This window comes from Delphinus delphis, chromosome 16 (genome assembly GCF_949987515.2).
Source record: "Delphinus delphis chromosome 16, mDelDel1.2, whole genome shotgun sequence".
Lineage (NCBI taxonomy): Eukaryota > Metazoa > Chordata > Mammalia > Artiodactyla > Delphinidae > Delphinus > Delphinus delphis.
The window spans coordinates 74,116,953-74,261,131 of NC_082698.1; the positions used below are offsets into that span (position 1 = coordinate 74,116,953).

The window sequence follows — 144,179 nt, forward strand, 5'->3', positions numbered from 1 at the left end:
CATCTTGTAGTACCAGAAAGTAAGAAAGTGGTAAAACAAAACAAAACAAAACATAATGATGGGGCTAAAAGGGACACAGGAGTCAACTGAAAGAGCTCTCAATGGCCAAAGTTGGAACAATTTGAGTGACAAAATAAACTAGTATTGGATTATAACCCAAAGTATAAAATAAATATTGAGGTAAATAAAATTACTAAATAAATAAACAAATGGGCAGAATAGACAAATACCCTGTGCAAAAGAATTCCAAACAATTGTTGTAGATACTCCACACTTAGAGGCAGAGTATAACTCCCACTCCTTAAATGTGGGCTGTTCTCAGTTATTTTCTTTTATAGAATACATTCTACTTTGTAAAAAAAAAATAAAGAAAAGAAAGAAAAAAAAGTAACTTTATATAGTAGAGAAACCTCACAAATACTATCTCAGCCAAGTGACCAAGGTCAATATTGACAATCCTTAGCCATATTAACAGCAAAGACACTTAATGTCATATGATGAGAAGGGCATTTTTTTTTTTTTTTTTTTTTTGCGGTATGCGGGCCTCTCACTGCTGTGGCCCCTCCCGTTGTGGAGCACAGGCTCCGGACGCGCAGGCTCAGCGGCCACGGCTCACGGGCCCAGCCGCTCCGCGGCATGTGGGATCCTCCCACACCGGGGCACGAACCCGTGTCCCCTGCATCGGCAGGCGGACTCTCAACCACTGTACCACCAGGGAAGCCGAGAAGGGCATTTTTTCTCTGTGGTCTTTCTCTCCAAAACATATTACCCCAGTCTAATCATGATGTACCGTCAGACATATCCCAACTGATGGATACCCTACAAAATACCTGACCAGTACTCCTTGAAACTATCAAGGTCATCAAAAATAAGGAAAGTCTGAGAAACGGTCACGGCCAAGTGGAGCTGAAGGAGACACGATGATTACATGTAATGTGGTATCCTGGATGGGGTCCTGGAACAGAAAAAGGACATCAGGTAAAACCATGAAAATCCAAATAAGATGTACTGTTTAATTAATGATAATGTATTAATATCGGTACCTTAGTTGTGACAAGTGTACCATATTGACATAAGATGCTAATAATAGGGGAAACTGGGTGTGGGGTATAGGAGAACTCTCTGTCCTACCTTCACAATCGTTCTGTAAATCTAACGCTCTTCTAAAATAAAATTTTTATTTTAAAAGATGGATTGGAAGTTTTGTATAGAGAGATGTGATCGATGTGCCAGCATTTTAAGGAAAGGATCTTTCCCTAAACGCCTTTTCTCTGGGATGATTTCATTTCCCTGGAGAAAAGTCCTCTAATTTCTGGCCTGGGGGCTACAGAAAGGCTGCTGGTACTTGCGCTGCTGCTTCATGGCAGAAGGGGGTGGGGAGCCTATGTCATCGCTCAGAAGGCAGATGTTCACTCACCTGCCCCTCACTTCCAACATGATGCCTCCCCTTCCCAGTAGGACCTCTCTGGCTCACCTGGGAACACACCTCCTACCTCCTGCAGGCATGTGGTGGGGGTCTTGAGGCCTGACACTGGGGATCCGTCACTGCTTCTCATCCATTTCCCTCCATGGGACTCAGGGCTGTTTCCACCACATCACCTGCTTTCCATGTTCCCACAGTGTGTTGGTATCAGTTGTTCGGTTGTCTCTTTCCCTGTGTTTTTTTTTTTTTTTTTTTTTTTTTTTTTTTTTTTTGCGGTATATGGGCCTCTCACCGTTGTGGCCCCTCCCGTTGCGGAGCACAGGCTCCGGACGCACAGGCTCAGCGGCCATGGCTCACGGGCCCAGCCGCTCCGCGGCATGTGGGATCCTCCCAGACCGGGGCACGACCCCGTGTCCCCTACATCGGCAGGCGGACTCTCAACCACTGCGCCACCAGGGAAGCCCTCCCTGTGTTTTGATTGACTTGTTGTTTATTTTGTCTTTGTAGGTTTGAAACTTCTCTTTTTATGTATGGTCACTTTGGTAGGATTTGGGGAGAGAGCGAAAATAAATGAGATGCTCAATCAGCCAAGTTTAATTGAAAGTTTTATGGTTCCTCCACCATGATCAAATATTCTGTAGGAAAATTGGGGCATGACATTTCCTACCCTAAGACCCTGGGACTGAGTGCTGGCCCTGAGGCTCCTGTCAGACAAAAACTAATCAGAAAATGGGCAGATAAAATATCTGAGCTGAAAGATCAAAGTCAGAATCCCCATCTCCCTAAAGCCCCAGTTTCCCTTGGAAACCCACAACTCCATTACCTCGAAGGAAATACGGCCATACAGGTGAGCTTCTCCGAGGATCAGCTTGTCTGGGTAGGTGGCAGCTTCTGCCTTGTGGCTCGGGAATTCCGTGGCAGCTCTGATCTCACTGGGGCCCACAGGAGCCTCTCAACAGAGCCTGAGTCACCATCATGAAGTCAGCCAGCACCCTGTTCCATCCCCAAGTAGGCCAGCAGAGCTCGGGCATGCTCCCATTGCCCTGATGGACAACTCAGAGAACTGGACTTGCACCCAGCAAGTCCCCTGACCCCCTGTTATCCTGACATACTCACATTTAAGGTGTAAGCTGCAGCCCCAGTGGAAATATAAAAAGGAAGTCAGTTCCATGGGTTTTTCCTCACAAAAAGAAAGCTAAATACCGTCACTCAGGCCAACGTAGCCTGAACACGAGGTGTGAAGCTTCAGGAAAGAACTTAAGAGGCTGCCTCTAGAAGTCTGCTCCTCAGGGCTCTGTCTTTCCCCGGAGCCAGGAGGATGCTGTGTGGGATTCTGCTCCCAGTTGCCCACCAGCCTTGGTGTCACCTCGTTTTACTCGGGGTGACAACCAGGCCAGGAGATGCTGGCCTGAGACTTGCCCCTGCCATACAGGGAGACCGTCTGAGGCGGTGTCCCTTCCCTGCTGGGCTGAATGTCCCTCTGAAAGGCCTTCCCCTCCCAGCAACCTCACAGCATGGAAAATGCCACAACCGTGTGGTGCTCTCACCTCCTGGCAGCTGGACTGCATCATTTCTCCTCCAGCCCGCACGGAAGTGGACATGATCCACACTGCTCTCCACTGGCTCTGCGGCCCTGGGAGCCCTGCTGGGAGGCTGAGGCAGGCCTTGGCGTACCCAGGACGTTCCCTCCTGCACAGTCTAACTCAGTCCCTAGAGTCCAGCGAAGGCTTCTCCAGCCAACCTGGTCGAGTCCATTTACCTGGGGATGGGTGGGGGTCCCAGCCCCCTCCTAGGGGTGAGTAGCCGTGTCTCCACCAAGGCTTAGCTCCTGGGGTGGTGGGGAGCTCCCCCAAGCATCCACCCCTCACCCTGCCCTCCTGGGACCGACCTCAGCATCCCCTCTGCTGCATGCCCTCTCCTGCTGGGGCCCCGGCACCACGCCCTAAACGCAGCCCTCCTCACTGCATTCCAGCCCTGACCTCATCTCTAGACCCATCACCCCTGCCAGGTGCAGCCCGCACGGGGAAGGAGATCCCTGAGGGCAGAGCTCAGAGCAGCAGATCTGGGGGGCCTCACAGGGAGGCAGGTGAGGCCACCCGAGGAGGTCACCACCAAATGTCAGGGGCCCCAGTGCCTCTCACCACCTCTCCCCAGGCAGGGGCCGGATCCAGGCAGGCAGGCGGCAGTCAGGTGCATCTCAGGGCAAGTCTGAGAGCCCCACTCCACTCCCTCCAGAAAACAGGCTCTGCTCCATCTTCATGTATTTATAATAGCCCTTTCTTGTTTTTCGTCAAGCTGTGTTTTCTGTGTATCAATAAAATCAATGATACGAATCCCACACCAGGGCCTGATTTGAGATCTCTGCTGGGAAACGCTCCTTCTAAAGCGCTCCCTCTTCAAAGAGCTCTTTCTAAAAGGAAGTAATGGTCTCTGCCCATGCAGGAGCCTTGGGGGACACAGAGGGCCATGGCTCTGCAACCTGGCCTTCCATAGGGCTCTCTCATCTGTACCCCCGTAAGTGGATCAATCAGAGATGCCCAGCTGAGGAGAGCACAGTATGGGTGTCTTCCCCCAAAGGGACCCTAGGGTGCAGAGCACCAGCAGGATGAGGGCTCAGGGGCCTGGGAGGTACGGGCTGCTCTGGGTCTCAGGCCCTGCCACCCTCAACCCCACACCCCCACCTCAGCCTGAAGCTGCAAGCTGGAGCCCCTGAGGAACGTCCGTACTGGGACGTTCTGGGCCAGGAAGCCTGGAGTCTAGTCTAGGGAGGGGTGAGCGCTGAGCACCGCCGCTTGGGAGAGCCCTGAGGAACTCCTGGGTGAGGCCCCAAAGCTGCAGAGTGCAGAAAGGCGCTCTCAGCAGAGGGCCTAAGGCCAGAGGTCTGGAGATGGACTGCATGGGGCTCCTGGGCCGGCTCTGGAGCGTCGGAGTTGGGATGCAGATTCCCAGGCCCTCTTTCTTTCGGGGCCTTGCCTTCTCCAGGACATGGCAAGTCCCACATGTCTCATGGAAACACCAGCTCCTGTCGGGGTCACCAGGTGGGCTCACAGGCATGGGGTCAGCACAGTGGTGGTGGGATCAGCAGGGAGAGAACTGGGGACTAACAGCCCTCGGTACCTGATGACCTCCATCCCTCTAAAGGGAGGCTGGCTCAGGGTTTCTGCATTCCAGGGAGGGCAGGCAGGACCCCTGGGGGTTCCCTGGACCTGTCCCAGCTCTGTTTGAGGGCCTTGGACCTCCTGGGGTTCACCAGCACACAGCTGGGCAGGGGACATGCCGTGAGAGCAGTTATGAATTAAACTGTGTCCTCCTCAAATGCATATGTTGAAGCCCTAGCCCCTACTGTGACTGTACTGGGAGACCGGGCCTAAAGGGAGGTAATTAAGCTTAAATGGGGTCATGAGGGTAGGGCCCTAATCTGATAGGACTGGTGTCCTTATTTTTTTTTTTAAGATTTTTTTTTTTGATGTGAACCATTTTTAAAGTCTTTATTGAGTTTGTTACAATATTGCTTCAGTTTTGTGTTTTGGATTTTTGGCCGCAAGGCATGTGGGATCTTAGCTCCCCAACCTGGGATTGAACCCACACCCCCTGCATTGGAAGGCGAAGTCTTAACCACTGGACCGCCAGGGAAGTCCCAGGACTGGTGTCCTTATAAGAAGAGGAAGAGACCTCAGAGAGCTCTCCACCTCTCTCTCTCCCTCTTTCCACATGCATGGAGGACAGGCCATGTGAGGACATGGGAGAAGGTGGCTGCAATCTAGAAAGAGAGGCCTCACCAGAAACCAACCCTGCCTTCAGAACTGTGAGAAATAAATCTCTGTTGGATAGCAGCCTTAGCAGACTGATACAATGGCCCCAGTAGGAATGTTGTACAGAGCAAGATGCTCTGGGCTGTGAGTCTGGGGCAGCAGGGGTATGATCAGCAAGAGGCACAGACAGCACAGGTGCCTGGAAGTGGGGCATATATGGACTGGGGCTCGCAGGACCCCTCCCCTGGAGAACCCCTCTGAAGCCAGGGACATACTGCGCCCATTGTGGAGCTGGATCGTGGTGCTGAGCAGTCCTCAGAGGTGTCTGAGACCACTGATGACAAGCTGATGACAAGATTGGCACTGAGGGTTGAAAGTGCAAGGTGACCAACACATCCCTGGAAGTTAGCTCTTGGGCCAGCTGTCATGGGACAGGCATATTGCGGGTGTTACTCTTGGCTGGGGACCTGAGGTTTCCATGAGGTCCAACCTCCAGGGTATGACCCATGGCACAGATGCAGGCCCTGGATGCCTCCCAGTGAGGAGTACGGGCTTACCCTCCTGGGCACTCCCAGAGGGGCTGGGCACACAAACCACAGAGGAACAAGGATTTCAAGGTCGGGGTCTCGGAGGCTGCACCTTCTGTCTCCCCTGGGGCTCCCACTCCCAGTAGATGCATCTGATGGACAGTTGCAGGTGTCCTGGGCCAGGTGCCTCTTGGCATGCAGTCCTGGGCTCTTCAGCAATGGGGCTCAACTCTCTGTCCACGGCTAGATATGGGACAAGTCTGGCCCTTTTATGGGGGCCAGCTGTTTGCGTTCCAGGTTTTCTGCCACCAGCTAATACTTATCCAGTGTCAGCTGTGTGACAAGCACTACACTGGGTATTTACAACCCTGTGAGGCAAGAGCTCTCACATCCCTATTTCACAGAGAGGTAACTGAGGGTAGGTAGCTTGCCCCAGGCCACAGCTGGTTGAGGGTCTGAGTCAGGTTTACACCTCAACCCGCTGAACTTCACAGCCCAGGCTGCCTCTCTTCACAGCAGCATTGACCTTGGGGGTGGTTCCCTCAGCCCATGGCTGCTGACCTCACAGACCCCAGAAGTGCTGGCTGAGGCAGTGGGGTCCTGCCCTACTTGAGGGACCCTTCCTGGAAGCACAGAAGAGTGGATCCTTTCTGGGTACAGTGGGCGCAGGGTCATCCCCCACTCTTGGGCTCTGTATTAGGGTTCTCCAGAGAAACAGAACCAGTAAGATACCCTTTCTATCTATTTATCTATCTATCTATCTACCTATCTATTTATCTATCTATCATCTATCTATCTATGCATCTATCTAGGGAGATTTATTATAAAGAATTGGCTCACCTGCTTGTGGAGGCTGAGAAGTCCCAAGATTTGCAGTTGGCAGCTGGAGACCCAGGAATGCTGATGGGATAAGTTCTAGTCTGACAGGCTTGAGACGCAGTATTTCAAGTCTGAAGGTCAGAAAAGATCGATGTCTCAGTTCAACAGTCAGGCAGGAGGAGTTCCCTTTTGTTCTGGGGAGGCTCAGCCCTTTGTGCTATTCAGGTTTTCAACTGACTGGATGAGGCCCGCCCGCATCAGGGAGGGAAATCTGCTTTATATCGTCTTCTGATTCAATGCTAATGTCACTAACACAACATTGTGACTCAACTATACTTCAATTTAAAACATGCTAATGTCATCCAGAAACACCCTCACAGAAACACTCAGAATACTGCTTGAGCAAATATCCCGGCACCCCACCGACCTAGTCATGCTGACACGTAGAATTCACTATCACAGGTTCTGAGACTCCAGGCCCAGGAGCCCCGAGTGCGCGCCAGCTCCCAGCCATACACCTTGCTCTGGGACAGGCTTTGGCTGTATGGCCTGGATGTGGATGAGATCACTTAACAGCACATCCCCTGGGCATGCCCTTCACACTCTGAACCTCCTTCCTCTTCTGTACGTGGGTGTACTGTCCATGACCAGTGACCCATGCAGTGTAGACCAGGGCACTGGGATTCGGAGAGGTCCCACAGTCAGTCAGAGGTGCTGCCGGGATCTGAACCCAGGTGCTCTGGCTCCCAGCCCCAGCCTATTCTGCTGCCTGCCTCCCGCTAGGGAATGGTGTCTTTCCCCACTCTCACTGGGCTCACGGCTGTTTCTGAAGTTGGGCAGCCTGCCAGCCTGGGGTCCCCGGAACAGTTTGGGATGTGAAGAGGAAGCTAATGCAGAGTGGGGGACCCTGAGGGTGAAGAGGGCGACTCTCTCCTGCCGAGAGAGGACCATGTCTCTCCCTTGAACCCACCAGGGGCTGGCCTCGCAGGGGATTGTCCAGAAGAGGCAGTCAGGGAGGCTGGATGTCCTCGAAGGGGGCAAGTCTCCCAATGCCGTGGAGAGATGACCCCCACATGGCAACCCCTAGACTTGCTGTAAGATTCCAGACAGAATGATCTTCACATGCAGTTTAAGAACGGCTCCTTCTAAAAATCAGGATGGGCCATTACATACTGAAGTAATTCTGGTACATGCTGAGATTTGTAGAACTGGGTCCAAAGTCCCGGTGTGTGTGTGTGTGTGTGTGTGTGTGTGTGTGTGGGTGGATCCAGGGTTCTGCTTAAGGCTGGCACACTTTTGACAGGGTCCTTGAGGGCTCAGGACCCAGAGATGGAGGCTGTTGAGAAAAACAATGAGCATCCCTGGCAGGGAAAGCTCTGGCCTACGGCCGCTCACGGCGAGACCCAGGTCCACACAGTTCACACCCTCCAGGCCTCAGAGACCCGCACGCCCCTCCTCTGTCTTCCAGATGAGGCCCCTGAGGGAAAGGAGCAGGTTCCTGCCAGGCCCCACATGCCAAGACCAGCCAGGTGCTTGGTCACTGCCCCACACTGGACCCCAGGGGTCAGCCCCTCCTTCTCCCTTTGTGTCTTGTCCACAATCACTTTAGCTTTGTTATCACTTCCTGTAAATCAACTCGCTTTTTAACCTAGTCTCATCCTAAGCAATGTCAGCCTTCGAACAGTCTCTCAACGTGCTTGGGTCTCTTTTCCCTCCACACACTGTCTCGATGAAAAATGACTCATAGAGATGAAGATGGTTCAGGCAGTTCCTGACTTAAGGAGTCAAGCTTTGCTCTGCAGCCTCTCACTGGACGGCCCCATCCCTAGAAGGACGGGGTTGGTCGGGCTGTTCTCTGGGAGCCAGGCTGTCCTGAGCGGATCTTGACCATGACACCACAACCTTCAAGGAAATGCCTTTTTCTTTGCAAAGCCAGGCCACATGCCATGACTGACTTGACCTCATAGGTGTGAGGGTTCAGGAGAGGAAAGCGAGCTTCACTTTCTCCTGTGTCTTCTCCGAGTGGCCATATATATCCCCGTGACACTTGGTATCTGAAAGTCCATATTGTTTGGGGATGAACACATCCACATTTAGTGCTCGTGTGACAGGATTCCCCTAACCTCTTGCCTTCTACCTTTTTATGCTTCTGTGTGACACTTGTCAGCAACAGAAGCCTAGATTTTGCTTTTGTGTCCAATCTGACAGTCTCTGTGGAGTACATTTGTGGTTATTGTTTTTATTGATCTATGAGAACTTCATTCCAGCTCTTAATTTTTGTCCTGGATTTTTCTAGACTTCTATTTTCCCTCTCCTTTCTAACTCCTATCAGAGTGACTAAATTTTCTGTCTTCCCTTTTCCTCTTCCTAATGGTTTGGAAGTCGTGGTTGGCTGATAATAGTTCCCAAAGACACAATCGCGCACTAATTCCCAGAACCTGAGAATATTACCTTATATGCGAATATGTCCTGAAATTAATGATCTTGAGAGCAGAAGTTTATCCTGGGTTCTCTGGGTGGGCCCTAAATGCAATCACATATATCCTTATAAGAGAGACGCAGCGGGAGATTTTACACAGACCTACACAGACGAGAAGGCTTTGTAAGGACTGGCAGAGACTGCAGTGATGTGGCCACAAGCCCAGGAAAGCTAGGGCAGCCACCAGAAGCTGGAAGGGGCAAGGAAAGATTCTCCCATAAATCCTCAGGAGGGAGAACTACGCTGCCTTCTTGACACTTGGTTTCTGTCTTCCGGCCACCAGAACTGTAGAAGAAGTTTCTGTGGCTGTCAACCACCAATTTTGTGGTAACTTGTTGTAGCAGTCACAGGAAACTAACACAGAGGTCATATTTTCTACTTCTACTACTTTAATAAGTTGCCCTGAAATTCTTTCCCTGTCTACTAGAACATGCAGACTCTTCTTAGACACAGTCAGCATCTCTGCCCTGCTCCATGCGAGTGTGCTGGACTTTGCTGCTCAGTATATCCATTCCCACCTTCTCTTATGGGCCCAAGCTCTTTTTTTTTTTTTTTTTTTGGCGGTACACGGGCCTCTCACTGTTGTGGTCTCTCCCGTTGCGGAGCACAGGCTCCGGATGCACAGGCTCAGTGGCCATGGCTCACGGGCCCAGCCGCTCTGCGGCATGTGGGATCCTCCCGGACTGGGGCACGAACCCGTGTCCCCTGCATCGGCAGGCGGACTCTCAACCACTGCGCCACCAGGGAAGAGGGCCCAAGCTCTTGACTCCTCTCCTGTGAGGACCTTTAAAACTGGAAGCAGGCCAAGACGCTACATTCACTAAAGGGCTAATTCATGGAAAGTCAATTTGCTGAAAGTCGGTTTTTCAAAAAATCAATTTGCTGAAGACAGGCTTTGCCAGCTGACCAATACGGCAAACTTACCAATTTAAGAAACATTTGTTTCCTTGATGAAAATGAAGTGTGCAGCTATTGGGTGATAGAGTTGTTAACAGTTTCTAAAGCTTTCTGTGAAGGTTTAGCTGGTCGCAGCCCTCTAAGGCAGGTCCAGCTAGCTGGATGCTGAGGTCGTGGGGTGCAGTCGGTCTTTTGTGTGTATCTTCAAGCCCCAGTCCTGGACTGGGCAGCCGTCCCCCCGTCCTGCTCTCATTAGCACAGCATCAGATCAGTGCCTGGGTTCACATGCTGTGCTTTCTCGCTCTTCATCTCTGTCTCTGGAAATGCCGCTCGCTGCCTCGAAAGCTCAGTCGTGCATTTAAATGTTTGTTATATGTTGCCCAGTTTTTCTAAGCCCTGTGTGGACGGGGTGGGGTAAGGGGAGAGGATTTCCAAGGTCTCCAGGATGGCTGGAATGGAGTTTGCTGTGCCCGTTTTGGGGACAGGGAAGCTGGGGCCCGCAGCAGGAGACCTGCCCTACAACAGTCGCACAGAGACGGGGTGGAGTTGAGATTTGATCCTGGCTCTGCCTCCTGCGGCCTCTTCAACGGACGGTGAAGGATCTTCCGTTGAATATTCAAGTCCTCATCAAGGTTCACAAAGTGGCTTTGAGGAGGAGGGGCTGCGAGCCCCCCTAAGGCCCCCGGGGCCCCCAGTTGAGAAAGATCCTGACGACTCATCTGGGTTCAGAAGGGATGGGGGTGTAAGTGACCCCCAGTGCTGGTGCTGGTGCCAGCTTTGCTGCCCACCTCGACTGCAGGCCTGGCAGCGATGGAAGGGCAGCAAGAAGGAGAGGCCCGCAGGCTCTGCCGTGGGGCGCAGACCCCTCGTCCCCGCCTGGCGCACCGGGGAACCACCTAGGCCTGTTCCTGTGCCTCTTCGGGCTCCATCCTGGGAGTGCGCGTGAACGAGCTGCTACCTATTGCATGAGGCGGCCTGCTGATGAAGCACACGGGATTCTTGCTTACAGGCAACCCGCCCCTGAGCTCAACGCCCAGAGGTCCCAATAGCTTGGTCGTCGGGTCGATGGCACCTTGGAAAGGCCGGGCCGGGCCTGAGTTCCTCCCTGACCACTTTGCTTTGGGAGGAGCAGGTCTCCCTCCCACCCCCGGCCACAGCTGCGCCCAGCTGGCAGCCCAGAGCCCGGTGAATGTGGGGGGCTGGCTCTGAGTCCCTGCCTCCCTGACTGGCGGCCATAGGCCACCATGACCTTCTCTGACCTGCCTCCCCTCACCCTCCCCTGCCTGGGACTGCACCCCCATCTGTGTCACTCCCCAGCCTCAGCCTCGGCTGTTGCAGTCGGCTGATCCTTTAGCCACTGAAGCTCACCTTCACCCTGAGCGAGCTCAGGTGACACGTGTCACAGACTGTCCTCATGGGTGGCTGACACGCCAGGCAGATCCCACCTGTGTAAGGGGAGCTCTCATGGGAGTGCTGGCCTGCAGGCTTCGTCCCGTCCAGAGCTGCCCACCGTTGGTCTCTGTGGCCTGCAGGACTGCACAGGCTCTCTCCTGCCTCCTGACCAGCCACATTTCCCAGGACGGAAACGGCCTTTACCTGGACCTGTTTGGATGAAGAGACAAGGTGGGGCTTGCTTTCTGGTGCTGACGCGGGCAGTTCTGGGGGTCCCTGGCCACCTGCCACCCGCCCCTCAGGTCTGCCCTCCGGCCATCTCTGTGGAGCAGCCCCCAGCGTAGGTGGTGGACACGGGTGGCCCTGGGTGCATGTCCCACGCAGGCCGGAGAGCGATCTGCAGGGCTGCAGGGCGGGCCCTGAGGGGAACACCTCCCCACGAGCTGGTCTGGGCTGGCTGACCACTGGGTGTGATGGGCCTGCTATCGAGCAGGAGTTCCTTCCTCCCTGAGGATCTGCATCTGCCCCCACGGTGAGCCCCTCTGGGCCTGTCCCTGCCTAGAGGTGACAAGGGGTCCTCACGACATTCTCGGGTCCACCCCGGAGTGTTCACGTCCTCCTGAGCTGAAAGTTTGGGGGTTAGGCCCACAAGCTGTTGTCTCTGAGCTGGTGTTTCAGAGGAAGTGACGTTGGCCTCTGAATCACGCGGGGTTCGCCCTGCGGCCCAGAGCAGGTAGTGGTGCGAGCTGGGGATGCGGGAAGGAGGTCCACAGCTAAGGTACCCGCTCATGTGGCTGAGATGTGGGCTCTTTCTCCAAGGGGCTGACCGGCCCCCCCGGGTGCCCCCTCCCCTCTATAGCGAAGCCCTGACAGCGGCTGCCTCACCACCTTGCACAAGCCCTCTGGCTCCTTGGCCTGGTCTGGCCCTGGGTGCAAGGGTGCAGCCTACCCATGGCCCCTTGGCCTGAGCCTCCAGCCTGGCCAGTGCAGGGACCCAGACTTTCTGTAATCAGGAGTCCCAGAGGCCAGCCACTGCCCCTGTGCCACCCCCACTCCCAGGGAATGAAAGGAGGTCACACACAATAACCACATGGGCTTCTATCAACCCCCTGTCTTTGGAGTTACCACATCCCGTCTGTGAAAACGGGATGCCAGCCCCTGGCCAGGCAACGTGGAGGAAGGTGCAGCTGGTCAGCACCCTCCCCCATCTCTCTCCCGATAGGCGTGTTGTCAGTAAGTGTCTCCATATATCACTGCACTGAATTACAGAGGGGTCCTGGCTAGAGGCAGCTAAATGCTAGGAGCTGACAGACACAAACCTCCCGGCCTGGCGAGGCTCCAAGGCTCGGACAGCGGACCCAGCCTGGGAGGGACGAGGGACAAAGGGGCCCTGGCCCCAGTGAGCCCACAGTGTGTCCGAAGGATGGGGTTGTGCCGCGACCCTCAGGCCCTGACTGCTAGGGAGGGGCCTGCTCAAGGCCGCACAGCCAGCTGGGCCTGGCCAGGCTGCGGATCCCTGAGTCGTGAGCCAGCTGTCCGTCTGCTGCCCGCCCTGGGCTCCACTCCCTGGTCAGGCTCAACGTCCAGGTGCTTGTGTGTCTCACGGGCCTTCTAGCGCCCTTGGGCCAGCCTGGCGGCCCTCCAGCTTCACAGCCTGGAGCCAGTGGGGTGCTGGTTGTGGTGGTGCCACGAGGGCGGGCTTATCGCCCAAGCCCTGCACTGGCCACAAGGCGACAAGTTCTCCTCAGGATGCTGCTGTCAGCAGGTGCTTCCGTGGGAATGGTGACAGCGTGCTGCTGGAGGCCCAGTGAGGAGAGTCAAGTGAGGGCTGCGGGGCAGTGCTGCGCGGCCGTCCCTCACCTCCGAGACCACTGAGGACACTTTGTCTCTGAGTGGGCATGCAGGGCCCTTCCAGGCCTGGCCAGAGACCCTCCTCACCAGCCTTCGCCCCTCCTGTCCTTTGTCTTACGCACCACTGGCCCTGAGGCCTTTGGAGCGCAGCAGAAATGTCAGGGGTCCTCACTTCTCCCCGCGGACAACTGCCAGGTCTTCACAGCCCTCCTGCGAGCTGTCCCCGAGTGCCCTGCCTAGGACACGGCCCAGATCGAACTCTGCCAGGGATGCGGGTGTGGGCCCCCAACAAGCTTTTCTGGGCAGGGCCTCGACCGCTGTCTGTGACACGCTGTCCCTGCCTGAGCACGGGGCTCACAGAAGGACAAGGGCAAAGACAGCCATGAGACCCATCCTTGCTACACCCATGGGGAGATGGGTTAAGGAAGGTGGGACCTCAGGCCTCGGGCCGCAGAGAGGACTCAGGCCCGGGCCCAGGCTGTTGCCCCACCCATGCTCTTTGCACACTCATGAGGGTCGTTGTGGGGAATGGCCACCCTTTTGAGATTTTGAAAAGCAGAGGCAGGATATACCTGTCCCCTACCCTATCACCCCACGTCCCCTCCACGTGGGCAGCTCTGAGACACCAGGGGCCCAGGGCAGTCCCGCCTGCAGACTGTTCTGGCAAGGCCCAGGCGTGAGCACTCTTAAATCCTGTGCTGGACCTGGGGCGGAGGGGGTTGAGCCTTCCCCTTCGCTCCTTCCCAGGCCAGGGCCCAGGTCTGAGGCTCGCGCTGCCCTCCTGGCTGCCTCTCGTCCCGGCCCGTGTGCTAATAGGGAGAGCTTCCATTAAGGCTGATGACAGGAACTGCCACCCAGGAGACACCCTTTGATCTCAGGGCGGCAGGATGCAGAGTAGTCAAGAGGGGGGGCTGCGCTTCCTGACATGCACCACTGTTGACCGGCTCTCTGAGTTTCCTGGACCTGGGGGTGGCAGGTGAGGGGACAGGAGGGCAGGGCTCTGGGGGGCAGGCCCCTGACCTGGATGGAACTGTCCACGGAGGAAGGGCCCAGCCTAGGGAGGTCCGGGGAGGGTGTTCCAGAGCGAGCTCAGCGGGCCCCAGTATGCCTTGACCAATCACGAGGGCTGGCAGCTCCGGGAGGGTGGGGCCGACCCTTTTCCAGAGCCCCTCTTGGAACTCTCCCTGCCCTTGCAGCAGTGACAACCTCCAGGAGACAGGCTGAAGTGAACAAGCTGCACGGCGGCTCCTCAAAATGCTCCCTGCACGGCCCCTCTGGGCCACCTGCCCCTGCCAGCAGGGACCCCTCAGCTGCCCACACCTCAGCTTCTTTCTTGAGAAATCTGAGGACCTGATGCTACTCCGATCCCCTGTGCCGAGGTCTGAACACCCTCCTAATGCAGCCTGAATTTAAGGAAGGCCCTAAAGGTGGCCTGACGAAGCTTGGGGTCCCAGCCTCTGAGCTGGCAGGGTGCTCTGAGGCATGGTGCCCCTTCTTCCGCACCTGCGGACACGTATGGAGCCTGGCACCCAGGCCGCCCCTGCCTGGCTTACCCCAGTTTTCCCACAGGGGTGCAGGCAACTAAGGCCTGAGCATCCAGCCCATGGCCCAGTAGGGCGCCCTTCCCAGTGGGGTGCAGTACCCACATGTCAAGGGCCTCTAAATGTTCTCTCACCAGAGCTTATGCCGTTGGGAACCGGCGTTCCACGGAAGCTGTCTGAGCCTGAGGATGGGACCTCATCCAGCCTGGCCCGCGGTTGGCAGTGACCCTCAGCCCCTGATGGTCCACACAGAGGCAGAGTCCTGCTCACCCCTCAAACCTGACCTTGCCTCTCCCTGCCAGCAGCAGCCAGGAGTGGAGGGGCGTGAGGAAGGGATGCTGTGAAACATGGTATCCACTGAATGCTGGGGAGATTCTCCAGAACCCAGACCCGTGCCTCCAGGCTGTTCAGACCTGTAAGGCTCAGCAAACGTGGGTGGGAACAGTGAGGCCTGCAGGGGCAGGGAGGGCACCATGTGAGCTCACCTCAGGGGAGCCCACCCAACGCGGTTCCCTGTGATGCCGTGGCAGGGCAGGAGCCTCCCGGCAGGAGGAGGCTTCTCCGAGCCACTGGGGCAGAGTTCCCCCGTGCAGGGCAGCCCACCACCTGTTCCAGGCTCAGGCATCCCAGCACCGAGGGCCTTCCCGAGACCTGGCCATGAACATCACCAATCCTGGTCCAGGGAAAACTGGACATGGGCCATCGTGGGGATGGGTTGGACAGACAGACAGGATGTCAGAAGGAGAAGCAGAGAAAAATAAGAAAGAGACTAAGAGAAAGGAAAAAGAATGACAGACAGGGAGGCAAAGACAGAAGAAAGAGAGACAGAGAGGACGGTGTGAAGGAGACCAGAGAAGGAAGAGAGGCACTGAGGCTGAAGCCAGGACAAGGGCAGGAGGGAGCTGGTGTCTCATGGAGAGGAGGGGGAGGACGATCCTGCAGCCAGTTCCCAGGGCAGCACACTTAGGCGCTGAGCATTCCTGAGGGACTGGGCCAGTGACTTGGGGTCTTAGCGTGGGGCTCTCTGGGCCTCTGCTCTGCTGCCGTGCAGAGTGCCAGGGCTGGAGGGGTCTTAGAGACCACAGCCTGAGCCCCTTTCACTGAGGCAGCCACCGCGGCCAGAGAAGCATGGGTTTTGGACCCCCCGGAAGTCAGCTCTGAGCCGGGCCAAACCCAGAGACCCAGACTCCTCACGCAGGCACCCGCCGGCACCCCCCCACCCAAATCAAAGCCTAAGCTAAGAGGGTGAACATGAAAAGGCCAAGAGGCACAGGTGGCCTGGCTCCCGGGGCTGGGCAGACGAGGGGCTCAGAGCATCGCCATGGAGGGTAGGACTGACCCTCCCCACAGGTGGCCCCCGCCACTTCCCAGTTAGCCAGGACGGGGCCCCCTGGCCATGAATATGCAGTGATAGGCACATGGGTGGGCTGATAGGCTGGGTCCAGGGTGCACAGGAAAGTGTCAAGGGTCAAAGTCATCCTGCTGGAATCCCACCCCTGGGCATACACCTGGACAAAACTATAATTCAAAAAGATACATGCACCCCTATGTTCAGAGCAGCGCTATTCACAATACACAAGATGTGGAAGCAACCTAAATGTTCAGCGACAGAGGAATGGATAAAGAAGATGTGGTACATATATACAGTGGAACACTACTCAGCCGTAAAAAAGAACAAAATAATGCCATCTGCAGCAACATGGATGCAGCTAGAGATTATCATACTTAGTGAAGTACGTCAGAAAGAGAAAGACAAATACCATATGATGTCACTTATACGTGGAATCTAACATATGACACAAATGAACCTATCTGTGAAACAGAAACAGACTCATGGACATACACAACAGACTGGTGGTTGCCGAGGGGGAGGGGGTTGGAGGAGGGATGGAGTGGGAGGTTGGTGTTAGCAGATGTAAGCTTTTACATATAGAATGGATAAACAACAAGGTCCTACCGTATAGCACAGAGAACTATATTCAATATCCTATGATAAACCATGATGGAAAAGAATACAGTTAAAAAAAAAAAAGAAGGTATATGTATGTATAACTGAATCACTTTGCTGTACAGCAGTTATTAATATAACATTGTAAAACAGCTATACTTTAATTTAAAAAAGAAAATATTGAAAAAAAATTAAGCAATCTGTGAGAGAACAATTTAAGATGATAAAAACATCCTGATCCTTATCAAAATTTCTTCTAGATTTAGCATCAATTAAAGATTGTTCCCTGAATCAAAAAGAAAAAAAAAAGTCATCTTGTTGGAGGCAGGTTCAGCAGGTGCCCAGGCTGAGCCCTGCTGGACTCCTTGGCCTCCTTGGGGAGGGACACGTCTGCCCTACAGCCCGTGGTATCATGGACAGTTGGCCCAATTTGCTCTACTGTGGGCAATGCCAACCCTGGACTCCCATTTCCGAGAAGAAAGTTGTTCAGGCTGTTGGCTTGAATTCCAGCGCCCGGCCCTCACCATCTATTTAATCCTGGGAGGGTGGGGACACCTCGAGCCTTGGTTTTCTGCTCTGCAATGTGGAGACCGGAATGCCTGGGGTTGATGGGACGCTGAGTGAGAAGAGGGGCTCAGGTGCCCCAGCTGTGGGGCGGGAGGGCCAGGGGTGAGCCTCTGGGTGCGGAGCCAGCACGAGCCTGCAGGACTCCCGGCCTGAGAGCACCCGCCCGGCGCTCCTGAGTCAATAGCCCGGACTCCAGGAAAAGGGAGGGTCAGCAAAACAGGGAGCGCAGCCCTCGCTGAGAGGCAGCAGAAACGTCCCGGGAGGTAAGCGCCAGGCCATAAACATAAAAAGGAGTCCAGCAGGACAAACTAATGGCCCTTCAGTGGGAGAGGCAGATAGCTGGGATTCACAGGCGGGCTTCCAGATCAATACTTGTGCGCTGATTTGCTGAAGAGGCTCTTATGAAGTTTAAGCAGAGTTCATTGTTAAATACTCTTCTGTACAAAGGATGTGGGCGGCCGTATTAATTCCTTTTCTCTTACGGATCAATAATTACATTGCTGATTTGCTTAAAAGGCTCAGGTCGAGGCAGGGGTGAGGGAAGTGGGCCTCACGGCTCCAGAGAGCATGGCTGCAGGTCCAGGAAGACCACGCTGTGGTCGACGGAAACCACCAGGGGCCAGAAGGGGCTGGTGACAAAGGGACATGTAGCAAAGCTGGCAGCCAGTTCAGCGTCGCCTCCATTCCCCAAACTTCCCTCTAGCTCCATCCTCCCCTCTTCTTGAAGCCCTTTTCTCGGAGCCGGGCTGACAGTGAGGTCCTGGCTTCCTCTGGAGGCAACTCTTCAGCCCACTCGCAGGCCCCCGTCCTGGCCTCCTCTGCTCTTCCCAACAGCCCGTCCCTCGGGCCCAGCTGAGAAGAGCTGGGAGAGGAGGCCGTGCCCTGTGAGCCAGGACAGAAGGGAGGGAGCGGGCAGGCCCAAGTGGGCCAAGGCCAGCAGAGGGGCCAGTGCTGACACGGTTCTCAAACAACCAGGGAGCTGGTGGGGAATCTGTGCCCCAACCCGCTGTCACACTCAGGCAGGGAAGGAGGCAGGACAGGCGGCCATAGGCTTTCCTCAGCCTTGACGGTCGGCCTTGATGTTCACTCTCCAATATCATAAACCAACGGAGCACAGCTTGTTTGCTGGTGATGCCAGTAATCCCGGCCTTGTCTAGCAAGCATCTGGGGTGGTCTACACAACAGCCCTGTAGGACGGGAGGTAGGCAGGCTTGGGGCTGCTCTTTCCTGACCCTGGAATACAGTCCTGGGCTGGGTCCACTTTAACAGCCTGGAGGAAGTTCAGCTGGAGGAACCCAGTCACCTAATGTTATCCATGCTCAGAAGTCATAATGAAGGAAGGAAGGAAGGGAGGAAGGGAGGGAGGAAGGAAGGAAGGAAGGAAAGAAGGAAGGAGGAAGGGAGGGAAGGAGGAAGGGAGGAAGGAAGGAAGGAAGGAAGGAAAGAAGGAAGGAGGAAGGGAGGGAGGGAGGGAGGGAAGGAAGGAAGGAAGGGAGGAAGGAAGGAAGGAAGGAAAGAAGGAAGGAAGGAAGGAAGGAAGGAAGGGAGGAAGGAAGGAAGGAAGGAAGGGAGGAAGGAAGGAAGGAAGGAAGGAAAGAAGGAAGGAGGAAGGGAGGGAGGGAGGGAGGGAGGGAAGGAAGGAAGGAAGGGGGGAGGGAGGGAGGAAGGAAGGGTGGTACGAGCCATTAATTAACTTCTCTTGTCTAGATGGTCAAGAAGTTTCCTTGTCCACGCTCACTAATATCATCTGTTGATGGCTGTGTAGGGGAGCCATGTCTGAACTCTGGGGTGAAGAGTGCCTATAATTGATTAATAATGTCTGCCATGGGCATGGAATAGGCAGTGGTGGAACATAAAAATCTATGTCATATATTTTTAGCTTCGATGAACCACAGAATCTGTTTGGTACCAAGAATGCCACATGGCTTGAGACCTGGTTTGAAGAATCTCTTGAAAAAGTCTGTATCCTGGCTGAGGGGCCTCCTAGGGTCCTGCCTGACCCTGCACATGTACACAGGTGCACAGATGCTGTCAGGAGGCTATTATGAATTCTAATGCATCTAATAGCCTGGTCAGGAAATAGAAAGGTATATTACAGATCATTAAGTGGGTAAAGGAATTTGACAACCTTTGATCTGAGTCGGGAAAATAGATGGTATGAATTAATTTGCCCGCTTGTGAAGAGAAGAAAAGTCATCCCTCAACAGTGACAGGCAAGGAGTTCAACCTCCAGGGGCCTGGTCCCAGGGAAGGCATGCAGCAGCAATCCTGGGAGTGGAGGGCTCGGATGCACAGGGGCCAGCAGGTGTCTGCGGGCCATGGCTTCCAGGCTACCCTCCCCCTGCTCCAGTCCAAGGCACAGACCTGTCCCTCACCTCACCACCGTCAGGGCACTGGCTCCCAGAGAATGTCCACTAAGGCAGGGACAGCCCTCAGGGACAATACAGGCACTAGGCAACCCTGTGTGTCAGGCCCATGTGTGGTACCCAGGTCCCATCACATCCGCCAGGATCCCTAGGGGATTTGCTGCATTGGTGCTGTGCTGACCCTGTGGGAGGCCAGGGACAAGGGCCCAGAGCGGTGATGTCACGGCGGGCTCACAGATCCAGTGTCCAGTCACACACACTTCCACTGGGGTGTCCAGTAGGTTTTCAAAAGGCACCTGCCTGGTCTCCCTCCCCCCACCCCAGCTGATGGCAGCTCCAACCTTCCAGTTTCTTAAGTAACAAGTCCTGGTGTCTCCCAGCACCTTTTCCTCCCATCCCTCACGGTGCATCTTCCAGCAGATCCTGTGGCCTGTACCTTCCAAATACACCAGAACCTGACTTCTGCTCACCTCCCTGCCCACCCCACCGAAGCCCTAACGTCTCTTACTCAGTTCCTGCACTAGCCAATGCCTGTTCTTCTGTGCCTCCCTGCCCTACAGTCTGTCCTATCCCAGAAGCCACAGTAGTCCTTCTGAGGCTTAAGTCAGAGCCCAGCAGTGGCCGCCCTCCTCCCCACAGCAACTTCTTTGACCTTGCCCTGCTCATCCTCCAGGTCCTGCCTCCACTGGCCCCGTGCTCATCTCTAATCCTCCAGGCCATGCCTGGCCAGGGCCCTAGCTCCAGTGCTTGTCCTGCTTGGTTCCTCAATGCGGGCTGTCCTCGGTGAACAATGCAGCCCTTTGGGCAGGTTTCTTGTTTGTCCTGTCACTGCGGTGTCCGAGTGCCCAGAGTCGGGCCTGACACACAGTGGGCCCTCAATCAATGACGGTTGAATGAAAGTGTCCAGGCCTGAATAGCACGCTGCCTGGGGTGCAGTGTGGCCAGGAGAGGGCTGGCGAATGTGAACTCAAGACAGGCAGGGACTAGTCGCAGGGGTGCAAGCACAGCATCGTGGAGCTCCAACACCTCTTGAATTGCAGGGAAGAATTTTAACCGGGGGAGTGAGTGGGCATATATCCCGACAAAACTATAATTCAAGAAGATACATGCCTGCGTATGTTCATAGCAGCGCTATTCACAATAGACAAGACATGGAAGCAACCTAAGTGGCCATCGACAGAGGAACGGATAAAGAAGATGTGGTACATATATACAATGGAATATCGCTCAGCCATAAAAAGAACGAAATAATGCCATTTGCAGCAACATGGATGAAACTAGAGATGATCATACTAAGTGAAGTAAGTCAGACAGACAAAGACAAATACCATGTGATATCACTTATATGTGGAATCTAAACTATGACACAAACGAACCTATCTCTGAAACAGAAACAGAATCACGGACATAGAAAACAGACTTGTGGTTGCCAAGGGGGAGGGATGGAGGGGGAGGTTGGGATTAGCGGATGTAAGCTTTTATAAATACTGTAGAATGGAAAAACAACAAGGTCCTAGTGTATAGTACAGAGAGCTATATTCATAAGCTCTCTTATGAATAAGCCATAATGGAAAAGAATATATATTAAGAAAAAAGAATGTGTATGTATGTTTAACTGAATCACTTTGCTGTACAGCAGTACTTAACACTGTAAATCAACTATACGTCAATAAAAATAAATAAATTTTTAAAAGACACCAAAAAAGAAGGGAGTGAGAACACTTTGCATTTAGAAGTTTAAGCTGGTGGTGGGCGGGACGGATTGGAGGGGAGAGAAAATGCAGGGAGAACAGTGAGGGGGCAGTACCATGAGCCAGGCAGGAAGGGGGAAACTGAGTCGGCCAAAGGAGAGTGGGAGTGGGGTGGGGGGGGTGGCGTATGAGCAATTTTCTAGAGGGTTCGCAGCTTCCCCGTCCACCAGCTGCGTGGACTTGGGTATGTTCCTTTATTTTCCCATCCTCAATGTCCTCACCTGTAAAATGGGCTAACAGTGGGAATCTCTCAAGGGCAGACTGAAGTTAGATGAGGTTGGTGTGCAGAGCAGCTGCCCACAGCCCAGGCCCCTGCAGGCTGAGCTTCTGCCCCTGGCTGCCCCGGACCCTGGAAGGGGCTGAGTGCACACAGCCCCTCTGAGCCCCCGCCTCCCATTGACGCTCCTGTTCTCAGCCTGCCTGGTGATAGCTCAGAGGGCAGAGCCTTGATGGGTAATGAGACCTTTCTCTCGAAGAACACCCTGTGCTCAGTGGAAACATGTCCTTAGTATGCAAGGACGCTGGATCCATTAGCTTTGAGTACACCGTCATATTGCTGGAGTGATTGTTCCTCAAATAGAATTACTTCCTACAATTATCCTCTAAAAAGACAGGCCCCGGGCTACGGGCGAGAGGTGCTGGGAGGCCAAAGCCAAATCAAATCGGGGACCTGGTTCTTTGGAGATGAGTCTGGCACTGGGGTCTGCGCGGCACATATGTACGTGGGGACCGTCGGGACGCTCAATTGTGCCACCCGTGTTATTTCCTCAGCCCCAAGCCAAAGAGATCGGAGCCCCAGCCAGCAGAGCAGGCTGACCAAGGACACTGCTGAGTGAGGGAGGAAATGGCAGGCAGACACAAGAAGCACGAAAAAGAGGGACTCTGTTTAAGGTGTATTCTGCTCTGAGTGAAGCCAAGTCTACGGTGGCCTCATGGCCCTGTGCTGTCTGCTCTCCCTGTGCTCCCTGACTGCACTGCCCCAAACAGATGAAGCGGCTCAACATTAATGGCATTAATAGTAATCAGACCAAACGCTGGCCTAAAGCCCTAGATGCAGCCTTCATTTAATCCCCACGACTATAATTGCCCCCGTTTTACAGATGAGGAAACAGAGGCACAGGAGGCCGTTCAGTCAGCATATCTGGGGCACTGAGCACCTTCAAGGCCCTGCTCTGGGCATCACGGCGAATGAGATGAAGAGTCAAACAGCTGACACGTCAGGGTGGAAGGGGAGACTCGCCATCGGGGTGTAAACGAATACACGAGGCAGCTCGGCTCAGGGGGTGGTAAGAGTGAGTAGAGGGGGCCCCAGGGAGGGGTTCTGGCTGGGCTGGAGAGAAAGTCCCCGAGGGGACATCTGAGTGGAGGGAAGGAGCTGGCCCGCAGAGATACAAGATAAAGCGTTCCTAACAGAAGGTACAGCCAAGCAAAACCCAGAGGCTGGACGGACGTGGTGAGGTTGACAAGGGCAGCAGTGGCTGGAGCATCTGATGCAGGTGCTGAGGTAGGAGAGGAGATGGAATTGGAAGGTGAGCGAGAGCTGGTAGAGGGCTGAGTAGGAGCGAGGTGGGTGGGTTTGTCTTGCCTGCATCGGCAGCTACTGACGGGGTTAAGCCCAGAAGCAACGGGACCAGCATGCACTTGGGAAGATCCTGGTGTTGCAGGTGTTGGGGGTGGGAGGGGCGTATGCAGAGTCTGGTTGGACTAGGGTAGCCGCCGAGGTGACAGGGTAGACGAGTCCACGTGAGAGAGGGGTTCAGGTGAGGTGCGTCCAGGTGAGGGTGGCTGTGATCAGGCGTTCTGGAGGTTGGCAACAGAGCTTCCTTGGATTGGATGTAGGGGTGAGGGGACAGTGGTGAGGGGACTCAAAGGGGTTTGACCTGAGTAGCAGGGACAGGTCAATTCAGGCAGGGAGCTCTGAGGTGGACCTTAGTCTGGTTCTGGGCCCTGGGTACCAGATGCTGTAGGGGATGCAAAGCGTGCAGCTGGCAGGCGAGTCTCCAGCTGAAGAGAGGCGGGGCCCAGGGAGAGGAGGGCCCAGGGCACGAGTCCGAGTAGCCAGCACAAGGTGGCAACAGAGTGGAGGTGCTGAATGAGACCATAGCCGGGCAAGGGGACAGGGATGGAATCGAAGTGCCCGACTTATGTGATGTGAGCGTTGGAGAGAAAGGCGAAGTCTGCAGCCAGCTCTGGCTCACCCGCCTGGCTCCACCTGGGACCTGCCAGTTCACACAGCTGCACACAGCTCTCCCCCGCCCTGCACACACGCTGCCCTTCCTACCCCTGCCTTGAGTCTGGACCCCAGGCGGGCCCCAGAGCACATGTCACCCTGCTTCCTGTGACTCCCACCAGGATGGGGCCCTGTGCCTGCCTGTCAGGACAGAAGAAGCTGGACTTCATCTCATTTGTCTCTGTACCCCCATAGCACTTAGCAAAGAGTAGACCCTCTGAACGTTATTCCATTAAATTGAATAAACCAGGGCATTTTCTTATCTCGTTCCTGCTCAGAAGTGGGCTTGCCTCCACTTGCATCTGGGCCCATCATTCAGCGCGCTCTATTCTGTGGGGCGCACGCCTGCCAGATTAGGATCGCGGTCAATATCTGTTTTATTGTCCTTCCACACCAGCGCGGCGGAGCATGATCGATCGCCCTCCTGGCTGCTGATAAGGAGGGCTCTCCGCTCGGTCAGACGAGGCTTCAGGCGCCGGAGCTGAGGACCCCGGCCTCCTTGCCTCCCCACCTCCCCAGCTCCAGAAAGCCCTGCCCTCCGCCAGCCTGCCCTCCAGTCTGGGATGACTCAGAAGGGAGTGGAAGTGAATGTCCAGGAGCACCTATGGTGGGCAACACAGGGTGGGGACACAGCAGTCCCGGGCACCTGATTTGGGGCTGGTCTGTGAATGAAGTGGCCCTGGTCAGGGTGGAGGACGCTGGGGTGCCTGACAACCGTAGGCCACCTGAGTGAGAGCCACTTGCTCTCACATGGCGCCCACCACCGTTGGGGCCCACACCTAAGCTTACCATGCAGAAACGGCCCAGCCTCTGCCCACGGGTCATCCCCCCAGTGCGCAAGATCACGACCTCACCATGCTCACGGCCGCTCCTTGGCGAGTGTTGCCTGGCCTGGACCCATCAGAATAGAGTCCCACTCCCACCCCGCCCTGGCAGGGTAGGGGGAGGTGTGGCACAGTGCAAATCAGGGTGTCTGGAACAGAGCAGTGCCTGCTCCCCTCTCAGCTGTGGCTCAAGGCATCGAGGACCAGCCCTTTCCATTCTCTATCTCACCTGTGTACCCTTCACTTCCCCCACCCTCTTTGCTCCTCATGGACAGGTCGTGAGCCCCTCTCCTGGTGCTCAAGCCAAGACTTCCAACAGTTTGCATCTGCTGCCTCAGAGCCCCCCACTTTTCCCTGTGGCCCTCGATGCAGACCGGAGCTGAGTGGAGGACAGGGACCTTAGAGTGTGACTGGCAGGGCCCCTGGTCCCTACCCCCACCCCCATGCATGCACCCGCAGAGCTGTCGAACTCAACGTGGGGTCTTGGTCAATCCTTAGAGTGTCGCTGAGAGATACATTTATTCCCACTTCACAGATGAGGAATTAAGATCCAGACCCTCCTGGTCCCTTTCCATGAGGCCTCTCCTCCTTTGCTCCCACAAGGGGCTTTGCCCCCACAGTTAGACGCTGAGCGTCTCCTGTCCAGCCCTCCAAGCATCTGAGGGAGACCTGCAGTATGTTGGCTTCCCGTGTCTGCGCCCCGGCTGCCGTTCAGCAACTGAGGCCAGGTACCAGTACCAGTGTCCCTTTACGTGGCCGTGAACTTCCCCTGTGTGGGAGAGGGGTGTGGGAGGGGTCAGCACACAGTGCCTTCCCCCGAAACTGCCATTGCCCCTCTGTGTATTTGCCCAGCTCGGAGGCAGGGAGGCTCCCCCAGCTTGTTCAAAGGTGAGCTGCTTCGGGTGTCACCCTCCACTCTGGGCTAGACTGTCCAGCCCGGATGGCACTGGTCAGTGACGGCATTAGCCTGGGTACCTAGAGACTCTGGTGAGTCGCCAAGCCAGGGGCATGGACTCTTCAAGCCAAATGGGATGGCAGCAAAGATGGCAGAAGGAATTTCTGAGTAAAAAGACTCCCTTGGAGCTCACGGAGAGGCCTGGCCTTCTCACCCTGTGGCTCTGTCCCCTCAGAAGGCCCTCTTCCCACTCCCTGTGCCCACCGCACCCTGCTGCTTCTCACACTGCAACGATCACGTCCATTAGTTGTCATAGCAACCCAGACCGGACAAGTCATTTTCTAGAGGGCCCTGTGCAAATTACGGCATTACACCAACTTATTGCCAATCTTTTTAATTAAAACATTTTGCTTTCAACTCTACTAATGGCAGAGATCAGTAAACAGGGAAGATTGAATTACTGATATTGAAGCTCCCACATCTCTTAAAAGGCTTAATTACTGGTGGGACCACAGTGAGGCCAGAGAGAGGCTGCTAACAAGCAGGTGGGCCTCACCCAGGAAGGCCAGCCCCTGTGAAGGTAACGAAACAAAGCCCAGAGCACCGAAAAGATACACATTAAAAAAATTTTTTTAGAACACTTAAAGGACATAAAAAGTTGCTAGAGTTATGGCTACAATTTCAGTTTCCAGGAACCATGATGTCACATTGCTGGCTGCTCAATTTCTGTTGAATTAAATTGCCTGGTCTGACACCTGGAGGCAGAACCCTGTGTCCATGCGTGCACAGTGTGTGTGTGACTGACTGATAAGGGGGCCACAGATCCCACTGGCCAGTGGCTGACTGATAAGCGGGCCACAGACCTCACTGGCCACTTGCTCCAAAGTCCCTCCCACCCCTCCTCCCGCAGTTAACATCCTTCTAACCAAAGCCCCCAGGGAGCACTTCCCCTCCCAGCAGGCCCCAGCAGGGTGGCTAGAAGCGCTCAGCAGGAAATGCCCTCCGATGGGCCTCATTTAGTGAAGGGAAAACAAAGGCCCCAGAGAGAAGGGTCACACCAAAGCTCCTTCTGTGTATAATGAATTGTGCTAATTACAGTTATCTCCTTCATCTCCTCCAGGGTCTATAATGCCCAGGTAAGAATGAGTAGCTATTTTTAAATGGAAATTTTCTGTTAATTAAAACTGCTTCGAGTGTGTGTGTGTGTGTAGATGTGTGTGAGGCGTGTATGTGCAGGAGTGTGCGTGTAGCACAAACCGAAGCACAGACACTTCTAGGCTCTTTATTCCTGAGGGTTCAGGACCAGTTAAGGTCCCTACATCAGAGCAGAACTTGGTTCCCATGACTGCACTTAAAATCAGATCATAGAAAAAGGTAAAGGGATAAAATATATACCCTGAAAGTCCTAGACCAAAATGTCAAAAAAAGTTCACATGGCAATAGTAATTTCAGACACAACAGAATGCAAAGCAGAAAGCATTAATGAGGATAAAGAAAGACACTACAATTATGTCCACCAATATGACTCACTGACCATGAACTTGTGTGCACTTAGTAATACAATCTTGCAAATTTGCAAGGTTCGCATAAAACTAACAAATTCACTCCTCAGTGGAAGCTTTAAAATATTTCAAAATCAGAAATGGGTAGCTCAACGAGACAAAAAATTAGTAAGTAAAAGGAAAGAAAGTCTCATGAACGTTCAAAGAACGATATCATACAGCCCACACTCTGACCACAGGGCAGTAAGTTGGAAATCAAAAACTAAGAAGTACTTACATAAAAGCGTTCTTGGAAATTTAGAAATGTACTCCTAAATGACTGAATTCAAGATGAAATTTCAAACGATTTAGCATAGTAGGGCAGGATATAATATACAAACTACTATATATTAAAACTTGTGGAATGCGGCTAAATTGGTATTTAGAGGAAAATATATAGCCTGGAATACATTAATTGAACAGCAAGAAATATCTTAAAGTTTTTAAATTAAAAAAACAGAAAAAGCAAGTACAGCAGTGCTAAAAGGCAGAGATTAACTTTAAAATAATTAAGAAGAAACAAGCACAAATAAGGCTGAACGTTATTTCTGTTTTTTAAAATACTAATGAAATTGACGAGGAAGGAAGAAACCCTGTTTTAAGAACCCAGGCACCTGGGTGCCTCCCACCACCCCTGTCCCTCCAGGTCTGATCTCTGGCCCTGGTGGAGTTATCTCCTCTAGTTCTCGGGGCACCTAGGTACTCTCTAAGGCCTTGTGGTTTGGACAGCCTGTGTTCTGTAAAACAGTGGCAAGTAATTTTGCCTGTCTCTGCCCTGTCTTCTTCCTGGGGTAAGCAAGCAAAGGGAAGTTGAGGATGACCAAGCTCTTGGTCAACCATAAAACTCTATGTAACGTATGAGAATCAACGTGAAGTAGCATGTAAGGAGTTTAATGCAAGTGAGCACTTGCCCAGCTCTTTATTCGCTCAACTTGTTCTAAAGTTTTAAAGTTAAAAACAGAGGGAAGTGGAACCTGGAGTTTGCACTCCCGCCTCCCCAAATGTGAAGAAGAGCCCCAGTGGGCAGTGTGCTTCCCCACAAGATAGAGGGCTCAGAGGACAGGATGATGTCCTGCTGTGGCCTTCAGTCCCGTCTAGTGTCCATCTAGGTGCTCTGATTCCAGGGGTCTGCAGGAAGCAGAAGTTCCCACCAAAGGATCTGAGTCAGGGAGGCGCTACCCCCAAGCTCCACTGCCTGCCCTCTTGGGGTCTTCTCAGGAACAGAGCCAAATGCCCTGGTCTTTCCTCAGGTCTCCTAATAACAAGCGCTTCCACAAAACGTCACCCTGCGGCTAGCAGGGAGTGCTAGCACCCATCCCCATGAGATCTTATCAGCATCGCCACCCTCACTTCATGGATGAGAGAACTGAGGCTCAGAGAAGATAAATAACCTGTCCAGGAGCCCAGGGCAGGAAGATGGAGTGCGGATTTGAATGGGGCACCCTGCCTCCCCCATGCTCACACGCTGGCCCCAGCCTGCCCCTGGCCCTCCATCCAGACAGCGAGGCAGCCCCTGCCTGCGGCCCAGCCTCTGTCCCCTTCAGAGCTACGCCCACAAGCTCTGCTTCTCAGGGGCACAGCCTCACTCTATCAGTCTTATCTGCCAGCCTGAGGGAGAGCTGGCAGCTGAATCACAGAAAAGCGTCCTCTCTCCCAGTGGAGCTGGAGATAAGGAAGGCTGCATTAACCCCAGAGCCCGCCTGAAATGCTCCCTGTGCTCAGGAAGCGGCTGCAGTCATAGTCACAGACCCCATCAATCGCCCTCAGCAGCGGCTGATACACTGTCGGCTGTCGATACACAGGCCTTGGGTGGGCCGGTGGTTGGTGGGGGAATCCATCTCCCTCCCCTTGCTATACGGGGGCACAGGGACCCTGACCATCAAGCCGTCGGGAATTTCTCATCTGCCCATGATGTGTCCCCAAAGCGAGTGTTTATCAGTAGGTCCAATCTGTGATCCCATCCATAACGCACAGCCTGGTAGAACGGTCTTCTTATACACTCATGGGAGGTGTCGTGTTCCTTGTTCTTCTGGAAGATGGGATATTTGGGCCGTGGACTGTACCTCTGCCCAGGAACCCTGCGTCCCGCACGCCTGAGCTCACATCTGGTCAGCGCCTCTACTCTGCTCACGCTGGGACTGAGGGCGCTGATGTGGTCAATGGTGGCCCTGTGCATGTCCCCAGGGACGAATCAGCCCATGCCCACTGGCACTGGGGCGGGGGCGGGGGCGGGGGGCGTCCTGGCTTTAAATCCTGCTCCTGACTCTGTGGTCTCTTCTCTGAACTTCAGAGGGACGAGGGCAGCCAGTTTGTCTGTCGCTGGCCCTGATGCTTCCAGTTCCCTCCCGGGGTTACGGGCGTGGGGAAGTAGATCGTGTGGGTGGCTCACTGGGACCAGGGCAGGTGGGAAACACCTTTGACTCCCACTGCAGGTCAGGGCACTTGCCTGCCTTTGCCTCCCTCTGCCCTCTGCCCCCAGGACCGTCCCTCTCCCTGTTTGCCCCACGCCTGTCCCCTCCAGAGTGGCTCTGAGCTGGTGTTGGAGGTTCTGGGAGGTGCAGAGCCTCAGGGAGGAGACGTGGGGGTGTCTGGGGCTCTGCAGGGTTGAGCCGCCTGCAGGGGAGGTTCCAGGCTCCGGAGACTGACAGCCTGTTTGATTACTCTGGGCTGTGCTCAGCTCCAGGGCACGTGCTGGTGGGAAATCTCAGGGGTCCTTTCAAATCGCTCAGGGTCAGCCCAGGGCAGCTTGGAGGAAGGCTGGCACCGCTGCTGGAGAAGCAGCCTCCCCCTGTCCCACACAGCCTCTCAGGCCTGGCCTTACCATGCGGGGAGGTCCAGCGGCCATTGCAGGCTGCCCACCGTCGCAGGTGAGCCAGGGCCTAGCCCCCTCCTCCCGGGGTGTCCGCCTCACCCCCAGGCACTCAGAGCCCAGAGAGGATGGGGGACCGGGCCCTCAGTGTTCAGCTTTCTCTTTCGCTTGTTCAGGAGTGCGGGCTGAGCCCCAGCGTCCTGGCCTTGGGCAAGGTTTCTGGAAAGGCCTGTGGGAGGCCGAGGGGAAGGCCATGGGTTTTGGAACTCAGAGATGGCAGGGCATGGAGGCAGAGCCACGAGGAGGCTCCTTCCCTGAACCTCAGGCTCTTCCGTAAAGTGGGACTAGAGCTGTCCTGCAGGGGCAATTCTAAAGAGCAAAGACCCTCAGAATGGGCTGTCTTGAGGAACCGACCCCTTCGATAACGTGCTCTGAGCCTCTCCCCAAGGCTCTGCAGTCATGACTGGGGCCCCAGCAGGCCCAGCCTGAAGCTGCAGGGCCTCATTTTCTCCCAGTCCACCAGCTGCTGCTTCTAGCCCCCTCTCTCCAGGGGCCCCAGGGAGACCCTCTCTCCCTCTCACCACCTGTTCTGTGCCCCCTACCCCTGCCAAGAAACACCCGCCTTCCCAGTGATGAAAGTCCCCATGAACATGGGTGTATTGTTTGTGTGTGTCGAGGACAGAGACAGAGAGACAGAGTCATGGTCTTGGTGGCCAACTCCCGCTCTTACACGGGTTGGGGAGAGTGTAGAAACAAGAAAGAGAAGGCCCCGTGCAAACTGCAGCCTCCACCCACCTCTCCTTTTCTCTGGGTGTCCCAGCCTAGGGCCTGCTGCTCCCACCCAGCCCACCCCTTGTTCACCCTGCCCAGCCCTGCGTGCATCCGTGCAAGAGCCTCCAGGAGATTAGGGGGTGATTTGGAGCAGTAATAAATGCTGACTCCCTGCTGCCTGCCCCTCCACTCCACCCCAGAGGAAGACATCTACTTTTACAGCATGGACTCAGGGTGGTAGCGGGTCCACTGGATGGTGTAAGAGACCTGGCAAGTGGGGGTGGGGACTCGGGACACCCCTCTCCTGACCCCAGGATGTCAGAGCCAGTAGTATGGCCCACAGGTGACAGGACATTCCCTCCTGACTCGGCACTACCTAGATCAAGCCAGTCTTCAGCCAGGCGCCCACTTGGAGAGCAGCACCTGGCTGGATTTCAGCCTCTACTTGTCCCATGGCGGGGTATCTTGGGCAGTTGTAAAAGGAAGCCCTCTCTGGTCCAGGCAGGCATGCTGGCGTCCCAAGTTGGAAGCTCCTATGGGGCCCCAGCTCTGTCAATCCAAGAGATGGGACAGAAAACGTTCCTTCAAGGAAACTGAGTCCTTACAATGAGGAGGCCTGGCAGTCAGCACCTCACCATGCAATGGGGCCGGCGGTGGGTGACCTCACTGGGAACCCCTCGTCCACACCAAGGAAGCCCTGTCTGCAGGACAGTCTCCCTCAAATGGGCTAAGAAGTATCGAACCAAGCTACCAGGCCTAACTTCTAGTTTACAGGCAATATAGGGGACAGAGGAACAAGTTCAGTGACACTATGAGGAAACAGGCAGATCCTGGCCGTGGGTCTTCCATGAGACAATGGGCCCTGGATTCTTTGGAAAGACAACATCATAACAAGGGCTCTTCTCAACTAGAAAGACCACAGGGGCAAAACCAAATGGCAGCGTGGTCCCAGATTGACTGGACTTTTTAAAAAGGATATAAACAGATTCTTAGATCAGTTTGGGAAATCTGAGTGGAGACTACATGATATTTTGGAGTTGTTCTTAATTTTCTAAGGTCTCATAATGGAATATAAGGAAATGTCCTCCCTTTTGTGTGATGCAGGCTGAAATATCAATATCTAGGCCTGACGTGTCATGACATTTGCAACTTAATTTCAAATCATTTAGTAAAATTATCTGTGTGTACAGGTGTGTATGTGTATGTGTGTGAGTGCAAGGAGAGAGAGGGAGGGAGAGAGGAGAGAATAAGCGTTAACAGTATTCACAGCTGCTCAGTCCAGGTGGGCTTGTGCTACTCTTTCAACTCTTCCAACATCTGTGTTTGATACTTTTCGTAATAAAACGTGGGGTACAAAAGTGCCAGGTGGGCCAGCCCCGCCAGACACAAAGCTCTCTCTCCAAGGACACGTGCCTCTGGCCACCGTTCCTGGGTGGCATTCTTCTTCCAGCCGAAGCCAGGTGGCCCTGCTTGTCTGCTCTCTTCTCACCTCCCCACCCGCCATGCCGGGCCTGTCAGTCCTGCCCTAGGCAGCAGGGGCCTTTGGCCTTGGAGTCCCATGCCTGCTCTTTCCTGCCTGGAGCCCTCCTCCCTCACCCCCACTCCACCCTTCATGCTTGTAAGCATCCCTTCACCAGGGAGCCTTTTCCGGCTGCTACGCACTGTGGGCATGGCCCCGTGACATGGTCCTGTCCTTTCTCATTTGATGTCGCCTTTATCAAGCCAGAGTGACTGGGTTGCTCTCTGCCAGGCCAGGATCTGATGACTGGGGACCACTGATGGCGGCGATGAGGTCCGAGGGAGACTGGGGACGCTGTGGGGGGCGGGCAGCCAACACCAGCTACGGAGTCATTCCCTCTCGCTAGCTTCAGTCCTTTCCCCAAACCGATGTGATTGCACTGACCTGGGTCAGGCTTGGTCCGGTCAACCCCAGCACACCGTGGGCATCACTCATTTCCCACCCTGGCTCATATGCTTCCCATGCTGCTCTAAAGACCAAGCCCCAGCCTGTTTGGGTCACACCTCGATGAAGCTTCCTTGGTGTGTCCTGGAGCCAGCAAAGCCCAGTTCCTCTAGGCTCTGGATACGCCCACCTAGGCTGTCCCCTCCTCCCTTGCCAGGGTGGGGCTCCTTGTGGCCAAGGAGGTGAAAGGTGGGCGCCCTGGGGCTGCGGCTCCTTTCCCTGCAAAGCACCTGGGAGGGCCCGAGAGCGGCTCCACAGGACACAGCACCCTATTCAAGGATATTTTTCATTTGGCACAAATTAAATATGTTCTGAAAAGAAGTCAATAGAACTAAATTTGATAATGTCCAGTCCTTCCTAATAGGGAACGTGGCAATTTTCTGATAAAGGAATGAGAGTTCCAGATCCTGGCGCTGAACTGCCCGACCAGCTCCTCAGCCTGTGTGTGGTCTGCTGCAGGGCCCATGCAACCTGGCCCAGCCCTCCCCAGTCGCATCCAGCCTGAGACCCGAGGATGCTGAGCCCCGGGCCCTCACACCTCTCCAGGGTCAGCATTCACCCTGATTCACAGGCACATTTGCAGCTCATTGGCCTCCCTGGGCTCCCCCTTGGCCAAGAGGAAAGTCTGGCTTCCAGGCAGCACAGAAAGTCAGAGGTGCTGCGTTTCCCGGCAGGGACACAGACCACCAAGCGCAGGCTTCCTGGTTTCCTGGTGATCCAGAAAGATGCCCTTGACTCCTCCCTTCCTCGAGGTCAGGGTGAGGAAACCCCAGTTTACGATCACCCCAAGAGACCTCCCTGAGCCTCTGTCTCCTGTTTATTGCTTCTGTAAGTTTTCAGGAGGGTTGGCTGAAGAGGGCTGCACCCAGCATCTGGCACAGTGCACCCCAGGTGAGACAGTGACCCACCAGGGCTCACGTGGGACACAGGAGCCCCCGAAAGGCCCTGCCAGAGAGAAGGGCGTGAGCTGCTGGGGGCCCTGGGGGACCCACCTCGCCATCCAGATCTCAGCAGAGCAGACCCTGGTGTGGCAGCCTGTGGTCTGGGTCCCCTGACTGCCCACCCAGCTGTCCCTGGAGGGGACCCCAGGCCTCAGCCGCACAGGACCACCTCCTCCCGTTGGGCACACTTGGAGCTGAGCCCCAACCTTGGACCTGCAGAAACACGGCAAAATTGACATATGATGGACTCTGACCCCCGAGTCTGGAACTCTCCCCATACAGGTTGTCGTTAGGCCCAGCAGTGACAGTGGGGTCAAGGCCACTTGAATCCAGGCCTCTGACGAAAGGGAAGAGGCTCACACCATGTTGGGCCTTGCCTTGGGGCCATTCCCCCTCTCTGGAGAAGCACTTCCCTCCTGTCTTGAAGGCTGAGTGGCACAGGCTCATCCAGGATGAGGGCCTCTCGTTCCCTGGTACATCCTGGCAGGGGGGTGGGTATGCGTGGTAGGAAGTGTCACCATGCACACTTCCACTCTACTCACCCTCATGACGGCTTTGGGGCAAAGACAGACACTCTCCAGTTCACAGGTGAAGGAACTGAGGTTTGGAGAGGTAAAAGACTCAGGTCTGACACATGGATCAATGGAACAGAATAGAGAGCCCAGAAATAAACCCACACACCTATGGTCAATTAATCTTCGACAAAGGAGGCAAGAATATACAATGGGGAAAAGAGAGTCCCTTCAGCAAGTGGTGTTGGGAAAGTTGGACAGCTGCATATAAATCAACGAAGTTAGAACACTCCCTCGCACCATATACAAAAATAAACTCAAAGTGGCTTAAAGACTTAAATATAAGACATGACACCATAAAACTCCTAGAGGAGAACATAGGCAAGACATTCTCTGACATAAATCATAGCAATGTTTTCTTAGGTCAGTTTTATTTCTTAGAAATAAAAGCAAAAACAACAAATGGGATCAATCAAACTTATAAGCTTTTGCACAGCAAAGGAAACCATAAACAAAATGAAAAGGCAACCTACGGACTGGGAAAAAATATTTGCAAATGATGCAGCCGACAAGGGCTTAATTTCCAAAATATACAAACAGCTCACACAACTCAATAATAAAAAACAAACAACCGAATCAAAAAATGGGCAGGATATCTATATAGACATTTCTCCAAAGAAGATATACGGATGGCCAATAGGCACATGAAAAGATGCTCATCATCACTAACCATTAGAGAAATGCAAATCAAATCTACAGTGAGGTACCACCTCACACTGGTCAGAATGGTCATCATTAAAAAGTCTACAAATAGACTGGAGAGAGTGTGGAGAAAAGGGAACCCTCCTACACTGTTGGTGGGAATGTAAATTGGTGCAGCCACTATGGAGAACAGCATGGATGTTCCTTAATAAACTAAAAATACAGTTACCATACGGTCCAGCAATCCCACTCCTGGGCATGTATCCAGACAAAACTATAATTCGAAAAGATACACACACCCCTATGTTCACAGCAGTACTATTTACAATAGCCAGGACGTGGAAGCAACCTAAATGTCCATCAACAGATGAATTAATAAAGAAGATGTGCTATATATAGAAAATGGAATATTACTCAGCCATAAAAAAGAATGAAATAATGCCATTTGCAGAAACATAGATGGACCTAGAGATTATCATACTAAGCGAAGTAAGTCAGAAAGAGAAAGACAAATATCTATGATATCACTTATATGTGGAATCTAAAATATGACACGAGTGAACCTATCTCTGAAACAGAAACAGAATCATGGATATAGAGAACAGACTGGTGGTTGCCAAGGGGGAGGGAAGGACTGGAAGTTTGGGGTTAGCAGATGTAAACTAGTATATATGGGATGGATAAACAACAAGGTCCTACTATATAGCACAGGGAACTATATTCAATATCCTGTGATAAACCATAATGGAAAAGAATATATATATATATATAACTGAGTCACTTTGCTGTACAGCAGAAATTAACTCAACTTCAATACAGTTTTTAAAAAAAGACTCAGGTCTGAGATGTGAGGCATCACCGCAGGAACTCTGACCCCAGAACTCCTGTTGCTCGGCCTGGCCTCTTCTCATGAGGGACCATGGTGCTGGGATGTCCTGACTTCCCTCTCGGGGTGTGCATGTGTGTGTGGTATGTGGTAGGTATATGTATGGCGTGTGTGTGTGTGTGTGTGTGTATTTTTTGGTGTGTGTGTGTGGTATGTGTACGTATGTGGTATGTAATAGATGTGTGTGCTGTGTGCATGTAGTGTGTGTATATGTATGTATAGGGTGTGTGTATACGTGTGTGTGTGATTTCTGTGCACATGTGGTAGGTGTGGTGTATGTATGTGTGGCATGTGTAGTGTGGTACATGTATGTGCGGGTGGCCTGTGTTTATGTGTGGATGCGTGTGTACGCGTCTGTATGTGGCATGTGCAGTGTGTATGGCACGTGTGGTATATGTATAAGTGTACGGTGTGTGTGTGTACATATGTTGTATGTGCCATAGTATAAGTATTTAGCGTGTGTGTGGTATGTGTATGGTGTGTATATACATATGTGTGTGCAGTGTGTGTGTGTGCGTGATGTGTGGGTGTGTATATGGCACCTGACTGTGCTACCGTCCACGTCCTCCGAGAACAGGGTTCAGGATTCCCAGGCCTTCACAAGTGAAGTTCAAAGCCTCTTCCTGTGCACCGAGCTGTCTGAGATGGGGTGTCTGGAGGACATTTGCCAGCCCCAGGTGAGTGGGGCTCCTGGGGTCCCCCTGGCCTCCGAGTTGTTCCCCTTAGTCCACTTCACAGCCCTTGGTGCCAGCAAAGAGGGGCCAGGGTTCCCTAGAAGCCAGCTCTGCCTCACTCACCTTGGGACCCCAGAGGATGCAGGGGTACAGGGCGTGGACGAGTACATGGGTCAGCCTTGCCCATCCAGCACCTCTGAGCCTGGCTTCTCTGTGGATGCCTGCCCACCATGTGTCCACCTGGACCCTGCTGGTCCTCGTCAACCTCTGCACCTGGACAGGTCCACCCCAGGAACACCCGGGGGCCTGCCGAGGTCAACTCACTGGAAGCGTCACCGTGGCCTCTCTGGGACTCTCCTTGGGCCTCTTGGAGCAGCTAGACCTCCCCACCGCCCACACTGACAGTAGGGGTCCATGTTGCAGAGGAAGGAGAGGTGGGCTCTCTGGGCGGCCTGTCAGCTGGTGGAGGGGGCGGAGCCTAAAAGACAGGTGGTAGGAAAGCAGGACCCCATACCGAGAAGGATACCTGGAGAGGTCCCACTAAGCCAGCAGAGGAGCTGCTTACCACTGCCCCAAACAGGCAGCGCCCCAAGCATCCCTGGGGTACGCTGCCTCGGCCTGGGCACCTGGGACTGGCAGGATGGCCCTGGGAAGGCCAGGGCCATAGTAGTGATTGTGTGGCAGCTGGAGGCAGGTGACAAGGCCAGGGAATCCCTCTCTTGTTCCCGTCACCATCGCCAGCTTCCTCAAGAGAGAGCCCCTTGCCCAGGCCATTAGCTTTGCCCTTGGAATGTATTCAGAGAAAGAAGTCTTTTTTTCCTGGGGATCCTTCTAGCAGGCAGACATCAGATTCATGTAAGAAATGGGAAGCACCGTAAGGGTTCCACTTGCGCTCTATGCTGCCCTCGTGTCCTCCTACTGGGCGTCATTCCCAGGAGGCGTGGGCCCACATCGGGCAGAGTCAAGGGGGCTTTTCCTGCTGTTGTGATCCATGGTCAAGGGGCAGCAAACTGCAACCCATGGGCCTTGTCCAGGGGGCTACCAGTCTGTATAACTGAAGTCTCATTTGTTTGTACATTGTGGCTGCTTTCACTTGAGTAGTTGTAACAGAGACCCTGTGGTGCGCGAAGCTGAAAATATTTACTGCCTGTCCCTTCAAGGAAAAGTTCACCAGCTCCACGAATTAGAAGCACACACTGTGATAGGCGTAAAAGTCCTGTGGCCCGTGGATCCAACAGCCAATCTGCAGAAAATACCCAGGTCAGGGTAAAATGTCATGCACCACCATGCGCGTGCAACCAGCCAAACGCAGGTGCGGGCAGGGGGATGGGCTCTACAGGCAAACATTTCTTCAACGAATATTACAGAGAATAAAGGATGGGGTGGGACAGCAGTGATAGATTAAAAGAGTGGACCTTTCTCGGATCTGGTTCAAATAAACTGTAAAAAGAACTTTTGGGGAACAACTGGAAATTTGAACACTGATTGGATATTTGATGAAAATAAGAAATTATGGTTAACTTTTCAGATGTGATAACGGTATTGTGGTTATATTTTAAAAGTGCCTATTTTTTTGAGGTAAGATATGTACCGCAATGTTTACGGATGAAATGATATGATATCTTGGATTCACCTCAAAATAACAAAAAGGGGAATTAGTTGGGGTGTGGAGAGGGCAGGAAGGACTGTAGGTCGACGTACCAGATGATGGTACATAGGGGTGCATTATAAAATTCTGTCTACTTTTATGTATGTTTGGGATTCTCCGTAATAAAGAGTTAATAAAATAAAATGAAACAAGGCACAAAGACGAGAGAAATTTAAAAGAGCCTCCTTCGCAAACTGCTATGCAAATAAATTTGAATACCTAGATAAAAAGAACGATTTTCTAAAAATATATAAATGATGGAAATTAACCCCTGAAGACTAGAAAACATAAGCCTTAATAAATGCTACAAAGGCATAGAATACAATTCAACAGCCATCACTCTGAGAAGATGGGAATAGATGGGGATACAGCAAACATGCACCAACCCAAAAGGCAACAGAATCATAGATTTATGACCACTGAATGGGGTGAGGCCAGGACACAGCCAATCAAGAGGGAGAAATGGGACACAGGAGAAGGGAGGGGGCAGAATGATCATTAATGCAGATATGACTGGTTGCCCAATAAACCGGAAAGAATCATCTAAAAGTAGAATTCTGTACAGTTACAACTAACAAAAATAATATACACATATCAGGGGCTATCCAATACATAAATGGCAAAAAAAAGATATAATGGAATAAAATATTCTATACACAAAAGCGATTCATTAAAGAAAAATCTTTAGAAATAATCTTAACCATAGATGTACAGGACCTACATAAAGAAACCTTTGACCTGCTATTGAAAGACACGAAAAGGCTTGTACTAGAACAGAAAAGTCCTTTCTACAGCTGCAGCAATTAGGATAGATTGATCTTGTATAAGAAATTTAGAGAACAGGGTCCAAAATTAAGTCTTTGACTTAATGTATGGAAATTTAGTAGGAGATAGGGTGGCATTGTAGCAATGGGGGCAACAATGGATCATTCAATAAATACTGCCGTGACAACAGATTAGCCATTTGAGAAAAATAAAGCTATATTTTTGATAGAATAAAGTTATTTTACTCTAACTAGATACCAGATATAAAAGAAATTTAAATATAAAACCATAAAATTTCTAGAAGTAAATGTGATTAAAAAAATAATAAAGGCCTTTCTAAGCAATGCCAAACAAAATTGATTTTAAAATGATTGATACATTTGTTTAAATTAAAATAATTTTAAACTTTGGTACGATAAAGTTAACAAACAAATGGGGGAAAATATTTGCAACATGTGGGCCAGTCCAATCTCCTAAGCCGACCAAGAGCGCTCAGAGGTCAACTGGAAAAGGACAACCTATAGGACCATCGGCAAACATATTCAAAAGCACTCAACATCACTCATAACTCAATAAATGCAACATAGAATGAGATTCTCTTTTCATTCAAAAGCCCTGGTAATCTGCATCGTTGAAAGATGGGTAAATTGATGTGGTCTTTTTTTTTTTTTTTTTTGCCATACGCGGGCCTCTCACTGTTGCGGCCTCTCCCGTTGCAGAGCACAGGCTCCGGATGCACAGGCTCAGCGGCCATGGCTCACGGGCCCAGCCACTCCACGGCATGTGGGATCTTCCCAGACCGGGGCACGAACCCGTGATCCCTGCATTGGCAGGCGGACTCTCAACCACTGCGCCACCAGGGAAGCCCCGATGTGGTCTTTTTCAAAAGAAATTTGGCAAGATTCCTGACTTCCCTGGTGGTCCAGTGGGTAAGACTCTGCACTCCCAGTGCAGGGGGCCCAGGTTTGATCCCTGGTTGGGGAACTAGATCCCATATGCTGCAACTGAGAAGCCCGCACGCGGCAAGTAAAAAGTCCACATGGGCTACCCTGGTGGCGCAGTGGTTGAGAGTCCGCCTGCCGATGCAGGGGACATGGGTTCGTGCTCTGGTCCGGGAAGATCCCACATGCCGCAGAGCGGCTGGGCCCGTGAGCCATGGCCGCTGAGCCTGCGCGTCCGGAGCCTGTGCTCCGCAACGGGAGAGGCCACAACAGTGAGAGGCCTGCGTACTGCAAAAAAAAAAAAAAAAAAAGTCCACACGCTGCATCTAAGGTCCCGCGTGCCGCAACTAAGACCCAGCACAGCCAAAATTAATAAATAAAATAAATATTTAAAAAAACCCAACAACTTATTTCCACGTATGCTTTGGCCCAGATGGATTTTGGCGGGGCGGGGTGTTGTACTACCAGGAGATGATCCTAAGAACATATACTTGCAAAATTCACCAAGTAAAATTTCCTGTAAAATGTCCTGGAGTGTTGTCTGCAGGGGCCAACGGCTGGAAACAGCTTCAAAGTCCACCATGCTTAGCCACGGTACCATGATCAATCTACCAGAAAACTTAGAAAAAGGAGTAGCTTTTGCATCATGATTCAGAGGAGTGTATGGTATGATGCTCGCTGTATGGAGGCTGAGTATTGCATAAACGTTTTTTTCTGAAAGTATACACGGTAAATGGCTAATAGCAGTTACTGTGGAAGAGAGAGACTGTTGGGAGGTGGACTTCTAATTTTACATATTTCACCAATTCAGTATTGTTTGAAATCGATCATGTGCAGGTATTACTTTTAATACAAACCGAATCGAAACAACAACGAAAGCACACAGACAAAGCACAACAGAACGATAAAAAATCCATTATCCCAACTGAGGGTGCCAAAGGTACGGACCTATTTATCCTAAAAAGTCTATGAAAATAAATCATTTCAAGAGCTTCCAGGTAGTTATGCTGGTCCAGAGATGGAGTGAGTGCACTCGAACAGCGAGCACCGGCCCCAGAGGTGCTAGTGGTACCCTGAAGGTGCTGGACCTCGACCCCACTGTGAGTGGGAAGGATGGCTCATCCTTGCATCAGGCTGCCCCCTAGGAGGGGTTATGCTACACCTTTCTCTGCAGAAAGTGCCTCGGAAGTTCAGTGGGATTGAATGAGTCACAGGAAAACACTCTAATTCTAATGACTGATAAAACACACACTAAGAAGTTAACAAACATCACAATGCCTCATCCTTAACAAGGCATACATGTCTCACATCTCCGTGTCTCCTGAACCTCAGCTGGACTTAACCTTAATCTCACATCTCCGTGTCTCCTGAACCTCAGCTGAGACCTTGCTCTTAACGGCATCCCAGGTGAGGTAGGTAGGAGTTGAACTTGATGGTCTCTCTAATCTCCTCGAGTCCCGAGATGCCAGGTCTCTGGGTCTAAGATTTGAGCTCAGTGAAGGAACCCATCCAGGCTGGGTGTTGAGGGACACAGAGGGCATTTGGGACACAGCCTTGGGCTCGAGCCCCATAAGGGAAGCCACAGGGCCTAACTGGCCTGAGCAACACTCAGAGCACGGCACTCTGCGGAGAAGGGAACGCTATCACAGAAGGAGGTCAGCTGCGAACAGGCCTGCGTGGCGACTGCGGTGCTTCCTGTGCCCTGTGGACGGCATTACAAGTCCCCTTCCTTCCTGAGCCCCTGCCTGTGGGGAGGAGGCCAGGGTAGTGGCAGCAGGACCCTGGTACCTCTTGAGGCGGGGATGGCCCCGGCCTGACTCCTGAGCGGAAGCTGACATGTTAATGCTGGCGGGCCGGGCTGCAGAAGTGAGGCCTTCATTCGATTTGGGAGTGCCTCTCCCGGCCCAGGCCTCTGGTTTGGCTCCTATTGAATTAGTCAGCTAAGCAGAGCAGGAAGGAGCTGTTCACCTAATTGCACTTGATGGATCTCTTCGTCTTGTTCAGATGCCAGATGCAAGATAGATGCCCCCTCTTTGCATCTGAGCCCCAAGCTGGTGCTTTGGGGTCAGCAAGTGGCCGCTCCACACACCACCTCCCCCAGCTTCAGCTGAGGCGGGGGGCCCGTAAGGAGCGCCCTGGGCAGGGGCTGCCAGGGGCGGGAGGCAAGCTCAGTCCTAGCAGCGACCGAGGCTGGGGAGGTGACAACAAAGGCGGACCCCGCGGGTGTGCCATTGACTCTCACTCCGCGGGGTTAAGGGCTCCTTGTCTGGGTAATTGTCTCGCCTTTAATTACAGTGACTGAAAGTGCCTCCTAATTTACTTTAGGGCCCTCAGATGACATCTTAAGAAGGATCACATCCGCTCCCCAGCACGGCCCCGGGAAGACAGCACTGGCCTCTGCGGCCATTCAAAGACGGCAGCTTCTGCTCTGGGTCTCTGTTCTGCATCTGCTCCCCAGCTCATTCTCTCGCCCCGCCCCGCCCAACACAATTTTGGTGAAGACGCAAGTGGGAAACAGAGAACAGAGAACAAGAGGGGTGACAGGCTCCCTATCTTAGGAGACCCCAGCCCCTGACACGGCCAGGAGCTAAGGGGCCTGATCTCAGGAGTCCCGGCCCCAGTTGCTATAGGGCTATCACCCAACAGCTTCTAACATGCCCTAGGTCACAAGTTCTCTTTGTTTGGAATAAGTTCTGTTGAGCCCTGGGAACACTGGCCAGGCCCGGGAGAAAGGGAAACCACTCCAGAGGGCCTTACGCACCCAGCAGAGGAGGGAGTCAGCCACGTGGCTCCCGATGTTGGGAGGAAGTGGAAGAGCCCCTCGTGCCTCTGATTCACAGGAAGGAAGCAGTGAGGGTCTCCTCACAGCTCAGGGTGTCTGTGAGCGCTGGGCCTCAGCCACTGCAAAGCGATGCCACCATGGGGGCCTGTGGGGTTCTCGGCTTCGGCACCACTGCCTTCCTTGCCCTCAGGAGACCCAGGGCCTTGCACTCAGCCCGGCAAATGCCAAGCGTGGACGGAAGGTGCTTCATAGCAGGCACTGGTGCACCCGATACCCAGCGAGAAAATGGGAGCACCTCACACTATAATACCCTGAAATGCATCCCAGAACAATTTAAGTTCCAAAATTAACAAAGAAATCATAAAAAGCGAATGGTGAGCATGGGGAAGGCCTTTCCAATCATTAAAAACACAGCGAAAACAGTTAAAAAAAAAAAAAAGAAGGCTTCAACTCACATCAGAATTTAAAAGGAAAACAAAATGAACACACAAAGCTCCCAGCAGAGTTCAAAGGCAAATAACACCGCCCTCGGGGGAAATGTCGTCACTTGAACGATGACCAAAAGATTGTTGTCTTATTGTATAAAGATCTCCTATAATTCAATAAGGAGGTGGTGAACAGGACCTGGGAACAAAAGTGGTCACATTGTTGAGGAGGCAGGCGGGCTGGCAATCCGCGGAGGCTGGCTCGCATAGCAAGGTGATTTTTTTGCAAGCTGCTAAATTGTATGTTGTTTTCTGTTCTGCCTTCTCAGAAACTGGTGAGAGCCCAGTGGGTAGCCACTACCTTAAGAGCCTAAAGATGCTGGGTGTCCTGGCAGGAGTAGGCAGACAGAGCATTTGAGAAGCAGAAAGGGGCCAGGGGCTTTGCAGAGCCAGGAAGGGGTGGGTGCTGCATCAGCAGAAGGATCCAGAGCCCTGCTCCTGCCTGAGGGTAAGGGGGGCGTCTTACGGCCAAGGTGGGGAAGGAGCAGCAAAGGCTGCGAAACTGAAGGGTTCGTGCATACCAGGACCTCGGGGGTCTCAGTGGTAACCAGTGCAGAAGGGTCACTGAGGCTACTGCCCCACAGGCAAGTTCCAAGCTTGGAGTAAAAGCAAGTTGAGTTTAAGAAAGACCAAGATGAGATCTTTCTTTATACCTGTGAGTTAAGCATTGAGAGTTACCCGTGATTTACTACGAGGAATGCAAATTAAAACAACAAGGTATAAGATTTCACCCAAACTAAAGGCAAATGTAGTCTTTTTAAAATAATCAAACTTTCCACATAGGAGAATGTAGGGTATACTGTGTGGGAGTGGATCTGGGAATAAATTTTCCAGAGGGCGATCTTAAAAACAACCATATCCTTTGACACCAAAGTTCCCTTTCTAGGAATTTATCTTAAAGAAACAATCAGAGACAGACCCAAAGATTCATGCATGAATTTGTTCACAAAATTCAACTTACAATGGCCAAAATTAGAAACACTTAAATATACACTAACTGAGGACTTACAGTATATATCTACATATGTTAAAACTGTATTTCAGAAAAATATTTAATAACACAAAGATAGGCTTGAGATATCGCTAAGTGAAAGAGTTCAAAATACATATGCATTTTATTTTTAAAAAAGGTCATATCAGAAATGCCTGGGAGGTGTCTCCCCTAGATGAGCAGTGGCCAAGGAGTGGTGGAAGGGGCAAAGTTTTTAAATACATTGTTTTTTTGCAGTCTTTGATATTTTCCAAACTTTCTCCAATGAGAATGTAATTATTTCATAATGGAAAATAAATGTTATTTTTAAGTTAATCACAGAATCAAACTGTTAGAAGTTTGCTGAAGATCTGCTCTGTGTGGGAACCATGCTCTGAGACAGGAAGCCTCCGTCTTCCCAGAAGTCCATTACAACGTGTACATTGTATCCATCACAATGCGTATATGATCTCTACTTTCTGATGAGGAATCTCGGAGCTGAAATAACCAAGCCAAGAACCAGGCTGAGAGGGGACAGAGCTGGTCCTTCCTTGACCAGTTTCCTCTGTCTTTTCTATACACATGCCTCAGTTAATCTTTCATTTGCAAATGAGAACACCTGAGGCTCACAAATGTATAGCACTAAATGCTAACATTAGAAAAGAAAGTCAAAAGAAAGAAGGAAAGAAAGCCAAAAGAAAGAACGAAAAAGAAAGGAAGAAAGAAAACAAAAGAGGCAAAGGCTCAAACTGACAATCTAAATAACTGTGCCAAGAAACATAAAGAAAGAGGAGCAGAAATAACCCAGAGCAAGCAGAGTGAAGGAAACTAAGATGGGGTAGAAGTCAACGAAACTGACAACAGGAAAACAATAGAGAAAAACAATGAAACAAAACTCTGGTTCCTTGAAAAAAATAAACCTCTGGCAAGACTGTTGAAGGTAAAATAGAGAAGACACAAATCACTACAGAAATCACTAACATCCAGAATGAAACAGAGATATCATGACAGACCCTGCAGCCATTTAAAGGGAATACTACAAACAATTTATACTCATAAACTCGACAACATAGAACAAATGGACCAATTCCTCAAAACGCACAAACTACCAAAACTCAACCAGTATGAAATACACATCCTGAATAGTCCTATAACAACTTCAAAAAATGAATTTGAAATTTAAAAGAACCCTCCAGGCCTAGATGGCTTATTGGAAAAGTCTTCCATACACTTATGAAGAATTAATGCCAATTTTATACAATCTTTTCCAGAAAATAGAAGCAGAGTGTATACTTCTCAACTCATTTTATGAGCCTAGTATTAGCCTGATACCAAAACCAGACAAAGATAGCACACAAAAGGAAAACTAAAGACCAATATCTCTCATGAATTTCAACACAAAAATCCTCAACAAAATAATTAGCAAATCAAATTCAGCAACCTATCAAAGGAATTATACACCATGACCAGCTGGGACTTATTCCAGGTATGCAAGGCTGGTTCCACATTTACAAAATCAGTGTGATACACCCTACCAAGAGGCTAAAGAAGAAAGATCACATCATCATATCAGTTGATGCAGAAAAAGCATTCAAGAAAATCCAATATTTATTCATGATAACAGCTCTCAGCAAACAAGGAATAGAGGGGAATTTCCTCAACCTCAGAAAGATCATCTACAAAAAAACTATAGCTAACAACATACTTAAGGATAAAAAACTGGTTGCTTTTCTTCTCAGATTGAGAACAAGGCAAGGATGTTTGTTCTCACCTCACTTATTCAATATAGTACTAGAAGTTCTACCCACTACAATAAAGGAAAGAAAAGAAAAAGGGAAAGAGAAAGAAAAGAAAAGAAAAGAAAAAAGAAAAGAAAAGGCATACAGATTGGAAAAGAAGAAATTAACTGTCCTTATTTGCATATGTCTGATAGTCTACATAGAAAATTCCAAGGAATCTACATAAAACTCCTACAATTAATAAGTGTGTTCAGCAAAGTTGTGGTATACATGATCAGCACTCAAAACATCAATCTCGTTTCTGTGCACTAATGATGAACCAACTAAAAACAAGATCATTTACAATCACCCCAAAGTAATGAAATATTTCGGTGTAAATGTAACAAAACATGTACAGGACTCAACATAGGAACCAGGTCAATTCTTCCCAAACTGATCTACAGGTTGATCAAAATGCTAGCAAGATTTCCTTGTAGACATAGAAAAGCTTATTCTAAAAAAGGCACAGGCCCTAGAACAGCAAAAATAATCTTAAAAAGGAAGAATAAAGTGGAAGGAATCACTCTGCCTGATATTAAAGCTTATTAATCAAGATAATGTGGTATCAGCAGAGGGAGAGACACATCATAGATTAATAGCATCCCGAAATAGACCCACACAAATATGCCCAACTGATCTTTGACGAAGGTACAAAAGCAATTCAGTGGAGGAAAGATGGCCTTTTCACAAATGGTGCTAGAGCAGTTGACATAAAGGCAAAAATAAGGAATCTTGAGCTAGCTCTTATACCTCATACAAAAATTAACTCAAAATGCATCATGGATGTAAATGTAAAACTATAAAACTTTCAGAAAAATATAGGATAAAAATTTTAGAATTTAGGACTAACCAGATTTCTTAGATTTGACACCAAAACTATTGAATTTCCTTAAAATTAAAAACTTTTGCAGACTTCCCTAGTGGCACAGTGCTTAAGAATCTGCCTGCCAGTGCAGGGGTCACGGGTTCGATCCCTGGTCCGGGAAGATCCCACATGCCATGGAGCAACTAAGCCCATGAGCCACAACTACTGAATCCCGCGTGCCTAGAGCCCGTGCTCTGCAACAATAGAAGCCACCACGATGAGAAGCACATGCACTGCAATGAAGAGTAGCCCCTGCTCGCCACAACTAGAGAAAGCCCGCACACAGCAATGAAGACCCAATGCAGCCAAAAATAAATAAATAAAATAAATTTATAAAAAAATAAAAATAAGTAAAAACTTTTGCTCTGTGAAAGACCCTGTTAAGTGGTGAAAAAAACAACAGACCAGGAGATTTTTGTAAAATACGTATCTGACACAGACTTTTAGTATCTAGAATAAATAAAGAACTCTCAAGATGCAATAGTTTTTTTGAAAACTCAAATAATCCAATTAGACAATGGGCAAAAGACATGAGCAGACATATCATATAAAAGTCTAGGGCTTCCCTGGTGGCGCAGTGGTTGAGAGTCCGCCTGCCGATGCAGGGGACACGGGTTTGTGCCCCCATCTGGGAAGATCCCACATGCCGCGGAGCGGCTGGGCCCGTGAGCCATGGCCGCTGAGCCTGCGCGTCCAGAGCCTGTGCTCCGCAACGGGAGAGGCCACAACAGTGAGAGGCCCGCGTACCACAAAAAAAAAAAAAAGTCTATATACAGATGGCAAATAAATCCATGAAACATGTTCATGATTATTAGCCATTAGAGAAATGCAAATTAAAACCACTGTGAGATATCGCTATATACCTATTGAAATGGCTAAAATAAAAAACAGTGACATCAAATGCTGGTGAGGATGTGGAAAACTGGATCATGTTTGTGTTGCTGGTGGGAATAGAAAACGGTACAGTCACTCTGGAACACAGTTTGTCAGTTTTTTTATATATAAACATGCAATTACCATATAATCCAGCAATTGCACTTCTGGGCACTTATCTCAGAGAAATTAAGACTTACATTCACATAAAAATTGGTACGTAAAAGTTCATAGCAGCTTTTTCATAATAACCTAAAATTGGGAACAACTCAGATGCCTTTCAGTAGGTGAAAGGTTAAGCAAACTGCAGTATCATGGAGTACTTTCAGTATTTTCCGTTTCTATTAGAAAGGAATCAACTGTTGATACACACAATAACTTGGATGGCTCTCCAGGGGACGAGTGAAAAAACCAATGCTAGAAGGTTCATAATGTAATGATTCCATTCATATAACATTTGTGAAATGACAAACTTATAAAAATGGACAACCGATTAGTGGTTTCCAGGGGTTAAGGAAGGATAGGGATGGGAGGGAAGTGGGGTGGTTATAAAAGACAGCAGGAGGGATCCTGGTGGGGATGGAAATGTTCTGTCTCACTGTCAGTATCCTGGTTTTGATATTGTGCTACAGTTTTGCAAGATGTTACCATTGTGGGAAACAGCACAGGGGACAGGGGATCTCTCTGTATTATTTCTTACAGCTACCTGGAAATCTACAGTTATCTCAAAATAGAAGGTTAAAAAAAAAAAGGGGGCCCAGACAGGTGATACAACTTGCTGAGGTTTAAAGCTAGTGGGCTGGGCAGGGTCTGTCTTGCATGAAGTTCAGTTATTTGTTGAAGGCCCATTACACACCAGGAGACAGACATGCCGCCCTGTGCTCAGGGCCACGTGGAGACCCTCAACAAGAGGAGACCATGAGCCTTCAGAACAGGCTCTTGACCTTCCTCAGGCATCTTGTGGAGCCTTTGGGCCCTTTCTTATAATAATATTTTTAAATGCATAAAATAAAAATACATATGATTACAGAGGACACCAAATAAATAGACAATCATCAAAATAGTTAAAAGCAGATTTGAGACATAGTAATCCACGGGCTTCTTTATCAACATGTTAAATAATGAGATCTGTGGGCAGGTCTAATAATAATTGCTGTCTTTTCGAAGTATTTTGGGGCATAAACATTTTAAACATCTGTAATGCTATGTAAAAACATGATGTCCTTTGGTGTCAAGCCATCATTACTGCTTATACCATTGCAGTTTGTTGCCTAAATGCTAAATTTCCATTAGATAGTAATATACCTAAAGATATAATGTTTTTCCCATTAAAGTTCAAGGGACTTCTGAATTCCAAACCTTAAGCAGAAGGGCAGCAGGGAGTGGCCATGTCACCGTGGGTTTCTGTGGCTGGAGTGCCGGGGAGGGGTGAGCTGGAGAGGCCCCTCCTTGAGGACACGGTGGGAACAGACGCCCTCTGGAGCCCCAGACGCTGACCCGCAGCAGTGAAGGCCAGGAACCTGGCCTCCGAGCTGGGTACCACCACTTGCCCTAACGAGCAACTCAGCATCTCTATTTCCTCACCCCTAAAATGAGGACCACAGCCAGGGTCTAACTGCCATGCTTTGGTTGTGGGGGTCAAAGGAGCTAAAAGACAGATGGGCCCGTGGAAAGCGCTCAGTATATTAGTGCTCTCATTTTTAGTACAACATCTTGTTGAATCTTCCTGACAACCCCACTGAAGAGGCCTGTGGCCCCTTTTGCAGCTAAGGAAAGTGGAAAACACAGATGTCCTGTTATCCTCCACAGGCAGAGGGCGGAGGCCATCTGGGCTCAGGGCCTCGAGTCTCTCCACTGTGGCCGATGGCTTGGCACCCCCAGCGTGAAAGCTCACAGAAAGGCTGCCACGGAAATCATGGCCTGGCCAAGCGAGTGTCCTCTGGGTTGGCCGTGGCAGTGGAGCAGCCCTCCTGTAAGCCCCACACGGACTTGGACCATTTTCTTCTACACCCACCCGTGGCTAACGCAGTACCAAAACCCGAGGATCCCACCCAACGGCGTCCTGAGCCCCTCTGTCCTTCTGACCGGATGACTGTCCCAGCTGGGAGATGCTGCTCCAGGCCAGGTCGACTGGTCCCCCTGGGTCCCATGGCTCCTGACGCATCCCGCCACCTTGGCCAGCTCTCCAGGCCCGCCTTCAACCCGTCCTGCTCCTCTGTGTCCGGGAGCCCTTCAGGTGGACAGGCGAGAGCCAGTGTGGGCTGAGGCCTCCTCCAGGCGGGGGCAGCCGGCCGCCGCGCAAGCCTCACAGGCCCCGTGGCGATCTGACTTGTACTCTGGACAGAGGAGGGCTCTGAACTGGCTTTCATCCTACAGGACACTCTGGCTGTGAACTGATGATGCCCACGACCTCTGGCAGGCAGAGCGCTCAGAAAGGTTTGCCGTGGTGATCACTGGAGCTTCGTGTGAGAAGGCAGAGGCAAGGCCTGGTGGCCTCGGGCCCAGGGGCGGCCGGGAATGGTGCCCAGAGGGAGAAGAGCCCTTTCCTCCCAGTGTCTCTGGGCTAAGAGAGGGTCTGGTCGTCGATGGAGCCCAGAGCAGGCACCTCCCCAGGAGGACCTCTGGGCAGGAGGCCGGAGCCCACGATGTCATCGCTCTCAGTCTCCAAGCCTGTGAGCCAGCATGGCCAGCACACCCGGCCACCTGCTGTCCCCAGGAAACCCCTGCTCCAGGACGACGCATCTGCCCAGTGCCCCCTCGGCACTCCTCCCCGCCTCTCGGACCTCCCCCTCGGGGACTTCGGGTCCCCATCCTGACGCAGCAGCTGGAGCTGCCGCCCCCTCAGCCCATGTCCTTCCTGCCCTCCCAGGCCCAGCCTGTCCCAGGACAAAAGACACAGAGGCCCCGACACATGAGCTCCCCATGAGGAGCGGGGGGGGGATGACAGACAAGGCAGGGGACCCAGCTGGGAGGAGGGATCCCCAGCATTAGACTGGGGGCTCACGGGGAGACACCAAGCCCACATCGGGCCACTGTCCATGAATGAGCACTGCACGGGGCTGGGAGCACAGGAGGCCGGGGCTGTGGGAGGCCCTTGCTCGGGGCCTGGGCACACCCACTCGGGCTGGTGGGGTGGCAGCCGGCTCTCCTCCCAGCGCAGAGTAGGCTCTGGTTTCAGGCTCCTGGGCTGGTTCAGTGTTGATCAATAAGTCAGGTCAGGGACTTCCCTGGTGGCGCAGTGGTTAAGAATCTGCCTGCCAATGTAGGGGACATGGGTTCGAGCCCTGGCCCGGGAAGATCCCACATGCCGCGGAGCAACTAAGCCCGTGCGCCGCGACTGCTGAGCCTGTGCTCTGGAGCCTGCGAGCCACAACTACTGAGCCCACATGCCACAGGTACTGAAGCCCACACGCCTAGAGCCCATGCTCCGCAGCAAAGAGAAGCCACCGCAATGAGAAGCCCACGCACTGCAACAAAGAGTAGCCCCCGCTCGCCACAACTAGAGAAAGCCCGCGCGCAGCAACGAAGACCCAAGGCAGCCAAAAATAAATTACAAAAAAAAATTCAGGTCAACAGACACTGGGTTCAGGCACAGAGAAATGGCCTGAACTGGGCTCCTTCTCGCCCAGCTCCTGCTGGCTGGGCTGGGACCCGTGTCCAGGCTGACATTGGAGGCCAAGCCAGGGTGGGACTAGGCGGGGGACACAGGTGGTGCCGTTCACAGGTGCCTGAGGAGCAGACGGAGCTGGAGAACACTCTCCCCAGCCTTCTGTCCCCAGGAGTGGCAGTGCTGGCCCCTTGGAGGAGTAATGCCCAGCAGAGGGGCCCGCGGAAACCAGGCAGCACGTGGGTGTGCGTGTGGGACAGGCTTGCTGGGAGTCAGGAAGAGCCAGTCTGTGGGAGGCCTCACACCTGGCTGTTCAGGGACGTCTTAGAAACAGTGATGATATGGCATAAGCAGGATCATTACTGTTGTGAGTGCTTGCACTACGTCGGGCACTCCACTAACCATCATAGCACGGTGAGCTAGGCAAGGGTGGTTTCCTCCTATGACAGAGGAGAAAACGGAGGCCCAGAGAGGGTCAGTGTCTCACCCAAGGTCACACAGGCAGTAAGAACAGGGCAGGACTTGGGTAGAGCCCTCTGAGACTCAGATTCAGGGCGCTGAGCTGACCTGTCTTCCTCTGAGAGGGAGAGGGCTCTGTCAGGAGCGAGGGGCTGAGTCAGGGTCTGCTCTGCGGCACCCAGGCAGCAGCTCTGGAAATGTCACCCTTGGAGCACAGACCACCTCTGAGAGAGTCTAAATTTGGAAAACAATATGTGGGGTTTTTTTTTAATAAATTTATTTATTTATCTATATTTTATTTTTGGCTGTGTTGGGTCTTCGTCGCTGCGTGGGGGCTTCCTCTAGTTGTGGTGAGCAGAGGCTACTCCTCATTGCGGTGCGCGGGCTCTAGGTGCGCAGGCTGCAGTAGTTGCGGCTCGCGGGCTCCAGAGCACAGGCTCAGTAGCTGTGGTGCATGGGCTTAGTTGATCTGCGGACCAGGGCTCAAACCTGTGTCCCCTGCATCAGCAGGCAGATTCTTAACCACTGCACCACCAGGGAAGTCCAATATGTGGTTTTAATATATCGTCGGGACAATCTTTGTAAACAATCACAAAGCGAATACTGCGTAAACAGAAAGACCTTCTAAAAAGAGGCTTGGGAGGCCCCAGAGGTGGAAGCCTTGAGTTGTGTGGCTGAGTCTCTGTCTATGTTGGCCTTGTCCCTCCTGTGTGTAGGGCTGGCTGAGCCCCAAGGACAGCTGAATGTACTTTGGAGACAGCCAACAACTATTAGCCCTGAGAAAATTCTAACAGTTGCTTCTTGGAGTATCTTCTGCAGGAGGGGCCAGTGGGCAGGTGGTCAGGGGTGGCTGTTTTCCCAGTAAGTGAGGCGCAGAGGGGCCTGGGGTGAAGGGGATACGGAAGCTGCCCTGGCCATTCCTGGGCTGGCTCTGCAAGGCCCTCCCCGTCACCTGAGCCCATCTGCTCCTCTGGGGACCGCGGGCGCGCATGCCACCCGAAGCACATACGTCTGCTTTTGCTCCCAGTTCTCTGTCCTAGAGCCCCACAGATGGCAGCACCACGCCCCTAGTATGATCTCATCAAGGCTGAGAGGGCTACCCAGGGCAGGGAGAAGGCTCCCACTCTGACAGCTGGACAGACGCCTCTAGCAGGGTGCTTGGTGCCAGGAGCAGCTGCCTGCCCGTGTGAGCGAGGTCCTGACCTGAGAAGCTCCCATCCCAACAAAAAGCCTACGTGAACTCGGAAGCACCCAGTCGCCGACCTGACCATCTTGCCCCTGCCAAGGACAGTGCTCTGGATGGCTCACAAGCCCAGACGTCTGCCAGAGACCTCACTCCTTGGCCAGAGTCTCTGCTGAGGCTCAGAGGAGCCCAGGAGGAGGTGGGCCACCTCTGACTCTGCGTTAGCAGCCCTTTATCACGGTCTTGGCGTGCAACACAGGTGCAGCTGGTTCACAGCAGAACACCCACAGCTGAGGCCCTGCTGCCCCCTGTCCTTCCAGCAGCAAACCCACAGATGTGCCTCAGAGGGGTGAGGGCAGTCCTCGTCCCGGAATCAGGGGATCCCACTGCGCAGGATGCACAGGCCTCCTGAAGTTGTGTTCAACAGAAACTGTCCGCTATGCTTTGGTCTGTGTGTTCTCGTCTAGCTTTCATCAATTTTTAAAGAAGCCCATGGCCCAAAGAAGGTCAGAACTGGAGTCTAGGACACAGAGGGCTCCAGGACTCCCTGGCCCTGCACAGGCTGCAAGCACAGGTTATGGGCGGAGTCGAGTAGGGGGAGTTGGGGTAGGAAGGAAAAGATGTCAGTTTCCTCTGTGGATAAGACACATCTCTCAGATCTTGCAAAATCTTAGAGACAAAATGCATTGCATAATTTGAAATTATATAATTTGGAAACTTAAAACTTGGAACATTCTGGACACTTTTTGATCATACGGTTGGCTGGATACCTAGATCAGGTCTTCCACGAAAAAGCTGGACAAAGTATAAAAATAATCTTCTAAAATGCATGAAAGAGCCAGAAAAATAAGAACTTCTCAAGTCAAAACATTTAGACAATATGGAAATCCAGAAAGACAAGCCAAGATCCACTGCCAGTATTTGGCCTGAGGGAATTTGCCAAACAAGGTGAACTTGAACTTGAGTTTTATGACTTCCTGGTGAGCAGTGGATGTAAGTCAAAGCCCACGACTAGCTCAGATTTCTACAGGAGATCATCATAAAGATGAGATCCTAATCGGCTATGCTCTCAAGTCAGGAATGTGTGAACGTAAAAGCAAACTGGCTCATCGATGAAGAACTGTCCTCCAAATAGTCACTGACTGGCTTGATACAACCATCTGGATGCTCAGATATCTTTTTTTTTTTTTTTTTAGGAAACAGCTTTCTTGAGGTAAAATTGACATACGATAAACTACATACATTTAAAGTGTACAATTTGATGTTTTGACACATCTGTATACACTCATGAAACTATTACCATAATCAAGATAATGAACTCATCCACTGTCTCCCATCCAGTTAAGTAAGTTCCCTTTGTAACCTCTCCTTCCAACATCTGCCTCATACTGTGTGTAAGAAATCATCGCTTAATCCAAAAACATGAAAAACCACACCCATGTTTCCTAAGATTTTAATAGTTTTAGCTTTTACATTTCAATATTTGATTCCCTTTGAGTTCATTTTTATACATGGTGTGAGGTAGAGTTCTACCTTCATTGGTCTGCATGTGGATAGCCAGTTGTACCAGCATCATTGCTGAAGTCTAATCTTCCCCTATTGAACTGACTTAGAACCTTTGTATAAAATCAATTGATCAGGACTTCCCTGGTGGCACAGTGGTTAAGAATCTGCCTGCCAATGCAGGGGACATGGGCTCGAGCCCTGGTCCGGGAGGATCCCACATGCCACGGAGCAACTAAGCCCGTGCACCAGAACTACTGAGCCTGTGCTCTAGAGCCCGCGAGCCATAACTACTGAGCCCATGCACCACAACTACTGAAACCCGTGCACCTACAGCCCATGCTCCACAACAAGAGAAGCCACTGCAATGAGAAGCCCGTGCACTGCAACAAGGAGTAGCCCCTGCTCGCTGCAACTAGAGAAAGTCCGTGCGCAGCAACGAAGACCCAACGCAGCCAAAAAAAAAAAATTAATTTTTTAAAATGCTTAAAAATAAATAAATAAAATCAATTGATCATAAACGTGAGAGTTTATTTCTGGATTCTCAGTTCTATTCCACTGGTCTGTAAAGCCTGGCATTATGCCAGTACCACACTGTCTTGATTATTGTAGCTTTGCAGAAAGTTTTGAAATAGAAAAGGATGAGCCTTCCAATTTTGTTCTTTTTAAAGATTATTTTCACTATTCTGGGTCCCTTGTACTTCCATATGAATTTTAGGATCAGCTTGTCAACTTCTTCAAAGAAACAAGCTGGAATTTTTATAGGGATTTTTACAACTGTAGATCAATTTGGGGAGTGTTGCCAACTTAATGATACTGTCTTCCACTCCATGAACATGGATGTGCTTCCATTTAGTTAGGTTTTCTTTCATTTCTTTCAACAATATTTTATAGTTTTCAGTATCTAATTCTTGCACTTTTGTTAAATTATTCCTAAATATTTTATTATTTTGATGCTATTGTAAATGGAGTTTTTAAAATTTTCACATTGGGAATGTTCATTTCAAGTGTTCACAGCTACAATTGATTTCTGTCTATTGATTTTGTATCTTTCAACCTTGCTGAACTTGTTTATTAGTTCTAATAAGTTTTTAGTGGATTCATTAGGATTTTTCACGTGAAAGATCATGCCATGTGCAAATAGAGAATTTTACTTCTTCCTTTCCAATCTGGATGCCTTCTATTTCCTTTTCTTGCCAAATTGCCAGGGTATAACTTCTGGCACAATGTTAAATAGAAGTGGCAAGAGCAGACATGCTTGTCTTGGTTTTGATTTTAGGGGGAACCTCCTCAGTCTTTCACCATTAAGTGTGATGTTAGCTATGGGCTTTTCGTGGATGCTATTTAGATGGATGAGGAAGGGCCCTTTTATTCCCAATTTGATGACTGTTGTTATTAAAGTATTGAATTTTGTCCAGTGAGTTTTCTGCATCAATTGAGATGACCATGAGTTTTGTCCTTTGTTAATATGCTATATTACATTAATTGTTTTGGGATGCTAAACTAACCCTGCATTCCTTGGATAAACCACATTTAGTTATTGTATATAGTCCTTTTTATATATTACTAAATTCAGCTTCCTAGTATTCTGTTGAGTAATTTGTGTCTACATTCATAAGAGTTATTGGTCTATAGTTTTACTCTCTTGTGATGTTTTTGTCTGGCTTTGGAATCACAGTAATATTAGCCTCATAGAATGAGTTGGAAAGTGTTTCCTAGTATTCTATTTTTTGAAGAGTATGTGAAGGATTGGTAGTAATTCATCTTTAAATATTTGGTTTAACTTACCAGTAAAGATATCTGAACCTAGACTTTTCTTTGAGGGTAATATTTTGATTACTATTTAATTTCTTCACTTGTCATAGGTCGGTTCAGCTGTTCTATTTCTTCTTTTTTTATATATAAATTTATTTATTTTATTTATTTATTTTTGGCTGTGTTGTGTCTTCGCTGCTGTGCACAGGCTTTCTCTAGTTGCGTCAAGCAGGGGCTGCTCTTCGTCCTGGTGCACAGGCTTCTCACTGCGGTGGCTTCTCTTGTTGTGGAGCACGGGCTCTAGCCCTGCAGGCTTCAGTAGTTGTGGCTCGCGGGCTCTAGAGCACAGGCTCAGTAGTTGCGGAGCACGGGCTTAGTTGCTTCGTGGCATGTGGGATCTTCCCGGACCAGGGCTCGAACCCGTGTCCCCTGCATTGGCAGGTGGATTCTTAACTACTGTGCCACCAGAGAGGCCCCTGTATTTCTTCTTGAGTCAGTTTCAGTAGTTTGTGTCTTTCTAGGAATTTCATTTAAATTATCTAATTTGCTGCATTCGACTGTTCATAATATTCTTTTTTTTTTTTTTTTTGCGGTACGCGGACCTCTCACTGTTGTGGCCTCTCCCGTTGCGGAGCACAGGCTCCGGACGCGCAGGCTCAGCGGCCATGGCTAACGGGCCCAGCCGCTCCGCGGCATGTGGGATCTTCCCAGACCGGGGCACGAACCCATGTCCCCTGCATCGGCAGGCGGACTCTCAACCACTGCGCCACCAGGGAAGCCCCATAATATTCTTTATAATTATTTTTATAAGGTTAACTCCAGAAATTCCATTGGGTTTTTTTTAATAACTTCTATTTTTTTGATATTTTATTTTTGATGAGACATTGTCATCATAGCTTCTTTCCTCTTAAGCATATCTTCTTTGAAGATATTTTAATAACTGTTTTGAAGTCTTTGCCTGTTAAATCCAACATCTGAGCCCTCTCACAGGAACTTTCTGTTGCCTGCTTTTTTCCTGGTGTATGAGTCACACTTTCATGTTTCTCTGCATGTCTTATGATCTTCTGTTGAAGACTGAAGATTTTAAGCAATAGATTGCAGAAACTCTGGATACTGATTCCCTTTTTCCTCCTCTCCAGGGCTTGCTTTTGTTATTGTGATCTTCTTTATTTTTTCAGTGACCTGGCAAAATTCTTCTAGTGAAGCATTCTGTTTCTCGGAGGGTGCAGCATTGGATGTGTGCACAGCCACCCTGGGATGACAGTGGCTTTAGCAGAGCTCTCTCTGACTGTCTCCTTCCCTGATCTCTATGATCATCTCTCTACCTCATTTGGCATCGCATCCAGCTGTCAGTCTCCACTACTTGATGGTAGATAGTCTATTGTTTTTAATAACGTCCTTCAGTATAAATTGCTCCGCAGTCCGATCCAATTAATTTGTGCAGGGGTAATTTTTAGATTTTTTTCTGACCCTAGGAGGGTTTTTCTTAGCTATCTCTTTCTTTGGTTCTTCCTGGTAAACTAGCTGACCTACAATTTAGCTTGTTGCTCATCTAGTTATCAACCTCTTATTTGCCTTCTCCCAAAATCTCCATCCTTTTTTAGATAATTCTTAGGCTTGAATTTGCCCACACTCTGTTTCAAACAAAGTCTTCCTCTGGAGAGAGCTTTGGAGCTCTGTGTTCTCATGGGTGACCTCTCCCCCAGGGAAAAATCTCTTGAACACTCCTCTAGGTCACTGGGTGGGAGTGGTAGCCTCTGACCTTCTCAGTTTGCTTTTCCTGGTGTGGAACCACTGCCTAATAAGTGAGCTGGAGTGAGAGTGATCAGGGACTCAATATTCTTGGCCTGCTGTGCCTGAGTCAGGAAATGTAAGAATGGATTCCCCAACTTCTCATCAGCACTTGACTGTAATTTAGCTTCTGTAACTCAGAGTTCACTTGAAGGTCCAACAGCAAGTTTGAGCAGGCAGATGATTGAATCAGTGAACTTGAAGGTAGGCCCAATGTGATCCCCAATTTGAGGATCGTAAAGAAAAGACAATAAAGAAGAATGAACAAATCCTAAGAGACCTGTGGGACACCATCAAACATACCAACATATCGATTATGGGAGTGTCAGAAGGAGACATGAGAGAGATAAGGGGAGAAAGAATAGTTTTTAAATTAATGACCAAAACCTCCCATGCTTGAAGAAAGAAATGAATACATATTTTTAAAAGCTCAACAAATCCCAAGTAAGATAAACTCAAAGATATCCATACTGAGACACTTTATAATCAAACTGTTGAAAGACAAAGACAAGGAGAGAATCCCGAAAGCAAGCATAGAGATCCCTTGTAATATACAAGGGGTTATCAATAACATTAAACAGAAACCGTGGAGGCCAGAAGGCAGTGGGATGAAATATCCAAAGTGCTGAGAGAGTAAAATTGAATGAGAATAAAAACCCCAAATTCCACATCTAGAAAAACTATCCTCCAAAAATTAAAGAGGAATTATGACATTACCAGATATAAAAAAACCAAAACTGACAGGGTGCATCCCTAGCACACCTGCTCTACGAAATATGCTAAAAGGGAGTCCTTCAGGCTGAAATGAAAGGACACTAGACCATAACTCAAATCCATATGAAGAAATACAGTACACTGGTGAGGGAAACTACTTAGATAAATATAAAAGTCAACATTAACGTATCTTATTTAGCAATTCCCCCTTTTATTCTATATGATTTTAAAGACAACTACATAAAACAATAATTATAAACCTATGGCAATGAGTACCTAATTTACAAACATTTAATTTGTGATAATAACACAATGGAGGTGGCGCTACATAAGAGTTTTATATACTAATGAAACTAACTTGGTATGAATCTGAACTAGATTTTTATAAATTAAGGTGTTAATTATAATATGCAAGGCAACTGTTAAGAAAATAACTAAAAATATATAGGGAAAGAAATGAGAAGGGAATCAAAACTGTACATCAGAAAATATCTACCTATCACAAAAGAAGGCAGTAATGAAGGAAATGGCGGGGGGGGGGGGAATATATATGATGTATAGAAAACAAAAAGTAAAATGGCAGACATAAATCCAACTATATCTATAATAACATGAAATGTGAATGAACTACTCCTCAGCAAGTGGTGCTGGGAAAGTTGAACAGTTGAGTGTAAATCAATGAAGTTAGAACACATCCTCATACCATGTGCAAAAATAAATTCAGAATGGCTTAAAGACTTTACTATAAGACAAGACACCATAAAACTCCTAGTAAAGGTCATAGGCAAAACATTCTCTGACATAAATTGTACCAATGTTTTCTTAGGTCAGTCTCCCAGGCAATAGAAATTTTAAAAATAAACAAATGGGACCTAATCAAACTTACAAACTTTTGCACAGCAAAGGAAATCATCAACAAGACAAAAGGACAACATACGAAATGGGAGAAAATGTTTGCAAATGATACAACTGACAAGGGCTTAATTTCCAAAATATACAAACAGCTCATACAACTCAACAAAAAAACCAAACAACCCAATCGAAAAATGGGCAGAACACCTAAACAGACATTTCCCCAAAGAAGAAATACAGATGTCCAATAGGCACACAAAAAGATGCTCAACACTGCTAATTATTAGAGAAATGCAAATCAAAACTACAATGGGGTACCACTCACACTGGTCAGAATGGCCATTATTTAAAAGAGTACAAATAACAAATGCTGGAGAGGGTGTGGAGAAAAAGGAACACTTCTACACAGTTGGTAGGAATTAAGTTGGTGCAGCCACTATGGAAAACAGTGTGGAGGTTCCTCAGAAAGATAAAAATAGAATTATAGTATGATCAGCAATCCCACTCCTGGTAATATATCCAGACAAAACTATAATTCAAAAAGATACATGCACCCCTATGTTCATATCAGCACTATTCATAACTGCCAAAACAAAGAAACAACCTAAATGTCCATCGACAGAGGAATGGATAAAGAAGATATGGTACATATAGACAATAGAATACTACTCAGCCATCAAAAAGAATGAAACAATGTCATTTGCAGTAACATGAATGTAACTAGAGATGATCATACTAAGTGAAGTAAGTCAGAAAGAGAAAGACAAATATCATATGATATCACTTATATGTAGAATCTAAAATATGGCACAAATAGACCTACCTACAAAACAGAAAGACTCACAGACATAGAGAACAGACTGGTGGTTCCCAAGGGGGAGGGAAGGGGGAGGGAAGGACTAGGATTTTGGGATTAGCAGATGCAAATTTATATATAGGATGGATAAACCACAAGGTCCTACTGTATAGCACAGGGAACTATATTTAATATCCTGCGACAAACCATAATGGAAAAGAATATGAAAAAGAATGCATATATGTGTATAACTGAATCACTTTGCTGTACAGCAGAAATCAACACATTATAAATTGACTATACTTCAATAAAAAATAAAATGCAAAACTTTCTTTAAAAATATGAATGAACTAAATAATCAAATTTAAAGGCAGAGATTTTCAGATTAGATTTAAGAAAACATGATCCAACTATACACTGTCTTCCTCAATAAGTTAAACATAGAATTATCACATGACCCAGCAATTCCACCCCAGGTATGTACCCAAGCAAACTGAAAACTTATATCCATACAAAAATTTTACACAAATGCTCACAGCAGCATTATTCATAATAACCAAAAAGTGGTAGCAACTCAAATGTCCATTAAGTGATGAGTGGGTCAACAAATGTGGTATATCCACATAATGGAATAATATTCAGCCACAAAAAGGAGCAAAATATGGATGCATGCTTCAGAATGAATGAACTTTGAAAACATGCTAAGCAAAACAGGCCAGATACACAAAGCCACGTATTGTATGATTCCATTTATATGAAATATCTGGAATAGGTAGATCCATTGAGACAGTAACAGATTAGTGGCAGCCAGGGGCTTGGGGGAAGGGTGGGAACGGGAAGCAACTGTTTAACAGGTACAGAGTTTCTTTTGGAGATAAAAATGTTCTCAAACTAGACAGTGGCGATGGCTTCACAACACTGTGAATGTAGTGTAAGCTACTGAATTGTACTCTTTGGAATGGTCATTTTCGGGACTTCCCTGGCTGTCCAGTGGTTAGGACTCTGCACTTCCACTGCAGGGGGCACAGATTTGATCCCTGGTCGGGGACCTAAGATCCCACATGCCATGTGGCACAGCCAAAAAAAAAAAAGGTAACTTTCATGTCATGTGAATTTTACCTCATTAAAAAAGGAATATTTGATAGAGAAATTCAGGGAGAAAGTCAAGGGAATGGGAGAGAAAAAGATACTGAGAAAAAAAATGTCTGAAAGCTAAATTCTATGTCCTATACATTACAGAGGTTGAGCAAAACTCTAATAATAAATTGAAATACATGATACATGGTAAATCATATTCTAAGAATGACATAAATAAGAGACAAATAGAGAAGGGGGCAAAATAGATGACAAGCCCTCCAGAGAGGAACTAGACTCTGATCTAGAATGTAGAGGCCTCTGAGGTGTTACTCAGCATGTAAAGGTAACTCAAGTTCACACAGAACGGCTCAGGTCAAAGGTTATTTTTCCTCTGGCTCCACCCTCAACCACTTATAGGTGGAAACTTGAGCACCACCTCCAATACTTCTACCCTGGTTCTGGGAATGCAGTTGAAAATTCTTATAGCTAGTCCCTGCATTCAAAAAGAGTGTTGTTCAGCCACACCCTTGGCCTTCCCTCCACAGCACGCTTCCTAACAGCAAAAATGCCCTGATTTTAGCAGCTTTTACAAACTGGATAGGCTGAGAATTTTCCAACTCATCAAGTGCTGGTTCTTTTTTGCCTATCAGTTCTTTCCTCAGTTTATTTCTCTCCTTTCACATTTTACTATAAACAGCAAGAAAAAAACCCAGCTGCACCTTTCACACTTTGCTTGGAAATCTCCTCAGCTAAATATCCAGGATCATTGCTTACAAATTCTGCTTTCCGTACACTCTGAAACACACAATTCAGCTAAGTTTCCTGACACCAAATAGCAAGGATTGCCTTTCCTCCAGTTTCCAAATGTTCCTCATTTCCCTCTGAGCCTTCACCAGAAGTTCCTTTAATGCTCGTATTTCTACCAACGTCCTGTTTATGATGATACATGGATTCGCTAAGACAATGCAGGCTTCCCACACCTGAGCCCTCACAGGCAGAATCTTTAACAGCAGTATCTTTACCAAAGTAAAAATACTTTGGTATTTTTAAATACCAAAGTCTGTTCAAAGCAATCTTGGATTTTTCTACCGTGCTTCTCACAATTCTTCCGGCCCTACCTGCTATCCAATTCCAAAGCCACTTGCCTATTTTTAGGTATTTGCTATAGCGGCGCCCCACTTCCCAGTGCCAAAATATGTATTAGCTTGTCGTGGCTGCTTTAACAAAACACCACAAACGCGGTGGCTTAGAACAACAGAAATGCACTTTTCATGAAAGTCCTCATGGTGGTATTGCAGAAGTGGAACCCCATCTGTTTTTGTTCCCCTTTTCCTGTTTTTCTTTTGCATGAATCAAGTATTTGTTACGATTCCTTTTTATTTCCTTTTTAGGCTCATGAGCTATAACTCTGCTGTGTTATTTTATTGTTTGTTTTAAGGTTTAGGGTATATATCTTTATCTGATCACAGTCTACCCCCTTCACGTGATATTGGCCCAGCCATCTGTATTTAACAAATCCTCCAGGGATGTTACAGTTTGTGACACCCTGCCCTAGAGAAGGCCGAGTCTCCAGCTGCATCGCTGGAGAGCTGACTGACTCAGGTAATGACTAGACAGCCACCGTTTATAAAAACCTACCAGATCCCAGGTGTTTTACATACACTGCTGTCTTACCTACACACACCCTGAGCAGTGGGGGGCGTCACCCCTTTTCATAGATGAAGAAGCCGAGGCTCAGTGGCTATAAGTGACCTGCCCAAGGTCCCACGCTGGCCAAGGGCAGTGTCCACAGTCAAGCCCAGGTGGATGTGACTCCCATCTTGCCCCACCACCCTTGAGAGAGACTCAGGGCTGGTGGGGTGCAGGGAGCTCCCACTTGCTCTGTTCATGCAGGAACCCCCAGAGCACCCACCGACTGGTGGCAGGAGAAGGCAGTGCCCACCATGGCTGTGCCCTCACCTCTCTGTGTGATCCAGAGAAGGCTGGAACCAGAGAGAAGGGCCCGGAAGTGCGCTCAGATGCTCCACTTGGCCAGAGGAGGGAGTGAAGGCACGGAGGGCTGGCTACCTACCCAGGGGTCAGATGGAGGGCGTGCGGAGGCTGGACAGGCCCCGGCAGCAGGAGGCGGTGGCCCACATTTAAGGAAACTATAAGGGAGGAAGACTGAGTTTCTGACCACCCCCATTGATTAACCCACCCAGGGAGACATGTGTTCCAGAGTAGGGGTGTGGTTTTGTGCACTGAAGCCTGGAAAACACACGTGGTCAAAGTGTCCCTGCTCTTGCCTCTTCCCACACACCACTGGACATGCAGCCAGTTGTCCGAGTCCCATGCTGGCACAGGGCCAGGCACCTGGGAACCTCAGTCTAGAGGATCTAGGGCTGAGCCCAGTCCTCCTGGGCCAGTCCCGTCCTCTCTCCAGCCCTGCTTGATCCCCTGCACAGCTCGGCAGGGACTTCTGCCCAGGAGCTTTGCCGCAGCTGTTCCTTTCACCTGTCCTGCTGCCCACACCTGTGTCTCCAGCCTGCAGAGTCACACCCAGCTCAGCTTTGGTCCTTTGTGGGTCTTCTCTGATGTCTCAGACAGGGTCAGGAGGGCCTTTCACGGGATCCCATATCGCATGGCCTGTGCTCCCTGTGGGACCATCATGGCTTCCCTGAAGTCAGGCCACCTGCAAGTCCTGTCTGCAAACAGGAGCCTCCCAGGCAGCCCTGGCAGGCTTCTGGCCCGCTGTGGGAAGCAGCAGGGGGGCGGTCTGTGGGCCCTGGCAGTGCCAGGACAGGTTGGATAATCCCAGCTCACCTGCCCTGGAGGGAAACTGTGCCTGGCCAGCCTGCTGCCTCTGGATTCCACACTCTCCAAAAAACTGAGACACAGCTTGGGGTGGCCCAAGCAGGAGGTGTCCCTGGGCAACTGCAGAGGGGATACTTTTAGGTTCTGTTGTGTTTTTCAGAAGAAAATATTTTTTGACCAAATTCATCCTGGGGGGCAACCTGTCGCTTCCAGCTAATTATGCAATTAATTTGCTAGAAGCTGCATATTGGGTGAGAGAGTGAGGCGCATGCAATGGCACCGCACCAGCTGGGACACATGCAGTAAGGCCACGGCCACTGAGAGCAGAGACCACACCAAGGCCGAGACACCTGCCGCCTCCCTCCCTCAGACCAGCCTGGCCCTGACTCCTGCAGGGGACGTGAGCACCCTTGCCAGGGGCTGGAGCTGCTTCCGCACGGCTGCAGCTCCCCCGAGAGGAGGAGAAAGGTCCCCTGGGGTGGAGAGGGCTGCCCTGCTCCTGGGAGCTAAGATGCCAGCCAAGACTGGGCCCTGCAGAAGTCACGGGTCTGGGAGCCGGCTTGCTCAGGAGCCCCACAGGGCCTGCCATACAGGGGCACCGCACACAGCTATGGGGGCCATGCCCCGAGCCAGCGTACCTGCCGGGAGATCGGGGCCAAGAGCCCACCCGGCCCACAGCCCACCCTGACTCCAGGCTGCTTCCTCTTCTGAATTCACACAAAGCCTCCCTAAGAGTTAGGGCAGTTCAGAGTCGTTCTCTGCCAGCCCCGCTTAGTGAATGTGTGGTATGAGTTGCAGGTGGCGGTGCCTTTCCTCTGCTGGATTCCAGGAGAAGGCCAGCCCCTGGCAGGAACGGCAGCAGGTTCCGTCCCAGCGACCACGGCGAGGGAGAGCCCTCCGACTGGCTGTGGCTGTCACAGCCCCTGTTGCTGTCCCTCTGCTGTGGGTACCACGTAGCCTCTGTGCTCAGACCCCGAGTCTCTGCCATGGGACTGGAGACCACAGTGGGGAATCGTGTCTTTTCTATTTTTCCCTTCGGCTCCCTGCACCCAAGGAGGGGCATTTTGACTTTTCAAAAGGTTGATACTGATAGCGCTTCACCCAGTCATCAAGGTAGTGGTTTCTGGGACAGAGAGGGTGAAACTGGCCAGGAGACATATCCCACCTCCTCAGATGGAGGGAAGGCCACATCCCAGGTGGCAGTAAGGGTTGCCTGGTGCCGAGGAAAGCTGCTGCTTCCACTGCGATGGCCCTGATGGAAGCCCCCTGACCCCTGGCCCTACCACATGGCTGCGCATCCCCAGGAGAGGCTCCGGCCTCCACAGCGTCCCAGGGTCTCCTTCCTTGCCTTTTGCTCTTCGCCCAGCACCGCTCAGCCTGACAAACTCCTCAGCTTTTGTCCCAGTCAACTGCTGGCTTGTACTGAAGCCTGTCCCCAGACCCCTGCCCACCCTGGGGACACTGCCTATGGCCTACGGCATGCTGTGCACCCGGCACCCGGCCTGGCAGGTGTCTGCTTGGACACCTGTCCGCTCCCTAGACTGAGTGCCTCGGAGGCATGTGTTGACAGGGATCTGATTTCCCCGGCTCCAAGGGCTCCCCTCGGCTCTCCTCCAGGGGTGCTGACCCCTCGCCCAGCCTGAGCTGGGACCAGCCTGGCCCTGTCCCCAGCCAGCTGGAGGAGATAGGCGAGCCTGCCTCTCACCACCCATGATGCTACCGCAGCAGGTCCCTGAAATAGCCCCAGCTGGGGAAGCAGAGCGTGACAAGGACAACATGACCCAGCTGTTGGGAACGTGGCATCCTCACCTCCTCCGCACTTGCTCCCGTTCAGCTCAAGCTCCACGTCCCTGGAGACGCCTCCACCGACGGCCTCAGGCCTCCAGGTGGGCTCGCTAGCATTCGCTGTCCCTGCCCCTCCCTCAGGCAGGGAGCTTGTACCCCTGGGAGGTGAGCAGCAGGATGGAGCTCTGTGGGGAGAAGACAGGACAGCAGATGAGAGGTGTCGTGGAATTTGGGGAGATGGGAATTTGGAGGGTAAGCAGTAGTACCTGACTTCACAGAATGGAAAAAGCTATACCTTAGCTATAGCCAAGGGGCGGGGCGGGGCGCCAGTGAGAAGTGAGCCTGGCTTCCCAGGAGCTGGGGGCCTGGGTGGCAAGGGCAGACGGAGAGCTGGCTTCCCCCCCAACCCCCGTCTGCTGTCATCTCCTCCGGTTTTCTCCTCGCTTGCAGAGCTCCATCACACTAGCCTGGGGACACACCAAGCTTACTTCCACCCAGGGCCTTGGCACTTTTTGTTCCTTCTGCCTCGATAAGCTCTCCTTCTAGAAACCCGCACGGCTCGCCCACCCTTGTCAGTCCCCTAGTGTCTCCTCCTCCGCCAGCCCTCCCTGTAGCTGGCCGCTGCTAGTGGTCAGTAAGGCTCTGCAGAGAGACCCAGGGAGGGTTTAAAAATTGCTGGGATGAATAAGAACCAGAGCCAGCAGCATTTTATCTAAACTGTTACTTCATCCCTGACACTGATTTACTTCTGCATCTCAGCTTTTAATATTACCTAAACGAAACAACCACGCAGATAGTAAACTCTGCTTCAAGTTTCAAGTACTGTGTTCTGCATCCTTATGTTTGTTTAAAAGCTAAGTGCAAACACTCTTCCCTTTTAAGCACCTGTACCATTTTATATTTCACCATCTGCTTCACACACACACACACACACACACACACACACACACACACACATGCTGCAAGGATCTGAGGGTTGGCAATTCTCAGTAATCCTGTTTCCTAAATTCTTTGAGAAGGGCTGTTACAAGGTGAACTTTGTGTCTTCAATACTTGATCAAAGCGACAGTAAAAAAAAAAAGCCCAAATACTTGAGCATTGGGTCTAGGGTTTGTTTTTTTTGTTTTGTTTTTTGTTTTTTGCGGTACGCGGGCCTCTCACTGTTGTGGCCTCTCCTGTTGCGGAGCACAGGCTCTGGACGCGCAGGCTCAGCAGCCATGGCTCATGGGCCCAGCCGCTCCGCGGCATGTGGGATCTTCCTGGACCGGGGCACGAACTCGTGTCCCCTGCATCGGCAGGTGGACTCTCAACCACTGCACCACCAGGGAAGCCCTGTTTGTTTTTTAATGGTAGAAGTTAGCTAAACCTTTAGATCAAACCATGCTGTATTTCAACACATAGACACTATCACATCTCTAATACACAAGCCCATGGCATTAAAAACTGTGCAAATGCTGAAGATCTCCCAATCAAACTGACTAGGAAGAGAAATAGCTGACATCAAGGTAGGCTGCTTCCTCACAAGATGTCAGATCAAGAATGTTTCTTTTCATTCCTCCTTCCCTCTCTGACCATCCTTTTCCTAATTCTAACACCGTAAAGGCCTTTATCATTCTTTTGTACACCTTTTGATTTGCCCTGGCCTGGAAAGATAATGTTATCGTTCACGTATCTCAGGCCACTACAAAGAAAGGTAATCCAACCAACTGTTGGATTTGCTATGATGCTAGAGATCCTATAGTTCTGTCTGTCACAAACTTCTCCTTGATTTCCAATGCCTCTGTTTCTCTGAAACAAGAGATAAACACTTCTGGGGAAGTGGAGACACAGTTACATGAAATACATAAATAGGTCAACTGGCTTAAAGAAGTATCCCCAAGGTATCAATCGAGGTCAGCAGTTTATATACGTATGAGACTTAGCTTCCTCCATTGCCTTTTTAAAAAAACTTGAGATGCTTCCTATGTACCTTTATGTTAGAATTGTTATTCTCTTTCCTTCCTTGTTCCTACACCTTGTCACCTTTAAAAAAATACTGTTCTTGGGCTTCCCTGGTGGCGCAGTGGTTGAGAGTCCGCCTGCCAATGCAGGGACATGGGTTCATGCCCCGGTCCAGGAAGATCCCGCATGCCGCGGAGCAGCTGGGCCCGTGAGCCATGGCCGCTGAGCCCGCGCATCCGGAGCCTGTGCTCCGCAACAGGAGAGGCCACAACAGTGAGAGGCCCGCGTACCGTAAAAAAAAAAAAAAATACTGTTCTCTTTTTAAATTTTAAATTCAGGGTTTTTTTATTCAGTATTCTCGATATTTTAGGAAAACTACAATATAAATTAGAAAATAAAATATTTATCTCTGCTATAATATCAAAGAAGCATTTTAATCAAAGCTCCACTAAAAATCCTAACAAGAAGAGACAGTGCAGCCAACTATGGAAAACAGTATGGAGGTTCCTCAAAAAACTAAAAACAGAGTTGCCATATGCTCCAGAAATCCCACTCCTGGGCATATATCGGACAAAACTGTAATTCGAAAAGATACACACTCCCCTGTGTTCACAGCAGCACTATTCACAATAGCCAAGACACGGAAAGAAACTAAATGTCCATCGACAGAGGAATGGATAAAGGAGATGTGGTACATATATAATGGAATACTACTCAGCCATCAAAAAGAACGTAATAATGCCATTTGCAGCAACATGAACGCAACTAGAGATGATCATACTAAGTGAAGTAAGTCAGAAAGAGAAAGACAAATATCATATGATATCACTTATATGTGGAATCTAAAATATGACGCAAATGAACCTATCTACAAAACAGAAACGGACGCACAGACATAGAAAACAGACTGTGCCAAGGCGGGGGGGGGGTGGGGGAGGGATGGATTGGGAGTTTGGGATGAGCAGATGCAAACTAGTATATATAGGGCCGATAAACAACAAGGTCCTACTGTATAGCACAGGGAACTATATTCAGTATCCTGTGATAAACCATAATGGAAAAGAATATGAAAAAGAATGTATACATATGTATAACTGAATCACTTTGCTGTAAAGCAGAAATTAACACAGCATTGTAAATCAACTATACTTCAATAAAAAAGAGGCATTGCATGATTATTGAAAAATTAAAAAATGAAAGTTAATAGAAAAAAAAATCATGAGTGTCAAATTTTCACCAAAAGGAGGTGTTGCTGCTGGTACTTCTTGACCTAAACATGGAAGTTACAACATGATTGACAGCATTCAACACTCAAGGCAATACCTGACAGAGAATTACTTCTATATTGTGGGCTTCTGTAGGCAAGGACTAGTACTCATTTTGAACCCACAGATTCTAACACAGCACTAGGAATAACAGTAGATACTCAATAAGTATTTGTTGTATTGACGTGTTCCTTTTACAATTAATGTAGTAAATTCTTGGCAGTTCATCTGTTATACAGTATTTTGTGGTTAGCTTATTGTTCAAGAGCATTTTGCGCCCCATCCCCTGATCCTCTGTAATGCTTAACACTAGAAAAATATGCACATATTTGTTTCTTATTCAGCTCCTTGATCCTCAATGCAAGGCATTTCATTTGCTTTGTTCAGTGCTGTGTCCTCAGTACCTGGAACAGTGCCTTGCACATAGTAAGTGCCAATAAACATTCATTTCATGACTGGATGAATGAATAGAAAAGGATCTGACTCAGCTGTAAAAGATATTAAAAAGAAAACATTACTTTACGAAGATATTGTGAGATAACTCCATTGGAAGTGTGGGGCTGGGGAAGGGGATGTAAGCAGAACCAAACTCTCAGTTTCCTTGGAAGGAGATTCATCATTTAGTTAACATCTAAATGGAAAAATCAAGAAACAGCAATGTGAACATTTTTCTTAGAATCTGAAACGAAATGACAGATGGAAGAGCCAAAAAGCCTAAATGAGTTGCTTCTGGGGATGGAGAGTGTTAGGGCAGGGGACTGCCATTTTTCTTTATAAACCTTGTAATAGGTTTAAATGTTTTGGACAATGTATACAGATTGCTTGGATAAAGTTTAAAAATTAAGTCATCAAAGATAACCTTGTTTTGATGCTTTATAAGATGGCATTAAATTCACAGATTGGTTTGATTTTGTTAAATCTAGGCAATTCTTTTTAGTACTTTCTTTTTTATTAAATTAAACTTTTTATTTTGAAATATAGATTCACATGCAATTCTAATGAATAATACAGAGAAGTTTATTAGTACATTTATTATGTACTTTTTACCTGGCTTCCTCCAATGATAGCATCTTGTAAAACTATACTACAATGTCACAACCAGGATATTGACAGATACAGTGGAGAGATGGAACATTTCCATCACCACAAGGATCCTTCATGTTGCCATTTTATTACCACATACTTCCCTCCCAGCTCCCCTGAGGAGAGGAGTTCCCTGGCCCTTAACCCCACTCCATCCTTAACCCCTGGGAAACACTAATCTATTCTCCATTTCTATAGTTTTACCATTTCAAGAATGTTGTACAAATGGAATCATAAAGTAGGTAACTTTGGCTTTGGTTTTTTTCACTTGGCATAATTCTCTGGAGATGCCTTCAGGCTGATGCATGGACCAATAGTTTGTTCCTTGTTAATGCTGAGTAATATTCCATGGTATGGATCTGCCATAGTTTGTTTGACCATTCACTCATTGAAAGACATCTGGGGGTTCCCAATTTTCAGCTACTACCAAAAAAGCTGTTATGTGTCTTCTTGTACAGATTTTTGCCCAAACATAAGTTTTCATTTCTCAGATATAAATGCCCAGGAATGCAGTTGCTGGGTCACAGTGTATTTGCATATTTAGGGGGGACTTTTTGTTTGTTTTTTGTTTTGTTTTGTTTTTAAAGAACTGCCAAACTGTTTACTAGAGTGGCTTTACCATTTTACATTTTCACAAGCAATGTATGAGTGATCCAGTTTCCCTGCATCCTCACCAGCATTTGGCGTTCTCACTGTTTTTATTTGAGATATTCTGATAGATGTGTAGTGGTTTTAATTTACATCTCTCTGATGGTCAGTGATGTTGAATATCTTTTCACATGCTTATTTTCCATCTCTTTGGTGAGATGTCCCTTCATGTCCTTTGTCCATTTTCTAGTTCAATTATTTTTTTCATTGTTGCCTTTAGAGAGTTCTTAGTATATTTTAGACTTCTCCTTAGTATATTTTACTTCTCTGACATATTGTCAGATATGTGGCTTACAAATATTTTCCAGTCTATTGCTTGTCTTTTCATCCTCTTTTTTTCTCCCGTTACATAAGGTTTTTGTTGTTGTTGTTTTGTTTTTCTTTTCAGCCTCTTAATAGAATCTTCTGCAGAACAAAAGTTTTTAATTTTGAAGAAGTCCAGTTTATTGATTTTTTTAATGGATTGTGCTTTTGGTGTCAAGTCTGAGAACACTTTGCCTAATCCTAGATCCTGAAATTTTTCTCCTATTTTTTTCAAAAGATTTATAGTGTTAAGTTTTACATTTAAGTCTATCATCTTTTTTAAGTTAATGTTTTTATCAGATGTGAGGTTTAGGTTGAGGTTCAGTTTTTTGGGCCAATGAATGTCTGATTTCTCCAACACTATTTGTTGAACAAGCTATCTTTCCTCCACTGAATTACTTTTGCACCTTTGTCAAAAATTAGTTGGGCTTTTTTGTGAGGGTTTATTTCTGGGTTCTATATTCTGTTCCATTCCTCTATGTAACTAACCTCTATCAGTACCACAGTCTTGATTCCTGTAGCTGTATAATAAGTCTTAAAATCAAGTGGACTAATTCCTCCTACTCTATACTTCTTTTTCAAAACTCTGTTGATTATTCTAGTTCCATTGAGTTTCCATATAAGTTTTAGAATGATCTCAATTTGGGAAGAATTGATAGGTATCTTTACAATGTTGAGTTTTCCAATCCACGAACACAATATGTATCTCCCTTTATTTATCCAAACTTTTTTTTTTTTTTTTGGCCACACCGCACGGCTTGTGGGATCTTAGCTCCCCAACCAGGGATCAAACTCAGGCCCCCAGCAGTGAAAGCACAGAGTCTTAACCACTGGACAGCCAGGGAATTCCCATATCTCCCTTTATTTAAACCTTCTTTGGTTTCTATCATCAGTGTTTGGTACTTTTCAGCATTCAAATACTGCACATGTTTTGTTTGATTTACACAAATTTATTTTAGTGATTATAAATAGTATTGTACTTTCTCCAGTTTTATTAAGGCATAATTGACAAAACTGTCTGTATTTAAAGTATACAGTATGATTATTTGATATATATATATACATTGTGAAATAATTACCACAATTAATTAATACACCCATCACCTCAAACAGTTACCTTTTTTGTGTGTATGTGGTAAGAAAGCTTAAAAATCTATTCTCAGCAAATTTAAAGTATACAATACCGTATTATTAACTATAGTCACTATGCTGTACATTAGATCCCCAGAACTTATTCATCTTATAACTGAAAGTTTCTATGCTTTGGCCAACATCTATCTACTTCCTCCTCCAACCCCCACCCAAGCCCTTGGAAACCACTATTCCACTCTTTTCTTTGCTGAGTTTGACTTTTTTTTAATTCCACATATTGGTGAGATCATACAGTATTTGCCTTTCTCTGTCTGGCTTATTTCACTTAGCATAATGTCCTCCAGATTCATCCATGTTGTTGCAAATGGAGGATTTCCTTCTTTTTTATGGATAATTACATATAACATTTTCTTTATCTATTTTCAACACTTAGGTAGTTTCTTTATCTTGGCTATTGTGAGTAATGCTGCCATGAACATGGGAATGGAGATATCTCTTCAAGATATTGATTTCATTCCCTTCACATATATACCTAGAAGTGGGACTGATGAATCATACAGTAGGTCTGTTTTAAATTTAATTTCAGTATTCCTGTTTTCATGCTAGTATATAGGAATATACTGATTTTGTTTATCTTTCATCCTGTGACCTCGTTGAACTTACTCATTAGTTCTAAGAGGGTCTGGTGGGTTTTTGCATATTTTTAGAATTTTCTATGTAGACAGTCATGTCACCAGCAAAGAGGGACAATGTTATTTCTTCCTTCCCACACTGAATGACTTTTATTTCCTTTTCTTATCTTTTTTTCCTTTTCTTATCTTATTGCACTGTCTAGAACCATCAGTACAATGGTGTGGCAAGAGTGGGCATTCTTGCCTTTTTCCTGATCTTAGGGAGGAAAGCATCTATCTTTCATCATTAAGCATAATGTTAACTGTACTTAAATTTTGGTTCTTACAGAAACAAAATACATTTAAAATTTTATAAGTGAATAGTTTACAGCCTTCTCTCACCCTATGAGGGTAATTCCTTTCTATTAAAGGAAAATCTAGGACACATTTTCAATTTTAAAATGTCCTTGTGAGTAAAATTAATGGTACACACTATTTAAATTATTAATAAACAATATATATAATGAAGAATGTTTATTCAATTGATGTGTTAATGCAAAAATCCCAGAGAGGTAGAGACAAAAGAAATCAATAAGAACGATGGAAACAATGCACAAGATTATTGCTACTGTTAATTAGCAAATTACTTTGAGAACTTAATGCAGCCTGTGCTGACTGTGGATCTGGATGAAGGCTCTCTTTCAGCTAGGAATAGTCCTAGTAAATGTGAAGGAATACCTAGTAAGTAAAGGATAGTACCCAAAAAAGTATAAGGTTAACTGTAGGTTTTTTGTAAATGCTCTTTATCAAGTTCAGGAAGTTCCCCTTTGTTGTTCTTTTTTCTGAAAATTTTATCATGAATCGGTGTTGAATTTTTATAAAATTTCGGTCATAAAATACACATAACCTAAAATTTACCATTTTAAACTTTTTAAAGTATACATTCAGTGTCAGATAGTGTACATTCACTATACTGTTTTGAAGAGAAGGAAATGGAGAACTGCAGAAGGAGACCTTGTCCCAGGGAGGAGTGGAGCTCTGCTGTCGGCAGCACCTAGCGCTTGCACAGGTACATGAGCTCCCCGAGGACGGGCAAGTTCCCAAGGCTGCCAGGTGCTAGGCCTGCAGGGATTTGCACTTGGGCAGGCCAAGGGGCCAAAGATAAGCAAGAACCATCTGTCAGTTCCCTATTGAAAAGCCCCTTCCTTTCTCCTCCAGGAGAAAGTCTTACCTCCTCAGTCTGGTATCCAGGGTCCCTCTGACTGACTCTTCTAAAAGTATCAACCAGGGCAACTCTTGCTCCAAACCCTAATGTCCTGCACTTAGAATGGAACCCAAGCCCTGCCTGCATCCTCAATAACTAACGGTGCCCAGTAGCTAAATGGGGCACGTTTTGGACGCACTAACATATATCACGTATCATGGATAGACAGAGGGACAGATGGGTACAGGTATTCTGGTGAAGGGCTTATGGTTATCCTTTAAAGGTTTATGGATTATTATTTCAAAGTTTATGATTATTATTTGAAGTTTCATGTCTGTTACTATCTTGCCATCTATCAAACGCACACTTAGGGTAGATCCAACATGAAACCTTGTACATTGAGAAGTGAAGGAGATAATGCTGATTGTGTGTGTGTGTGTGTGTGTGTGTGTGTGTGAGAGAGAGAGAGAGAGAGAGAGAGAGAGAGAGAGCGCTGATCAGGGCTGGGGGTACAGGCCTGCTCAGGCTGTACAGCTGGCCCCCCAGGACCTGCTCCTGGATGCACTCAGCCTAGTGCTGTCCACATCCAGCACTTCCAACTCAGCCAAGGGGAAGGCGGGGTGGGAAAGTGTCATTTCTCATTTCCTTTGACCAGCTCAAGAAGAAACAGAGCTCGGTTTTCTGAGAGCCTCATAATTAAATGAATTAAAATGTTTTCCTTCACGGTGACTGTGCCAACTCCCGTCCACCTCTCCCTGGCCCCATTCCCAGCGAGGGGATAGAGGCTGGGAGGACGCAGAATGACATGCTGTGTGCTTCCAGAGCAATTAGCTTGTGCATCGTCATGTTGGGGAGAGATTTATGGCTGGCTCTTGGAGCATTCCAGCCCAGACCTCTGTAGCCTGGATTTGTCTTCTGGGGAAGTTCCTGGAAGCGGAGCCTCAATATTAATTCCAATTACAGTCAGATGAGAACCCATTCATAAGGATTGCCTTCGACAGGCTCCTCTTCTGCCGCTCTGGCCTGACATTGAGCCACCATTGCTGTCGCCAGCCTCAGAGATGGAGGAAACAGTGCTGGGCTCAGCCCTGGGTGCTCCGGCAAGCGGGGGAGGCAGGCCATGGTGTGCTGGGCTTTGAGGGGGAGGGCTGAGGGAGCACGAGCAGGAAAAATGTGAAGGATATGATGTCTCAGAATCTTTAGTCAAGGGACCATCCTCAGTACCCTCCCCAGATTCTTCTGGAAGGGTGGCAATGCAGGGGGCACTGCCTGGGGTCTGACCTTTCCCAGGCCCTGGGACCACACCCTTTGACTTGGTTTCTGAAATAGACCCTCTAGTCCCAGAGTAGGAACCCAAGTCCTTGATGGACCCAGGATTCACTGGAGCCACACCCTCCAAAGGGTCCCAGGTGTACGCTGGGGACAAAGCCTACTGTCTGGCCATCAGTGTCTTCTCACCGAGCTGTCCCTTGAGGGGTCCTGGGTGAGCAGGGCTGCCGGTGACTGACACACACTCATTATCACATCTGAAGATGGATGTTCCTCATGGCACCAAGACCCCAAGGACCAAATATAAACCCAAGGAAGCAATTACCCGAGTATTGATTATGGATTAGGCTAACAACATTACTAATTACATCTAAAGATGTGTATCCACTGCACCAGCCTGTTAATGGCTTTCATGAGGTATTAAGGCTGCTAATCTGGAAAAACAGTAGGTTTATCACCAGCTGTAATTACAGGGTCCCTGGAGAAAGAAGATGGCCAAGGCGTGCAGCCTTCGTTTCCATGACCCCAGCTTTCCAAGGACACCCCCAGTGGAGACCTCGAGGGCCACGTCCGTCATCCAAGACTGGAGTGAGTGCCCTGGTCAGCCAGTGAGTGGTGAAGTATGGCACAGGGCCTCCCTTGCAAGGGTGGTGGCTCACAAAGGTTAGGGACTGGGCCCTTTCCTCCAGGACAGGAAAGTAGGGGAAGCTTTGGGTCCCTCCACCTATGGGATTATTTCATACTTCTCTCTTTGCTGGTACCACTTCTCCCCTTTCCCATCCCCACCTCCACCTATGCCTTACTTGCCTTCTGGTTTCTGCTTAGAGTCACCCCTGGAAACCTCCCCTGTGTTCCCCTGACTGGGCGAGCCCCTCTCTCAGCTCTCAGAGGGCCAGCCCCTCCTGGGATAGAAGGTTGAGTCCATCTTCCTCTCCCCAGACCATCAGGGCAGGAAACAGTGACTAAACAGATCTGATTGGATAAGAGTTACTAGACCATGTGGTAGTCCTAGTTATTTATGTGTTTAGTTTTTTAACAATTTCCGAGCATTCTATATACTTTTAATATTATAGGCGTCCTATTTCTGAATATTTTCCTCATTATATTTTCTTTTAAATTATTACCTTTTAATTACTCAAGGAATACATGAATACATTTTTCATTAAAAACTCAGACCTTAGAGTCAGTCTCCCAAGGCAATACGAGTAAAAGCAAAAATGAACAAATGGGACCTAATCAAATTTATAAGCTTTTGCACAGCAAAGGAAATCATCAACAAAACAAAAGACAACCTATGGACTGAGAGAAAATATTTGGAAACAATGCAACTGACAAGGGCTTATTTCCAAAATATACAAACAGCTCGTACAACTCAACAACAACAACAACAAAACAATCAAAAAGTGGGCAGAAGACCTAAATAGATATTTCTCCAAAGAAGACATACATATGGCCAATAGGCACATGAAAAGATGCTCAACATTGCTAATTATTAGAGAAACGCAAATCAAAACTACATTGAAGTACCACCTCACACCGGTCAGAATGACCATCATTAAAAAAGTCTACAAATAACACATGCTGGAGAGGGTGTGGAGAAAGAGAATCCTCCTACATTGTTGGTAGGAATGTAAATTTGTGCAGCCACTATGGAAAATAGTAAGAAGGTTCCTCATAAAACTAAAAATAGAGTTGCCATATGATCTAGCAATCCCACTCCTTGGCATATATCAAAATATGCCAAGGACAAAATTATAATTTGAAAAGATACATACAATCCTATGTTCACAGCAGCACTATTCACAATAGCCAAGACATGGAAACAGCTTAAAAAAAAATGTCCATCAACAGAGGAATGGATAAAGAAGATGTGGTATACACACACACACACACACACACACACACACACACACACACAATGGAATACTACTCAGCCATCAAAAAGAATGAAATAATGCCATTTGCAGCAACATGGATGGACCCAGAGATTATCATACTAAGCAAAGTAAGTCATAAAGAGAAAGACAAATATCATATGATATCACTTATATGTGGAAGTTAAAACATGACACAAATGAACTTAGGAAACAGAAACAGACTCACAGGCACAGAAAACAAACTTACAGTTACCAAAAAGGAAAAAGGGTGGGGGAGGGATAAATTAGGAGTTTGGGATTAGCAGATACAAACTACTATATATAAAATAAACAACAAGGTCCTACTGTATAGCACGGGGACTATATTCATCATCTTGTAATAAACCGTAATGGAAAAGATTATGAAAAAGAATATATATATATATATATATATATATATATATATATATACACACACACATATATCTGAATCACTTTGCTGTATACCAGCAACTAACACAACATTGTAAATCAACTATACTTCAATAAAATGAAATTAAAAATCCAATCCAGGAACCTGTACTGATTTACAAAAAAAAATACCAACCTCCCCACAAAAAAAACCCTCAGACCTTATAGATCAAATTAAATCCCCTCTTTGCCACTATCTACAACCCCAGAGGGGGCACAGGTGCAATTTGGTGTGGCTGCTTCTAGACCATTTGTGCGTCTGTGCACACACATTTGTACCTACAGAAATAAAGAATGTTGTTTTGCATGCTGGTGTGCATGTGTGCCCATGTTGCATGAGTCTCTTGTCCCACGTGCAAAACCACAGCATGACAAAAATGATGGGAGGACAATCTATCCTCATCATAGATGGGTTTTTGACCATCCTGATAAAAAATGAGAAATGACAGTGCTGGACTGTCATTAAAAATAATTGGATGAAAAATAAAATAAAATAATAATTGGACGGTGACTTATGTTCTCAGTTGATGCAGCTGATTTAGGGACTACTACACAACACTGCCAACAGGTCCCATTTTCCCCCTCCTGGGACACGCACTGGGATATTGGGAAGCACACTGGGGGCACTGGGATCACAGGCCCCTGACTCTCCCTCCCACCTCCTCCCCTGCTGTGGCTCAGCCTACCACAGGCCAGGGCCCAAGTCTTACTCTTCCCTGTAGTGGCACCTATACAGTACCCAGGAGGTACTCAGTGAATGTCTGTCAAAGGCATGGAATAAATCCAAGGAGAGCCATGGGAGAACAAGCAGCCTCCAACCAGTGGCACCAGTCAGGACCCCGGCACACCCGAACAGGGACATCTGATAATAGAGAGTCTATTCATAAAGGTGGGGGAGGGCAGAGAGCAGTGAGCTCTTCAGGTGTGAAGGGACAAGGGCAGGCTGTGGCCGTTGCCCCAGAGACGGGGCTTGACAGAAGCTGGGCATTTGGTAGAGGGTACCTCCATCCATGGCAACCTGATGGTGGAGGAATTGGGAGAAGAAATGCTTCCAGGTCACTCTCTGTTACCTGCTGGTGCCTCCTGATGTCTGATCCCAGCAGGAGTCAAAGGCCAGGGAACCTGCACCCGAACAGAGATACGTGGACATGTGGCCTATCCACCTCCTTGGAGCCATCCACCGTGTGGGAGGAGGGGGAGGGCAGGCTCTGTCCCTGTCCACCCAGCTGCCCCGCAGCAGCTGGAGCATGCCCTTCCTGAGGCCTGGCTCAGAACTTCCACCTGCAGCCTGAGCCGGAGTGACATCAGGATCTCAGGGGTTCCCCACCTGCCACCTCAGGCTGCCCACCAGCCCCACTGCACTCCAGCAGCAGGGGGGATGGAGTGCATACCTGGGCATTTGGCCAGGTGCACAAGGGCAGGGAAACTGAAGCATACTCCTGTTCCTCTGCAGCCGGTGACATCAGTCGGTGACATCACCAGGCTTGTCCTGCAGGTAGAGGGCATCAGAAATTCAAATAACTCATCGGGGAGGTGGGGTGAGGGATGGCGTCAACAGCAGGGCTGTGCCAGGAACGCTCCTGCTGGCTGTTGAAGGGGCCGCGGCTGGAGGACAAAGCCTTGCGCAGCTGTCTGAAGTTGTGACCCCAGCTCTGAGTTCAGGAAGGGTCTGTGCACAGCTGGCTGCTTCTGAGTGTGTGTGACTGTGTGGCCGGGTGGGCGCCAGGCCCCAGCATGTGGGAGCACGTGGGAACTGCAGGCAAAGGGCATCCAGCTCTCTACAGGTGCATCCTTTCCACAGAAAGGCTGTGAAGACACTTTCCCTTTTCAGAGTCCTATTTGGGCTGGAGGTCGGCCCCTACCTGTCCTCTGCAGCCCAGGTGCCTCCCCTCCACCTGCAGGCCATTCTCCTCCTCTGCTGCCTCCAGCCTCTCCCCTCTAACCCACCCCCTCCCACACAGGGTTCTCCAGAACAGAAGTCCAGACCCCACTCAGAGCCGCCCTTGCCTCCTCTGCCTCAGAACAAAGCACAGAGCAGGTGTAAGGGAGGGGAGGAGACAGCTGGTCGCACCCGTGAAGCTCAAAGTATGCAGTGTGTCCTTCCATGTCCCCTTAAGACCCGGGCGGGGGGGCGCGCTGAGGTCTGGGAAGTTGGGGGTGGTGGCCTCACAGCTCCCAGGCACCACACGCGCTTTCGCACCTCCCGTCACTGCACACCTGGGCCTTCACTGCCTCTTCCTGCTCACGGGCAGCCCACAGCATCCTGCTGTTCAGTAAAATTCAGCCCCACGGCCCCATCTCCCCCTCGCAGTCGCGGCTTCCCGGGCTTTCCCAGGACCCCTCCTGTGCCATCAACTTGGCCCTCACTTCCCTTTGCCTCAGGGATCTGACTGGTCACCTCTATGCTTCCTGCAGAGAGAGGCCAGGTCACCGCCCAGGACGGCACTGCTCCCTAAGGAGGGTTCCCGCATCGGAGGCAGCAGGGACTGACGGCGGAAGGCGCCCAGCTGCGCGCTGAGGCCCAGAGAGCCCTGCCCGGAGCGCGCAGCGCTGAGCAGAAACCCGCAGCTACAAGCAACCGTACCCGGATGAGCAAGCACCGCGGGCATCACTCTGCTGGGTGGAGACCGAACGTCAAGACCTGTCTACACGGGGGCATGAAGGCCCCAGGGCAGCGTGTGGACATGGGTGGCAACTGTGCCGAATATATTGCGAACAGCAACAAGGGATCAGGGCGGAGCATTCATCCAGGGTGCTTGGGTGAGCGGTTACGTGCTACAGGAGGGCTGGAGTACCTGCTTTCCTCTCAGAGGCCCCTGCAGGACCCGCCCCTCCCCGCAGAACCCACCCCCTCTGCAGGACCCGCCCCTCTCCACAGGACCCGCCCCTCCCCGGAGGACCCGCCCCTCTCTGCAGGACCCAACCCCTCCCCGCAGGATCCGCCCCTCTCTGCAGGACCGTCCAGCTGGCCCAGCCCTCCCACCCCAGAGGCACCCCCGCACTCCCCATACTCCCCACCTCACTAATTTAGCTTCCTGCCTTTGGTGATGGAGCACTGGCAGACTATGGACAGAGTGGGAAAGACCAAATCCTGGATGCCGAGAAGCAGTGAGAGGGGAAGACGAAGGGCTTGGGGCCAGAGGTGAGTCTGGGGTTGGAGTGGAGGACAGGAGATCAGAGAATGAAAGCAGGGCCTGTGCCAGGAGCCCTTTTATCCATTTAGAGAGAAATGGTCAAGATTACGATCCCACTGGGGAGGTCTTTCTTCTTTGAGCACAGCCGTTTGCCAAGGTGACAGAGCCTGGGGACTGAGGGGAGCCAAGCCCAAAAAAGCTGTTCAGGGTCCTATGGGTTAAAGCCCCCGGAACGAAGGAACACTGATATGACCCTGGCAGGACAACCTTCTGCTTCTCCCTCCTGGAAAAGGCGAGCTGTGACCAGAAAGAAAGGAAACAGCAGGGGACTTCCGTGGTGGCACAGTGGTTAAGAATCCGCCTGCCAACGCAGGGAACATGGGTTCGAGCACTGGTCGGGGAAGATCCCACATGCCGTGGAGCAACTAAGCCCGTGTGCCACAACTACTGAGCCTGTGCTCTAGAGCCTGGGAGCCACAACTACTGAGTCCACTTGCCACAACTACTGAAGCCTGCAGGCCTAGAGCCTGTGCTCCACAACAAGAGAAGCCACCGCAATGAGAAGCCTGCGCACTGCAACCAAGAGTAGCCCCCCCCTTGCTGCAACTACAGGAAGCCTGCGCACAGCAATGAAGACCCACTGCAGCCAAAAATAAATAAATAAATTTTTAAAAAAGAAAGGAAACGGCAGGGATGGGGCCTCAGCCAGGGTCTGCCTGGCTGGTGCTCTGCAGGAACCTAAGGAACCTGAGTCCCACTCTGGTTTGCAGCCTCTAGGCCTCTTGTGTCCGACTGTCATCCTCTGAGGTACCCTGGCCCACCAAGGGTAGGAACCACACAGTGACCAGCTTTCACCCCAGAGAGGATCCCACCCTGACCACTAGCCACTCACCTTCCCAGCATCCCCAGAAACAGGCTCTGAGCTCTCCCCGTGACCACATCTCCCCTCCCACCCTCCAACAGGCCTGGAATGACCGCCCCCTGGGAGCGGCAATTCACAGGAGTACGTTCCCAGGGATCAGTAACCCACAAAGTCTTTTGTCATGTACATTCGAAAAGGCTGTGCCCCACCTCCCCTCTGCTCGCTGCCAATCTTTCTTCTCAATTTCTAATGCAGGTTCACCAGATAAAAGGCTCTGAGAGGTTTGCAGCAAATAAACATTTAACTGGGCATCATGCAGCATTTCCTATATCTATTTGATCATGAAGTCCTTTCTCATCTGACACATTTTGAGAAGAGCTAACTAAAGTACAGGTCCCAGGGAATTCCCTGGTGGTCCAGTGGTTAGGACTCTGCACTTCCACTGCAGGGGGCATGGGTTCAGATCCCTTGTCGGGGAACTAAGATCCTGCCCAGCCAAAAAAAATAATAAAGTACAGGTCCGATCATTTCTTCCTTCAACACTCGAGTGCCTCCTTGGACCTGTCCTTTCAGCCCCAGACAGGCACCCTGTCGGCCTTCGTCATTCCTGCTTGCCTCCAGGACACAGGTCCTTTGCTGCACCTGCCCTCCGGGTCATCCCGAGCCTGGTCCTGACCTCTCAGCCTGGGCTCATCTCTCTCTGCACCCTCCACACACCCCAGCGTTCACACACTCTCTAAACACAGCATGTCTTGTAGGCCTCCTCGCCTTGTTCCAGCCCTTCTCCAGCCCAGAGTGCCCTCTCCCATCTCTTCATCAATCCCTTCAGTTCTAACTCATCAATGAAGACTCAAATGCTGCCTCTTCCATGAAACCTTTCTTGATCTCCGTCAGGATGACTCATTCCAGATGGCTATCATTTCTTTATTATTCCCTTCATGTTTCAGCCAAGTACTCTCCTTCTCCCCCAAAGAGCAGTCCTCGCAGGAGAGTGCCAGATCTGATCTGACTCTGTACCCTCCCCAACCCCATCCGCCAGGACCTTGCACAAGACTGTTCTAATAACATTTCTATCAAGCAATTAGTAGATGTTGTTGGAATCACTTTTCCCACCTCTCCCTTTTGCCTCTGGGAAGAGCAAGAGGCCCAGGGCTTCCTTTCACAGGAGTTCTGGGATTAGGGTGAGCCATGAGCAGTCGTAGATATAAGAATAATGAATGTTGCTGATTGAGTCTGGGGGCTCCTTAGAACCATGCATGTAGTGAAGTATGGAGTCAGCTCTAAGATGAGCCAGCGTCTAAGGCACCCATGAGGCTACACCAGGGGAGGCCTGGGATCCTGAGGACCAGCACAGTGTGCTCCTTACTGGGTGATGAGAAATGGGCATGGGAAGGAAGTAAAAGACAATAAAATAAAGAAGCCCGAAGAGGAAGAGAGAGGAAGAGTTGCCAGGGAACCCTGATGTGTCCCCTAGTTTTGTCAGCCACTCTGGGGACTTACAGGAGAGTGCCGGAACAACACAGCACGCCCTTCCCCATGTCTCCCTGACGGTGCTGCTCTAGCAAAGGTCAGTGGGGTAACGTGTGCTGCCTTGAGAAGGACCATGGTGCAGAGCCAGGTCCATGGAGTGAGTGGCAAGGACAAGCCGGGCTAATGCCGCAAGTGGGGGCAGGTCCCCTACAACCCCCTGGGCTGACACGGGCCACCTGGGAGCATTTGCCATCGGCGGGGAGCTGCGTGTGAGAAGTGATGGAGGAGGAGAGGGCAGGAGAGAAGGCTCTGCCTCCACCCGCTCCCCACTCTGAGCCCCAGTCATGGGCCCCAGCTGGTCCTCCCAGCATAGCTGCGTGCACAGAACCTCCCCTTTCCTGGGTGCACCTTCCTGAAAATGAGCCTCTGAGCACTGAGGTCGTTCCAGGCCCTGCTCCTCAGTGTGTGTCCTTGAAGCAGCCAGCCATCGGCACCGTGAGCTCGGCCTGGCCCAGCCCCCCAGACCAGGATCTGCATTTGCCCAGGAGCCCTGGGGGATGTGTGGGCAGAGGTGTGGGAAGGGCCAATCTCAGGTGCTGTTCAGTCAACTTGACCTCCTCAGTCACACGACAGGCTTCTTGAGGTGCAATCCCATCTTAGGTATCCTGGTTCTCTCTGCCCTCCCCTCAAACCCAGCCGTATAAGTTGGCCCTAAAACTGAAGGGAGGCCACTTCTCATCAAGGAATGAATAAAGCAAATGAAATCAGGTAACTGGGCTCAGCACTCTCTCGGGATTTTAAAGATCCCAATCATGGGAAACCAGGGTCAAATATTTGCACTGGCATCTCCACTTCAGGTCACCTACCATTAGAACCGGAGTTGGACAGGAACCCAAGACCCTCCTCACTCAACTAGAAGGAACAGCAGGGCTTGGTTTACCCCTCTGCCAAGGGGGTGAAAATGTTGGTTGTTTCAGAGGCTTTGGAGAACATCGCCCGCTCCCGTGAACGCACGCGGAGAGCTGCCAGCTACTGTCATGGTCCCATTATGCATACTGGGATTCTGATCAGAAGAGTCACACTCCAGAGAGGCAGCTGTTCTCGTCCGCAGGTGGAGTATCCGCCTGACATCACTGGAGCTGAAGGCACATAGCCCCCTGGACAGCCGGGGACAAGGGCGGTGGCCTTCCAGCAGAGCCACCTGTCTCAGCCTGACAGATTGACGCAAGGAAGGTGGAAACGGTCTGTTCCTGGCCTTGTCTGACCAGCGGAGGAGGATTGAGAAATGTGTCTGGCATTGGTGCTGCAAGGAGAATACATAAGCAGCCAAGTCACTTACTGGAAAAGAAATGAGCTAATGTGCCAAGCCAGCCTGAATCTTAATGGGAGGACAAGGCAGTGGGGTGGGAAGGCGGACAAGAGGGCCTGGTCTGCGCACGGGTTTTCGGGTGCTGAGTGCCTTCCACCTCATGCCCTGTCCTGGGAGCAGCAGAGCCCCTTGGAAAGCAGTGATGGTTCTGAACATGACACTCTTCTTTTTTTTTTCCCCCACGACTTTTGTTGTTGTTGTTTATTTTTTATTTTTCTTATTAGTCATCCATTTTATAAACATCAGGGTATACATGTCAATCCCAATCTCCCAATTCATCCCACCACCACCACCATCCCCCGCCACTTTCCCCCCTTGGTGTCCATACGTTTTATCCCTACTTCTGTATCTCAATTTCTGCTCGGCAAACTGGTTCATCTGTACGATTTTCTAGCTTCCCCCTATATGCGTTAATATACGATACTTGTTTTTCTCTTTCTGACTTACTTCACTCTGTATGACAGTCTCTACAAATGACGCAATTTTGTTCCTTTTTATGGCTGAGTAATATTCCATTGTATATATGTACCACTTCTTTATCCATTCATCTGTCGATGGGCATTTAGGTTGCTTCCATGACCCGGCTATTGTAAACAGTGCTGCAGTGAACATTAGGGTGCATGTGTCTTTTTGAATTATGGTTTTCTCTGGGTATATATGCCCAGTAGTGGGATTGCTCGGTCATATGGTAATTCTATTTTTAGTTCTTAAAGGAACCTCCATACTGTTCTCCATAGTGGCTGTATCAATTTACATTCCCACCAACAGTGCAAGAGGGTCCCCTTTCTCCACACCCTTTCCAGCATTCGTTGTTTGTAGATTTTCTGATGATGCCCATTCTAACCGGTGTGATGTGATACCTCTTGTAGTTTTGATTTGCATTTCTCTAATGATTAGTGATGTTGAGCAGCTTTTCATGTGCTTCTTGGCCACCTGTATGTCTTCTTTGGAGAAAGGTCTATTGAGGTCTTCTGCCCATTTTTGGATTAGGTTGTTTGTTTTTTTAATATTGAGCTGCATGAGCTGTTTATATATTTTGGAGATTAATCCTTTGCCCATTGATTCATTTGCAAATATTTTCTCCAATTCTGAGGGTTGTCTTTTCTTCTTGTTTGTAGTTTCCTTTGCTTTGCAAAAGCTTTTAAGTTTCATTAGGTCCCATTTGTTTATTTTTGTTTTTATTTCCATTACTCTAGGTGGATCAAAAAATATCTTGCTGGGCTTCCCTGGTGGCGCAGTGGTTGAGAGTCTGCCTGCCGATGCAGGGGACACGGGTTCGTGCCCTGGTTCAGGAAGATCCCACATGCCGTGGAGCAGTTAGACCTGTGAGCCATGGCCGCTGAGCCTGCGCATCCAGAGCCTGTGCTCCGTGACGGGAGAGGCCACAACAGTGAGAGGCCCGCGTACCGCAAAAAAAAAAAAAAAATCTTGCTGTGATTTATGTCAAAGAGTGTTCTTCCTGTGTTTTCCTTGAAGGGTTTTATAGTGCCCAGTCTTACATTTAGGTCTCTAATCTATTTTGAGTTTATTTTTGTGTATGGTGTTAGGGAGTGTTCTAATTTCATTCTTTTCCATGTAGCTGTCCAGTTTTTCCAGCACAATTTATTGAAGATACTGTCCCTTCTCCATTGTATATCCTTGCCTCCTTTGTCATAGATTAGTTGACCATAGATGCGTGGGTTTATCTCTGGGCTTTCTATCCTGTTCCATTGATCTATATTTCTGTTTTTGTTCCAGGACCATATTGTCTTGATTACTGTAGCTTTGAAGTGTAGTCTGAAGTCAGGGAGTCTGATTCCTCCATCTCCATTTTTTTTCCCTCAAGACTCCTTTGGCTATTCGGGGTCTTTTGTGTCTCCATACAAATTTTAAGACTTTTTGTTCTAGTTCTGTAAAAAATGCCATTGGTAATTTGATAGGGATTGCCTTGAATCTATAGACTGCTTTGGGTAGTATAGTCATTTTCACAATGTTGATTCTTCCAATCCAAGAACGTGGTATATTTCTCCATCTGTTTCTTTCATCTTTAATTTCTTTCATCAGTGTCTTACAGTTTTCTGCTACAGGTTTTTGTCTCCCTAAGTAGGTTTATTCCTAGGTATTTTATACTTTTTGTTGCAAAGGTAAATGTGAGTGTTTCCTTAATTTCTTTTTCAGATTTTTCATCATCAGTGTATAGGAATGCAGGAGATTTCTGCGCATTAATTTTGTCTCCTGCAACTTTAACAAATTCATTGATTAGCTCTAGTAGTTTTCTGGTGGCATCTTTAGGATTCTCTATGTATAGTATCATATCATCTGCAAACAGTGACAGTTTTACTTCTTCTTTTCCAGTTTGAATTCTTTTATTTCTTTTTCTTCTCTGATTGCAGTGGCTAGGACTTCCAAAACTATGTTGAATAATAGTGGTGAGAGTGGACACCCTTGCCTTCTTCCTGATCTTAGAGGAAATGCTTTCAGTTTTTCACCATTGAGAATGATGTTTGCTGTGGGTTTGTTGTATATGGCCTTTATCATGTTGAGGTAGGTTCCCTCTATGCCCACTTTCTGGAGAGTTTTTATCATAAATCGGTGTTGAATTTTGTCAAATGCTTTTTCTGCATCTGTTGAGATGATCAGATGGTTTTTATTCTTCAATTTGTTAATATGGTGTATAACATTGATTGATTTGTGCATACTGAAGAATCCTTGCATCTCTGGGATAAATCCCACTTGATCATGGTGTATGATCCTTTTAATGTGCTGTTGGATTCTGTTTGCTAGTATTTTGTTCAGGATTTTTGCATCTATAATCACCAGTAACATTGGTCTGTAATTTTCTCTTTTTGTAGTATCTTTGTCTGGTTTTGGTATCAGGGTGATGGTGGCCTCATAGAATGGATTTGGGAGTTTTCCTTCCTCTGCAATTTTTTGGAAGAGTTTGAGAAGTATAGGTGTTAGCTCTTCTCTAAATGTTTGATAGAATTCACTTGAAAAGCCATCTGGTCCTGGACTTTTGTTTGTTGGAAAATTTTTAATCACAGTTTCAATTTCATTACTTGTGATGGGTCTGTTCATATTTTTTATTTCTTCCTGGTTCAATCTTGGAAGATTATACCTTTCTAAGAATTTGTCCATTTCTTCCAGGTTGTCCATTTTATTGGCATAGAGTTGCTTGCAGTAGTCTCTTAGGATGCTTTGTATTTCTGTGGTGTCTGTTGTAACTTATCCTTTTTCATTTCTAATTTTATTGATTTGAGTCCTCTCCCTCTTTTTCTTGATGAGTCTGGCTAATGGTTTATCAATTTTATTTATCTTCTCAAAGAACCAGCTTTTAGTTTTATTGATCTTTGCTATTGTTTTCTTTGTTTCTATTACATTTAATTCTGCTCTGATCTTTATGATTTCTTTCCTTCTGCTAACTTCGGGTTTTGTTTGTTTTTCTTTCTCTAGTTCCTTTAGGTGTAATGTTAGATTGTTTATTTGAGATTTTTCTTGTTTCTTGAGGTAGACTTGTATAGCTATAAACTTCCCTCTCAGCACTGCTTTTGTTGCATCCCATAGGTTTTGGATCGTCATGTCTTCATTGTCATTTGTCTCTATGTATTTTTTGATTTCCTCTTTGATTTCTTCAGTGATCTCTTGGTTATTTAGTAACGTATTGTTTAGCCTCAAGATGTTTGTGTTTTTTACAGTTTTTTCCCTGCAATTGATTTCTAATCTCATAGTGTGGTGGTTAGAAAAGATGCTTGATATGATTTCAATTTTCTTAAACTTACTGAGGCTTGATTTGTGACCCAAGATGTGATCTATCCTGGAGAATATTCCGTGCGCACTTGAGAAGAAAGTGTAATCTGCTGTTTTTGGATGGAATGTCCTATAAATATCCATTAAATCTATCTGGTCTATTGTGTCATTTAAAGCTTGTGTTTCCTTATTAATTTTCTGTTTGGATGTTCTGTCCATTGGTGTAAGTGAGGTGTTAAAGTCCCCCAGTATTATTGTGTTACTGTTGATTTCCTCTTTTAGAGCTGTTATCAGTTGCCTTATGTATTGAGGTGCTCCTATGTTGGGTGCATATATATTTATAATTGCTATATCTTCTTCTTGGATTGATCCCTTGATCATTACATAATGTCCTTCCTTGTTTCTTGTAACATTCTTTATTTTAAAGTCTATTTTATCTGCTATGAGTATTGCTACTCCACCTTTCTTTTGCTCTCTACTTGCATGGAATATCTTTTTCCATCCCCTCACTTTCAGTCTGTATGTGTCCCTAGGTCTGAAGTGGGTCTCTTGTAGACAGCATATATATGGGTCTTGTTTTTGTAGCCACTCAGGGAGCCTGTGTCTTTTGGTTAGAGCATTTAATCCATTCAGGTTTAAGGTAATTATTGATATATATGTTCCTATTACCATTTTCTTAATTGTTTTGTTTTTGTAGGTCATTTTCTTTTCTTGTGTTTCTCACTTAGAGAAGTTCCTTTAGCATTTGTTGTAGTGCTGGTCTGGTGGTGCTGAATTGTCTTAGTTTTTGCTTGTTGGTAAAGCTTTTGATTTCTCCACCGAATCTAAATGAGATCCTTGTTGGGTAGAGTAATCTTGCTTGTGGGTTCTCCCCTTTCATCACTTTAAATATGTCATGCCACTCCCTTCTGGCTTGTAGAGTTTCTGCTGAGAAATCAGCTGTTAACCTTATGGGAGTTCCCTTGTATGTTATTTGTCGTTTTTCCCTTGCTGCTTTCAATAATTTTTCTTTGTCTTTAATTTTTGCCAATTTGATTACTATGTGTCTCGGTGTGTTTCTCCTTGGGTTTATCCTGTATGGGACTCTCTGTGCTTCCTGGACTTCGGTGGCTGTTTCCTTTCCCACATTTGGGAAGTTTTCTACTATAATCCTTTAAATATTTTCTTGGGTCCTTACTCTCTCTCTTCTCCTCCTGGGACCCCCATAATGTAAATGTTGTTGCATTTAATGTTGTCCCAGAGGTCTCTTAGGCTCTCTTCATTTCTTTTCATTCTTTTTTCTTTATTCTGTTCCACAACAGTGAATTCCACCATTCTGTCTTCCAGGTCACTTATCCATTCTTCTGCCTCAACTATTCTGCTACTGATTCCTTCTAGTGTATTTTTCATTTTAGTTATTGTATCATTAATCTCTGTTTCTTTGTTCTTTAATTCTTCTAGGTCTTTGTTAAACAATCCTTGCATCTTCTTGATCTTTGCCTCCATTCTTTTTCCAAGGTCCTCGATCATCTTCACTATCATTATCCTGAATTCTTTTTCTGGAAGATTGCCTATCTCCGTTTCATTTAGTTGTTTTTCTGAGGTTTTATCTTGTTCCTTCACCTGGTACATAGCCCTTTGCCTTTTCATCTTGTCTATCTTTCTGTGAATGTGGTTTTTGTTCCACAGGCTGCAGGATTTTAGTTCTTCTTGCTTCTGCTGTCTTCCCTCTGGGGGGTGAGGCTATCTAAGAGGCTTGTGGAAGTTTCCTGATGGGAGGGACTTGTGATGGGTAGAGCTGGCTCTTGCTCTGGTGGGCAGAGCTCAGTAAAACTTTAATCCGCTTGTCTGCTGGTGGGTGGGGCTGGGTTCTCTCCCTGTTGGTTGTTTGGTCTGAGGCAACCCAATACTGGAGCCTACCCTGCTCTTTGGTGGGGCTAATGGTGGACTCTGGGAGGGCTCACACCAAGGAGTACTTCCCAGAACTTCTGCTGCCAGTGTCCTTGTCCCTTGGTGAGCCACAGCTGCCCCCTGTCTCTGCAGGAGACCCTCCAACACTAGCAGGTAGGTCTGGTTCAGTCTCCTATGGGGTCATTGCCCCTTCCCCTGGGCCCTGATGCACACACTACTTTGTGTGTGCCCTCCAAGAGTGGAGTCTCTGTTTCCCCCAATCCTGCTGAAGTTCTGCAATCAAATCTCGCTAGCCTTCAAAGTCTGATTCTCTAGGAATTCCTCCTCCCGTTGCCAGACCTCCAGGCTGGGAAGCCTGACGTGTGGCTCAGAACCTTCACTCCAGTGGGTGGACTTCTGTGGTATAAGTGTTCTCCAGTTTGTGAGTCACCCACCCAGCAGTTATGGGATTTGATTTTATTGTGATAGCACCCCTCTTGCCATCTCATTGCGGCTTCTCCTTTGTCTTTGCATGTGGGGTATCTTTTTTGGTGAGTTCCAGTGTCTTCCTGTCAATAATTGTTCAGCAGTTAGCTGTGATTCTGGTGTTTTCGAAAGAGGGACTGAGAGCATGTCCTTCTACTCTGCCATCTTGAACCCATCTCACATGACACTCTTTAAGCTAAGAGCCAGCCTAGAGGATTGAAATGCACCCAAGAAAAAATGAGGCTTAAAATGAGAGTGGTCAGCAAGAACCCAGACCATGCTGACCTGGCCCACCTGCCACCCTTTCAGATGGGAAAGAGCCAAGAAAGGTTTGAGGACAATGAAGCCCACCCACGTGCTTTGTGGAGAACGCCCATCACTCTTTTTTTCCTGTTTATACCAATAATATCCATTAGTCAAAAATAAATAAGCAGGGGATGGGAGAGGGATGGACTGGGAGTTTGGGGTTAGCAGATGCAAACTATTATATATAGGATGGATAAACAACAAGGTCCTACTGTATAGCACAGGGAACTATATTCAATATCCTGTAACAAACTATAATGGAAAAGAATATGAACAAGAATATATATATGTATAACTGAATCACTTTGCTGTAGAGCAGAAATTAACACATTGTAAATCAAATATACTTCAGTAAAATTAATTTTTTTAAATCTCAAATAAATAAATAAGCCAAGAAAGAAGAGATGGAAACTCCTCATCATCCCACACACAGACATGGAGAGTGAGTGAACGCTGCATTGCACCCACTCAGGTCTCTGCATTTCCGACAAGCTCCTGGGTTATGCAGAGGCTGCTGGTCCAGGGACCACACTTTGAGTATCAGGGCCCTGCCAGATGTTTTTAAATATGCATGTATATACATTTTTGTTCTAAAAAGTTTCCATAGAGTACATACTATAATATTTTGTAACATGACTCAATTTAATAACTTATTGTGACTCCCTTTCTGTATCAAAATTATACTTCAATAATAAATTTTAATTTTAATTGGATACACAGGATCCGATTGGATATAAGTTCCAGAATTCATTTAACCAATCTTCTATTGTTGGACACATGCGTTGTTTTCAATTTTTTTTCTATTATAAATAGCATTGTAACGATGAGTTTTGTGAATAAACCTTGTCATACATCCTAAACTATTTTTTTAGAATTTCAGTAAGTAAAGTTAAAGACATGCGTACTTTGTGGGCCTTCCATAAAGATTATTAAACTGCCCACCCTCCAAAAAAGTTTACCAACACGCACAACCACCGGCAGTATACCAATCACTCCCATTTAAAACAATTCTCTAGGACTTCCCTGGTGGCGCAGTGGTTAAGAATCTGCCTTCCAATGCAGGGGACACGGGTTCGAGCCCTGGTCCGGGAAGGTCCCACATGCCACAGAGTAACTAAGCCCGTGTGCCACAACTAGTGAGTCTGTGCTCTAGAGCCCATGAGCCACAACTACTGAGCCCGCAAGCCACAACTACTGAAGCCCGTTTGCCTAGAGCCCATGCTCCGCAACAAGAGAAGCCACTGCAATAAGCCCGCGCACCACAAAGAGTAGCCCCTGTTCGCTGCAATGAAGACCCCATGCAGCCAAAGATAAAATATAAATAAATAGATTTATTTTTTAAAAAAAGATTAAAAAAAATTAAACAATTCATCAGTGAAGTAAAAGCAAATGATAGCCTCAGGTTCCTGTCTCAGCTTCTGTTACATCAGGAAAGTCATACAATTTCCTAATGGGAAAGCCCAGGCTCTCACTCCCTCATTCATTACACATCTACTCACCACCTAACTATGCAGTGAGGCATGGGATAGTCACCATCCAGAAAAGAACAACGACCCCATAAAAATGGTCTGTTTTCCCTACTGTTCTGCAAATACTCTAAGATCTCAAGAAATTACTTTCTTAGATGGGCCTACTGAGACGCTGTGTCTGTTGCCTTAGATTTGCCGATGAGGCACTTGAAGCCAAGCAGTGCGGTGACCTGCCCAGTCTCAGATCTCTAGGAAACCAGCCTGGTGGCTTGACTCCATCCTTTTCCTCTCCTGTCGAACCTAGCTGGTGCCCTCACAAAAGCGCATCTCAGTCCTCTCCTGGCTCTACCACGGAGATGTTCTGCTCCTCTGATTTCCTATGCACTCGGTCGGCACATGGCACTGAGGTACCATGATGCGCTGTGGGCTGTGCGAGGTGAGAGGCGGCTGCCAGGGAGGGGGTTGGAGTGGCTGAGCCACGTCCATCAGCTCAAGGGGACCCGGTGAGCGTGGTGCTGGTCCCACGTCCTCAGGATCCAAGATGCACTTGGGATGAATGGCCCGCGTCAGCCTGTGCTGCTTCTGATGCCCATGCCGTACCAGCGTTACTTGTCCCCCTGCCCTGAGAGCCCTCAGGGCTGTGTGAGTTGGGGGACGACCCCTGCTGAGCCCTCCCATGACTGTGGGGAGGAGGAACTGTACTGCCAGGGGAGGCGGAAAGCCGGTTACAGGCCATGAATCCAGGCCTGGACTAGGACAGAAACAAAGAGACACCCAGGAGTCAGCCTGAGAAATGCATCAGAGTCCCGGCCGAGAGGACGGGGACAGCGAGCAAGGTGGCTAAGGTGATGGGACACTTTCCCTTGGGTATTACAGGGAATAGAAAGAGCGAGTTTGGGGGCAGAGGTTAAGAGAATAATCGGGACACGGTGAATCTGAAGTGCCTCTGGGACAGCCCGGTGGAAACGTCTGGTAGAAACCTGGACAAGAGGGTCCGGAAAACTGGGTCACGTGATGGTTACTTTTATGTGTCAACTAGACTGGGCTAGGGGATGTCCAGAGAGCTGGTAGAACATGGTGTGTCTGTGAGGGTGTTTCCAGAAGAGATTAGCATTTGAATTGGTGAACTGAGTAAAGCAGAGGGCCCTCCCCAATGTGTGTGGGCTTCACCCAATCCCCTGAGCACTCAAATAGAACAAAAAGGCAGAGGGAGGCTGAATTCACTCTCTGCTTGAGCTGAGACATCCGTCTTCTTCTGCCCTAGTGCCCCTGGGTCTCAGGCTTTCAGAATCAGATCGGAACTTGCACCACCAGCCCCGCCTGATTCTCAGGCCTTCAGGCTCGGACTGAATTACACCACTGGCTTTCTTGGTACTGCAGCTTGCAGGTGGCGGGTCGTGGGACTTCTCTGCCTCCATAATTACATAAGCCAATTCATATAATAAACCTCCTCTTATATACATATCCACCTCTATCCTATTGGTTCTGTTTCTCTGGAGAACCCTGACTAGTACAGTCACTTACCCTCTCTGAGTCCCAGTGGGGACCTGAGCTGGTCTAGGAGTCCTTGGTCTCAATGCCTGGTGAAGCAGGAAGGGTGGATGCACATAGACCAAGGAAAGAGCAGAACCAGCGTGAAGAGGGCTGAGCAGAAAGCTCTGGCCTCCTGAGGGTTTCTGGGCATTTACTGGGCAGGTGGGCAAGTGCCCAGGAGGACAGGTTGCAAAGGAGGGTCAGAAAAAGCGAAGTAGATACACAGGGAGGAGCTGAAGGAGGAACATTTCCTAAAAAAAGACCCATTGAAACTGTAAATGCAGTTTTCTGTTGACCCACAAATCCACCTCCAAGAATCTGTCCATCAAAACCACTTACACAAATGCTTGAATACGCTTACAAAAATATTCATCGTTTTTGTAACAGAGAAAAATTGGAGGCAACCCCTGTGCTTAAGGCAGCACCTGGCACACAGTAGCACTTCATAAGCCATTCATTTAATGAATGAATGAACTCAGTTTCATTAATAGGACTACTGCTCACCGAAATTATGGAAGATCAATTCCAAGTGCAACTCTGCTGCCATAAAACATTAAGTAGACTTATATTCAGGGATGTTTACGGTGTCCTGTAAAGTGAAAAAGTCACCAAATGTTTCAGATAAACATGGACTCCTTTCCGAAAATACCTATGTGTATATTTGCATGCATATGTATTATACATTATATACTGACATTAATTTGCAGGGGATTTGTTGAGAAAGGGGAAACTTTTAAGGGACTGAGGGAAGCAGGAAAGGGCAGGGGAGGAAGCCAGGGAAGGTTGTGGGCCCATTAGAAGCGTCACCTGATCTCAACGGGAGCTCTGGAGCATGAATGGCATCACGGAGCTGCCCCACCTCAAAGCAAGGGGACCAGGCTTTCAGTTCTGCGTTATTCAGTCACTGTTTGGGGGCTGCCCCCATGGGACACGCATTGACCTCCCAGACACTGCTGGACAAGGCAGATGGCTTCTGCCGCGGTGATTCTCCAGAAAAGGGTGCAACACTGAACCATTAGCAGCTGGGATGGGTGTATTGGTTAGATGAAGAAAATCTAGGTCACACCAACAGTGTCTAATATAGATGTACAAATGTGTATGTGTGTGTTTGCAGGTGTGCAGAAAAAATCTCAAAGAATATCCCCCAAGGTATCAATAGCAAATACCTCCAAAGATGGAGATGGGGGTGGAGAAGGGCAATGGAAGAAGAAAATTTTATATTTCACTTAATATATTTCCATCTTGTAATAAAAAACAAAAGGAAATTGGCCAGCAGAGCTAAAAGCTGCAGATAGGCCAAGCTGTCTAAAAATGGAGAAGAGCCCCTGTGGGCTGATGAGAAGAACCTTCTGACTGCAGGGTGTTTGGGGATCAGACCTAGGAACACTTGTCGGGGGGGCATGAAATAGGGCCAGCATTCTGGCAGAGGGTGTTGGAGAACATGGTGGGTGGCCAGGAGCCATACCTCTGGGCCATGCAGGGACCCTTAGCCAAATCAGCCTTTCTGGGGCTGAGACTCCCCATCTCACTTCACTCTCAGTGCTCACTCTATAATGAATGATTTTTCCTTTCTCTTGAAATGAATGAACAAATGGGAGTCTTAAGGAAGTTATGCCAAAAGCCAGGATGTTCCTTCCCAGAAGATAAATCGTACACATTGTCATGAGGGAGAGCAGCAACTTGTCGGGAATTATGCGTCTTTGCTATTTGAGGTCCCTCTTAGAAATTAGAGTGCCAGAGCACCTGGCCCACTGAGAGGTGGGAGGGTGGGGAGGAGATGGTGACCAGACAGGCCCAGAGGACACTAGCCCCGTGGGCAGGAGAGTCCTTGCATCCAATCCCCTGCCACAGCCAAGCTTCTCCTGGGCCCTCCAGCCCAGCAACCTCCTGGTCCTTGTCACGGGATGGGAGCCAGGCTGAGAGCCTGACCACCAAGGACAGGGCCACAGACAATGTAGCAGGCAGTGGAAGCCCAGGAGACTCAATCGGTGTCTGCTGGCTCAAAGCAGGGGCAATCACCCATTTGTGTCTATCTCAGTGAGCCTGGGCTGCCACAGACCAGGTGGCTTAAACAACAAACATTTACTTCTCACAGTTGTAGAGGCTGGAAGTCCAAGATTCAGGATGCCAGCGTGATCGGGTTCTGCTGAGGCCCCCTTTCTGGTTTACAGTCAGCCACCTTGTCATTGTATGCTCACATGGCGGAGAAAGAGAGAGGGCTATCTTTTACCCTCTTCTTATAAGGGCATTAATCGCATCATGGGGCTCTACCCTCATGACCTAATTTCCTGCCAAAGGCCCTGCATCCTAATACCATCCAATGGGGTTAGAATTTCAACATATGAATTTTGGAAAGTCACAAACATGCATTCCGTAGCTGCAGTGGTGTTCCAAGATGGTAAATCTTCAGGAGAAGACAAGCTTGTGAAGGTTGCTTAGTGAATTTAGAACAACATGATATGATAATGTATGATGATGATGACACTTAAGCAGCTGGTTCTGGCAAGATCTGAAAACATGCATAGTGCCCAAAAAACGTGTTATGTTGGAGCAAACGAGCCTGTAAATGTGACCGGGCAAAAGTGTCACTCTCCAGGAAGCACTGATGATCCCAGAAGGTGTGGCCCAGTCCCTGCATTAGCTCCTCAGAAGCCCCCTATGGAATGTTTCTGTACCATAGCAAGCGTGTTGGAAAAGCATGAGGTCAAGAGAATGGAAAGGAGATATTAATGATAGATGAATTAACACAGCAAAGCAAGTATGTACACTAGGTGCTGCACCCTAAATTCTGAATATGTAGAGCCAACTTTTCTATCTTTTGTTAGGAATGGCAACAGTTAGGACTACACAAAATGATGCTTGGACATATGAAATAGGTGGTTAGGGTGTCAGAAACAAGCCACTGTGGGTGACAATGGATCTCAGTTTATAAATGATGGTGTGGGTCACACAGACCACTAATACCTTGACCAAATCATTTCAGAGTGGGATGTGGAGACTTGGGGTGCAAACGTGGGAGTGGCATGTGACAGTAATTTTTTCCCCAGATACACTACAAAAATTACAGGGTAATGGAAAAAAGGCGTAGACTCCACCTTCAGCAAAAGTAGGACACAGTAATGATCTATAGACTCAAATTTTGTGTAAGGACTATCAAAATAAACTGAAATCTGCTCAGAATTCATATGGGGAGAAGCTGAGCCAGAGAGGAGTCCTTGTGAGCAGCAGATCTCAGGAGACAATCACAAAAAGTGTCTTTCCTATAGGTAAGGGGCATACTCCAGAGTATAGACCTATATCGGTGACCTGCAGCAATGGCTGTGGGATGGCGGGAGCAGTAAGCAGGAGGTGACAGACCCAACAAAGGAGAAAGTACTATGAAAACATCCAGCGTGAGGCTGCAATTCTCAGAAATTGCCAGTAAAAAACATTCCCTAAAATAACCTCCTACCGATATCAAAGCAAGGAAAATCCAACTCATTACACGATGAGCTAAAAGGCTGCTGGCATGGCATCAGTATAAAGACAAAATCAGGAAAAAAAAAAAGGGAGTAAGATCAGTAAAACTTACCAGGCAAAGAATACCCACCTGAAAAACGTTGCCATAAAATTGTTAATAACAAAACATCTTTCTACGAATTGAAAAAAAAACTTTATAAAGCAACAACATATTTAAAGGAAGATTACAAAGTAGAAATACAAGATGGTGAGAAAACCAAAGTGAATAAAAAAGAGTGTAGACATGAGGAAAATGTATTAAGGGACACAGGGGATAGAAATGAGACAGGCAACCAAAATGAAACACGCAAGAAAGAACTAAAAGAATCTGAGAGGATAAAAAAGGATTTGAGACAGAGATCAGAGTTAGCATATTTGGCCTATAAATAATTGTAAATGAGGGCTCCTCATGTGTTTTTTGGAAAAGGATTTTCAGATTACATCACAAAGTAAAAACCCAGCTCTATGCTGAATACAAGAGAAGCACTGAAAGATGGACAAATATACCATGCAAATGTAAATAAATAAGATCATTGCCTCATGCACTTCTCTCTGTTAAGCACATTCTTTAAACAAGTCTCACAGGAGCATGAACTACAAGAACCACACACTTCTAAACACAGGGCTTTACAAAGACACTATGTTCATCTTCTCATGCAGTGTTTAAATATGTCTCAGAGTGTCACTCTGTAAAACGCTGTGTTTAGAAGTGTTTGGTTCCTGTAGTTCATGATGGGAATGCAAAGTGCTACAGCCACTTAGAAAACAGTTGAGCATTTTCTAAAAAAGTTATAGATACCCTTACTAAATGACCCAGTAATCCTACTCTTGGGGATTTATCCCAGAGAAAAGGAGACTTACATTCCCACAAATACCTGTACACAAATGTACCTAGCAGCTCTATTCATAACTGCCAAAAACAACCCAAATGGTCTCCAATGGACGAATGTGGTATATCCATACAATAGAATACTACTCAGCAATGAAAAGGGAAGAAAATCTTGATACCCAAAACTATCTGGATGAATTTCAAAGGTATTGTGCTTAGTGAAAGTAGCCAGTCTCAAAAGGTTATAGACCATATGATTCTACTCCTAGGTAATTTTCTAAAAGACAAAATTATAGTGATGGAGAACAGATCAGTTGTTTAGAGAAGCTAGAAATAGAGGGATGGTGTGAATAGCATGAGAGTTTTGTGTTTTTAGGTCATAGAACAGTTTTGCATCCTGATTATGGTGGTAGCTATGTAAATATACTATATATATATATATATATAAACAATTCATCAAGCTATACACCAAAAGGATTTTTAAAAGTCAATTTTACTGTATAATTATTTTTTAAATAAATTCATTTAGTCATTTAAAGAAAAATAAACTGAGAGAAAACATAAAGAAGACATTAACAAAGATAAAAACAGAAATTAGTGATTTGGAAAAAAGAAAAAGAGCATGGGACTTCCCTGGTGGTCCAGTGGTAAAGAATCCACCTTCCAATACAGGGGACGCAGGTTTAATCCCTGGTTAGGCAACTAAGATCCTACATGCCGTGGGGCAACTAAGGCCATGCACCACAACTACTGAGCTCCCGCGTCTCAACTAGAGAGCTCACATGCCGCAAACTACAGAGCCCACACCCTCTGGAGCCTGCGTCACAACTAAAGAGATGCCCACACACCACAGTGAAGAACCCGCTCACCACAGCAAAAGATCCCACATGCCGCAGTGAAGACCTGACGCAGCCAAATAAATAAATATTTTTTAAAAAAAGCAAAATAGCATAATTGACAAATAAATTCAAAATCTGGTTGTTGGGGGGATGGTGGTGGGTTGGAATCTATAAGCCACTAACATGAGGGAAAAAAATGTTTTTAATACCACAAAGAAATAATGAGGGAGAAATAACCAGAAACAGAAAATTAAAAGAATTATAAAGATTTACTTGGTCAATTCTATTCAAATATATTTGAAAACATTTAAGAAATCAGTAATTTCCTAGAAAAATATAACTTATTGGAATGAACTTCAAAAGAGTTAGAAAATATAAATAGAGTGATTTGCAAGAGGTAGATAAGATTGCTGTTACAGGTTGAATTGTGTCCTCCAAATTTTATATATTGAAGTTCTAACCCCCAGCAGTTCAAAAGGTGCCCTTATTTAGGGATACAGTCATTGCAGATGTAATTAGTTAAGTTAGGATGAAGTCCCAATGGAGCAGGTTGAGCCCTAATACAATATGACCGGTGTCCTTATAAAAAGGGGAAATGTGGACACAAACACAGGTACACAGGGAGATATGAGAAGATTGGAAGTTTGTTGCCACAAACCAAGGGATTACCAGAAGCTAGGAGAGAGGGCTGGAACACATCCTTCCCCAGAGCCTGCAGAGGAGCATGACCTTGTCAACACCTTGATATCAGACTTCTGGACTCCAGAACTGTGAGACAATAAATTTCTGTTGTTGAAGCCACTCAGTTTGAGGTACCTTGTTATGGCAGCCCCGGAAAACTAACATAGGTTTCAATGAATTATTCTCCAGAATAGCCTTAGATAATTTTATAAGGTAATTTACATAGCTTTTAATAAATAACAATACTTTCAGTGCTTTTTGAACTGCTACGAAGTGGTGAAAATGAGAAAAACTTCCAATATTTTTCTATGAAGTAAATATAACATTGAAACCTGACGAGGAGTGCACCCACAAAAAGGGAGAAGGTATAGACCAATCTTAATTATTAATTCCGATTTTAAAATCCTAAATTAAATATTCAAAAACAAAATTTATCAATGCACTAAGATAAATATACATCATTATGACTAAGCAGAATTTATTCCAAGAATAAGACGATGACTGAATATTAGGAAATTAATATAATTCATGAATTCAATGGCTCTAAAGAGAAAAATTATATGATCACCTCCGTAGACCATAAGTTTTATACCCAGTCTTAGTTTAAATATTTTAAATGAAACAAGAATAGATTAATACTTCATAACATGATAAATGTATATCAATCTCAAAAATTCATATCCCTAGAAGAATTCCTAACAGTGTCAGAAACAAAACAAGAATGTCCTCTATTACCATTATGATATAATATTGCACTGGAGGAACCAGCCAATACAATTAGACAAGAGAAATAAATTAGTAGAAATACTGGAAAGAGAAACTATGGTATGATTGTATACCTGGAAAATCCAAGATAATCAATTAAAAAGTATAACAATAAGAAAATTTATTAAATTAGCAGAGAACAAAATTAATATACCAAAATCCATAGCTTTTCACATATAAAAGCAACAATCAAGTAGAAAATATGAATTATCAACCTAATAACAAAAAGACAAATAGCCTAATTTTTAAACGGGGCAAAGGACTTGAGTACACACCTTTAAAGAAGACACACAAATAGTCAATAAACATATGAAAAGATGTTCAGCAGAATTAGTCATTAGGGAAACATAAATCAAAACCATAGTGAGATACTACTTCATACTCTCTAGAATGGTTATGAAAAAAAAAGATGGACAATAACAAGTACTGATGAGGTTGCATAGAAATTTAAACCCTCACAAACTATTGATGGGAATATAAAATGGTGCAGCCACTTTAGAAAACAGTTTGGCAGTTCCTTAAAATGCTAAAAATAGAGTTACCATATGACCCAGTAATTCCACCCTTAGGTATATACCTGAAGTACTGTGATTTATAAGAAATATGTATTTGGCCATTCAGATGACCAAAATATTTTTCTCATATACATTTGGTCTTTGTTTATAGTTCCTGGCTCACAGCTCCCCAAACCCTTGGTATCTCCTGAGTGATAAGAACAATGGGAGCATCTTCTTTCACAGTATTTGGTGTCTTGCTCTCAGTTCATGAAATGGCTTCAGAGCCGTAAAGGTGAAATGGGTGTATTGTTATTTGTATCAAGCCCCTTTCCACCACACTGTGTTTATGTTAATAAGGTGACTTTTGGAAAGCACCTAAACATGGGGGCTGGTTGCCAAGGGAACTGACCATAAATAGTGGTTTGGAACTTTCAGTCCCACTCTCTGAGTTCCTGGAATGGGGGAAGGGCTAGAGGTTGAATCAATCACCAATGACCAATGATTTAATCAATAATGGCTATGTATGGAAGCCTCCATAAAACCCAAAAGGACTGGGCTCAGAGAGCTTCCAGGTTGGTGAATACGTGGAGATTTGGGGAGAGGGGCACCCTCAGCGAGGGAGCATGGATGCTCTGCACCCATTCCACATGCCTTGTCCCAGAGGTCCCCAGCCTGTTAGGAACCGGGCCACACAGCAGGAGGTGAGTGGCGGGCGAGCTAGCAAAACTTCATCTGCCGCTCCCCATTGCTCCCCATCACTCCCATTACTGCCTGTACCATTCCCCTGCCACCACCCCATCCGTAGAAAAACTGCCTTCCACAAAACCAGTCCCTGGTGCCAAAAAGGTTGGGGACCGCTGCCTTGCCCTATGCATCTCTTCCATCTGACTGTTTCGGAGTTATATCTTTTTATACTAACCTGGTGATCTAGTAAGTAAAATGTTTCTTCGAGTTCTGTGAGCCACTCTAGCAAATTAATCAAACCAAGGAGGAGGTTATTGGAACTTCCAATCTATAGCCAGTTGGTCAGAAGCCCCAGTGACACCCTGGACTTTTGACTAGCATCTGAAGTGGTGGGGGTGGGGAGGGCAGTCTTGTGGGACTGCGCCCTTAACCTGTGGAATCTGATGCCACTTCCAGGTAAACAATGTCAGAATTCAGTTGAGCTGTAGGACACTTAGCTGATGTCCAAGAATTGCATGGTGGTGTGAGAAACCACCCTCCACACACATTGGAATTGATTCCAGAACCTCTTAATACCCAAGAGAATTAAAAGCATGTCCACACAAAAACTTGTACACGAATGGCCATAGTAGAATTATTCATAGCAGCCCCAAAGTGGAAATGACCTAAATGTCTATCAGCTAATGAATGGATACACAAAATGTGGTATGGTAACACAGTGGAATATTATTTGGCAATAAAAAACAAAGTACTGATACATACTACAACATGAATGAAAACATTATTTTATGCAAAAAAAGGTAGTCACAGAAGACCACATATTGTATGATTCCATTTATATAAACTGTCCAGAATAGGCAAACAGTGACAGAAAGTAGATTAGTGGTTGCTTGGGGCTGGAGCAGCAGGTTGGGGCAGGGGGAGGAACAGGAATTGGAGTGACTGCTAATGTGAACCTGGTTTCTTTTTTGGGTCAAAAATGTTCTAAGGGGCTTCCCTTGTGGCACAGTGGTTAAGAATCCGCCTGCCAATGCAGGGGACATGGGTTTGAGCCCTGGTCTGGGAAGATCCCCCATGCCATGGAACAACTAAGCCCATGTGCCACAATTACTGAGCCTGCGCTCTAGAGCCCACAAGCCACAACTACTGAGCCCACATGCCACAACTACTGAAGCTGGTGCACCTAGAGCCTGTGTTCCACAACAAGAGAAGCCACCACAATGAGAAGCCCGCACACTGCAACAAAGAGTAGGCCCCGCTCACTGCAACTAGAGAAAGCCTGCATGCAGCAATGAAGACCCAACACAGTGAAAAATAAATAAAAAAACAAATAATAAAATAAATTTTAAAAAAAAGATGTTCTAAAATTAGTTTGTAGTGGTGTTGCCCAACTCTGTGACTATGCTAAAAACCACTTTAAGTGAATTTTATGGCACGTGAAATATATTTCAATAAAGCTCTAATAAAGAAAAAGAAAATATCAATTAAGAAAAGACTTCAATTTCGATACAGCATTATTAACTCAAAATACCTAGGAGTAAACTCAAGAAATATGCAAGACCTATATGTTAAATTTAAAATGAAAAAAAACTTAAAATATTAAAAATACCAGTGGAGAAACAAAAATGAATTCTTGAGCAAATGGAAGTGGAGATGAAGGACAATAATATAAAAAGGAGAATTCTCCCTGACTTACTTCATAAATTTAATGTGAATTCAATGAAAATATCAATGGACTTTTTTTTTAGCTAGACAAACTGGTCCTTAAGTATACATTGGAAAGTAAAAAAAAAAACAAAGACTGTCTAGTAAAACTATGAGGAAGAAAAGTAATGATGGAGTAAGAGTCCTACTAGTTATTAAAATTTTTATAAAGCCTCAGTAACTAAAACAGTATGGTATTGATTTCATGGATAGTCAGATGGAACAATGGAATAGATTTTAAAATCTAGTAATGGATTCAGGTAGAGCAAATTAGTGTGCAATATAGGCGGAATCTCAAATAATGGAGGAAGATGAATTTTTTGATAAATAATTTCATGATATCTTCATACTCATTTTGAAATAAAATTAGTATATCTGTACTTGCCCCATGAAGCCAAGATAAATTCAAAATAGATTAAAGATTACAATATTAAAAACTGAACAAAAAGTTCTAGAAGAAAACATTTTTGGAAGATTCTTTTTAAAACTTTGAAGGAGGGAAAGCCTTTCTTACCATAACTCAAAATCTAAAGTCCGTGAAAGAAAAGATTGATAAATGTGTCTATAAGAGAATTTAAAAAATTTTGTATCGTAAAAACAAAACAAAACAAAAAAACACTATAAGCAATATAGTGTTTATATATCAAAAAACAAATGATAATCTGGAGGAAACACTGTATCTCATATCAGACAGAGAGCTAATCTCCCTAATATACAAAGAGCTCCAAAGAATTATCATGAATAAGACCAATAATTCAATTTTAAATGTATAAAGGCATTGGATAGAAAGTCCATTAAAAAATACAAAGAATTCTGGAAAGATGCTTAACCTTACTCATATTGAGAGAAATGCAAATTAAAGTTACACTAAAAACTATTTTTCACCTATCAGATTGGCAAAATCTTTTTAAAATCTGAGGTGTTCTGTCTGAGGCTGGGGCTCTTACACATTGCTGGCTGGAGTATAAATTGGTCCACTCCTATGGAGAGCAATTTAACTATCAGAAATCACAAAATCAGATGGCCCTTGACTCAGCATTTCCAATTTAGGGGGGGGGATTTATCCTATAGACATCCTTTCACATATGTGAAATGGTGTGGGGTATTCACTGCAGCACTATTTTTTCATAGTAAACATCGTTTGGAAACTACCTAAATATTTATCAGCCTGGGCCTTAAGCATGCTGGAGAGAGCTAAGGAGCAGGTCAGGGGATTGAAAGAAAAAGTTGAGAACATTTCAGAAGGCAGAAAAGAATAAAGTGTTTAAAACTATAAAAGCAAGCTAAAAGACATGGAGGATAGATGTGGAAGTGCCAACATCCAGAAGGGAAGGAGGTAATGGAATCCTACACACACACACACAAATGGAAAAGAGAGAGAGAGACAGATTTGAATAAAGGCAAAGATAAATTTCCCAGAAATAAAGACTTCGAACTGAAGGGGCTCATAAAGTGCTAAACAGACAAGATAAAGACACACCCAGTCTCATCACAGTGAAACTTAAGAAAACAAGAGACCAAGAGTAAATTCTAAAAGCTTACAGAAAACCTTACACAGGAGTAAGAATCACATTGGCCTCAAACTTTTTAAAAGCAACACTGGAAGCAATAGAGCAATTGAAAAATATTTTAAAAGTATTGAAGAAAAAGAACTTTGAAACTAGAATTTTAATCTCCAGCCAATTTTCCACAAAAACCTAAGAGAATATTAAAAATATACTCAGGCATATATAGGGCCTCAGGCTTGTCACTGAAAGACTCACAAAAACCCACAATGAGGAGAGTTCTACAGAAACAAAGAAATAAGGAGAGAAACAAATTCAGAAGTATGATATAGAAGATGTGGGCAATAGGGTCCTGAAATACATCAGCAAATACTGTCTTTGTTTTAGAAAGAAATGAGGGATAAAAAAAAGAAAGAAAGGAAAATAGGGGAAAATTAATGCAAGAAGAAAGGAAAGATGGAAGGAAGAGAGGGAAGAGGTAAGGAGAAAAGAAATATAAAAACAAAGAAAAGAAAAGAACATAATTATGGCAATTAAAAATTAAGATTCTACACAAGGTGTATGAGTCCATTTACTTAAAATGTCCAGAATAGGCAGCTCTATAGAGACAAAGTATATTAGTGGTTGCCTAGGGCTGTAGGGGAGGGGAGGTAAAAAGGGGAATAATTGCTAATGGGTATGAGAGTTTTTCCAGGGTGACGAAATGTTCTAAAATTGATTGTAGTGCTATTTTTCTGGATTTTGTGAGCTTATAACATTTGTCATCTTTTTAAAATTTATAATTTGTTGTGATTTGTTCTCATTCTAAATAAATAGTCTCTTCTCTGAAAATAAATAAATAAATACGTTTCATCCACAGAATCAGAAAAAATAAAATAAATTTTTTAAAAAAGGGCTTCCCAGGTGGCACAGTAGTTAAGAATCCATCTGGAGTTAGACTCATCCACCAGAGGGCAGACAGCAGAAGCAAGAAGAACTACAGTCCTGCAGCTGTGGAACAAAAACCACATTCACAGAAAGATAGACAGGATCAAAAGGCAGAGGGCTATGTACCAGATGAAGGAACAAGATAAAACCCCAGAAAACAACTAAATGAAGTAGAGACAGGCAACCTTCCAGAAAAAGAATTCAGAATAATGATAGTGAAGATGATCCAGGACCTCAGAAAAAGAATGGAGGCAAAGATCGAGAAGATGCAAGAAACGATTAACAAAGACCTAGAAGAATTAAAGAACAAACACCTAGAAGAATTAAAGAACAAAGAAACAGAGATGAACAATACAATAACTGAAATGAAAAATACACTAGAAGGAATCAGCTGCAGAATAACTGAGGCAGAAGAACGGATACGTGACCTGGAAGACAGAATGGTGGAATTCACTGCTGTGGAACAGACTAAAGAAAAAAGAATGAAAAGAAATGAAGACAGCCTAAGAGACCCCTGGGACAACATTAAACGCAACAACATTTACATTATGGGGGTCCCAGGAGGAGAAGAGAGAGAGTAAGGACCCAAGAAAATATTTAAAGAGATTATAGTAGAAAACTTCCTGAAAATGGGAAAGGAAACAGCCACCCAAGTCCAGGAAGCACAGAGAGTCTCATACAGGATAAACCCAAGGAGAAACACGCTGAGACACATAGTAAGCAAATTGGCAAAAATTAAAGACAAAGAAAAATTATTGAAAGCAGCAAGGGAAAAACGACAAATAACATACAAGGGAACTCCCATAAGGTTAACAGCTTATTTCTCAGCAGAAACTCTACAAGCCAGAAGGGAGTGGCATGACATATTTAAAGTGATGAAAGGGAAGAACCTACAAGCAAGATTACTCTATCCAGCAAGGATCTCATTCAGATTCGATGGACAAATCAAAAGCTTTACCAACAAGCAAAAGCTAAGAGAATTCAGCAGCACAAACCAGCTCTACAACAAATGCTAAAGGAACTTCTCTAAGTGGGAAACACAAGAGAAGAAAAGGACCTACAAAAAAAAAAAACAAAAACAATTAAGAAAATGGTAATAGGCACATACATATCGATAATTACCTTAAATGTGAATGGATTAAATGCTCCAACCAAAAGACACAGGCTCGCTGAATGGCTACAAAAACAAGACCCATATATATGCTATCTACAAGAGACCCACTTCAGACCTAGGGACACATACAGACTGAAAGTGAGGGAATGGAAAAAGATATTCCATGCAAACGGAAATCAAAAGAGAGGTGCAGTAGCAATACTCATATCAGATAAAATAGACTTTAAAATAAAGAATGTTACAAGAGACAAGGAAGGACACTATATAATGATGAAGGGATCAATCCAAGAGGAAGATATAACAATTATAAACATAAAAGCTCCCAACATAGGAGCACCTCAATACATAAGGCAACTGCTAAGAGCTCTAAAAGAGGAAATCGACAGTATCACAATAATAGTGGGGGACTTTAACGACTCACTAACACCAATGGACAGATCATCCAAACAGAAAATTAATAAGGAAACACAAACTTTAAATGACACAATAGACCAGATAGATTTAATGGGTATTTATAGGACATTCTATCCAAAAACAGCAGATTACACTTTCTTTTCTAGTACACACAGAACATTCTCCAGGATAGATCACATCTTGGGTCACAAATCAAGCCTCAGTAAATTTAAGAAACTTGAAATCATAACAAGCATCTTTTCAGACCACAATGCTATGAGATTAGAAATATGTTACAGGGAAAAAAACGGAAAAAATACAAACACATGGAAGCTTAACAATACGTTACTAAATAACCAAGAGATCACTGAAGAAATCAAAGAGGAAATCAAAAAATACATAGAGACAAATGACAATGAAGACATGACGATCCAAAACCTATGGGATGCAACAAAAGCAGTTCTAAGAGGGAAGTTTATAGCAATACAAGCCTACCTCATGAAACAAGAAAAATCTCAAATAAACAATCTAATGTTACACCTAAAGGAACTAGAGAAAGAAGAACAAACAAAACCCAAAGTTAGCAGAAGGAAAGAAATCATAAAAATCAGAGCAGAAATAAATGTAATAGAAACAAAGAAAACAATAGCAAAGATCAATAAAACTAAAAGCTGGTTCTTTGAGAAGATAAACAAAATTGATAAACCATGCCGCTCCGCGGCATGTGGGATCTTCCCGGACCGGGGCACGAACCCGTGTCCCCTGCATCGGCAGGTGGACCAGCCCCTAAAATAACTCTTTCATACCTACTTAGATGTAGATTTTTATCATATATCACCCTTGTTAATACATAAATACATACATACATAAAAAGGAAAAATTAAAACTTCTTCTCATCAGAGTATAACTCTTCTGAATTAATGTTTCACTCAGTTACCCAAGTTTTTAAGTACACTAAAATGTCCTCCAGGATAATAATAGATTTTGTGATGAACAATTGTTTAAGAGTGCTCCGCTCTTCTCTTTGGCACTATTCTCTCTTTTCTTCTGAGACCCTGACACCAATCTGTAAGTTGATGCTAGTGCTTTTACAATCTTACCAGAACTTGCCAGTGGAAGGTTTTCAGACAACAAACAGAAATCATTTTCCTTCTTCAAATAGTTCTTAAATGGCTTGTTGATGGAATCATCAAGGGTTCATACTCTGGTCTTGCCTCATGGAAATAACAACCAACTCAATTCACTTTTTAATGAGTTTATTCTTTAGCCGATCAGATACATCAAAACAGATGTACTTGATTAGTTGCTTAGGTTGCCTGGACACCTATTCATATTCTTTAAGTTAGTCTGCACTCAGTTTACCTAATGTCCTACTTTTCTTTTCAGTGCCAGCACAGTACCATATTTGGAGAAATATCTCACTCTTAGTTATTGCTCTGTAGTTTAAAATTAAATATGGTGGCAACTTTTCATTTTGGTAGTTATTCACAGCAACATAGTGATGCATTACTTGTTACAACCTGTGCTCATAATAAAGCAACGTTAGCAGTGGCTCCACAAAAGCATCAGGGTTTTATTAGCATTTCTTATTTGATGTAATTCATAGCTTCATGTTTTTCTCCCAACTGAAACATGTGTTACTGGAAGTTAAATAGCTTCAGATCAAGTCAGCAGGAAGTTTCTGACAAATTGATATTTGACACCATGACTCTAGTCGTGCATGACATATCAATAGGCCATACTAACCACTTGTTTTTAATTTTCTTCATCCATTCCAAGGAATTTGACAAAGTAGCTTCCCTCTGATTGGAGCACTTGGTGTGATAGGGAGCCCTTCTGTATGAATCTTAGTAATAAAAGAAACATACCTCCATCTACTTGTATCTTCAATTCTTGGGTTCCATGAAGCATTTGATTATTGCTTTGTATAATAATTTAGAATTCATTTTTCCAATGAAAAATATTTATTTTCTTAATATTAAATGTATTTAATATTAAGAGCTCTAATATGCTCTATTTCCATGCCTTTGTGCATATATTATAACGTTTCATTTCAGTTCCAAATGCAACACATATAGTACCAATGATGCACATAATTCAATTGAAGTAATGACAAAAAGAACAGCTATCATTATGTGCACATAAATACAGGCAATGACAACTAGGTCACATCTGCTGCCTCCCTGACAGCAAGTGTAAGAAGAAACTCAACTTAGAGATGTTAAAATGTGGAAAAATGCTTGAGTTAGAAACAAAGAAATATGGTATCTCACAAAATACAATTCAGGATAAAATGTTAGGGAAAACTGAGGATACTGTAAACTACTGAAAGGAAAAATAAAATATACATATCACACTTATGAAAATATGTGTAACTACCATTATAGTATCAACATATATAAAGCCACAGTGGACAAAATTGCAGCTTATATAGATGAAACAATATTTTAACATACCATTTCCAAAACTGATAGATCAAGCAGACAAAGAAAAGAAGCACCCATACCAAGACCTGAACACTATACTAAATAGATATATAAAGAACTCTAAACCCAACGGATATTTGATACACATTGAATTAGAGCACACATGGAACATGCACAGAACTTGACCATGCACTAGGACATAAAGGAAGCCCTAATAAATTTCAAGGGATGAATTTCACAGAGAACATGTTTCCTAAGTATAATACAATACAATTAAAAACAGCATAAGAGGGCTTCCCTGGTGGCGCGGTGGTTGAGAGTCCGCCTGCCGGTGCGGGGGACGCGGGTTCGTGCCCCGGTCTGGGAGGATCCGGCATGCCGTGGAGCGGCTGGGCCCGTGAGCCGTGGCCGCTGAGCCTGCGTGTCCGGAGCCTGTGCTCCGCAGCGGGAGAGGCCACAACAGTGAGAGGCCCATGTACCGCAAAAAAACAACAACAACAACAACAAAAACAGCATAAGAGAGTTTTTTTTAATCCCACAATTTTGGGAAATAAATATAGCCCTTGGGTTAAAAAAGATATTGAGGAATACCTAAAACTAAAAGATAAAAACACAATTTGTCAAAAAGCCATATTCAGAGGGAAAGTTATAGCTTTAAATGCATTTGTGAGAAAGTAAGATTAAGAACAAACAAGCCAAGCATTCAATTTAAAAAGTTGGAAAAAGAGCAACAAAGTAAAGCCAAAGAAAGAAACAAGATAGGGTCTTTCCTGGTGGCACAGTGGTTAAGAATCCGCCTGCCAATGCAGGAGACACGGGTTCAAACCCTGGTCTGGGAAGATCCCACATGTCGCGGAGTAACTAAGCCCGTGTGCCACAACTACTGAGCCCACGTGCCTAGAGCCTGTGCTCCACACAAAGAGAAGCCACCGTAATGAGAATCCCGCACACTGCAACAAAGAGTAGCCCCCGCTTGCCGCAACTAGAGAAAGCCCACACACAGCAACGAAGACCAAATGCAGCCAATACATTTATAAAAACAACAAAAGAAGAAAGAAACAAGATAGAAGGTAATGATAACTATCAGGGCAGAGATCAAGCAAATAAAACAATGGAGAAGATTAACAAAAGCAAAACTGAAGTCATTGTAAAAGTTAATAAGATAGACACACATCTCACAATACTCCTCAATGAAAAAAGACAAGTATAAAAGCAAACATGAGAGAAAATACAGATCAAAAAGGGTAATAACTGCAAACACAGTGGATATGTATTTCTAACATCTTTATTGGAGTATAATTGCTTTACAATGGTGTGTTAGTTTCTGCTTTATAACAAAGTGAATCAGCTATACATATACATATATCCCCGTATCTCCTCCCTCTTGCGTCTCCCTCCCACCCTCTCTACCCCACCCCCCTAGATGGTCACAAAGCACCAAGCTGATCTCCCTGTGCTATGCAGCTACTTCCCACTAGCTATCTATTTTACATTTGGTAGTATATATAAGTCCATGCCACTCTTTCGCTTCGTCCCAGTTTACCCTTCCCCCTCCCCGTGTCCTCAAGTCCATTCTCTACATCTGCGTCTTTATTTCTGTCCTGCCCCGAGGTTCTTCAGAACTATTTTTTTTCTTTATTCCATATATATGTGTTGGCATACAGTATTTGTCTTTCTCTTTCTGACTTACTTCACTCTGTATGACAGACTCTAGGTCCATCCACCTCACTACAAATACAGTGGATATTTTTTTAAATAACAGAGGAGTATTTTATTACATGTGAAAAAATTGGAAACCCTAAATGAAATGAATAAAATCCTATAAAAATAGAGAAAGCCAAAAGTTCATAAGAAGAATGTGAATGGGTAAACACAGAAAACTTAAAATTAAATTGATAGTCAAAGTTCTCCCTTCTACCCTCATCCCCTCTCCAAAAAAATCAAACAAACAAATCCTGGCCAAAATGGCTAAATCCAAGACTGAGGCAGGAAAAGTACTTTGTGGCACATTTTCTTGCGCCAGAAAGTAAGAAAGTGCTTGAAAACTCATTAGGCATGACAAAGGACACAGTGTCAAGAGTGAATAGGCTCCCACTGGCAAAATCTGAGATAATCTGAGCATGAAAATGAAAAATGACAGTAATACATTATAAGACAGCAAATAAAAATAGAATACATGGGGCTTCCCTGGTGGCGCAGTGGTTGAGAGTCCGCCTGCCAATGCAGGGGACGCGGGTTCGTGCCCCGGTCCGGGAAGATCCCACGTGCCGCGGAGTGGCTGGGCCCGTGAGCCATGGCCACTGAGCCTGCACGTCCGGACCCTGTGCTCCACAGCAGGAGAGGCCACAGCAGTGAGAGGCCCGCGTACCAAAAAAAAAAAAAAAAAAAAATAGAATACATGGTTTCATACTATTAGTGTAAGTTATAGAACGAATTAATGAACACCCTTCTTTACGAGGAATGATCTAGAGTTAGAAACCACCATTTTGCAGCCACCATTGCAATAACTGATTCAGGCAAAAAACCATCAAGGGATGCTAAACCATTAGACAGAAGTTAATTGATGAATAGATTATTTATACAAATTACGTATCAGTTTTAAAGGTGAAAAAAGATATCCTTACAATGGAAAAATATGTCAGACACTAGCTTGATATTGACCCAAGATTAATATCACAAGTAATAGGACAAACCAGCATCATGATGAATGCCCTAAGAAAGATACAACATCATTCCTGCAATGTTTCTGCCAAATATGCATAACCTGAATTTATCATGAAAGAACATCAAACTTAAATAAAACACATTCTACTGTTCAAAAATGTAAAAGAAAAAAATCAATGTTAAATTAGATAATCGTATTATGGTTATATAAAAGAATGTCCTTGTTTTAGGAGACAGGTTGAAATACTTAGGCATGGTTGTGATAACTGAAACTTATTCTCAAAGGGTATAGCAAACGTATATACATGGAGAGAGAGAAAGACAGGGAGAGAAAGAGATAAAGCAAGTAGGACAAAGCGTTGGATGGTGACACTAGGCTAGGTGAAGGACATACAGAGATGGATGGTGGGTTGCAGATAAATTCCTCTGTGTTAATCCTAAAACCAACTGAATCATGCCAGCTCAGGGGTTCTGGACTGTTTGGATGTTTGAAGCCAACTCTCACATATATCACAGGGCTGTAAATAGTGCAGGTGATGTCTGAACATAGCTTACTATTGTCTTGGTTAAGAACTCAGACTCTCCGGGACTTCCTGGTAGTCCAGTGGTTGGGATTTTGCCTTCCAATGGTGGGGTGCGGGTTTGATCCCTGGTTGGGGAGCTGGGATCCCACATGCCTCCGGGCCAAGAAAAGCCAAGGCATGGAGCAGAGGCAGTGTTGTAGCAAATTCAGTGAAGATTTTGAAAATGGTCTATGTCAAAAAAAAAAAGAAATTGGACCCCTATCCCACAACCCACACAAATCAATTTCAGGTGTGTTATAGACTCAAATGTAAAATGCAAAATTCCAAAACTTTCAAAAGAAAATATGAGAGAATCTCTTAATATCGTCAGAGTAGGAATGATTTCTTAAATAAGACACAAAACATACTACACATATAGGGAAATTTTTAAAGATATAACCACATTGAAATGAAGAACTTCTGTTAATCAGGGTACCTTAAATGGAATATTTTTAAAAACCACGATATGGTATAAAATATTTGTAGCACATGTAATTAACAAATGACCAGAGCCTGGAAACATAAAAAATTCCTATAAGCAGTGATGTGCTAGAAAATGTCTAACGACAGACTCTCCAAACCAAAAAAGGTTCTGATTTGTAGCATTTGCTGATTTCCATGATATAAATACTCCCACATAGCCGATTTCAAGCCACCAACATGAGGTCTCTGAGTGCAGAGGGAAGAGATGGGCACAGTCGGTTCTCATGAGCCTGGTACGAGCGGCTCCATCACAAAAGTCAATAAGAAAAGAATACTCGATGGGAAAATGTGCAAAAGACTTGAGAGGACTTTTATGAAGTCATAAAAGAGAAAGCCTGAATGGACACTAAAATATGAAAACATGCTCCACCATGTTACTGATGAAAGAAATGCAAATCAAAACCACAATTGGATACTATTTTACATCCAGATCGACAAACATTTAAAAGTTTGGCAATACAGTGTTTGTAATGTTGATCAATGGGAACTTGATCAACGGGAACTCTGACTCACCACTGGTGGAACAACTTGGCATTTCCTAGAAGAGGTGAACTGTGCACACCCTGCAACCCAGCACTTTCTCTCCTGTAAATATATATACAAATATAAATAAATATTTCCTGTAAATAACACACACACACCCTAGAGAAATTCTTGCCCATGCATCTCATACACTTCCTGGGAGCACGGTGAACAACAGGAAAAAAGTGAAAGCAACCCATATGCACATTAGCACAGAAGAAAATAAAGAGATTATAGTATATACATATGATGGAATAAAATTGCATAACAGTGAAAATGAATGAATTGTAGATAGCTACATGCATTAACATAGCTAAATTCCAAAAATTTCATGGAGAGTGAGCATCACAAAAGAATGCATGGGGCTTCCCTGGTGGCACAGTGGTTGAGAGTCAGCCTGCCGATGCAGGGGACGCGGGTTCATGCCCCGGTCCGGGAAGATCCCACATGCCGCGGAGCGGCTGGGCCCGTGAGCCATGGCCGCCGAGCCTGAGCGTCCAGAGCCTGTGTTCCACAACGGGAGAGGCCACAGCAGTGAGAGGCCCGCGTACCGCAAACAAAAAAAACAAACAAGAATGCATGCAATAAAATTGCAATAATATAAAGTTCATTATATATACTAATAAAGAACAGCAAGGCTGTTTATCACCAACGTCAGAAGAGTGGTTGTCTCTGGCAGGGGAGTGAGAAAGGAAGGGGGAGGGTATATTCCAAGCGACTGAAAATATCCTACTCTTAAACCAGGTGCAAGTACACAGATGTTCACTGTATTATTATTATGTAAACAATATAATTGCATTGTATAAGTTCCTTCTATATGTATATTCACATTTTGTTTCATCAAAAGGTGTGTGTGTGAGAGAGCGATCACAGGATAGCGTGTGCAGCGTGACACCTGGGGAAAGGCCAGGATGCATGGCAGCAGAGGAGTACATGTCTTAACCCGGAGGTGGGAGTAGGTGTGGGAGAAGGCTTCCAAACTGCAAACTGAGACGTGAATTGTGGATAGGAGTTAGCAGGCCAGGAGCAGGGTGGGAGTCTCCCAGGCAGAAAGAATATCATGTGCAAAGGCCCAGAGGTCACCTAGCTGACAGGTGGAACTCCAGTCTATCTGGTTTCACTTTCTTTTACCCCTCACTCCCTGACCTAAAACAGGCACACATATGTACACACACACATAAGAGTCTACATATGTATGGCCAAGCTAACTCACAGAGGTCAATAAAAAAGAAGCACGAGTTTAACCTGTCAATCTTCCTGCTTCCTACCTCATCTCCTTTCTTCCTACCACACACACAGACACACAGACACCACGCACAAGGTATGCATAAGCCTTTCCTCTAGTTGTGCCTTTTTATTCAACTTGTGACTTTCATATTCCATCATTACAGCAGTCTTCATAATCCAGCTGTCATCCCCTCTGTCTGGCTTTCAAAGGTGGATCCTTGTGTTCACGTAGCTACTGGGCTCTAGTATTGCTTTGCTTGATCTTCTGTGAGTTGGTGAAGCCCTTCTCCTTTCAGAGCACCACGAACATCGCCTTTGTAAGCTGAAATGCTCCGTGTCTTTATTCCTGACAGCACAGCTCAGGGTGACCCAGGCCACTGTGGTCAACAACAGGGAGCCAAGTGGGGTCCTGCCCTGTGCCCCTGTGAAAGATGTCACCAAAGGAGGCAGAGCAGAGCCTGCCTCTGGAGCCAGTGCTCCAGAGCGACCCTCTTCTCGGTGCTCAGCAGAAGTGGCCCCTGCAGAAAGGCAGTGAGGGGAAGGGAGGGCCACAACAGGGGCTCAGATCCCCTGGCCCAAGCTCCTTTCTGCCCTGCCCAGGGCATCTCTAAAAGCCCCTACCCAGCGCCCGAGGCCTCGGACTGTGATGCACACACCTTGGATTTGCCTTCTGTTGTGGTTGAGCCAGCACCCACCGCTGAAGGAAAAACATTGCCACCTTCTGCTACCTTCTCTTCTCTGCCCAAGAACATCCTCCCTGCTCAGCCAAAGCCACTTTCCTAGTTCAAAGAGGCAAGCAGGGCTCCTTACTTTACGGGGATGGATGGGGTGCGGGGCGGCAGACCTGGCCTCAGGGTCTGCTTGTAACAACTTGAGCTTCTGCCAGGCCTAGTTCTGTTCCTTTTCCAAGAAATGAGGGGAAATTCATTTCCTTTTCCAAGGTCAGCATTTAAAGGTTTCTCCTCACTTTATTACAGAAAAAAGGAGAAAAGAGACAGAACGTTCCAAGACACAGACTGATGCCTCCCTTGACCTAAAAAGCACCCCCAGCCCCCAGAACTATAAATGATCCTGATTCCCAAAGAGTTCTAGGAGTTATCTCCACCCCAGACGCAGAGTGAGCATTCAGCACCGCAGGTCCTGAGCCAGCGTTTCTGATGTCCACTTCGTGGAGAAGCCCCATTTCAAGGAGAGTCATCACCCTGATGAGAAAATGGATTTATGTGTTTATAGGAGTTATGGGAGGGGGTTGCTTGGATGTTGGGAAGCAGAAGATTGAAGGAACTTGCCCTCTAGCTGCTGTGACAGGCTGGGCTTCCAGCTCTCACTGGGTCTCTTGCTGGGTGATCTAGCAGTTCTGTCCTCTCACTTTATTCCTGGCAAACATAGGTGGCCAAGACCACATGAAACATGGCGCTTTTTCCCTTTTTAAAAATATTTATTTATTTATTTATTTGGCTGGGCCAGGTCTTAGTTGCGGCACACGGGATCTTCGTGGCCACGTGTGGGATCTTCACTGTGGCACACGGGATCTTCAGTTGGCATGCAAACTCTCAGTTGCGGCACGTGGGATCTAGTTCCCTGACCAGAGATTGAACCCAGGCCCCCTGCATTAGGAGCTTGGAGTCTTAGCCACTGGACCACGAGGAAAGTCCCCACGGGGTTTTTTTCCTGTGAGCTATCACTGCTTCTGAGCAGTCCTGAACCCTAACCCTAAACTTCCACCAAATGCTGGCTCATAAGAGAGACAAATGAAATACACATTACAAGGGGATTTTTTCTTAAAGTTTTTTTTTTTAATATGCTATCTGTGTTAACATGTAATGGGTTTACTATATTTCTTTTTATTTATTTATTTTTATTTTTGGCTGTGTTGGGTCTTTGTTGCTGTGCGAGGGCCTTCTCTAGTTGTGGCGAGCGGGGGCCACTCTTCATCACAGTGCGCGGGCCTCTCACTATCGCTTCCCCTCTTGTTGCGGAGCACAGGTTCCAGACGCGCAGGCTCAGTAGTTATGGCTCACGGGCCCAGTTGCTCCACGGCATGTGGGATCTTCCCAGACCAGGGCTCGAACCCATGTCCCCTGCTTTGGCAGGCAGACTCTCAACCACTGAGCCATCAGGGAAGCCCAGATTTTTTCTTTATTCTAGCTAAGAACATACTCATCAACTGTCTGCCATGCCCACATCTCTCCAAACTAAGATGAAATAGATCCACACCCTAGTCCCCTTCTTAGGGTCCATGAATTTCAAATTCAGTCCTGTTTCACTTAAATAGGTAGAGACTGTGATGGGGATAAAGGGAGAAATTATCTTAAATAAATGCCTTTATAAATTTTAAATATATCATTCATTCCCTCTCCTCTCCAACATACACATATTCCTCCTGGAACTGTACACTTTCCAAGGTCAAGGCAAAAGAAGTTAGCCCTTCTGTAACATGGAGGAACACACACCCTCTGTTAGCATAAACAGCTAGAAACAGGCAAGGAGGTGATTCATCTTCATAGTGTGAACAGCATAACAGATTCTCTACTTCACTTATAAGAAACTATACATGGAGTGGTTGTCACACAGAAATGAGTAGCTAAAATACCAGGTTTGCTCTCAACTTATAGCGAGCCCCTATAGGAATAGCCAAGTGAGCATCCCATGGGAGACAAATGTTTGTATTCCTTTATTGTGTTACTAAGGCAACATCCAATTGTAGCCTCCTTTTTATCTTATTTGAGACACTAATGGGCAGTTTTCCCCATGGTGTTTTACGGATCTATAAAAAGCAAGCATGACTTCAAACAACAAAGGATTCCTAATAGGGGCCTGGCAAATGGACAACCCATCTAGAATAGGTCATGAAGACCTTGGGGTACCTTGTTTAACAGGATCCAGAAACAGTAGTCACTGTTAATCCAATCAACTTGCCATGGAAAGGAAAAATTAGTACATGTGGTATAAGAAGGCCTCAGGCAAGGTCCCAGAGGACAGAGTCTCCTCCCTACTAAGACACAGTGTCGTCCCCACACCCATCCAGCAAGAAGCTCTGATGGAACAGATAACACCTGAGGAGCATAGGCAGGAGCCTGGGTGCCAGGGAAGGTGGGCTTAGGAGATAGAAGGGAAGCCAAGAGGGCCCTGAACACAGAGGAACTGTGAGGGGAGTGGTAGAGAGCCTGTGAGGTAGATGCTCTCTGCCCTCTGAGGGGATGGTTGCAGGGGTTCTGAGACAGGGAGGGCATCCAGGACACACTGAAGGTAACAGAGAAGGCCTCTTGGCTGTCCCCCACCATGTAGACTCTTTTTGTTTCAAGTCCTGGAACTAATCCTCTGTGGCTCAAGGCTTAGCCCTTTGAGCTAGTGGCTCTGCCCACAGAGTCATCCTTCTTTTTCCTTAAGGGGTAGCATATGAGTAGTGTTATGGGCTGCCATTTCTTGCCTGTAGAATTTTGGGGGTCCCACAGCCTTCTGTTTTGTATTCATTTCATTTTGTGTTCTCTCTATACTCTTCAGTCCACTCTGGCAGTGTTTCTGCTGGTGTAACACCACCAAGAACCATATGAGTTTCCACGTATGTCACAGGGATTCATACCATTAGACAAGAGGGTTCTCCCTAGACATTCCCTATGAAAAGCTCAGTACCACCTGCAAGGTGGTACAGATTGGGAGTCCACTATCAATAAATGGCCAGGAGAAGTGCTCACCTTCTCTGCAGGCCTGAGATTTGCCTCCCTAACCAGATATAGCAGGGTAGGGGAGAGGGCACTGGCAGAGGGAATCCCACCACAACAAACACTTAACCTGGGAGGCACTCTCTGTCCCCCACAAGCAGGAGAGATCCTGCCACAACAGGGGCCCATACAGGAAGACCTCTTTGCCCTTGTGGGCCTGAGACTCCCTTCCCCCACTGAGTGACAACAGGCTGATGAGCCTAGAGAAACCCCTCAGCCCTCCAGGTAGCAAGAGCTGGGACCAATGGGAGCCTGGCAGCATGAGTAAAACCAAGAAAATAAAAATAACACCACAAATTGCCTGAAAATTAAATTGCCATTGGAACCACAGCCCACAAAAGTAAGCTAGGACCTTTTACTAAACCTAAACAAGGTGATCGTCTGCTAAAATAGAAAATTTAAATAAGAATCAGAGTCTTCTTCACACAGATAGCCAAAGAGCACATGAAAAGGGGCTCAACATTGCTAATTATTAGAGAAATGCAAATCAAAACTACAATAAGGTACCACCTCACACCGGTCAGAATGGCCATAATTAAAAACTCTACAAATAACAAATGCTAGAGAGGGTGTGGAGAAAAGTTGGTCCTACACTGTTGGTGGGAAGGTAAATTAGTACAACCACTATGGAGAACAGTATGGAGGTTCCTTAAAAAACTAAAAATAGAACTACCACATGATCCAGCAATCCCACTTCTGGGCATATATCTGGACAAACCCATAATTCGAAAAGATTCACGCACCCCAGTGGTCACTGCAGCGTTATTTACAATAGCCAAGACATGGAAGCAACTTAAATGTCCATCGACTGATGAAGGGTTAAAGAAGATGTGGTACACATACACAATGGAATATTATTTGGCCATAAAAAGAAATGAAATTGAGTTATTTGTAGTGAGGCAGATGGACCCAGAGTCTGTCATTACAGAGTGAAGGAAGTCAGAAGGAGAAAAACAAATACTGTATGCTAATGCATATTTATGGAATCTCAAAAAAAAAAAGTGCTACTGACAAACCTAGTGGCTGGACAGGAATAAAGACGTAGACATAGAGAATGGCCTTGAGCACATGCTGGGGGGAGGGGGAAGGTGGGGCGAAGTGAGAGTAGCACTGACATATATACACTACCAAATATAAAATAGATAGCTAGTGGGAAGCAGCAGCATAGCACAGGGAGATCAGCTCAGTGTTTGTGACGACCTAGAGGTATGGGATAGGGAGGGTGGGAGGGAGGCTCAAGAGGGAGGGGATATGGGGATATATGTATGTATATGGCTGATTCACTTTCTTGTACCACAGAAACTAACACAGTATTGTGAAGCAATTATATTCAAATAAAGATCTATTTAAAAAATTAAGGGGAAAGAAAGACATTCTCAGATAAAGGAAAACAAATAATTTGTCACCTCCAGATATATCCTTAAAAATTGGCTAAAGGATGATCTTCAAACAGGAAAGAAATTATGAAAGAAGGAATCATGGAACATCAGAAAGGAAGAAAGAAAAACAGAATAATCAGAAATATACAAAAATAGACTATCCTTTTTCTCATGAGTTTTATAAAGCATATTTAAAGATTGAAATAAAAATTATAGCATTATCTGATGCTGAAGAGTACAGTATATAAAATTAAGGAAGGTAAATAGACCTGAATGGAAAAAAGGTTTCCACATTTCACTTTAAGTGGTAAAACAATGATACTAGTACTCAGTACTAGTACATTTACTAGTACTTAGTACATTGATACTGTACTAAGTCACACATGTATATTGTAATATGTAGAACAACCAAAATGAAAACTACATTATACAAAATTATACAAAGAAATAATTCAAAAGCACTATAAACAAATAAAAATGAAATACTAAAAATTATGGAAGTAACCAAGAGGAAGACAATAAAAGAGAAACAGGAATGAGAACCAGAGGAAACAAACAGAAAACAAATAATAAAATGGCAAGCTTAAGCTCTAACATATGAATGATTACTTTAAATGTAAATGGTCTAAATATATAAACACAGAGACAGATAGAAGGAGTAGATTAAGCATGTAAAAACCCATAGTTCAACTACCTACTATTTACCAAAACAAAACAAAACAGAAACCTCACTTCAAATTCAATGACATAGGTAGGTTAAAAGTAAAATGATAGAAAAAAAATTTAGGGCTTCCCTGGTGGCACAGTGGTTAAGAATCCACCTGCCAATTCAGGGGACACGGGTTCAAGCCCTGGTCCAGGAAGATCCCACATGCCTTGGAGCAACTAAGCCCGTGCATCACAACTACTGACCCTGCGCTCTAAAGCCTGCGAGCCACAACTACTGAGCCTGCATGCCACAATTATGGAAGCCTGCGCGCCTAGAGCCCATGCTCTGCAACAAGAGAAGCCACCACAATGAAAAGCCCATGTGCCACACAAAGAGTAGCCCCCACTTGCCTCAACTAGAGAAAACTTGCACGCAGCAACGAAGACCCAATGCGACCAAAAATAAATAAAATTAAATTTAAAAATTATTTATCCTATGAACATTAGTTTTAAAAAAGCAGGAATGGCTATATTATCCACTTACATAAACTTCAGAGCAAAGGTAATTACTAGAAACAAAAAGTAACGTTACATAATGATAAAAGAATCAATCCACCAGGAAGTCATAAAAATTCTAAGTGTATATGCACCAAAAACAGTGCCTCGAAATACATGAAGCAAAAACTGATAATGTTAAAAAAAAAACCTGATAGAGCTGAAAGGAAGAATAGAAAATCAACAATTATAGTTGAGGATTTCAATACCTCCCTCTCAGCAACTGTTAGAACTACTAGACAGAAAATTGGTAAGGATATAGATCTGAAGAACACAGTCAACTAACAAGATCTGACTGATAGCAATAGAACACTCCACCCAACAACAGCAGAATATACCTTGTTTTCAAGTGTCCATTGAGTAGTCACCAAAACATATCATATCCAGGGCCACAAAACATACCACAACAAATCTACAATAATAGATATTGTACAGATGTTTTTCTCTGACCATAATATAATCAAACTAGAAATCAATAACATAAAGACAACAAGGAAATCTCTAAACACATGCAAGTAACCCAGTTCTAAATAACATGTGGTCAAAGTTGAAGTCCCAAAGGAAAATTTTTTAAATACCAAGAAGTGAATGAAAGTAAAAATACAATATATCAAAAATGTGAGTTGCAGCTAAAGCAGTCTGAAAGGGAAACTAATAGCAAAATGGTCTCAAAATCAATAATCTAAGAAACTAGAAAAGGAAGAGCAAGATAAACCCAAAGCAAAGCAAAGAAATAATAAAGAGCAGAAATCAACAAAATTGAACACAGAAAAGCAGTAGAGAAATTAATAAAATGAAAATCTGATACTTCAAAAAACATCAATATAATTGATAAACCTCTAGCAAGACTTACACAGATAAAAAGAGAGAATACACAAATCACCAATATCAGAAATGAAACAGGGAACTCATAAAAGATCCTGCAGCCAAAAGGAAATTACAAGGTCTTCCCTGGTGGCACAGTGGTTGAGAGTCCACCTGCCGATGCAGGGGACACGGGTTCGTGCCCAGGTCCAGGAAGATCCCACATGCCGTGGAGCGGCTAGGCCCGTGAGCCATGGCCGCTGAGCCTGCGCGTCCGGAGCCTGTGTTCCGCAACAGGAGAGGCCACAACAGTGAGAGGCCCGTGTACCGCAAAAAAAAAAAAAAAAGTATATTACAAGAATACTATGACCAACTTTATGCTCATATATTGAACAATTTAGAAGAAATAGGTCAAAGAAGTCTCAAAGTAAAATTAGAAAAAATACATAGAACTGTATGAATTGAAAATACCACATATCAAAATATGTGGGATGCACCTAAAGCAGTGCTAAAGGGAAACTTATAGCAATAAATGCTTATATTAAAATGGAGGTGGAGTCTCATTTCTCAAATGAATGAAAAGTAAAATTACCAAAACTCAACAAAGATGAAATGCATAATTTTATAATCCTACAATCATTAACAAAATTGAACTTTAAATCTGTAATTTTAAATCTTCTGAAGAAGAAATCTCCAGGCTCTGATAATCTCACTGGAGAATTCTCCCAAATATTTAAAATAGGAATGACACCAATTTTATACATTATCTTCCCCAAAAATAGAAGAAGAAACACTTCTCATTTTATGAGGTTGGTATTATCACATAAAACCAGATAAAACGAGTATACAAAAAGAAAACTGCAGACCAATATCATTCATCAACTTAGACACAAATTTCCTCAACTAACTGTTAGAAAACCAATTCCAACAACATTAGCAAGTAGGATTTATTCCAACTATGCAATGTCATCAATTATACCAACAGACTAAAGAAGAAAAATCATGTGATCATATCAGGTGATGCAGGAAAAGCATTGACAAAACCCAACACCCATTTTTGATAAAAACAAAACCCCAGAAACTCTCATCATGTTAGGAATAGAGGGGAATTATCAATACTTTAACTTGATAAAGAGCATCTTTATCACATACAACTAAGATCACACTTAATGATGAAAGACGGGATTATTTCCCTTAATATGTCCACTCTCACCACTCTTATTTAACATAATACTGGAAGTTCTAGCTGTTGCAGTGAGGAAAGAAAAAGAAATAAAGGCATACCGATTGGAAAGAAAGAAATAAACTGTCCCTATTTGCAGATGACATGATTGTTTACATAGAAAATCCTAAGGAACCTACACATAAAATAAAAAGAAATAAGAAGGGAGTTCAACAATGTCTCAGGAAATAAGATCAGTGCATAAAAATTAACTGTATTTCTATATACTAACAATGAACAAGTGAAAACTGAAATTTAAAATGCAATACCAACTATAATCACTCTGAAGAAAATTAAATACTTAAGTGTAGAACTTAACAAAACATGTACAGGGTCTGTATGCTAAAAATTACAAAATACTGATGGAAAAAATCAAAGAACACCTAAATAAATGTAGAGACATACTGTGTTCATGGATTGAAATACTCACTGTTATAAAGATGTCAGTTCTCCTCAAATTGATTTATAGGTTTAATGCAATTCCTATCAAATTCTCAGGAAGGTTTTTTGTAGGCATAAGCAAGCTTATTCTAAAATTTACATGGAAAAACACAGGGCCTAGAATAACTAAAATAATCTTGACGAATAAAAATAAAGCACCTGATATTAACTAAAATAAAGTACTCTACCCAATATTAAGGCTTACTATATATGCAGTAATCAAAGCTGTGTGGTATTGGTGGATGGACAGAGACATAAATCAATAGAACAGATTCAAGAACTCAGAAATAGACTGACATAAATATTCTCAACTTATTTTTGACAAAGGTGCCAGAGTAATTCAAGAAGGAAGGATTAAAAAAAATTTAAAAAAACAAGGATGGATAGCTTTTTCAACAGATGGTGCTGGAGCAATTGGATATCCTTAGTAAAAAATAAATCTCCACTGACACCTCATGCCTTATACAAAAATTAACTCAAAATGGATCATAGACTCAAATGCAAAAGGTAGACCTATAAAATTTTAGAAAATAATATAGGAGAAAAATCCCTGGGGTCTAGAGTCAGGCAAAGAGATCTTAGACTTGACACAAAATTGGTAAGTTGGACCTTATCAAAATTGGTAAGTTGGACCTTATCAAAATTTTAAAACTCTTGCTCTACAAAACAAGTGGGAACTAAAATATTAGAGAAGAGTAAGCGTAAAATGGGATACAAGACAGTGATCTGAGGTATTTCTTGAGAGGAGTTTATTGATATTCATTAACTTTGGCCTTTGTCAAGCAAACAAATTAAAATATGAAAACAAAGTAATAAAAATGCTTTCATTTGTAGATGTTATAATGGTATACACAGAAAACCCAAAAGAATCCACAGATAAAATTTTAAATGAATAAATAATTTTAGCAAACTTGCTAGATAAAAGATCAATATAGAAACAACAATTGCACTGTTGGAACACTACACAGCCATAAAAAAGTGTGCCATTTACAGCAACATAGATGGATTTAGAAATTATCATACTAAGTGAAGTAAGTCAGAAAGAGAAAGACAAATACCATATGATCACTTATATGTGGAATCTAAAAGATGACACAAATGAACATTTCTATGAAACAGAAACAGACTCACAGACATAGAGAACAGATTTGCGGTTGCCAAGGGGGAGGGGGGTGGGGGACGGATAGACTGGAGGTTTGGGATTAGCAGATGCAAACTATTATATATAGAATGGATAAACAACAAGGTCCTACTGTATAGCACAGGGAACGATATTCAATATCCTGTGGTAAACCATAATGGAAAAGAGTATTAAAAAGAATGTATATATATGTATAACTGAAATCACTTTGCTATACAGCAGAAATTAACACAATACTGTATATCAACTATACTTCAATAAGTAAATAAACAATTGCATTGCTATATATCTGCAACAAACATGAATTTAAAATTTTTAAGTGATATAATATAAAAAACCATCAAAAAAGAAATCAAATACACAGGAAAAAATCTAACAAAGTGTGTGCTGGAGCTCTACAAAGAAACACAACGCCTAAATAACTAGAGGGATCTATCATGTTCTTAGATTGGAGGATTTAATAAAGTAAAGATGTTAATCATCCCCACAATGATAAATAGATTCAATGCAATCAATCAATCACAGCCAAAATCCCACCGGGGTTTTTAGGGGGATTTGACAAACTAATTCTAAAAATGTTTAGAATAGAAATGAAATGGCCCCCAAACAGCTAAGACATGCTTTAAGAAGACAAACAAGGTGACGGGACTTGTTCTACCAAATATCAGTAAAAATCATTTTAAGCTGTCTGACAGAGTGGTCTTGGTGCAAGAATAGACAAACAGATTAGTGGAACAGAACAGAAAGGCCAGAAACAGACTCATGCATCTACGGGCACTTGATTTTAGTTGTCATTGTAGGCCAGAGAACAAAGGATGGAGTTTTCAATAAATGGTGCTAGAACAACCACATATCCATTTGGGGAAAAACTAAAGCTTGACTCCTACTTCACATCATGCATAAATATCAATTTTAGGGGTACTAAAGATAATATAGGAGAGTGATCTGGGAGGTAGGGAAAAACCTCTTAAACAGGATACAAAAAGCACTAACTATAAAGAAAGATTGCTGAGTTGGACTACTAAATTAAAGTTAAGAATATCTGTTCATCAAAAGATACCACTAAGAAAGTGAAAAAGCAACCCATGTACTGGAAGTATATATTTACAATACATATAAAAGACCCAAATTATTTAATTCTCTCTATATAGCCTACTGATCAATAAGGAAAAGACAGGCAAATCAAAAGAAAAACAGCCTAGAAAACTGAACACGGAATTCATATGAAAGATATGCCAGTGGGTAATATACTTGCAAAACTGTTCAATCTCATTAGTAGTCAAGGATATGCAAATTCACACCTCTTTGAGACACAATTTCACATCCACCAGAATGTCTAAAATTTAAAAGACTGACAATATCAAGTGTTATCAAGCCTGTGGAGAATGGGGTGGGTACTCACACACTGCTGACAAGAGTTTATATTGTACCAATATTTTGGAAACAGATGGCATCATTGACTAACGTTTCATATCAGCATATCCTATGACCCAGAAATTTCACTCTTAGATATACACCCAATCTAAATGTCTGGACATGTATCTCAAGAGTCATGTACAAGAATGGTCACAGCAGTATCATTCATAATAGCCAAAGATCGGAAACAAGCCAAATATTCACCAACATTAGGATGGACAGATCATGACATAATCATTCAATGAAATATTATGTAACAGAGAAAATGAATAAATTACAGCAACAGGCAACCATGTGGATGAATCTCACAAACAAAATACTGAGTGCAAAAAGTGAGGCATGTAACAATTCATACTGCATGAATGCTTATAACACATCATCGATGAAAATAATACATATCCAAACCTGAGGGATGCCACTGAAAGGTACTTTTAGGGGACTTTTTAATGTTATCTGTTAGGAAACAATACTTAGAGTCCAAATGAAGAAGTTAATAAAAATAAAATAATAAATCTTTAGATAAAAAGAAGGAGATAATCAAGATCAGAGCAAACATGAATGAAATAAACAATAAAGATAAAATAGAAAGGATCAACAAACTCAAAAAGGTAGTTCTTTGAAAATAAAAATAAACAAACCGCTAGAACAAATGATGAAGGGAATGAAAAGAGAAAAAATATTAGCATATAATATAAGGACTCAAGAGGATATAATTTTCAAAAGAACAGAAAATTTAAAGGTAACTATAGATCATTATAATGCCAATGCATTTGAAAACATTTAGAAAGTGGACAATAACTTGAAGAAACAAAACTTTTTACAGAGTCTCACAAAGAAAGAGAAAACCTGAATATGCCTTGAACGTTAAGAATTTAAAATCAGGGCTTCCCTGGTGGCGCAGTGGTTGAGAGTCCGCTGCCGATGCGGGGGACACGGGTTCGTGCCCCGGTCCGGGAAGATCCCACGTGCCGCGGAGCGGCTGAGCCCGTGAGCTATGGCCGCTGAGCCTGCGCGTCCGGAGCCTGTGCTCCGCAGCGGGAGAGGCCACAACAGTGAGAGGCCCGCGTACCAAAAAAAAAAAAAAAAAAAAAAAAAAAAAAAAAAAATTTAAAATCAGGGGGCCCCTTCAAGATGGTGGAGGAGTAAGATGTGGGGATCACCTTCCTCCCCACAAATACATCAAAACTACATCTACATGTGGAACAACTCCTACAGAACACCTACTGAACGCCAGCAGAAGATCTCAGACTTCCCAAAAGTCAAGAAACTCCCCACGTACCTGAGTAGGGCAAAAGAAAAAAGAAAAAACAGAGACAAAAGAATAGGGACGGGACCTGCACCAGTGGGAGGGAGCTGTGAAGGAGGAAAAGTTTCCATACACTAGGAAGCCCCTTCGCTGATGGAGACGGCGGGAGTGGGGGGGAAGCTTTGGAGCCATGGAGGAGAGCGCAGCAACAGGGGTGTGGAGGGCAAAGCGGAGAGATGCCCACACAGAGGATCCGTGCCAACCAGCACTCACCAGCCCAAGAGGCTTGTCTGTTCACCCACTGGGGCAGGTAGGGGCTGGGAGCTGAGGCTCGGGCTTTGGAGGTCAGATCCCAGGGAGAGGACTGGGGTTGGCTGCGTGATCACAGCCTGAAGGGGGCTAGTGTGCCACAGCTAGCCAGGAGGGAGTCCGGGAAAAAGTCTGGACCTGCCTAAGTGGCAAGAGACCACTGTTTCGGGGTACGCAAGGAGAGGAGATTCAGAGCACCGCCTAAACGGGTTCCAGAGACGGGCGCAAGCTGCGGCTATCAGTGTGGACACCAGACACGGGCATGAAATGCTAAGGTTGCTGCTGCAGCCACCAGGAAACCTGTGTGCGAGCACAGAACACTATCCACAACTCCCCTCCTGGGAGCATGTGCAGCTTGCCACTGCCAGGGTCCTGTGATCCAGGGACAACTTCTCCAGGAGAACACACGGCACGCCTCAGGCTGGTGCAACGTCATGCCAGCCTCTGCCACCGCAGGCTCGCCCCGCATTCCGTACCCCTTCCTTCCCCCGGCCTGAGTAAGCCAGAGCCCCCTAATCAGCTGCTCCTTTAACCCCGTCCTGTCTGGTCGGGGAAAAGACACCGTCAGTCGACATACGTGCAGAGGTGGGGCCAAATCCAGAGCTGAAACCGAGGAGCTGGGCGAACAAAGAAAAGAAAGGGAAACCTCTCCCAGCAGCCTCAGGAGCAGTGAATTAAATCTCCACAGTCAACTTGATGTACCTTGCATCTGTAGAATACCTGAACAGACAACAAATCATCCCATAATTGAGGCGGTGGACTTTGGGAGCAACTGTAGACTTGGGGTTTGCTTTCTGCCTGTAATTTGTTTCTGGTTTTATGTTTATCTTAGTTTAGTATTCAGAGCTTATTATCATTGGTAGATTTGTTTATTGATTTAGTTGCTCTCTTCCTTATATATATATTTTTTTTCCTTTTTCTCTTTTTGTGAGTATAGATGTATACGCTTCTTTGTGTGATTTTTTCTGTATAGCTTTGCTTTTGCCATTTGTCCTAGGGTTCTGACTGTCTACTTTTTTGTTGGTGGTGGTAGTGGTGTTTTAGTATAGTTTTTAGCACTTGTTATCATTGGTGGATTTGTTTTTTGGTTTGGTTGCTCTCTTCTTTCTTTCTCTATTTCTTTTTTTTTACTACCTTTTAATTTTTTAATTTTTAATAATTTTTTTCTATTTTAATAACTTTATTTTGTTTTATTTTTCTTTCTTTCTTTCTTTCTTTTCTCCCTTTTCTTCTGAGCCGTGTAGCTGACAGGAGCTTGGCGCTCTGGATGGGTATCAGGCCTGAGCCTCTGAGGTGAGAGAGCTGCATTCAGGACACTGGTCCACCAGAGATCTCCCAGCCCCATGTAATAACAAACAGCGAAAGTTCTCCCAGAGATCTCCATCTCAACGCTAAGACCCATTTCCACTCAACGACCAGCAAGCTACAGTGCTGGACACCCTATGCCAAACAACTAGCAAGGCAGGAACAAAACCACACCCATTAGCAGAGAGGCTGCCTAAAATCATAATAAGGTCACAGACACCCCAAAACACACCACCAGACGTGGTCCTGAGCACCAGAAAGAGAAGATCCAGCCTCATCCACCAGAACACAGGCACCAGGCCCCTCCACCAGGAAGCCTACACAACCCACTGAACCAAATTTAGCCACTGGGAGCAGACATCAAAAACAATGGGAACTATGAATCTGAAGCCTGCGAAAAGGAGACCCCAAACACAGTAAGTTAAGCAAAATGAGAAGACAGAGAAATACACAGCAGATGAAGAAGAAAGGTAAAAACCCACCAGACCAAACAAATGAAGAGGAAATAGGCAGTCTACCTGAAAAAGAATTCAGAGTAGTGATACTAAAGAAGATCCAAAATCTTGGAAATAGAATGGAGAAAACATTTAACAAGGACCTAGTAGAACTAAAGAGCAAACAAACAATGATGAACTGCACAATAAATGAAATTAAAAGTTCTCTAGAAGGAATCAATAGCAGAATAACTGAGGCAGAAGAACGGATAAGTGACCTGGAAGATAAAATAATGGAAATAACTACCGCAGAGCAGAATAAAGAATAAAGAATGAAAATAATTGAGGACAATCTCAGAGACCTCTGGGACAACATTAAACACACCAACATTCGAATTATAGGGGGTCCCAGAAGATGAAGAGAAAAAAAAAGGGACTGAGAAAATATTTGAAGAGATTATAGTTGAAAACTTCCCTAATATGGGTAAGAAAATAGTCAGTCAAATCCAGGAAGTGCAGAGAGTCCCATACAGGATAAATCCAAGGAGAAACACACAAAGACACATATTAATCAAACTATCAAAAATTAAATACAAAGAAAAAATATTAAAAGCAGCAAGGGAAAAGCAACAATTAACATACAAGGGAATCCCCATAAGGTTAACAGCTGATCTTTCAGCAGAAACTGTGCAAGCAAGAAGGGAGAGGCAGGACATATTTAAAGTGATGAAAGGGAAAAACCTACAACCAAGATTACACTACACAGCAAGGATCTCATTCAGATTTGACAGAGAAATTAAAACCTTTACAGATAAGCAAAAGCTAAGAGAATTCAGCACTGCCAAGCCAGCTTTACAACAAATGCTAAAGGATCTTCTCTAGGCAGAAAACACAAGAGACGGGAAAGACTTACAATAACAAACCCAAAACAATTAAGAAAATGGTAATAGGAACATACATATCAATAACTACCTTAAATGTAAACGGATTAAATGCTCCAACCAAAAGACATAGACTGGCTGAATGGGTACAAAATCAAGACCCATACATATGCTGTCTACAAGAGACCCGCTTCAGACCTAGGGACACATACAGACTGAAAGTGAGGGAATGGAAAAAGATATCCCATGCAAATGGAAATCAAAAGAAAGCTGGAGTAGCAGTTCTCATATGAGACAAAATAGACTTTAAAATAAAGACTATTAGAAGAGACAAAGAAGGACACTACATAATGATCAAGGGATCAATCCAAGAAGAAGATATAACAATTGTAAATATTTATGCACCCAACATAGGAGCACCTCAATACATAAGGCAAATGCTAACAGCCATAAAAGGGGAAATTGACAGTAACACAATAATACTAGGGGACGTTAACACCCCACTTTCACCAATGGACAGATCATCCAAAATGAAAATAAATAAGGAAACACAAGCTTTAAATGATGCATTAAACAAGATGGACTTAATTGATATTTATAGGACATTCCATTCCAAAACAGCAGATTACTTTCTTCTCAAGTGCTCATGGAACATTCTCCAGGATAGATCATATCTTGGGTCACAAATCAACCCTTGGTAAATTTAAGAAAATTGACATTGTATCAAGTATCCTTTCTGACCACAACTCTATGAGATTATATATCAATTATACGAAAAACTCTGCAAAAAATACAAACACATGGAGGCTAAACAATACAGTACTAAATAACCAAGAGATCACTGAAGAAATCAAAGAGGAAATCAAAAAATACCTAGAAACAAATGACAATGAAAACACGACGACCCAAAACCTATGGGATGCAGCAAAGGCAGTTCGAAGATGGAAGTTTATAGCAATACAATCCAACCTCAAGAAACAAGAAAAATCTCAAACAAACAACCTAACCTTACACCTAAAGCAATTAGAGAAAGAAGAACAAAACAACTGCAAAGTTAGCAGAAGGAAAGAAATCATAAGATCAGATCAGAAATAAATGAAAAAGTAATGAAGGAAATGATAGCAAAGATCAATAAAAGTAAAACCTGGTTCTTTAAGAAGATAAACAAAATTGATAAACCATTAGCCAGACTCATCAAGAAAAAAAGGGAGAAGACTCAAATCAATAAAATTAGAAATGAAAAAGGAGAAGTAACAACTGACACTGCAGAAATACAAAAGATCATGAGACATTACTACAAGCAACTCTATGCCAATAAAATGGACAACCTGGAAGAAATGGACAAATTCTTAGAAATGCACAACCTGCCAAGACTGAACCAGGAAGAAACAGAAAATATGAACAGACCAATCACAAGCACTGAAATTGAAACTGTGATTAAAAATCTTCCAACAAACAAAAGCCCAGGACCAGGTGGCTTCATAGGCGAATTCTATCAAACATTTAGAGAAGAGCTAACAACTATCCTTCTCAAATCTTCCAAAATATAGCAGAGGGAGGAACACTCCCAAACTCATTCTACAAGGGCACCATCACCCTGATACCAAAACCAGACAAAGATGCCACAGAAAAAGAAAACTACAGGCCAATATCACTGATGAACATAGATGCAAAAATCCTCAACAAAATACTAGCAAACAGAATCCAACAGCACATTAAAAGGATCATACACCATGATCAAGTGGGGTTTATCCCAGGGATGCAAGGATTCTTCAGTATTTGCAAATCAATCATGCGATACACCATATTAACAAATTGAACAATAAAAACCATCTGATCATCTCAACAGATGCAGAAAAAGCTTTTGACAAAATTCAACACCCATTTATGATAAAAACCCTCCAGAAAGTAGGCATAGAGGGAACTTTCCTCAACATAATAAAGGCCATATATGACAAACCCACAGCCAACATCGTTCTCAATGGTGAAATACTGAAACCATTTCCACTAAGATCAGGAACAAGACAATGTTGCCCACTCTCACCACTATTATTCAACATAGTCTGCACAGCAATCAGAGAAGAAAAAGAAATAATAGGAATCTAAATCAGAAAAGAAGAAGTAAAACTGTCACTGTTTGCAGATGACATGATACTATACATAGAGAATCCTAAAGACGCCACCAGAAAACCACTAGAGCTAATCAATGAATTTGGTAAAGTAGCAGGATACAAAATGAATGCACAGAAATCTCTTGAATTCCCATACACTAATGATGAAAAATCTGAAAGATAAATTAAGGAAACACTCCCATTTACCACTGCAACAAAAAGAATAAAATACCTAGGAATAAACCTACCTAAGAAGACAAAAGACCTGTATGCAGAAAACTATAATACTCTGATGAAATAAATTAAAGATGATACAAACAGATGGAGAGATATACCATGTTCTTGGATTTGAAGAATGAACATTGTGAAAATGACTATACTACCCAAAGCAATCTACATATTCAATGCAATCCCTATCACACTACCACTTGCATTTTTCACAGAACTAGAACAAAAAATTTTACAAGTTGTATGGAAACACAAAAGATCCAGAATAGCCAAAGCAATCTTGAGAAAGAAAAATGGAGCTGGAGGAATCAGGCTCCCTGACTTCAGACTACACTACAAAGCTACAGTCATCAAGAGAGTACGGTACTGGCACAAAAACAGAAATATAGATCAATGGAACAGGATAGAAAGCCCAGAGATAAACCCATGCACATATGGTCACCTTATCTTTGATAATGAAGGCAAGCATATACAATGGAGAAAAGACAGCCTCTTCAATAAGTGGTTCTAGGAAAACTGGACAGCTACATGTAAAAAAATGAAATTAGAACACTTCCTAACACCATACACAAAAATAAACTCAAAATGGATTCAAGACCTAAATGTAAGACCAGACACTATAAAACTCTTAGAGGAAAACATAGGCAGAACACTCCATGACATCACTCACAGCAAGATCCTTTGGACCCACCTCCTAGAGAAATGGAAATAAAAACAAAAATAAACAAATGGGACCTAATGAAACTTCAAAGCTTTGGCACAGCAAAGGAAACCATAAACAAGAAAAAAAGACATTCCTCAGAATGGGAGAAAATATTTGCAAACGAAGCCACTGAGAAAGGAGTAATCTCCAAAATATACAAGCAGCTCATGCAGCTCAATATCAAAAAAACAAACAACCCAATCCAAAATGGGCAGAAGACCTAAACAAACATTTCTCCAAAGAAGATATACAGATTGCCAACAAACACATGAAAGGATGCTCAACGTCACTAATCATTAGAGAAATGCAAATCAAAACTACAATGAGGTATTGCCTCACACCGGTCAGAATGGCCATTATCAAAAAATCTACAAACAATAAATGCTGGAGAGGGTGTGGAGAAAAGGGGACCCTGTTGCACTGTTGGTGGGAATGTACATTGATATAGCCACTATGGAAAACAGTATGGAGGTTCCTCAAAAAACTAAAAATAGAACTACCATACGACCCAGAAATCCCATTACTGGGCATATACCCTGAGAAAACCATAATTCAAAAAGAGTCATGTACCATAAAGCTCATTGTAGCTCTATTTACAAGAGCCAGGACATGGAAGCAACCTAAGTGTCCATCAACAGATGAAGGGATAAAGAAGATGTGGCACATATATACAATGGAATATTACTCAGCCATAAAAAGAAACGAAATTAAGTTATTTGTAGTGAGGTGGATGGACCTAGAGTCTGTCTTACAGAGTGAAGTAAGTCAGAAAGAGAAAAACAGATACCGTATGCTACCACATATACATGGAAAAAAAAAAAAAGTGGTTCTGAAGAACCTAGGGGCAGGACAGGAATAAAGATGCAGACATAGAGAATGGACTTGAGGACATGGGGAGGGGGAAAGGTAAGCTGGGACAAAGTGAGAGAGTGGCATGGACATATATACACTACCAAATGTAAAATAGATAGCTAGTTGGAAACAGCTGCATAGTACAGGGAGATCAGCTCAGTGCTTTGTGACCACCTAGAGGGGTGGGATAGGGATGGTGGGAGGGAGACACAAGAGGAAGTATATATAGGGATATATGTATATGTATAGCTGATTCACTTTTTATACAGCAGAAACTAACACACCCTTGTAAAGGAATTATACTCCAATAGCGATGTTAAAAAAAAATGAAAAAAAAAAGAATTTAAAATCTACTCACAGAACCAACAACAACGAAGTCAGGTTCAGAGATCCCCACAGCTGTGTTCATGAAATGTTTTCAGACATAATCTGATCTCAGACAAGCTCTGCCAGTTTGTGGACAAGGGGACCTGCCACTTCACTCACACTAGGAGACTGAGGGAGCAGTGATGTCCAGGGTCTCCCCTGGGCGGGGTCCGCCTGGCCGGCCCTCCTCCTCCAGCACCCTTGGCTTTGTCTCTCATTCTTGCACACTCACGCCACCAAGGAAGGTAATGAGGCAGCTGTTCACCCACTTGGGGAACCCGTGGCCACACCACTGTCTCCACTGGTTCATGCTGGTCTCCCCATGAAGCAGCGAACTGGCAAACCTGAAGGACCCCCTTCCGTCTGTTGTCCCCTCCCTGGCCCTGATGGCCACCTCTCCCCTCTGCTGTCCATGCCCCATGCCCCCCTCCATGGGGCCCCCTTGCTCTCCCCAGCCCCACCTGCCCGCCAGCTGCCCTCAGTCTGCACACTCCCAGGGGCCTCTGGACCTTCAGTGACCAGCTCACTGGGAACACTGCGATCACGGTGACTCCAGCTTGGGTCCCCCGCACTTCTGTCTCACCCAGTCAAGGACACCTCCTGTTCCATGGGTCCAACACAGAGCCAGCCAGCTCCCCTGGAGGAATGGATCCCCTCGACCCAGCCCTGGACACCCGAGCCGCACTCTGGGCAGGCCCTTGCCTCACCTCAATGCCCGTTGGGTCCCGGAGTCCTTGATCTCGCCTCCTGCCTGCCTCCCCTTCCCCCACTGTGGCCGACTCAAGGGACTTTGACACCTGGCCTAGATCACCAGAAGCCTCCTGGCCGGCCTCTGCCTCCCCCTGCCTGTCGTCCTTGAGTGCAGCCTCAGGACCTTCCAGAAGCACAGTCTGACCCCGTGGGCCCCCTGGATCAAACCTATTGGTGGCTCCACACTGCACAAGGGCCCAGTTGAAGCTCCTGGGCATGTCTGTCACCCTCTGAGCTGGGCCTGCTTTCCTGGCCTCTCCTCTTATACCCACACCCTGCCTCCCAGCCCGGGGACCAACCACCCCATTTGGGCTTGGTTTTCTGGCCCGTGGGACTTTTATTGCTAAAACTAGGGAAGTCCTGGTCAGAGGGATGAGCTTTTCACTCTGCCCACCGTGTCCCTCACCTCCAGTCTTGTGCTGGCTGTCGCCTCAGCCTGGTTCACCCTCTCCCGCTCGAGGTCAGCTCCTCCCTCTCTAGGGCTTACTTGGGGAGCCTGTCGCCCCCTGACCCCGATCCTGTGTGCTCCTGAAGTCCCCCAAGAACTTAATGCCTTAACGCCGTAGGCTTTGGCTCCTGGAGAGAAGGGGCCACAGTTTTTAACTCTGCGTCCCCCATCCAGTTAGTGCCTGCAGGCATGGGGACGTATTCACTTACAGCTTGTTTAATAAGCATGAAAGATGGATTTGGTGTGTCTCTGACCTCAGCCCTCAGTCTCTCTTGGGGGAAGCAGAACCATGGAGAACATGGTAAGGCTCAGTGCCTGATTCTCACGACTCACATCCACCTACTGGGAGAGGAGGACGTGGCGGGAGGGACAACAGGGATGCCCACAGAGGCACCTCTTAGGCTGCGCTGTGAATGCGACAGCGATCCCTTAGAGCCCAGAAAGGGGTGAGGCTCCAGGGAGGGGCCCCAAATGCCTTAAGGGTCAGCCCTGGGTCCCTGGGTGTGGGGCAGACACACGGAGAGCCCTTGGTGACTAAGAGCTCCAGGAGGGAGGTGTAGGTGGCACAGGAGGGCCGGGCCGACTCCAGATCTCACTGTCCTCTGACACGAGCACGCCTCTGGCCTTGCGTCTCTGGCCTTGCGTCTCTGCCCAAGGGGCACTTCCAGCTGTCGCCACTTACGTAGTAACAGGGGTGGGGGCAGCAAGCAAAAGCTGCCCCACGAACCTGCCAGGAGTGACTGTGGGTGAGGCGTGGCCCAGTTCCCACGTGATGCCCACCAAGGTGGCGGAAGGGACTCATCTCCAGGTACCATGCTGGCACCAGGGACTCTCAGCTCCCCATTGGCTGAGGCCATCCATCGCTTACCAGGCCCTGTGCCATACTCCTGACTCCTGCTAGGGGCCAGGAAGACTGCAGGTAACGCTGTGGAAAGAGCAGGTGAAGGAGCGTGACGGGCCCTCTGAGCCTGGGCAGGAAGCATGACACTGTCACGAGGAGAGGAAAATAGAAGATGCCCCAGGGAGGGAGGCTGGAGCGGATCCTCCAGATCCTCAGAGCCCGGCAAGGGCTGCGGCTCACGCCTCCCCTGCCCCGGGCAGTCTCTGCCTCAGTGCCTCCTGTAGGAGGTAATGAAGACCGAAGATGCAGCCCGTCAGCCTGGCCAAGTGCCAGCTGCCTTGTCTGGGGCGGCTCCTGTGGGGGCTGGCAGCTCCCCAAGCCCCGTGCTGCTCCACGGACCTGCTGAGCTTCTCCCACCTTCGCACCCACACCCCCCATGAGGCAGGTGGTGCCCACAGTGCTCTGTCCTCTACAGAGGCTGGCCATCCTCATGCGTCCCCCCAGCATTGCCATGGCCCTGCCACTGCCGGCACAGGATCCACCCTCTGCGCCTCTCTACTCATTCGCCAAGAACTCAAGCCCCATGAGGACAGACAGGCAGCTTGTCCATCCCTGGTTCCCTAGACCAGGGCCCAGTGCAGGGAGGCACTCAGTGGGTTTTTTTTGGATGAAGAAAAGGGAGCAATTCGTGCTTGGAAAGTTTTCCTACTTAATTCCAACAGGGATATTTCATCTGTTTTGTTTTGTTTTTCATGGCTGGCTGGGCTGTTTTGATCACCTTCATATCTATGTTAGTCAGGGCTCTTCAGAAAAAAACAGAACTAATAGGAAATGATAGATAGATTAGATAGATAGATGATAGAGATAGATAGATGATAGATAGATGATGATAAAGAGAGAGAGAGATGATAGATAGATGATAGATGATATATAGATGATGATAAAGAGAGAGAGATGATAGATAGATGATAGATGATATATATATAGATAGATGATATAGATAGATAGATAAATAGATAGATAGATGATAGAGAGATGACAGATGATAGATAGATAGGTAGAGAGAGAGATGGTAGATAGATAGATAGATAGATAATAGATGATGATAGAGAGAGAGAGAGAGAGAGATGATAGATGATAGATAGGTAGAGAGAGAGATGATAGGTAGATAGATAGAGAGAGAGAGATAAGTGACTGACTTATTATGAGGAATTGGCTCCTGTGGCTATGGAAGCTAAGAAGCCCCAGGATCTGCAGGCTGGAGACTCAAGAGAGCCAGTGCTGTAATTCCAGCCTGAGTCCAAAGGCCTGAGAACTGGGGAGCTGATGATGTTAGCCTGAGTCCAAGGACAGGAGAAGACTGGTGTCCCAGCTCAATCAGACAGGCAGGAAGGGAACAAATCCCCCCTCCACTTTTTGTTCTATTCAGGCCTTCAACTGATTATATGAGGCCCACCCACATGGGAGGGCAATCTGCTTTACTCAGTCTAATCTCATCCATAAACAGCCTCACAGACACACCCAGGAATCATGTTTAATCTGGGTGCCCCATCATCCAGTCAAGTTGACACATAAAATTAGCCACAATATCTTAGTTATCCATACCTCATGCCTCATGGCTAGTGGAATGTCCTGGTGCTCTCTTTGTCCTGTTGACAGAGGCTGCCAGAACTTCAGGGACATTGTCAAGCAAAAGGACCCCCATCCATCAACGTAAATGCCAGTCACAGCACCTCGTGTTCCAGGCTCACGTGGCCCAAGGAGGACAGTGTTGAGAGGGTAGGCCACACAACTCACTAGTGCAGAGCTGCAATTTGAACACCGGTCCAGCAGGCCTCAAAGCCAAAGCTCCCAACCATTGGTCCACTGACTATCAAGGGTCCTGCAACTCTGTGCTTCCAATGCAGGGGGCACGGGTTCAATCCCCGGTTGGGGAACTAAGATTCCCCCATGCCGCGATGCAGCCAAAAAAAAGAAAAAAAATTGAACATCACAGCTAGACAATGGTTGTGTGTGTGTGTTTATGGAACTGTATCATACAAATACCGATTTGTTGGCTCATGCAGGCACACGTGTGTGTATCATCCACAAGCCCACATGCACGCGGGTCTGCCTATTCTTCTAGAAATGGAGCAGGCACAGCCTTCCGACCATTAGCAGCGGACTCGCCTTGCATTTGGAAAATGCATTTGATGGGAAAGTCCAGGAAAAGAAAATGGCAGTGTGAGGCTGCAATGATTTCTTAAGGACATGTTGCTAAATGATTTAATCCCTTCCTGAGACACTGCCCATGAATTGATGACCTCTGCTTTTCCTTTCTCCAGTCTGATGAGCGATGGCTTTTCTGACAGGCCAGTAAATTTCTCCCATTGCTTCTGTTAAGAAAAATTTTTTAAAAGATGATGAGGGGGAAGTGCTTTATTGCAAAGCACTCTGCACCCTGCCCCCATTTTTCACAGAAGCATAAAGCTACAGTAGAAGGAAGGACAAACCAGTGGCCGTGCTCCCAGAATGAGCCGAGTCCTGTTAAATTAAAACAAATGAGGGCAACTTGCAGATGGTGACTCATACACAAAGGAGGCCGGAGACAGGGGGAAGTCTGGCTGCCTTCCGGAACTGTGCCCAGGCTCTGCAGTGAGGCAGAAAAGGAGCACCTCCTAGCCTCCCACTCCACCCAGAGCACCCTGAACTCCACACTCCCATCTTAAGGGGCTGAGGGGATCCCACAGGGACCTGAAGGGAACCTCACTTGCCTGCCAGAACCTACCATCCAACAAACACATTAGTCTGACAACCACCTACTGCGCCTAGCTGTGGGCCGTGTACACTGCCAGCCTGTGCCTGCAGGGACACCTCTACCAGGAAGTCCTCCAGGATGCCGCGCCAAGGAAGCGCTGCACAGAGGCCTGGGGATCGACTGCAGCAGCCGGCAAGGGAAGGGTCGTGGGGAGAGGACAGTACGTCATCAGCGAGACTGTCTGCCAAGGAACCCCAAGGGGAGGGCGAGGTGGGCAGAAGGCTGAGGAGATGCTGGGTCTGCAGAACGAGAAGAGCTAGGAGGGGTCTTGCTCAGTGCCTGTGACTCAGCCCCTCCCTGTTTCTGACTCTGCCGCACAAAACCCTCCACTAGGGGTGCTCCCCACCCCACCCCTACAGTGTCCTCCAGGGCTCGTCCAGCACAGACCAGCATGGAGGGCCATGTGGCCCCTGAGGGTCATGGGACCTCCCTTCTCAGGTGGGGGTGGAGAGCCACACAGCGCAGGTAAGAATTCCTTTTCAGGGGCTTTCCTGGTGGTGCAGTGGTTAAGCATCCGCCTGCCAATGCAGGGGACGCAGGTTCGAGCCCTTGTCTGGGAAGATCCCACATGCCGCAGAGCAACTAAGCCCGTGCGCCACAACTACTGAGCCTGAGCTCTAGAGCCTGCAAGCCACAACTACTGAGCCCGCATGTCACAACTACTAAAGCCTGTGCGCCTAGAGCCCGTGCTCCGCAACAAGAGAAGCCACTGCATTGAGAAGCCCGCGCACCGCAACGAAGAGTAGCCCCCGCTCGCTGCAACTAGAGAAAGCCCGCGCACAGTAACGAAGACCCAACGCAGCCAAAAATTAATTAATTAATTAATTAATTAATTGGAAAAAAAAAAAAATGAACTCCTGGGCTTCCCTGGTGGCGCAGTGGTTGGGAGTCCGCCTGCTGATGCAGGGGACGCGGGTTCGTGCCCCGGTCCGGGTGGATCCCGCATACCGCGGAGCGGCTGGACCTGTGAGCCATGGCCGCTGAGTCTGCGCGTCCGAAGCCTGTGCTTCGCAATGGGAGAGGCCACAACAGTGAGAGGCCCGTGTATCACACACACACACAAAAAAGAATTCCTTTGCAACCGCCCTCCCGGGGCTGAGTGGGGAGCTCACCCACCCTGGTCCTTCAGGAGGCACCGTGTGCCCCCAACCCCTGTCCAGGTGTCCACCTTGCCCCAGGTCCCAGGCCTCTGGGGCCTGAGTGGGAATAAAGCACGATACGTCCAGGCCTCAGTTCCACAGGATGTGCCCCCGAAAACCCCTCCCAGCCAGGCTCAGTTGGCCCCCAGACTCGAGGTGGGGAACTGCATCGGGACAGGGACGGTCCCCCCTCACCAGCAAAATCAGGGCCTTGACTTGAGTAGAAAACAATCTGAATTTCTAAGAAAAAAACTAAAATTAGAAGGAAACCAGCCTAGAAACTGTCTCTATCAAATATGACTGACCTATAGCTAGTTTTACAAAATATTCACTCAAATTTTAATGAATTCATCAAGTCCTTGATTGATAAAGGTGTGATGGGTCTGAACAGATAGTTTGTGAGAATGAAACACAAATGCAAAAAAAAAAAATCGCACAAGAACAAAAACTAGAGCAAATTGTCCAACCACATAGCAGCCAAAGAAATTCAGATTCAGTGCTACACCAAATTAGTGTCTTAATGCCAAACCCAGCAGTGACAAGTTTGGGGTACAAGAGCAAGCATCTGGGGGGGCGTGGCCTGGGAACTGGCCCCGTCCTTCAGGCTGGTCCCGCACATTGCCTGCATTCAAATGCTCCTCCTCGGGCACACTAATTCCACATTTGGGCGATTACCCCCAGAAATGACTGAAGAGAAGGGAAATGCTCTAGGCTCCAGCAGGAGCACTGTAGCACTATCTTCATCAGGGGAAAAAAATAGGGAAAATCTGGGTCTCAGCAAGACGTAAGAAGGCCACTGTCAGACACGAGCTGGTGTAAAGCCTGAGGCTTCTCTTTCTGCCACAAGGTTAGTGAGCAAAGCACAACACAGACACATGCAATGTCGCCACAAGTACGAGCCAAGGCAGTCAAGAAACAGGAAAGTAGTGACCACTGTGATCCGGTTTTCCCTCCTGAGCACAGTGAGGTTCAGTCATGCTCATTTGGAACACTTCTGTGTAACTCTAGTGTCCATGTCACATGACATGCCACGACACCCCTGTAGGTGTGTGCTCCTTGACACCTGTTCCCAGGTTACCACCCCTGAGGCCTTCGGTCCCACTCCTTCCCAGCCCATAAGCCATAAACCCATCTTGGGCAGAGAGCCCTTCAAGGACAAAGTCACCTGCTCTCATTTCTTACTCACTCTTTATGCCTGACCTCCTTCCAGAAAAGATGTTCCACAATCTGCAATAATGGGGGAAAATGTACGAAAATTGATCAACAGCCTCATTCGATAGAGAGAGACCAGGGGCCGTACCAGAGAACTGGGCCAAGGAAAGTCGGTCTGGAGCTGAGCATAAAACTTGGCACTGAGCTTCCTAGAAGCCAAGGTAAAAAGGAAAACAGGATATATTATAATTCTCATTACCCAGGACAAGCAGCCATAGTCATTTGTTCGGAAAGATCAGTATTTTCCCAACCCACTGCAGGAGACCTGTTACTGCATGTTTGCTCATACAAAGGCCTGAAGACATCGGCGGGTCCCCAGTGGTTGCCTGACTAATACGGGGACGTTCTTCGTGGGACCAGATCTCACTCCAACCTCCTCAGAATGCCATGTTTTAAGTTCTGGTTCTGGACACATTTCTGTGGGAACTCAGTAATGTAATCAATGTAGGTCACTTTCCGAATTAATCCAAAAGTGAGTACTGTCAGAAACCGGTGGCAGGCAGAAAGCCAAACCGTGGGGCTTTTCAGAGGAAAAAAAAAAAGAGAGAAATGGGTGGCAGTCTTGGCCACCGCCCTGGTTCCCTGACACAGCCTTGCTTTTTGTTCTGTGACAGGCACGAACATAAAGGAGGAAGAAGTGGCAGAGCAGCAAGTAGTGCTCGGGCTCCTGGGCCAGGAGATGGGAGGACGCCGCCTCTCAGGGGTCCTGGTCCCCTCGGGGGCACAGAAAAGCTCGCCGCCATGTGGCCCGAAGGCACCCAGAGGACTCAGGCAGAAAGTAGGAAGGAGGGAGTGCCCGCCCTCCAAGCTCCCCCAGGGAGCCCAGCATGCGGTGGCTGGCAGGTCTTCCAAGGGAGCCAAGCCCACTGTCCACTGACACCCTTTCCTCTCACAGCGCTGCCTGTGGAGGAAGGGCCAGGGACCTGGACAAACCTGTCTCCAATCCCAGCCTCACTTCCGCGTCGGCACTGTCATCTGGGCCAGGTTACCTGGACCCTCAGGGGAGGGTCACTGAGCCTCCAGGAGCCCCATTTCCTCCTGTGTCACCAGGAGGGTGATGGAGCATAACCTGCAAGATTGTTTTAGGGAATCTTAAAGCTCCTGGCATGTAGTAGGGTCTCAACACATGGTAACGGTACTTTTTTCTAATTTCCTGGGTTCCATCCTGACCCACAGAAAGAGCAACCAACCCAGCTCTCACTTCAGGCCTGGAGCCCTCAGAACTGTTAAGCAGGAAAGGGAGAGAAGTCACAGGTGGGACTGGATCAGGCTGGTGTGGAAATCAACGACGTGGCCGTGTCATCATCACCATCCTGTCCATGATTGCCCCCAGGTCCAAGGCCCCGTCTGTTCTCTGTCCAACCGACAGCTACTCTGCCTGGTCAGAAAGCGGGGCCATGGAGTGGGCTCGTGGGGACCTCTGCTGAAGCCAGCGGCATCTGTCGGGGGACCCTCAGCCCATGTGCAGATCTGGGCTAAGAAACCCCCAGGGGACAGCTAACATCGCACCTCCTTCCTGACAGCTCCACTCTCAGAAGCTACAGCGTGCTGCAGAGGGTGCAAGGAGTGAGGAGGCCAGGCCAGAGGGAATTCCACTCGGGTCACATGGAGAGGGCACATGGGACAGGCAGCATGTGCCCCTGGAGCCGGGCCCCAGCCGCCCGATGCACCTGGAGAAGTGGCTCTTCCGGCCACCTCTTGGGAAACCTCCGCTGGTCCTGCATCATCCTCACCTTCAACCTCTAGTTCCTGCCGGGCTGGGAAAACCCAGACCCTCAACTCAGCCCCAGACCCTGACCACCACCTACTCTGCACTGCCCCCAAGGCCCCCGCTTGCCCAGCTGCAGCGCATACTCATCCCTGGAGGCCCTGTCCCCACGTTTTCAGATGGCACGACACCGAGTTGCCTCTGAGGTCAGTCCTGGGTGCAGACTGGAGTGAGGAGGTAGAGGCACAGGGAAACCAAGAGCAAGGTGTGCCCCAGCCCTCCCCGTATCTGCTTCCCGGAATGTTTCACCCCATCAGTGCCCTCTCACCCCGACTCCCCGTGTCTGCTGACGCCACACTCTGGGCAATCCCAGGGAGAGAACCCACGGGAATTAATACAGCTCTTTGGTTCTGATTACAGATTATACTGGAGAGAATTTCTGGACTCTCCCCAATTTTCCTCTCTTCTTAAAATCTTCAATTAAGAGCCTAACCTTGATGGAAAATGGCCATTGTCTGGAAGGTCTAAGGTACTGATTCCTCATTGCTGAGTGCTTTCTCTAAACAGATAAAGACTCTCCATGATTCTGAATAAAACCAGAGCCAAGGACCTCAAAGGGTGGGAGGAGAGAGGAAAGCAACAACAAGACACTCTGGCAAGGCCGTGCCCCAGAGCCGGCCCCTCTCTGTGGGCACTGGCGTGGATGGTGGAGGGTCTCTGGGGCCTGTCCAGCCTGGAGAGAAGCCATGA

At 46.5% G+C, this 144,179-nt stretch overlaps 1 long non-coding RNA gene across 1 annotated transcript; it reads right to left on the minus strand.

Annotated features, from left to right (window-relative positions):
• Positions 1-3,512: 3,512 nt before the first annotated feature.
• Positions 3,513-113,560, minus strand: LOC132439473 (uncharacterized). Its single transcript, XR_009522364.1, has 5 exons — positions 113,536-113,560; positions 65,508-65,668; positions 11,266-11,499; positions 6,543-6,652; positions 3,513-3,727 (listed from the first exon to the last, which is right to left on the minus strand). It is a non-coding gene; the product is annotated as an uncharacterized lncRNA (long non-coding RNA).
• Between the last annotated feature and the right edge of the window lie 30,619 nt (positions 113,561-144,179).